Source organism: Hemiscyllium ocellatum, chromosome 12 (assembly GCF_020745735.1).
Source record: "Hemiscyllium ocellatum isolate sHemOce1 chromosome 12, sHemOce1.pat.X.cur, whole genome shotgun sequence".
NCBI classification, from domain to species: Eukaryota; Metazoa; Chordata; class Chondrichthyes; order Orectolobiformes; family Hemiscylliidae; genus Hemiscyllium; species Hemiscyllium ocellatum.
Genome location: NC_083412.1, coordinates 19,934,153 through 20,078,331, shown reverse-complemented (window position 1 = coordinate 20,078,331; position 144,179 = coordinate 19,934,153). Strand labels below are relative to the sequence as shown.

The window sequence follows — 144,179 nt, the reverse complement described above, 5'->3', positions numbered from 1 at the left end:
GGTAATGGGAGCCCAGCAGGCTGCCAGGGTTAATTGTTACTTCATTGTTGTTCTACTGCTCTGTTACCACCAGCAGGACCAGCTGGGAGCAGGCTGACAGCTGGCCCACTGCAATGTCTGACAAACATTGACAGCAAGAACACACTGATTAAGTGACGAGCAGAAGTCACATCAGAATTTCACAATTCAAGACCCATCACAAGCACTTAGAGTGACAGAGATGTACAGCACGGAAACAGATCCTTCAGTCCAACCCGTCCATGCCAACCAGATATCCCAACCCAATCTAGTCCCACCTGCCAGCACCCGGCCCATATCCCTCCAAACCCTTCCTATTCATATACCAGTCCAAATGCATCTTAAATGTTGCAATTGTACCAGCCTCCACCACTTCCTCTGGCAGCTCATTCCATACACGTACCACCCACTGTGTGAAAACGTTGCCCCGTAGGTCTCTTTTATATCTTTACCCTCTCACCCTAAACCTATGCCTTCGAGTTCTGGACTCCCAACCCCAGGGAAAAGACTTTATCCATTTATCCTATCCATGCCCCTCATAATTTTGTAAACCTCTATAAGGTCACCCCTCAGCCTCCGATGCTCCAGGGAAAACAGCCCCAGCCTGTTCAGCCTCTCCCTATAGCTCAAATCCTCCAACCCCGGCAACATCCTTGTAAATCTTTTCTGAACCCTTCCAAATTTCACAACATCTTTCCGATAGGAGGGAGACCAGAATTGCACGCAGTATTCCAACAGTGGCCTAACCAATATCCTGTACAGCCGCAATATGACCTCCCAACTCCTGTACCCAATACTCTGACCAATAAAGGAAAACATACCAAACGCCTTCATCACTATCCTATCTATCTGCGACTCCACTTACAAGGAGCTATGAACCTGCACTCCAAGGTCTCTTTGTTCAGCAACGCTCACTAGGACCTTACCGTTAAGTGTATAAGTCCTGCTAAGATTTGCTTTCCCAAAATGCAGCACCTCCCATTTATCTGAATTAAACTCCATCTGCAACTTCTCAGCCCATTGGCCCATCTGGTCCAGATCCTGTTGTAATCTGAGGTAACCCTCTTCGCTGTCCACTTCACCTCCAATTTTGGTGTCATCTGCAAACTTACTAACTGTACCTCTTATGCTTGCAACCAAATCATTTATGTAAATGACAAAAAGTAGAGGACCCAGCACCGATCCTTGTGGCACTCCACTGGTCACAGGCCTCCAGTCTGAAAAACAATCCTCCACCACCACCCTCTGTCTTCTATCTTTGAGCCAGTTCTGTATCCAAATGGCCAGTTCTCCTTTTATTCCATGAGATATAACCTTGCTAATCAGTCGAATGCCTTAATGAAGTCCATATAGATCATATCTACTGCTCTGCCCTCATCAATCTTCTTTGTTACTTCTTCAAAAAACTCAATCAAGTTTGTGAGACATGATTTCCCACACACAAAGCCATGTTGACTATCCCTAATCAGTCCTTCTTTGAAAAGAAAATTGGGAGTTAAGAATGGCCTTCTCTAAACATTCATGTTATTTTGCAAAGCCTATTTCAAAATAAACTCTGTCAAAACTCTGACTAGAACATGAACAGATTGGTTAGAAAGTCCATTCAGAACAATCATTTGTAAAATCAAGATGGGACTTGTTATAATCGGCTTTGTGACTAAATGAAAAAAACTACAGTCACAGCTACACTCTGACTTCTCTATCAGTAATCCCAGGTCCTTTTGATTATCCCTTTGAGGGAAAGGAGCAATTCCTCAAACATAGTTACTTTTTAAGATCAGCAGCTGCCTGAGTACAACAAGAGATTTTGTTTTTCCCACACAGATCAAACTAGAAGCTACTAACCTAGCAGTTTTCTTGACAATTTAAGATTCAGTCCACTCTGAGTTTTAACAAACAGTTGTAAGACAGGAAGCAGGCCCTGGGAACAATCCTGATTACAGCCGTGCTAAAAATATTAATGCTTGAGGAAACGACTGCAGGATTGTAGGGCACAGCCTCTCTACAGATCATTTTTAAAGAAGAACTATTAATACAAACACTAGCAATGACTCGTACAGAATAGAACATTTTTAATGAACAAAAATGGAATTGTGAATTCACAACCCTGATCTCCAGTTTACTATAGAACTAAACAAGTAAAAATAGATCTTTTCAGTCTAACAGTACAGCCCTTCATAGATGGAGAAGTTTGGTACTGAATGGATTACACTTGAGGAAAAGCACAGAAAATAGTGTAAGTGTTTCATTTTGGCCAAACCTGAAAAGTACTTGCCTTATCCAAGCAGAATACAGGAAGGAATTTTTCAATGATAGAGTGAAGTCCCAAATCAACTAAACCAAAAAGTGAACACAGACCCATTTCCAGCAAGCGTCCATGAGACAGACATCCAGCATGGATTTCTTAAAGTAAACCATGTTTGGCTAACCTGCTGGAGATTTTTGAAGAGATAATGGAAAGTTGTGATGAGGGTAATGTGTTAGTGTGTTGCATAAGTGTAACGCAAAAGATTTGTGAGAAAAAGTGTAACTCATGGAATAAAAGGCACAGTAGCAAATGGATGCAATTTTGACTGAGGGATATGAAATAAAGAGGAAAGGTTAATGGATATTTTTCAGGTTGGGTGAAGGTTTGTAGGGGAGTTTCCAGGGTTGATTTTGAGACACTTGTTTTTTCTGATATATTAAGAATTTAGATGTTGATATGCAGGAGACAATTTCAAAATTTGCAGAGGCCACAAGATTTGCAAACATTGTAAACTGTGAGGAGAACTCTGAAAGGTCATTGACAAGTTGGTGGATAGGTGGCAGATGCGGTCAAGTGTTGGGTGAGATACTTTGGTACAAAGAACATGGGGAGGATATACAAAACAAAGGGGCTGCTCTAAAAAGTGTGCAGTACATAGAGACCTAGGTATATAAGTGCTGGTACAGGAGGCAGAGCAAGCAATTAATAAAACACATGATACCCTTGACCTTATTAACAAGAACAAAGATTGCAGAAGCAAGGAGGTTACACTGAACTTGTATAAGACTCCAGTGAGACTTCAATTAGAATACTGCTACAGTTTTGGGCACCATTCTTTAAGGGTGTGAACATACTGGAGACAGTGCAAAATGGTTTACAAGAATGATTCTATAAATTTGAACAATGCAAGTTCGCCTCCAAGCTGCTCACCATCCCAACTTGGAAACACATAGCCATTCCTTCAGTGTCGCTGGGTAAAATCCTGGAATTCCGTCCCTCAGGACATTATGGGTCCACCTACAGCATGGATTGCAGTGGTTCAAGAAGGCAGCTCACCACCACCTTCTCAATGGGCAACTGGAGACAGGCAATAAGTGCTGGCCCATATTTCACAAGTGAATAAAAAAATGAAACTTCAGGTATGAGAATAGATTGGAGAGGTTTGCACCAATTCCCTTGGACAGGAAAAGACTAAGAGAAGATTTGATTTAAGTTTTCAAAATCATAAAGGGGGTTAGATGGAGTAAATAGAGAGGAGGTGTCCCCACTCAAAGGTTTTGAGAACAAGAGGTCACAGATATGACCTATTTGAGAAAGAAACAAATGTTATCAGAGAAAAATGTTCACACAGTGAGTAATTATAGTCTGGAACACACTGCCTGGAAGTGTGGAGGAGACAGATACAACTGAGGCATTAAAGAGAACATTAGATGATTATTTAAATAGAAATAATATTCAGGGTTGAGGGGGCACGGCAGCAGAATGACAATGAGCATTATGCTTGTTTTGGGGAGCTAGAGCAGACACAATGGGCCAAATGGCCTCTTTTTGTGCAATAGCAATCGTGTGATTCAAGCAGCATCAAGGAATTTTTTCAGCACACAAGGGAGAATACTCAGCTGTGGTTTACCCTTGAAAATGGATTGAGAGCTGTGCTTCTGTTTTTTTGCATGCCAACACCTTCATATAACGTTGGTGTTCTAAAAATGAGAGATGTTAGGACAGGGGAAAAGGAATGATTAGTTTTACTCTGGCTGTTATGATCAGTATCAGATTTATTTTCATCAATATGTTGTGCACTCAGACTAGGATCAGAGGGCGAGAGACTGAAATTCCAACCCAAAGTCACCAATTACTTCCCTCCATTACCAGTTTTTACTGAACTGTGGAGGTGCTGCTGTGGGACTCAGGTGGACAAAGTCAGAAGTCACATGACACCAGGTCCAACAGGTTTATTTGAAATCACTAACTTTCGGGATGCTGCTCCTTTGTCAGGTGAATGTACAGTAAATACTGTAAAATTCTATTTTATTGTACAGGTCGTAACCAGCATAAAGGTGCCTTTTTATGGAGGAGCAGGAATTTGTGAAACAAGAGAAACAGAAACCAAGTTTCACCCGTCACTGGGAGACTTGGAAAGTCCCTGGGTCTGCTTACTGCTTCTATTAGATCAGTATTGCAGTTCCAAAACCAGAAGCAAAGTTTCAGGTTCAAAATAAAAATCTGTCACTCCTCCTTATTTAAACACCATTTCAACAGCATGGTGCCTCTCAAACCCAAACAGATACATTTGCTAACTTTCTATTTTACTTACAGCATTGAATAACTTAGCAAACAGCTCCAAAACCTTTAACTCTGTTGCTTTCACCACAGATGGTGCCAGACCTGCTGAGTATTTCCAGCACCGGTCATTTTTATTTCAGACATCAGTGTTCGCAGTATCTTTTTTTAAACAGTCCTTTCGATAAGGACATAACATCATACTTCACGGGTAGACAGGTGGAAAGGAGACCGGTGAGGGGAGGTTCAGATAGCTGACCAAAGACTAAGGTGGGAATTTAGAGAAATATTTTCAAGACGGAGTTGGAGAATGGTTTAGGGAATTCCACAGCGTTGGACCTACACAGTAGGAGGTTCTGCTAAAACTGGTTGGGGGGATCCAGTCCAATTATTTGACATGAATACAACACCTTTCATAACCACAGGATACCCCAAATGTCTTACAGACTATTAAGTCATTAAATATTCCTGATTGAACAAACCCACAGAATGAATGGATATGCAAAGCTACAATAAAACGTCACAAGATTGCAAAAGCAAGAATTTTCCAAAACCTCATCAAATGTGATTACTTAATTGTATTTAAGAAATATTACCATAGCCCTTTCAACTGAACATCCCTTATTTGTCTAACCTATAGAATTTAAAACCAAACAGAGAGAGAGTCTGCTGAATGCTGCAGAGCCCTCTGACCAAACTCCATCTGGTGCCTCTGAAACCGCACACCAGAAATGCAGCTCCAAAAGAAAGCGCCATGTGCACCTGTTTGAATGCGTCCTTCAAAGCAGCAGCTCTCAGTGAGCGTGATGACGGGTTTGGATAGCCAGTGAATAGTATTCTCTGCAAGTGACAGGTGCACTTGTGAAGTGACACTCATCAAAGACTCCTGACTGTACAAAAGCAACCCATCGAGATGCTGAGAGCTGACAGTGGGTTTACGTGAGTTGCCCAAGGGGATAATTACATGCTCTATATCACACCAACGTTAAAGCTACCTCATAAGCAGTGTGAGTCTAATGACTGAACTAGCACCAGGGACTGGAAAGTGAACCCACAAGTCCAATGACCGTTGTTCCAAATTCTTTTAATTTAACCTTACAAATCCAGTTTATCAGAGGGCAGCTAAGTGCTTGAAAGCTAGCTGCAGAAAGGGATTGTAAGGAAGAGTTGAAACCTCTAGCACTCCAAGTTAATTATTCAAAACCACAATGTGCTGCAGTGTGAATGTTTCTCCAATGCTTTGCCAAGTAGAAGCAGTGCAAGTCACTTAAAACTTTCCGTTTCTCGTTTTAAATTTGCGTGAACCAATAAACACAACTACATTTCTAACCAGTTCAGTTATTATTAATGTATTGACCTTTGAGCCTGTATCTTACTCTTTCCAGCACACTGATGTTCTAACATCACTCCATTCAAAAGGGATAGGCACTCACTGGTCAGTATCTCGAGAACAAGTACTTGTATTGATATAACACCTCATCACATTTTGTCAACACACAGCACAGTGCTTTGGTGAATGCTTTTTGGAATGCTTTATGTAGCACAACTCACAGAAGAATTGACAAAGTTTCACCCTGTCTGGTTTATCATGGTACTGGACACAGTAAATGTGAGAAGTGCTGAAAATACTTTCCATTCAGTAAAACTTTGCATTCCTCGACTTGATGAGCCACTTCAAATAAAAATAATCCTTTATCTATACAATATATCTATATGTGCCCATGCATATCTCTCACTGCCTTGCTCATGATAGACCAAGAGTTAGTGTTGCTGCAGAAGTGGAGAACGATCAGTGCGGGTGAAACAATTGGTCAAAAGACACTGGTCAGAGTCAAGACAACAGGTTAATTTTTAATTGACTTCTGAAAGATACAGAGTTGATTTTTTAAGTAATTGGTCATTCAAACATAGATTACCCTCCAGAGGAAGTGGTGGACGCAGGTGCAGTTAACAACATTTAAAAGGTATTTGGAGAAGTACATGACTCAGAAATGTTTGGAAGTATTTGGGCCAAGAGCAGGCAGGTGGGACTCGTTTAGTTTGGGATTATGGCAGGCATGGAGTAATTGGGCCAGAGGGTCTCCTTCAGTACTGTGTGATCCAATGACTCTCTCAAAGGGAGGTCTGCATTTCTGAGGGGAGGTTCTGCTCAGGTCTCCCCCAGAAGTGCAGAGTTATACTTGTGGCAGTTTTTTTGTAGAACTGTGCAGGGAGGGCAAATCACCCATTTTCACAGCAGTCAGCTGCAGTATTCCGAAATGTAAAGGTCCACAGACAGCCACTTCAAGTCATAAATACACAAGGGTACAGTCAGGATGCTGGGACGGCAGAGTACCAGGTGAGTAGGGTGCGTTCAGGATTGGTCCAGGTGGGTGAGGGATGGGGAGAGTTAGGTTCAGTCTGACAAGGCAGGCGGGTATCAGGTTGGGTCCACTGGTGGGAGGTCAGGTCGAGTCATGGAGTCAGGTTGAGAGAAAGGAGCTGGGATGGGGTCAGGTTTGACATGGCCGGGGAGGTGGAAACCATGCCACGTCTGAGTGGAAGGTTGTAGTTTAGATCATCTAGAGAGGTGCAGTTGAAGTTCTGTAAGGTAATAGTTCATTCATTACTCTTCTTGAGTAACTATTTATCCAATTTCATTGGAGTTATCTGAAATCTCCAATTTAACAACTTTTGGAAGGTTCAAGATGGAGGGGAACTGCCCAGTGGAAAATTCAACTGCTCAGGCAATTTCTTTCGAGTCTGCAACAATGGGGATTCCACACAGTCACCTAACATAACTCTCCTTGGTGATGGATTAACAACTATCTGGCCAGGGAAAAATCCAAGACTTATCAAATAGGCCACTCCACAACAGACCATGTAGATGTCACTAAATTCTCATTATTAACATAAAGATACCTTGAGTGACTGCTCAGCTAATTAAAAAATGTCAATATTTCACGATAGGGTCACCGAGGTGCTTGCTTCAACTGAGTGTGGATGGTTAAGCTCTTGAGCATGAGGTGAGATGGGGAGAGGCACAAAGAAATTCAGAGTGAACTCAGAGAGGGATTACTCAAACTGCAGGGGCTTTCAAAAAAGCAACAACGTTCAACTTTCTTGTTGCTTTCTTCATGCGTCAACCATTTGTCTGTTCAGCCCACCAATGGGACAAATGTGAGGATTTAAAGGGAGGCTAAAGCTGCTAGCATGCCCTATGAGATCGATACAGGCAGTGCTGCCTCAGAGTGTGTGGCCCCAGGTATGAGGGCGAAGGTGGTCTTCACTATTTTGAAAGTCCTGCCCTGAGTACAGGCGCTCAGCCCACAGCGAGCTGAAACTGCAATCATCAATGAAACTGCTGATTCATTTTACTGTCAGAGTATTAGGTTTATGGAAAACTATCAACACAGTTCAAACTTTCCAGAGAGGCCGCACGCAGTGGCAGAGCCAAACCGTCTGTGAAGTTTTCCAAGGAGATAAAAGGATTTTCCAGTTTAATAGAGTTATTGCAAAAGTTGAATATTAACAACTCCTATTTTTAACATTTATCATCTACCTAAAATGACCATTGAACTAAAGATTATAAAACATATTTTTGATGATGAGTTGGGAGGCTTATGATCATGTTTGAGTTGCTCCTTTCAAATTGTTCATGAACTACGCTCTAATTTGTTACTCTAAAGGAAAACCACTTGAGAATTTCTTGTCATGCTTCACTGTCACAAAAATTTGGAAGAGGTGAAAATGCCAGGTAATAAGTCTCATTTAAGTCAGCTTCCAGGTAGTCATCGGTAGCTAATTTGCAGATCATCTTCCAGATATGTGACACAACATTTTACAATCTGAGAAATAATGGCCTAAGTATGAGAGCTGGGAATCTGAAACAATGAACTGCAAAAACAAACACATGAAGATCACTTAATACAATGTGTGATTATTCTGAGTGGATAGTCTCCATTTCAATTGAAAAAGGAAGAGAATAAGTAACTGTGATGAGTATATAAAGGGCAAGTGTTTGTGAGCATAGAATTAGCAGTATATTAACTGCTTACATGTAAAAAATGGGAAAGGGTGAAAATGATGGACAAGATAATCATAGTGTCTCAGTGCCTGTGAAAAAGCATTTGAAAAAAAAAGAGTAACAATTTTTCCTGACTCTACAATGTGTTGAAACCACAGCGACAATATTGTGGCTTTAAGAGGTGTATTTGTCCTGGTTCGTTTTAATTAAGGTTGAGACAGAGGAGACAAAGCAGTCTGCTCCAAGGCCAAGGAAGTAAATAGCTTGTGAGGCCTTGGAGTTTTTCTTGAAAAGGTTAGAACATTAGAAGCAGTCTGAATGGGTGGGGCCAAGCTCCCACAGAACCCGGATTTCTAGTTTTAGTTTTATAGCAGCAGTTGCTGCTGGGGTCTTAAAGCTGAATGAGGGATCTGCTTTTCCTCTCTCTGTTCGAGCTAAAAGCTAGGGGTTCTCTTCCTGTTGCCAGAACTGCAGGTGAGACCATCTATTTTACTGAATCTGCCTTTGCCAAGGGTGTGCTTATGGGATGTTACCATATTGGTAGTGTTAATTTAGTAGTTAAATAACGTGTTAAGTTATTCTGTTAAGTTTTCCAATCAAGTTAAGTTGTTCCAATTTCTTCTTACTTTTGTTGTCTTTTAACCATAGTGTATGAATAAAGTTTGTTTTACTTCAAGACCGGGAGTTTGACAAATCGAATCACATCCGGAATGCAACACCTGACACTTGTCTTTAAGATAAGAAAAAGTTAGGGTCTAGCCTGACTTATTAACATAGTTTGAAGGTGTTTGGTCAGCTGCATAACACCACCAGCTTCTGAGGGAGTTAAAAGAACAGCAGCTACCCTGCTCTAAAAGTTCACCAGCCAAAAATGAGTAATCTCTAGGAGGTTGTAATGGTTGAAGAAAAAGGTTTTGCACAGTGCACCACCAATGTCATGGGACCCTCAACTGTGATCAGACAAAAGGCAAGCAAGATCTCTGTTTAACATCTTCTCCCAAGTTCAGTCCCTCCAGCATGCAGCATAGCCTCATAAGAAATGCTAGATGAGAGAAAGAACCAAAGTTCATCAAATTCACCTCCGATCCTTACAGTAATAAGAAAATACTACAATAACACTAACTAATTGTAGCCTCTATCAATTAGTATGTAATAAACCCAGCAGTGACACTTAGAAAACTCCAGAGATAAAGAGCTTTGAGAGCTATCAGTTCTAAGCCAACTGTTTTCCCTGAGCAAGACATAATTGCCACATGGAACACCACATTGCTGCTTTAACAGATCACGTTGATTATCAGCTCAACGCTTGAAATAGGTTTTGAAACATTCACATTCTTACTGAAATTGGGAATGTTACCTCTGAACCAAGGGAAAAAAAAATCACTGCACAGAAACAATCACACCAGCAAACATGAGTGGAAGCCATAACACAGTGCTCAGACTGGGAAGGATTGCACATCCTGCAGAGAATGAAATGAATCTGGATAATCAGAGCCTTGGCCAAGGTCAACATGCCTCCAGAATGGCATCTGGAAGTGGATGTCAGCTTCCCATTGTTCCACGACTGAAAAAGCAAATCATTTACATTGCACAGACACTAAGACAGAAATCTCTTCAGGGAGATTCTTCCTCCTAAGTGCACTAACACAGCCAGCTGGCAGAACTAGGATTGTACTGATGCACAGCAGTTACTGGTTCTGTGGATACACTGTATACAGGTACAAAGCATCAGGATAAACCTACAAATTAAACACTATAATCCATCCACAGTTTGAAAGCTCCACAATGGGTCACAAAATTACAAGTTAAATTGGACACCACTATTAGAGGCGACATGAATACACAACATTGCTAATAACTGTGTAACTTCCAACTGTGATACACAGCTTTGGTAATGGCATTGTTGAGGTCATTTTAATCTGTGCTATTGCTTCTCTTACACCATCTAAAACCCCATGGGTGAAACTGTTTTCAATTCCATATTTATATTCAGTGTTGGAAATCACCTAACTTGCACAAGGGCGAATTCCTCACACAGCTGAACCAGCTCCAAAATACTTGGAACTAACCGTGGTGTTTTCCTGAAGCAAACAAAACAATGCCAAATACAAACCTTCACAAAAAGAAAAAAATACCAGGCCAGCCCCAGAGCTTTTTGAGAACGATGGAGATATATTAGACTGTTAGCCCAGACTGCATAGACTGGACAGAATCGATAGTGCGAACTGCAGATGCTGGAGATCAGACTGGTTGAAGATTGGAGCTAGAAAAAACACAGCAGGGTCAAGCAACATCAGAGGAGGAGGGGAATCGACAAGCTGCTCACATTTTCAACCAACTGAAATCCATGTCATCACTTAATCACTCTAAAAGCATCACTTTGACAGGGGGATACGCACTGTCTACTACCCTCAGAGAAACTGGGTAGGCTTTAGCAGCAGCCCAGAGAGCGTGGGCAGAAATACACAGCAATTCGGAGGGTCAGTGTGGACTGGTTGGGCCAAAGAGCCTGTTTCCACACTATAGGGAATCTAATCTAACAGACTACCCACAATCCTGAAATGTCATTCAGATGTGTCATCAAAGCATGAGAAATTCCAACCGAGTGCATCAACACAGAGGTCAACAGCTTGTTGATCGCAAACCTATTTATCATGGAGCTATGGTCCAGATATATATTTGCACGTTTGCTATGGATCCATAAATATACATGTTTACTATGGAGCTACTGGAATCCATATATATATACAGAGACGAACCTCAATGACCCAACATTCGATTATCCAAATATCGGATTAACCAGCAGATTGCAAGGTCCCGATGCTTGGCTAAACTATGTTACCCAGCATTCAATTAACCCAACAAAATATTCCCCACCTGTGTCATTCGGATAATCGAGGTTCCTCTGTATATTTACCATGGTTCCACCAATGGCCATATATGTATACGTGTTTACTATGGAGCTAAAGGATGCAAATATATGTATTAATTTACAATTATGTCATTGGGGTATACATGTATACATGTCTAATGTGGAGCTATAGGGGTCAGTAGATGTACTTTGGAGGCACTGGGATCTATATGTACGTATAGGTGTTTACAATGATGCTACTGGCATACACACACACACACACACACGCATATATATATATATACATATATGTGTGTGTGTGTCTGTGCTTACTATAGTTCCATTGGGGTCCAAATAAATCTATATCTGTTTATTATGGAGCTATTGGGTGAAAATATATGTACATGTTCACTATGATGCCATTGGGGTCCACATACATATACATGTTTTCTTTGGGCCTACTGGGGACCAGGTATATATAAATGTTTATTCTTGAGTTACTGGAAGATGTATGAAGTTTTATTTCCTGTTTACATCAATTTGCAGATACCTCAAATCGTGAGGTTTGATGTCAAAGAAGAGTGCTTTTGAAATTTACCAACTTCTGAAATTTAAAAGACAAAACAAACGATATGAAATATAAACACAATAAGAGTCTTCAGCGCTCCAGCAGGGACATCTCTAGGTCAAAACAAGAGTGAGAATATGGCACTTGATCTTTCGGGTATTCAACCCGAGTTCTCCTTCACTTTGGTGTGAAGGTTTAAAACATGCATGCACAAGTATTCCCACATATGCTTTTTAATTTAGCTATACACTTAGCATGACTAATAAGTGGATCAGAGCAGCTACATAAGACAATGTCTGAAACTCTGCTCATGCACTCCCAGTTCCATGTTATAGAACACCACAGTTTCCCATGTCTTTCATAAATTAGTGGGGACTGCAGTGAGTGGCTGCAGTTTTAACGAATCAGTAAAAACCTCAACAAGCTGTTCCCAAGGAGCAAATGCACTCCACATCTTAGAGCTAACCAATCAGCTGTAACTGAGGTCAGGCTGCTTAATTAGCATTCTAAAAGAGATGGGATCTTTATATTGCGCTGCCATTTTATGCCAACTCTGCTAAAAGGATGCATGTTTTCAGGTGTGGACAGAAATGTGGGATAATCCAATCAGCCATCTTGTTGGATAAATCTATATCTAACACTGTTGGAGCACTACCTACTCCGTGGCCTCCCATATGCTTCAAGGACCTGGATGCCTGGTATGTCTGAGAAACTTTCATTGCCTTATTCTCAAACATTGCTCCTTCATCAGGACACAAAACAGTCAAACTCCTCAGCAGCATCAGTAACTTGTTCAAGATGAATGCTGCAGTTATAAGGCAATTTTTTTTTACTGCTTTTGTCACCATGTTGTGTTTCCTCACGTTTGTGAATAAAACAGCTCTACAGCCCCTGGCAGCTGCCCATCAGTTATACCTAAATTTAATGAACTTTTTAAAAATCTCAGTGTATGCAACAATTAATGCAGTAGACCCTCAATCCTTACTGTGTGCTACAAGTAAATTCGCTGTGTTAGCAGCTGAAGTTCAAAAAAATTGTTGGCTTTTGCAGCGTTCAGTTAAACTTAGCAGTAAGCTGAACTGCAGAGAGAGCTAATTCACTGTTCCACAGGAACTTGGAAATTATTTTTTTAAGGATGTGGTGCACTTTCCCATTAGTTTGTGTAAAGTTTACATCTGCCCTGTAAGCAACTGCTTTAAAGCAAAAAGGAAAAGCAGAAACTAATGGAAACACAGGAGGGCCTGTAACTAGTGGAATGCCACAGGATCAGTGCTGAGACCACAATCAGTTACAACATAATATTACGGGCTTGGAACGAGCTATGTGAATATAGTGCTGCCAATTTTGCAGATGACATAAAAAAAATGTGGGAGGACAAGTGGTGAGAATCATACAAAGAGTCTACAGAGAGACATGGATAGGTTAAGTAAGTGGGCCAAATCTTGGCAGATGGAATATAATGTGGCACAATGTGAGTGTGCGCACTTCGGCAGTAAGTAAGAAAGGAGAAATTATTTTAAATGAGAACGACTGCAGAAAGCTGCAGCACAAAGTGATTTGGAATCAACGTGCATGAATTAGAAAGAGCTAGCACCCAAGTTCAGCAGGTAATAGGGAAGGAAAATGGAACGGTGGCCATTATTTCAAAGGGAACAGAGTATTAAAAACAGGAAGGTCTTGCTAAAAAAAATGCAAGGCACTGGTTATGATCACAGTAGAAACACAATGAACAGATTTAATGCCCTTATCTAAGGAAAGATATACTGGCATTGGTGCCACCCAGAGAATGTACATCCCAGATATGGAGGGACCATCTTGTCACAAGGAATTAAGGGCTATGGGGAGAATGTGGGTAAGTGGAGTTGAAATACCCATCAGCCATGATTGAATGGCGGAGTGGACTCGATGGGCCGAATGGCCTTACTTCCACTCCTATGTCTTATGGTCTTTTCTTGTGAGGACAGATCGAGTAGATTGGACCTGTACTCACTGGAGTTTAGAAGAGTGAGAGGAGACCTTATTGAAACAACCAAGATTCTTCGAGACTTGATAGGGTGGACACTGAGTGATTGGTTCCCCTTCTGAGAAAATCTAGGGCCAGAGGACTTAACCTCAGAGTAAGTGATCACACACATTTAAGACAGAAATGAGGAAGAATTCCTTCTCTTGGAGGATAATGGATCTGTGGGATTCTTTACCACAGACGGCTGTCAAAGCCATGTTACTAAGTACATTCAAGTCTGAGATAGACAATAAGGGAATCAAAGTAATTGGCAGGAAAGTGGAATGAGGATTATCAGATCAGCCATAACCTCATGGAATGGTGGAGCAGGCTGAATGGACCAAACAACCTCCTTCTGCGCCTGCACCTTAATTGATGTGTCAGGAGCAAACTCACAAACCCAGACATACCTTGCCTGACTAACTAACCCTTTAAAAGTGAGTGGAGGTTTAATTTTTATTTTCATCACCATGACAGTGCCCTGCTGATTGGCTGCTTGCTGGGAGTACGACACCAATGACAGCATAGCAATTTTAATGGTGAATGTTGCAAGGCCATTCAGCACAGGTGGCATCATAACTGAAGTTGGTCTCACTTTGACCTGATGTATTTTTCTAGTAAGAGGTAAATTCGTGGCAGTGGGAGGAAGACTGTGACCACACAGAGGTAAATAACGGGACCCAAATACCACACAGTGAGGCTGCTAATGCAGAACAGCTTGAGCCTTCAACCTGGCAATTCTGTGACCTGTGCAGCCATCTGCCACTCACCCATCTCTTCACAGCCTTGAATAATCATCCAAGAAAGACATCTTCACTTTGAACTCAAACCCCACCCCCAGAATCCACCCTTTCTCAACTATTCTGCCTGGACTATGTCATACTGACAGCTCAGTTCTCACATTACACCTTGTAATTTCAGCTGCTCTTGTTTAAACTGACTGTCCACACACACACACACACACACACCAGTAATCAGAGCAAACGTTTACTACCCAGAGTATAATGTCAGCAATGGAGGAAAACAGCATGTGAATACTATCAAACTGCATTTTTAATCAGAGGCATTTTCCTCCTTTCCGAATAGGATCTTCCCCACGATGTGTTCCAACACAGCTCGCTACCAGCTCTGGACATTCTTCTCCAGCAGTTTATGTGAAAAATGCAAACAGCAGATCAAATGGCAGTGAGAGGGAGACTGCGACCACTCAGAGGTAAATAACAGGACCCAAATACCACACAGTGACACCATACAAGAGGAAAACTGAAGGGGAGAGAGAAGTTAGACAAAGATCAGTTGTCCTGAACATGTCTAATACTTCAAATGCTCAATAACTTCTATTACATTGATAAAAAATGTTTAAATTTGCAAATACAGTTCTAGCAGCTTGATCATTTTATAAATTACTAACTTCATCCCCCCAGTTCATAGGGAAGATCAACCCAAAGATGAAAAGGAAACATTGCAACTAAATAAATACGCTAAATCATTTCAATGCAGCAATTAATTAGGCACGCATAACACAAATAATTCACTGCACTAAAAACTTGTATCTTTATCCTGTTTTGGTAGAGTCTGTGAGCATAAGGCAGCTCAGTCTAATTCTCTGGGGACCTATATCCTGACTTGCCTGTTGTCAGGAACAGCTTTAATCTGTCCAGTCAGATGGTTCCTCCCTGTAAAGAGCAAGTACGCAACTGAGCAATATGCAAGTACTGCCGAGAACATTAAACATCCCCCACATTTGGAAGCACATTCTATTTTTATTGAAAACTGGAAAGTTATATTAGACTCTATAGGGATCTTGACAGAGTAGATGTTGACAGGATGTTTCCTCTTGTGGGAGAATCCAAAACTTGGGAGAACTATTTAAAAAATCAGGGTCGCCCATTTAAAACAAAGATTAGGCTTCTTTTCCTCACACGAAGGGTTGAGGAGCTTACACACTCTTCCTGAAACAGTGGTGGAAGTGGAGTCCTCGAGTATTTTCCCAAGCAGAGCTGGGTGGATTATTGTTAAACAAGGGGGTAGGCAGGAACATGTGTTTGAAGTAATTCTTCAATCATGACCTTATTGAATAGAGGAGTATGCATAAGATTGGCCTAATCTAGCTCCTGGTTCGTATGCTCTCCTGTAACTGTAAGGTGAACACTTGCATGCATTGTCACTTTGACACACAGAGATTCCCCCTCCATCCCTACCTTTTTACATTTGAAAGAGAAAAGTATGTAATTAAACACATCTCAGACTGCAGATAATGTCCATCCCACCAAGTCACTGCCTCAGGTTCAATGGACCAAATGTCACCATTTTCTGTGACTCAGTTTTGAGTCAATCAGCAGAAAAGGGAAGGTGCAGCTGTGGTGATGAGGGTAACCGACTTCTCTATTAAATGAAACACAAATGGAAGAAGTATGTTGAACTTGGAATGTTGAGAGGGGGAAAAACGTGGACAACTAAAAGTGATCTATAAACGCAAACATGATACTTACAAACGTGTGGCAGATGAAGGCAGAGAGGACACATTTATTAAGGAGGTAATGATTACAGCAAATTTAAAAGAAACGTTTAATCAGAATAGGAGAACACAAATCTGCAGAGATTCTGCTCAAGTTGAGAGACTGCATCTGAAGCACAATTTTTGTTATTGATCTAATAAAAGGTCAGGGAGAAAGTGAGGACTGCAGATGCTGGAGATCAGAGCTGAAAATGTGCTGCTGGTAAAGTGCAGGTCAGGCAGCATCCAAGGAGCAGGAGAGTCGATTTTTCGGGCATTCCTGAAGGGCTCATGCCCGAAACGCCAATTCTCCTGCTCCTTGGATGCTGCCTGACCTAATAAAAGGTCATTTGTGCACAGAATATGGAGTGGGTAGTGCAACAAAGATATGTCTCAATGTGATGGGGGTGAGCTGCAATGGAAGGCAGGAAGGTAGCTAAGGTGAGACTTCTCCCTGTAGCTCAAATCCTCCAATCCTGGAAACATCCTTCAAAATCTTTTCTGAACCCTTTTAAGTTTCACAACATCTTTCCAATAGGAGGAGACCAGAACTGCATGCAATATTCCAACAGTGGCCTAACCAATGTCCTGTACAGCTGCAACATGACCTCCCAACTCCTGTACTCAATACTCTGACCAATAAAGGAAAGCATACCAAACACCTTCTTCACTATCCTATCTACCTGCGACTCCACTTTCAAGGAGCTATGAACCTGCACTCCAAGGTCTCTTTGTTCAGCAACACTCCCTAGGACCTTACCATTTTACTGATGCTTGCAAATAGAGATCATTTCTGAGAAGTCTGAACTTGAAACACCGAATTGCATGAAATAAAGAGTCCTCCTCCACAACATTCTTCAATCTAAAATAATTTGAGTAAAATCTGGTTGATGGTCTTTTGTCTTTTTACAGCTTGCTCAAGACTGGAAAATACCACATACCCAAGTTGGATATCAAGTCTGCATTTGGCCGTACTTTTGTCATCAATCATTTAATTAATGGATTGATTCAACGATATCAAAGCCTGTCATTATATAACAGTGAATGTTCACACAGATAGTCTTCAAACATACCGAAGTTGATAAGGGGAACATCAAGGACTCAACTGGCAACTCCAGGACACCAATGTGTACATTAGCTGTATTGCTGAAATTAGATAAGTGCTTAAATATTGAAGAAAAAACACCAGCTCCATTAAATGTTGAAAGCCTAAATGACTTGATAGAGAGAGAGAGAGAGAGACACGCAGACATTTAGCAAGCCAGCATGAGGAGGAAATGTAACAGAATTTTGAAATCATGGTTTTCACAAAGTTCCAAAGCATTTCACACCCGACCAGTGGAAAGGGTACAGCACATAGCTCTATGATGCTGGGTTTTATTACAACTACATAGCTCTTCTTTAAGACTTATCCTGCTTCGTCAATCTTCTTCACCTACAAGCTGAAAAGTTAAATCTGTTTATTAAGATCTTCATCTCAGAGGCCAATCTGTATTCAACAATCTGCTCTGAAAACTATGCTCACACTTTGACAGCTAGGACAAATTCCACCAAAGCTCAGCCAGTCTACTACATTCTGAACAAAACTCAAAAGTCAAAAAGCCATCATGCTGAACTTGAAAAATGCCTAACTGATTTCAAATTATTGTGGAAAAGTATCTCAAAAGATTAAGCAAGTTAAAGAAACCATTTCACACTGCTATTATGCAGCGTTAGCAAGTAAGCTTTCCACTAATAGGGTGCTGTAGGCAGTCCGAAACAAAGTTGCCATCTAATACTATAACGGTGCTCTCTCATACGAGGAAGACAGACAGACAGAGAGGGGGACAGAGAGGCAGTTAGAGAGATAGAGTGTTAGAGAGATAGACAGAGACAGAAACAGAGAGAGACAGAGACAGATAGAGAGATAGATAAAGAGGTAGAGAGATAGAGATAGAGAGAGAAAGATAGAGGGAGAGAGATAGGTACAAAGTTTCAGTAATAGTCATGTTCTGTCAAACATTATTCAGTAATTCACATCTCCCCCAGTGACTTCAACAATATAAAAATTAGGATGGTTGATTTTTAAAATTAATTTCGAAAGTTGGATCAAATTACAAAGCCTTGGTGAGAACCAGTTCAAATGGTGGAAATCAATTCCTTCACCAATCCCTGGCTGCAACTCCTCCATCTATAAAGGAACAACAACATAGAGAGCAAGATCTTCCTCGAATAGAAATCGCAACTCTGCACGTTCACAAACTACCCAACGGAGACATGACAGGCAATGGACTGCTAGAGATAAAAGATGTCCCAAAACTGCAGAATTCACATTAAAAATTTCCACTTGCAATGTGATTGAATATCAAACTATTAAGGAAGCCCAAAAGGCTGAGACACAGAAATGAAAATGAGGAGGCCGAGTGACTGAAGAGAACAACTTGATTCTGCACTTAGTCTTATATTGCAGCACTGTCACCACAGCAGATTTGTGTTAAGGTCGACCTTACAATTGTTTATATGCTTCGTGTAGAAATCATTTCCAGACTTTCTAAAGACTGTCTACCCTGACTCAGCTCACGGCCTGCCCCAGCCCAAGTTGGGTGTGTGCGAACGAGGCAGCGAGCTACATCTGTGAAAGTAAACCCCCCCCCCAAAAGTGAACGTCTTGAAAACAGATTGCAACAGAAATGGGAATGCTGGCAGTCAGAGCTGCAAGCATTGCCAGATGACAATACGCCCCTTGAAAATATTACTTCTTTTAAAATTGACCCCCCCCATCCCTTAAATAGTCTCAAAGTTCAACTTTTATATGACTACATAAAGTACACGTCAGGGGAAACTCAGATAAGTTTGTGACCCTACGCAATGCTGAGTATCACATTAAGACAAAATTTCTACAGCATCTTTTAATATTAGACATATACATTGTTCTGTTATAGCGTGCATTTAATCAACAGAAATTCGCTATAACGCGATTGATAAATTGGGGACGCTGTTTCCACAGCGTGAACTTTTAAAACGTGTTGGCCGTAATGGGATTATAGCGCCAACACGTTAACTGTTTCTTCTAAAGCGTAACTTTTCTTTCATGCAGAGTTGCAGAAGAACTCAACCATCGCGCTATAAAACTAACCATACTACAGCATTAAGTGATTTAAACACAATGTAGTAATGCCCTTTGACTCACAAACAGATTTAACATATTTCCCAAAAAAGCAGGACTGAGGTAGAGTAGGAGGGGATTGCTTGAGTAGAAGGGGACCCTTGAGACACATTGAGCAAGTCTTTCCCAAGGTTGGATCTGCAAACAGTGTGTACCCTTAATCTCACTTTGACCGCCTCCTGAACTGCAGCCTACTGACTGAGTCCAAAGCCAACTAGGAGAAGGGAAATTGCTCACATTTCTCAGTCGGAACAGGGTATGTTCAGAACACTGATTAAAGTCAAGCACAGCACATCAACTGATGCATCAAACTGTCGAAATACGTTCCTACATTACAAAGAGATAAGCCATATCACATCACACAGCAGTGTACTTCTTCCCAAACAGCAGCTTTCCCAATCAAACATTTCTCAACAGATAAATATGCGACATTCCGGTGGTGACATTTCTTTAGCGCAGAAAGCAGTGATGCCAACACCAGATCAATTTAAGGCTTTGTAAAAATGTCAATTTTGTGATGTTCCACAGCCCTGGAAACCAAATTGAAGCCTTTCATTTAAGGCATTTCATTTATCCTCACATCAATGACTCAAACCCGACAGCATTTCGGTGATAACCAAGCTGATTCTGCAGATTTCAAAGAATCTCTTATTTGACTGGGTCAACCTGATAGATCATTAGGACGTGCTGCCAAGATTGTAATCTACTCAAACACCAACACTGACATCCAGCTTTTAGTAACACTGTCAGCTGATCTTGTCATAGACCTCCTCACAACCCCATTACCCAAGAAACAAATACTAAAACCTTTGGGAGACGGTTACAGATATTACACATATTCACAACTCTTGTCAGGTTCTATCATTATATCACAGCCTGAGAATGTAATCACACTCTTTCCATGGTGATTCGCATTCACTTGTCACCGGCTGGTTTTAAATGAAATGGACAGTGGTGCAAAGTTAAACCACAGAGATAGAGAGGAGGAGAGTTAGAGACAGCACTCACTCTGGCTGTTGACCCTATTCAACATGAGGTGTTCTGCTCACCAACACTGACTCCTCACAGCTTAACATGCACAAATAAACCACTCCAGAAATAAAGGACAAACTCAACAATCTGCAGTCCCCTTCTTCTGCGATGTAAAGTCTCTGCTATTCTGTTAATGTACACTTAAATTTCCATTGCTGCTGTGTCTTTGCATGAATCGTACGCTCCTAATAAAGTTGTTCTCTGGAGCTCAGCGATTTACCTCTGGCTGAGCTGTTGCTGTGCTCTACTGGATCACTGGCAGTCCCAAAGGTTGGATCTACAAGCAGTGTAGATCCCTTAATCTCACTTTCCTTTGACCGCCTCCTGACCTGCAGCCAACTGTGTCCAAAGCCAACCAGGAGAAGGGAAATTTTGATTCATACTGCGATGACAGGGACATTTAGACTTTCAGTATTCCCCACAACTGACAGGACTGACTGACCAGAAACATTGGAAAATATCTCTGATTACTAGGGTCAACTTCTCTAAACACTGGCAATTTATCTGGTAGAGGTGGCATCCACAGTAACAATCAATAACTTGTTTTAATTTATTCATCTGAGAGATGTGGGTGCTGCTGGCCAGGTCAGCGTTTATGGCCCATCCCTAGTTGCCCCTTGAGAAAGTGCCTTCTTGAACCACTGCAGTCCACCTACTGTGAGTTGACCACAATGCCCAGAGGGAGGGAATTCCAGGATTTTGACCCAGCGACAATGGGACAACGGCGACATATCCCCAAATCAGGATGGAGTGTGGCTTGGAGGGAACCTTGCAGGTGACGTTGTCCCCATGTATCTGCTGCTGCTGTGTTTCTCGAGGGAAATAGTCGTGGTGTTGGGAGATATTGGTTAAGGAGCCTTGGTGAATTTCTACGGTGCATCTTGTAGATCGTACACACTGCTGCTACTGAGAGTCGGTGATGAAAGGACTGAATGTTTCTGGATTTGGTGCTAATCAAGCGGCTGCTTTGTCCTGGATGGTGTCAAGTTTCTTGAGTGTTGTTGGAGCTGTACCCAGCCAGGCAGGTGGGGAGTCTTTCATCGCACCCTGACTATCCCCTTGTAGATGGTGGATAGGCTTTGGGGAGTCAGCAACTGAGTTACTCGCTGCAGCATTCCTAGCCTCTGACCTGCACGTGTAGCCATTGTGTTTATGTGGGGAGTCCAGTTGAGTTGCTGGTCAATGATAACACCCAGGATGTTGATAGTTGGGGATTCAGTGACAGTAACATCATTGAATGTCAAGAAGCAGTGGTTAGATTGTCTCTTATTGGTGATGGTCACAGCCTGGCATTTGTATGGTGTGAATGTTACTTGCCACTTGTCAGCCCAAGCCTGGTTATTGTCCAGATCTTATTGCATTTGAACACGGACTGCTTCAGTATCTGAGGGGTCAGGAATGACGCTGAACACTCTGCAATCAACAGCGACTTGCCCTTCTGAGGGAGCATTATGATAGAGGGAAGGGCATTGATGAAGCATCTGAAGACAACTGGGCCAAGGACACTAACCTGAGCTATTCCTGCACAAGTCCTGGAGCTGAGGTGACAGTTCTCCAACAACCACAACCATCTTGGTACATGTCAGGTATAACTTCAATCAGCAGGCAGCTTACTCCCTGACATCCACCGATTCCAGTTTTCCTAGGGCTCCTTGATGTCACACTTGGCTGAATACATTCTTGAAGTCAAGGGCTGTCACTCTGCCCTCCCCTTTGGAATTCAGCTCTTTTGTCCACGTTTGAACCAAGGCAATAACGAGGTCAGGAGCGGAGTGGCTCTGGTCGAACCCAAACTGGGCATCACTGAGAAGGTGCTGCTTGATAGCACTGTTGGTGACACCTTCCACCACCTTACTGGTGATCGAGAGTAGATTGAAAGGGCGGTAATTAGCCGGGTTGGACTTATTCTGCTTTTTATCTACAGGACATACTTGGACAACCTTCTACATTGTCGGGTACATGCCAGTGTAACTGTACTGGAAGAGTTTGACTGGGGGAGCGATAAGTTCTGGCACACAAATCTAGGGTTGCAGAGAGAAAACTGAACTAATCTCTTACATGGGAGATATGAAAAGATACCTTTTTGCCTCATAATTAAACAGAAAAGTGCTTTAAATTCAAATCTCTCTCTCTCTCTAACGATTGGATTTACCCTGAGGGTTTAAGTTGTTGGTTTGAACTTTGTTTCTTTTGGGAGATCCCAAGGAAAGACATCATTCTGCAATGACACAGCAATTTCCCCTTACCTAACTTAGTGTTTCACCCAACTCTTAGCTGACAAAATTGAACTCCTGAATTGGTTTGATCAGTGATCAGTTTTGAGAAATATCTGAAAGGTGGAAATAGAGAGAGACAAATAAAGACAGAATTTGAGATCATGGGGAGTGGGCAGCTGAACCCACAGCAGACAGTGGTATAGTTGAAGAGGGAGGATAGACCAGAGATGAGAGTAAGAGAAACACCGTGCTCTGGGATTGGGGGGTGCCAGGAGTAATATGGAAGGCTAAAAGAACTTAGAGTTGAGACATTGGAACACTCGTTCCTTTAGAAAACAAAGGGTCGATTAAACAGCATCGGGCCAACAGTCAAACAGCTCTTACTCATCATTTGTGTAGCCCCTAAGTCAAGTCTGAACCCGATACAATTCTAATGGTCAGCTTGAATGTCCACACACCAGGTGAGTATATAAACTAGACATCGTACACTTACAGGTGTGTACACAAACTGGATACTGTACACCAACACCCGAGTATGAAATGGATATTATACACTCAGAACTGTGTATGAGTGCTGATATTATACAGTTACAGCTGTGTGCGTAAACTGGCCATTGCATACTTTGAACAACTGTCATTTGTTTGTGCAACAGTGGCTGAGTAAGAACCTGAACTTGGCACTGCTGTTTAATTGGTGACATTCCAAATGCACTAAGATGTGTGGAGCAGTCAACAAACACTGAAAAACATACATGCCGCTTTGATACTCCCATACAGCTGCTGTATGTTTAAAATGAACATTTCAAAGCAATTCTAAGTGTTAGTATATACAAAACTTTGAGGCTGCCACAATTCCAGTTCCGTTGATCCTTTCACGGTCTCAAAGCAGAAACCACTTTTGTAAACAGATGAACAAATTCATTTCTGAGTTGACGCGAGGGCCATTTAAACTGAAGTACGTATCTGAATGACATCATTGCATCTTCCTTCAATCTGTTTCCAATTTAGGTTTTTTTTTAAAAATCTGACTGGTCAAGATCAACACGCAATGTGCCAGAGTCTTGAATTCCACTGTCCATGATCCTGGGACAGAGATGACACGAGAGTAGTTGAATCTCTCTCAGATGTGGGCAGTCTTATTCCTCAAGGAGAAAGTGAGGACTGCAGATGCTGGAGATCAGAGCTGAAAATGTGTTGCTGGTTAAAGCGCAGCAGGTCAGGCAGCATCCAAGGAGCAGGAGAATCGACGCTTCGGGCATAAGCCCTTCTTCAGGAAGAAGGGCTCATTCCTGAAGAAGGGCTCATTCCTGAAACGTCGATTTTCCTGCTCCTTGGATGCTGCCTGACCTGCTGCGCTTTTCCAGCAATACATTTTCAGTCTTGTTCCTCAGTCTGACACAACCGATTGGTCAGATCCAGATAGGGAAGGAGCACAGATCTGAGCCATACCTGGGTCAGGATGCTGTTCAATTTCTCAAGTAGCAGAAACACAACAAATCCTTTTGGAATTAAATCAGTTTAATCTACATCCCAAGCACACAACTCTTTCAAGACTTGGCTAATGCAAGACACAATTCAACAGTCAGTCAACATTCTAACCAGGTGCCCCTGGACCTTTATTTGTTATTCGACCTGGGACCTTTGGTTAGACCAGCCTTTACTGTCTATCCCTCATAGCCCTGGAGAGGCTGAGTTGTCTTCCTGAACCACTGAAATTCTTGGACTATACGTACACCCACAATGCTGCTAGTGAGGAAGTTCCAGGATTCGGATCCAGCGACACTGAAAGCACAGCAAGGTATTTTCAAGCCAGGATGGTGTGGGGCTTGGACAGCGACTTGTAGATGGTGACGTTTTCATGTAACTGTTTCCTTTGTCAGGAATTATGGTTTGGAAGATGCTGTCTGAGGAGACTGGGTGGAGGTGTGCATTGTGTAAGTGCATTAGTCTGGAATAGAGTGAATGCTGAAAGACAGCTCTTCCTTCGATCCTACTGAGATTGAGTGTTGCTGGGGCTGCAGCTATCCAGCCAAGTGGAGTTTACCCCGAACAATTCCAATTTTGCTCGAGCGCACGATGCCACACTCTGTCAAATGCTGCCTTGGATGTCAAGGGCAGTGACACGGACATGAACTGACATGAGTTCAACTCTCTCATTTATGGTTAGACCAAGGTTTGTAATGAGGTCAGGAACCAGGTGGTCTTGGTGGAACCCAAACGGAAATGAGTTTGGTTATTAATGAGCAAGTGCTATTTGACAGCACTGACGATCAGCTCTTCTATCACTTTGCTAACGCCCAAGAGGGTAACTGACCAGGTTGGGTTTGTGCTGCCTTTTTTTGGGTGAGAACATACTGGAGTAATGTGTCACATTGCTTGGAGCTTCCAGCCTGATACATTGGGAAGCACAGTGCTGCTACTGCTGTACTCCTTCAACAAAGCAGCTTTGATCATGTTCAGAGGTGCTGGGCCTGGTAAAACAGACTGACATTTAATTCCATGTACCTCACGTCAATAATTGTGATGTATCTTCTGTGGATTCAAAATGCCCCATCACAGTACCATGTGAAATTGTTCTGACTAGACGGTCAGTGGTGCCAGACCATCTCTGGTGTACTATCTTCATTTCATCCTCATTAGCTGCAACGTGAAAGCTGTTCCTTTGTTCCCACACTCCCTTTATCCAGTGCCTGGGCTCGTAGACTATAATTTGTGGGATATCTTTGGAGCAGGATTGAGATTTTAAATGCTATGTAAAAGTGCAGAACACAACAAAATCTTTAATATAGATTTTAAGATTGAGCATCCAATGTGGGTCCCAGCTGACTAATTACTTCCCTTGAAGACAGCAGGATCTCAACTGTCCTCCTTACAGAACCAGCACTAAAACAGCAGCAGCTTGCAGTCAGGTTAAACCTGGCTTCTTACAGCAATACTCAGCACCAGCAACACAACACAATGTGACAAACCCATCTACTCCTCCAACACAGAACACAACATGGTGGAGACCCTCCTCCCCCTCCCTCTCCCCACCAATAATACAGAGCATGGTGAGGTTTACCTGGTCACTACATAAATAGTAAAATGACACAGACAAGCAACACATCAGTGAAAGGACTGGTGTGGGCTAAGTGGGCACCTCAGGGGCAAGGGAATGAGGGCTAACCCAAAGGCATGATGGTTAGAGGAGGCACTTCAGGATATGAGAGGGGGTCAGGTAGCACCCGGAAATGGTATCACAGTCAGGAAATCTGATGGAAAGTGCATCTGAGGAGCCCATGTGAATTTGTGCCGTGAATCTTGCAGATGGTATACACTGCTGCTCCTGAACGTCGGTGTTGATGTTCATGGGTGTGATGCCAATCAGGTGGGCTGCTTTGTCCTGGGTGGTGTGAAGCTTCGAGTGTTGTTGCAGCTGCACCCACCCAGGCAAGTGAGCAGTATACCATCACATTCCTGACCTGTACCTTGTAAACGGTGGGCAGGCTTTGGGGGGGTCAGGGAGGGGGGTTTCACACTGCAGATTCTGAGATTCTTTGGGGAGTCAGGGAGGGGGGTTTCACACTGCAGGTTCTGAGATTCTGAACTGTTCTGGTAACCACTGCCGATCTGGAAAAACCAACTTTAGTTTCTGGTCAACGGAAACCCCTCGGACATTGGTAGTGGGAGATTCAGCAACAGTAATGTCACTGAATGTGAAAGGCTGCTGGTCAGATTCTGTCTTGTCATTGCCTGTCATTTGTATGATGCACATGTTACTTGCCATTCATCAGCCCAAACCCGGATATTGTCCAGGCTTTTGCTGCATTTGGACACTTAGCGGCTTCAATGTCTGCGGAATTGCAAATGGTGCTGAAATCATTAGCTGGTCTTTTGATGGCGGGAAGGTCATTGAAGAGGTCGCTGAAGATGGTTGGGCCGAGGACAACAGGGCTTCTGCAGAGATGTCCTGGAGCTGAGATGACTGAGCTCCAATAAGAACAACCATGTTCTTATTCAACAGTGGGACACTTGCCCCCAATACCCACTGACACCAGTTTTACAAGTGCTCCTTGATACCACGTGCTGTGTGTAAGGGCGGAGGAGGCAGAAAACTCAGATCTTATCAAGTGAGATTGAGAAGTTAATGCCGATACACTCTCGAGTGGAGATTTATGTTAGATTTATATGATGATAAAGAATATTGAAAGGTTGACATAAAAAGGATGTTTCTTGGCATTCTAAAATGGGGGGTCATTGTTTTAAATCTGCCTCCCCTTATCCTAAAATGGAGATGAGGAGAAATGATTTCTCTCAGAGAATTGCGAATTCGCTACACCTGTATGTGGTGAATGCTCAGGCACTGTGTGAACTGGAGGAGAGAAACAGATTTTTATTGGTAATGTATTGAAGGGTTATTGAGAACTAGCAGGAAAGTGGAGTTGAGACCGAGATGAGATCAGCAATGATTGCATCAAATGGCAGAGGTGGCTAAAGGAATGAAACTGTCCAAATTCTTATGTTAAGAAACACTTGGATGAACATTTGTGATAACAAGATGTACAAGGCCACAGGTCAAGTGCTGGAAAATGGGATTTGAATAATTAGGTGCTTGTTTCTGACCGGTGCAGACTTGAAGGGCTTTTTTTTCCGTACAGTCGACGTCTATGACTCTGTAGCTTAGATACTGTCCCAATGGAGGAAAGCAATACCCAACACCAAGGTCCTGGGCATCTCATGAGGTGGAACTGGCTGTTCCGTTGGGTGGAAAATGGAAATAAGTTTTTGAATCAATCCCCTCAAACGCGTGTGGCCACATCCCCTGGGTAGGCCCGACCTTCTGGCCACTGGGCCACAAGGGCCCCCAACCACCTTCCTATAAAATCAGAGAGTTTATTCAAAACCAGATAGAGGCTGACAATCTGTTTGTCATTGGCTATTTCAAAGCCCACTTGGCAGGAGTTTTGCTTTTCAGGAAACAGTGAGCCTGGGCTCAATTTGGAGCCTCCTCAGAGACAGAAGCCAGTGAGGTCATGTCCCACAACAGGCAACATCTCACCTTGGTATCAGCCATTGCCACATCCCTCCCTAGGCCCAAAGCTTCTCGGTTCAAGGCCCAGTCTGGAATTTGGAGCAACGCTTCAGTGCAATAGTGAGGGAGCGCTGTATTTTCCTTTATGTGACATATTTAAACAATGGTCAGTCTGCTTTTAAGGGAAATAATTCTGTGATACTGTAACTACAGGGAGTTCCCTAGTATCCTGTCACTGACATTCCCTTCATAGAATCCCTATAGTGTGGATCAGGCCATTTTGCCCATCAAGACCAGTGTAAGCCACCCAGACCCACCCCACTACCCTATCCCTGTAACCCTGCATTTTCCATGACTAACCCCTCCCTACCCTGCACATCCCATGGGCACTATGGGCAATTTAGCCTGGCCAATCCACCCAAAATGCACATCTTTGGACTGTGGAAGAATACCCACGCAGATTCTGAGAGAATGTGCAAACTCCACACAGTCACCCACAGGTGGAATTGAACCTGGGTTTCTGGCACTGGGAGGCAGCGGTCTAACCACTGAGCCAGCCCTAATCAAAAGAAAATCACCAAAAAGGCAGTGTAACTGGTCAGATCTCTCCTTACTGCATTTGCCTCCAGAAGATAATTCACTGAAACACTCAGAGAGCTGAGTGGGAGCTAACTGAAAGGCGAATCCCTGTAAAACAGCAGCTAAGAGACCGGCCCAAAGTGCTACTGCTATTTTAAAACAGTTGGCCATTCTCTTTTCGCCAGGTGCAAAGAGGAAGGATCTGAACTTGCTGGGATTGGCCAACCAGAAAATTCTAATCAAAGGCTGCTGGTGTTTCGATCCTCAACCTTGGATGGGTATCATTTTTGATGGAAGTCCCCTCAAAGCAAAAGACAATTAACAACATCACTGACATGAAAAGCTTCACTTCCAGTTGATCCGTTGTGGAAATGCAACCAAATGACTCTGCCTCCCAAGATAAACCAGCTTCGGTCCCTGCAGCTGTCAGAGCAGCTCAGAGCACCTTCTGAGGAGAGCACCCGCAGCGTGGTCACACTGTCCAACCTCCTCCTGTTGTGTATCTGACTCACTGATGGGTCATATCCGTTTGTGTTCCTCTGCAGACCGGCCTGTTATTGACACACACAGGGGGATGGTGGATTGACCCAGTTATCCTGCAGGTGCACGAGGGAAGATGGTCAGCGTCATCCTCGACCTGATTAGGAACAGGAATCCCTGCCACAGACATACTGCATACGGTCAGAACTTGTGAACAAGATGGAAGAGCTTGCTTCAGCAACTTGGATTTACATTACACCCTTTAACTTTAAATAATGCCCCAAACAGGGTGCTATTCCTTTCACTGAGGGCTGCTCTTGTTAGCTTTCAAATGCTCCTTTTCCTACTCACTAACTCTGTTATTAGGCAATGCAGCCACATAGTAACATTACCTTCTACATTTGTGTTCATGTATTTGGACTCACACACAAGAGTTCACCAGTGTCTTCAATAATTATCAACAACTTTAAACATAAAGCAACAAAACGTTTACTTCCTAACTAGCACATTGTTTTTAAATTGGTACAGAAACAGGGATAAGATAGCAAAAGCTCTTTTTAAAACTAGTGACACATACTTCTACAGACAAAAAGCCCTCACCCGAAACCACCAGCTGCAGCCTGGTGGAGTCATGGATAATACAGTCAGCACATATTCCAAAGCCTGGAATATCTCGACCAGACAGCATCGATCCTTATTACTCCATCTCAGATCTCAATCTCAATCTCATATTTAAATCCAACAATTACCACAACACTGATTACAATATCATCCAGAACAATCTCCCTCAGAGTATCCCTTAAATTTAAACAGCTTTAACTCTCACTGCTCCATCCTGTGCCAGTTGTAGCTGTGCCTTACAGCTGCATCCTGGCAATCTCCAACCCAGTTTGTATTTCTGATAGTTGCAGTGGGGAAATTCTCTGCGCAATAGAGGAACCGCTGGGAGGTTCTCACTGCTGCATGTTCAATCAGGAGCCATATGCCCCCAAAAAACAGAGTACACCAGCAACATTTCACTGTCCGAAGTGCAGTCGTGGTCACTGAGTGAAACGTTGTGAATGTAAAAGTTTATTACCATCATTTCGAGATGCAAATGAATTGTGCCTCTTGCCCTGCAGCCCAAAACAAGGCTTACACTTCTATGGCACAGTGGTTAGCACTGCTGCCTCACAGCGCCAGGGTCCCAGGTTCGATTCCAGCCTCAGGCAACTGTCTGTGTGGGGTTTGCACATTCTCCCTGTGTCTGTGTGGGATTCCTCCGGTTTCTTCCCACAGTCCAAAGATGTGCACGTTAGGTGGATTAGCCAGGCTAAATTACCCAGTGTCCAGGGATCTGAAGGTTTGGGTGGGTTAGCCATCGAAAATGTAGGGTTACAGGGCCGGGGGGGGGATCTGGGTGGGATGCCCTTTGGAGGGTCGGTGTGGACTCGATGGACCAAATGGCCTGCTTCCACACTCTGGGATTCTCAGACTTACACGGCAACTAAATTGGGGTCTCATTTATAATGAAATAAATTAAATGTGATGCACTTCCAAACTCTGTTTCATAAACTGAACCTGGACCTAGCGTTATATCCGTCATCACTGTCGACACACCCACCCTCTGGTTGTGACTTGCAGACAAGATTCATCTGCTCTCTGATAACACAGCTCCTCCTTACTTTGATAACAAACACAGTGTGTATAACAACACTCTAGTGCAGCATTCCTGAGTATTATTGCTCTATTACTCTGCACGGCGTCTCTGTGGTAACTTCACACACAGCAAGCTCCTGTTACACTACAAGAAATCCTGAGTGAATTCGCACAATCCAACCCTGAGAACTGGTTTCATCACAAGCTGATGGGATGGGAACTCCCTTCACAAAGCCTCACCTCAGGAAACTATCCAACAAGCCAACCTTGTGGCACACAGGTGCACAAAGGAACGTCCCTCTCCTCACTCAGACGCTGTGTGGGGGAGAGGTGGGAAGAATGGAGCACCAGAGGTGAGTCAGGGAATCTATTTTCCAAAGGTCAGAGCAGGTTTTAATGCCTCTAACCTATCAGGTTAAACCAATTATAACCACATGACGTCACGGATGCAGCTCTCAGAGCTGGGGACTTTTTCCAAGGTTTCCACACAGTGGATGGCTACCCAATGGAAGGTTCATCTTACCAGATAATGCTTAGAGAATCAGGAGCTCTGCACTGTCCCGGTGTGCGTCTCCTGTCCGCACGGTCCCGGTGTGCGTCTCCTGTCTGCACTGTGGTACTACTGGCTCCCTGTCAGAAGACCTGACATTACAAACAAATAATCTGGCTTTTGTTTGGGATACTGGGGAGAAGCCATCTGCCCTACTTCAAAGAGAAACCTTGAGGTTATTTAATATTCCATAATGAAGGACCACAGTGCACCAAACTGTCAAGCCACATTTTGGAGTTACTGACTATGGAAAGGATTTGAATGCTGGTTATTTTCACTCGAACACAACGCCATTAGCAAGTGAGCAAGATCCCTAACCCGACCTTTACCAAATACTGGAGAGCAGGAGCTTCAGTCCCATTGTGCTATTGAGGACAATGCTGGAAAAGCACAGCAGGTCAGGCAGCATCCGAGGAGCAGGAAATCGACACTTCAGGCAAAAGCCCTTCATCAGGAATTCCTGCTGAAGGCTTAGTGAAGGGAGTTCCCATCCCATCAGCTTGTGATGAAACCAGTTCTCAGGGTTGGATTGTGCGAATTCACTCAGGATTTCTTGTAGTGTAACAGGAGCTTGCTGTGTGTGGAGTTACCACAGAGAAGCCGTGCAGAGTAACAGAGCAATAATACTCAGGAATGTTGCACTATAATGTTGTGCTGTGCTTTTCCAGCACCACTCTAACCTTGACTCTAATCTCCAGCATCTGCAGTCCTCACTTTTACCTTGTACATGCTGTTACCAACCCAGCTGATGTTAACACTGGACACAAATATAATAAGGACAAAAGGGTAACTAGGGAGAGAATAGGACCCCTCAAAGATCAGCAAGGCGGCCTCTGTGTGGAGCCGCAGAAGATGGGGGAGATACTAAATGAATATTTTGCATCAGTATTTACTGTGGAAAAGGATATGGAAGATATAGACTGTAGGGAAATAGATGGCGACATCTTGCAAAATGTCCAGATTACAGAGGAGTAAGTGCTGGATGTCTTGAAATGGCTAAAGGTGGATAAATCCCCCGGACCTGATCAGGAGTACCCGAAAACTCTGTGGGAAGCTAGAGAAGTGATTGCTGGGCCTCTAGCTGAGATATTTGTATCATTGATAGTCACAGGTGAGGTGCCGGAAGACTGGAGATTGGCAAACGTGGTGCCACTGTTTAAGAAGGGCGCTAAAGACAAGCCGGGGAACTATAGACCGGTGAGCCTGACCTCGGTGGTGGGCAAGTTGTTGGAGGGAATCCTGAGGGACAGGACGTACATGCATTTGGAAAGGCAAGGACTGATTAGGGATAGTCAACATGGCTTTGTGCGTGGGAAATCATGTCTCACAAACTTGATTGAATTTTTTGAAGAAGTAACAAAGAAGATTGTTGAGGGCAGAGCAGTAGATGTGATCTATATGGACTTCAGTAAGACGCTCGACAAGGTTCTCCATGGGAGACTGATTAACAAGGTTAGATCTCATGGAATAAAGGGAGAACTGGCCATTTGGATACAGAACTGGCTCAAAGGTAGAAGACAGAGGGTGGTCGTGGAGGGTTGTTTTTCAGACTGGAGGCCTGTGACCAGTGGAGTGCCACAAGGATCGGTGCTGGGTCCACTACTTTTTGTCATTTACATAAATGATTTGGATGCAAGCATAAGAGGTACATTTAGTAAGTTTGCAGATGACACCAAAATTGGAGGTGTAGTGGACAGCGAAGAGGGCTACCTCAGATTACAACAGGATCTGGACCAGATGGGCCAATGGGCTGAGAAGTGGCAGATGGAGTTTAATTCAGATAAATGCGAGGTGCTGCATTTTGGGAAAGCAAATCTTAACAGGACTTATACACTTAATGGTAAGGTCCTAGGGAGTGTTGCTGAACAAAGAGACCTTGGAGTACAGGTTCATAGCTCCTTGAAAGTGGAGTCGCAGGTAGATAGGATAGTGAAGGTGGTGTTTGGTATGTTTCCTTTATTGGCTAGAGTATTGAGTACAGGAGTTGGGAGGTCATGTTGTGGCTGTACAGGACATTGGTTAGGCCACTGTTAGAATATTGCGTGCAATTCTGGTCTCCTTCCTATTGGAAAGATGTTGTGAAACTTGAAAGGGTTCAGAAAAGATTTACATGGATGTTGCCAGGGTTGGAGGATCTGAGTTATAGGGAGAGGCTGAACGGGCTGGGACTGTTTTCCCTGGAGCGTCGGAGGCTGAGAGGTGACCTTATAGAGGTTAACAAAATTATGAGGGGCATGGATAGGATAAATGGACAAAGTCTTTTCACTGGGATCGGGGAGTCCAGAACTAGAGGGCATAGGTTTAGGGTGAGAGGGGAAAGATATAAAAGAGAGCTATGGGGCAACTTTTTCACACAGAGAGTGGTACGTGTAGGGAATGAGCTGCCAGAGGAAGTGGTGGAGGCTGGTACAATTGCAACATTTAAGAGGCATCTGGATGGGTATATGAATAGGAAGGGTTTGGAGGGATATGGGCCGGGTGCTGGCAGGTGGGACTAGATTGGGTTGGGATATCTGATCAGCGTGGACAGGTTGGACCGAAGGGTCTGTTTCCATGCTGTACGTCTCCATCACTCCAAGTCAGGTCCCTGAGAGAAACCTGGCCTGTTGGATTCTAATTTGATTTTTAATACGTGGAGGTCAGGTACTGAACACATTCACAATAAGGTATTAGTGTACTCCTAACATGATGGATATAATATTTATCAGGCAAGAAGAAAAATGATAAAACACATTACAAAATGTTGGCAAGACTTAGACTCAGGAAAAGATGGTGCTCCTCATTTGACCCTTTACTCAAACCTCAGTGAAGGGTTACCATCATCTCTACAGACAAGCTGCTTGCTCAGTCAGGATGGGACAGCTGTAACTGGTTTCCTTCCAGCAGACTCCGTGCAAACACTTTTATCCCTTCGGACATCTGCCCCAAGATAGCTGAAACAAACTGCAAACTAAACTCTATCACCTCACACTTTGAAACACACACCGATTCCCTGAATCTAACCACCTTGCCTCCATTTCCCGGCACGCAGACTGTTCAACCTCCTGGACTGATCTGCTGCCCTGTGTCACTGGACTCTCGCTGCTCGGCAACAAGACAATATTTTAAACGGACGGAACTGTTCACTTCTACAGCTTTTAACTTCAAATTGTAAAACCTCATTAAAATAGACGTACACAAAACAGACCTCCCGCTGTCTCAGCGCCAGGAGCCCAAACAGAGAAATGACAAGCCCCAATCTCCTTCTAAACATATGAAATACAGAACTGAGGCGTGGCACAGTGGGAGTTTGAACCAGATGGGTCCAGGTTCAAGTCCCACCTACTTCAGTTGCATGCAATAACAACTCTGAACAATTCACAGAGTCATAGAGCACGGAAACAGACCCTTTGGTCTGTGCTGACCAAGTTTCCCAAACTAAACTAGTCCCATTTGCCTGCACTTTAGTCCATGTTCCCATAAACCTTTCCTATTCATCTACCTGCCTAAACGTTGTAACTGTACTTGCATCTACCACTTCTTCTGGCAGTTCATTCCACATACTAACCACCCTCTGCGTGAAAACGTTGCCCCTTAGGTCCCTTTTAAATCATTCTCCACTCACCTTTAAATCATGCCCTCTAGTTATGAACTCCCTTACCCTGGGGAAACAACCTTGTCTGATCACCTTATCTATGCCCCTCATGATTTTACACTGCACACAGGGCAGCGGGTACCTCAGCTACTGTACACAGAGCACATTGGAAAGCATGACCCTCACTGTACACATAACAGGTGGAACCTCAATCACATTGCATGTGGGACATTACCAATCATGGTCCACAGGAATCTTGCGCTAATGTGATTCATCCTGTAAAATAAATCCTTTACATGATAAGCTTTGTGGATACGGTTTTTAGTTTATTCAGCAGCTGTACATTACCAGGCAGTGATGGTACACACAACCTGGTAACAAAACAGAGAGTCATTCATCCATATCGCAAGCTCAAACAGTTGACTCCACATTTATCCCAAATCCCAGTAACTAGTCGACAATGAGGGGGCATGGGACATCAACATCTCCCCCCCCCCCCCCCCACCAATTTTAGACGACGAGGAGACACTGTCGAAGAGGTCAGCTTCACTGACCTGGAAACACCTAACTAACTAACTAACTCCATCAGATCTTTCACATCCACCAGCACTTCCTCAGGAGTAAAGTTTTGCTGCAGCCAAGCAGTGGGTGCCCACCGTCCGCGGCTGGTGTTAAAGCTGGCAACGTGTCAGTCAACAAAAACCACCGACTTTTCATCCACTTAATGCAATCCAACAAACATTGTTACACTAGTTACTCACATTAGTTACACTAGTTACTTCCAGTAGTTACACTGATTGTTACATTAGTAATGTCCACTGTTATAGTTTAACAAAGCTGATAACCTCTGGTTCCCACTATAACTGTGGATGAGTGGGTACACCAGCAATGGTTAGACTGGTTGTACCACTGGTTAAACTAGTTGGAAACGGTCAAGACCACTTACATTGATAGTTAACAAGTCCAGCTTGTCACTAACTTACTCTCCTCGGTCAGCGACAGGTTATGACAGCGCCTGGCCTCGGCAGGTTGCGCTGGTTATGTAAGTTAAGCTAGTTAGCGGCTAGTTAAGCGGCTGCCTTTTGCCCACCTGCCTCCACCGTGTCGCTCAGGTCCAGGGCGGCCGCGCTCCTCGGGAACTCCTTGAGTTTGCGGCCGCTCAGGGCGAGGATACCGGAGCCCGCCGCCTCCTCCAGGGCCCGCTCCAGGGAGCGGGGAAGGAGCGGCCCCGCCGCCGCCACCGCAGCCACCGCCGCCGGGGGCCCAGAGCCCGGCCCGGGCCCGGACCCAGACCCAGACCCCGCCAGCCCGACCCCGGGGCCCGGGCACGGAGCCGCACCCGGAACCTCCGCCTCCGCCATGCTGACCCTCCGCGCTCAGTCCGCTCCCGCCGATCCGCCGCCGCCGCCGCTGCTCATTTCCCGCTGCGTACCGCCCGCCGGAGGGACAACCGCAAACTGAGGCGGAAACCCCCCCCAGCAGCCGGCCGGCGGAGCGGCGGCGCAGCCTGGAGGCGGCGGCAGGAACTGCAGGCGGGAGCGGGGGGAATGGGGAGAGACTGACACCCAGCGGGGGGAGGAGGAACTGCAGGAGGGAGGGGGAGGAGAGAGACTGACACCCACCGGGGGGAGGAGGAACTGCAGGAGGAGGAGAGAGACTGACACCCAGCGGGGGGAGGAGGAACTGCAGAAGAAGGAGAGAGACTGACACCCAGCGGGGGGAGGAGGAACTGCAGGAGGAGGAGGAGAGAGACTGACGCGCAGCGGGGGGAGGAGGAACTGCAGGAGGGAGGGGGAGGAGAGAGACTGACACCCAGCGGGGGGAGGAGGAACTGCAGGAGAAGGAGAGAGACTGACACCCAGCGGGGGGAGGAGGAACTGCAGGCGGGAGGGGGGAAATGGGGAGAGACTGACACCCACCGGGGGGAGGAGGAACTGCAGGCGGAGGGGGAGGAGGGAGACTGACACCTACCGGGGGGAAGAGGAACTGCAGGAGGAGAGAGACTGACACCCAGCGGGGGGAGGAGGAACTGCAGGAGGAGGAGGAGAGAGACTGACGCGCAGCGGGAGAGGAGGAACTGCAGGAGGGAGGGGGAGGAGAGAGACTGACACCCAGCGGGGGGAGGAGGAACTGCAGGAGAAGGAGAGAGACTGACACCCAGCGGGGGGAGGAGGAACTGCAGGAGGACAAAGACTGACACCCAGCGAGGGGAGGAGGAACTGCAGGAGGAGGAGGAGAGAGACTGACGCGCAGCGGGGGGAGGAGGAACTGCAGGAGGGAGGGGGAGGAGAGAGACTGACACCCGCCGGGGGGAGGATGAACTGCAGGGGAGAGACTGACACCCACCGGGGGAGAGGATGAACTGCAGGGAAGAGGCTGACACCCACCGGGGGAGAGGATGAACTGCAGGGGAGAGGCTGACACCCACCGGGGGGAGGAGGAACTGCAGGAGAAGGAGAGAGACTGACACCCAGCGGGGGGAGGAGGAACTGCAGGAGGAGGAGGAGAGAGACTGACGCGCAGCGGGGGGAGGAGGAACTGCAGGAGGGAGGGGGAGGAGAGAGACTGACACCCAGCGGGGGGAGGAGGAACTGCAGGAGAAGGAGAGAGACTGACACCCAGCGGGGGGAGGAGGAACTGCAGGCGGGAGGGGGGGAAATGGGGAGAGACTGACACCCACCGGGGGGAGGAGGAACTGCAGGCGGAGGGGGAGGAGGGAGACTGACACCTACCGGGGGGAAGAGGAACTGCAGGAGGAGAGAGACTGACACCCAGCGGGGGGAGGAGGAACTGCAGGAGGAGGAGGAGAGAGACTGACGCGCAGCGGGAGAGGAGGAACTGCAGGCGGAGGGGGAGAAATGGGGAGAGACTGACACCCACCGGGGGGAGGAGGAACTGCAGGAGGAGGAGAGAGACTGACGCGCAGCGGGGGGAGGAGGAACTGCAGGAGGGAGGGGGAGGAGAGAGACTGACACCCACTGGGAGGAGGAAGAACTGCAGACGGGTGGGGGAGGGAATGGGGGAGACACTGACACCCACGGGGGGGGAGGAGGAACTGCAGGCGGAGGGGGAGGAGAGAGACTGACACCCACTGGGGGGAGGAGGAACTGCAGGCGGAGAGGCTGACACCCACTGGGGGGAGGAGGAACTGCAGGGGAGAGGCTGACACCCACCGGGGGGAGGAGGAACTGCAGGGGGAGGAGAGAGACTGACACCCAGCGGGGGGAGGAGGAACTGCAGACGGGTGGGGGAGGGAATGGGGGAGACACTGACACCCACGGGGGGGGAGGAGGAACTGCAGGCGGACGGGGAGGAGAGAGACTGACACCCACTGGGGGGGGGAGGAACTGCAGGGGAGAGGCTGATACCCCTGACATACAAGTTTTTTAAGTAAAAGAAACATTTCCAACACCTTTTAGTTCTGGAGAAGAGTCTTGAAATATTAACTAGTGAAAAAAAAACGAAATCTCTAGCAAAACTCAGCAGGTCTGACAGCGTCAGGAAGAACGCAGAGTTAAAGTTTTGAATTGTGAGGATTGATTACTTTATTGTCACTTGAGCCAAAATACAGTGAAAAGCTGTGTTTACAAGCATTACAGGCAGTAAGCAAGGATGTACAGAACAAAAGATTTAGATAGAGGTACACAGGTTACGTTGCACGTGGTGTAAAAAAGAGATGAATATTTGCAAGATCAGTATTATTTGAGGCTAGAGAATCCACTCAATAGTCTAACAACGGCCAGGAAGAGGAGGAAGAGTTGCATCCATTTTAAATAATAATCTGCCTTTTGATTCTCCTCCCAAAGTACATGTCTTCCTACATTAAACTCCACCTGCCAAATTGTTCCCCATTCACCCAATTTATAGAATTATGCCTTCAGGCCATTGAGTCGGTATCACCAAAAATATTCCATCCATACTCGTCTCACTTTCCTGCATGAAGCTCATGGCTTTGAATGTTATGACAGCTCTAAGTACTTCTTGAACTTTCTGCCTCTACCAATTTCCCAGGCAGTGCATTCCAGATTCCCACCATCCTCTGGGTGAAAAATAATTTCCTTGTAATGCCTTTCACTTTAAAATTATACCCGCCTTGTTGTTGACCCTTCGACCAAGGGGAAGAGCAGCTTTCTATTCACTCTGTCCCTGCCCCTCATAATTGTATACATCACAATCAGGTTCCCTCTCAGCTTAAAGAAACAGCCTGAGCTTATCCAACCTCTCTTTATCACTGAAATGCTCCAATGCAGGCAGCATCCTGGTGAATCTCCTCTGCATCTCTTCCACTACAATTACCTCCTTGCTGTAGTGCGGTGACCAGATCTGCTGACGTTACTCCAGCTGTAACCTAACTGACATTCTGTAGAGCTCCAACAAGACCTCCAGGCTCTTCTCATCTATGCATCAACTAATAAAGGTAGGTATCCCAAATGCCTTCTTAACTACTCTATTAACCTGTCCTGCCACCTTCAGGGATCTGTGGATAAACACCCCAAGTTCCCTCTGTTCCTGTGATCCTCCTAGTGTCTTCCCATTCATTAATTACTTCCTTGTCTTGTTGCTATTTCCAAAGTGCATCACCTCCCATTTATCAGGGTTAAATTCCACCTGCCACTGATCTGCCCTTCTGACCAGTTTATTTATGCCTCCTGTAACCTAACACCTTTCTCCTCACTGTCAACCACCTGGCCAATCTTCGGGTAATCCACAAACCTACTTATATCCATCCACATTTATGAATATTACAAACAATTAGGGACCCAGCATGGATGCCTGTGTCACACCACTGCACACCAGGCTCCAGTCTCAAAAACAAAATTCCAGTACCACCCTCTGTCTCCTATCACTAAGACAAGTCTGGATCTATCTTGCCAAGTTACCCTGGGTCTAATGAGTTTTCACGTCTCATGTGGGACCTTGTCAAAAGCCTTGCTAAAATCTATATACTCTACATCCACCGCCTTACCCTTATGCAAACACTTGGTCACCTCCTTGAGAAATTCCACCAAATGTGTGAGACATTACCTCCCTCCGACAAAGCCATGCTGACTATTCCTGATCAAACCTTGCTTCTCCAAATGGAGATTAACTCTCTCCTTCAGAATTTTCTCCAATACTTTCCCTGCCATTGATGCGAGACTCGTTGATTCATCGCTTTTCTTGTGAAATGGAACCACGTAAGTTGTCCTCCAATCTTCTTTGGCCAAAGATGTTTTAAAACTTTGGTTTAGGACACCCTGTTATTTCCTCCCTCACCTCCGGCAGCAATCTGGGATACCACTCATCCAGATCAGGGGATTCTATCTAATTTGAAACCCACTGAAATTTCCAATACCTTCTTGCTTCTTATAATCAATCTGCTCAAAGATACAGTCCACCTTCCCACATTCTGTACTTACATCCTGCACCTTCGAAGTAAAAATCGATGCAATTTATCATTAACCGTGGGTGAGGTCCTGGAAGACTGGAGGGTAGCGAATATTGTGCCCTTATTCACGAAGGACTGCAAAGAAAAACCTGGGAACTCTAGACCTGTAAGCCAAACATCCACGGGAGGTAAGTTATTTGAGAAGATTCTGAGAGATAAGGTATGGACATGTATTTGGAAAGAGTCAGCATGGCTTTGTGCTTGGGAGATCACATCTTCCAAATTTGTTAGATTTCTTTGATGAAGCAACCAGGAAGGGAGATGAGGGCACGGCAGTAGACATAGTCTATATGGATTTCAGGAAGGCCTTTGCTAAGGTACCACATGGTAGGCTGCTCTGGAAGGTTAGGATGCTGGAGATCAGAGTCAAAATGTGTGGCACTGGAAAACTACTTCAGGTCAGGCAGCATTTGAGGAGCAGAAGAATCAATGTTTCAGGCATAAGCCCTTCATCAAGAATGCTCTGGAAGATTAGATCGCATAGAATCTAGGGGGAGCTGGCAAATTGGATACACAATTAGCTTGGTTGTAGGAAGCAGAGGGTAATAGTGGAAGGATGTTTGTCAGACTGGAGGCCTGTGACTAGTGGAGTGCCTCAGGGATCGGTGCTGGGCCCACTGCTGTTTGTTATCGATGTCAATGACTTGGATAAGAATGTACAAGGCCTGATTAGTAAGTTTGCTGATGACACTAAAATAGGCGGTATCGTGGAGAGTGAGGGAGGTTATCAGAAATTGTAGCAGGACCTTGATCAGCTGGGGAAGTGGGCTGAGAAATGGCAAATGGAGTTTAATATAGGTAAGTGTGAGGTCTTGCATTTTGGAAAGTCAAATCAAGGCAGGAGTTTCATGGTGAATGGTAGGGCCTTAAGGAGTGTAGTGGAACAGAGGGAATTTGGAGTTCAGGTGCAAGGTTCTTTGGCCTTCATCAGTCAGGGCACTGAGTATAGAAGCTGGGAAGTTATGTTGCAAATGTACAGGATGTTGGTGAGGCCGCAATTGGATATTGTGCTCAGTTCTGGTCCCCTTCCTATAGGAAGGATGTTATTAAACTGGAAAGAGTGAAGAAGAAATTTATAAGGATGTTGCCAGGACTCAAGAGTCTGTGTTATCGGGAGAAGTTGGACAAGCTAGGACATTTTTCTTTCCAGCATAGGAGACTGAGGGGAGATCTTATAGAGGTGTAGAAATGATGAGAGGCAGGAATACACTGAAGGCACTCAGTCTTTTTCCTAGTTTTGGGGAATCAAGAACTAAATGGTATCAGTTTAAGGGTTGGAGAGGAAAGAATAAAAGGGAGCCTGAGGGGCAACCTTTTTTTTTACGCAGAGGGTGGTACGCATATGGAATGAGCTGCCCATGGAAATGGTCGAGGTGGGTACATTAACAACTTTTAAAAAGCATTTGGACAAATACATGGATAGGAAAGGTTTAGAAGGATGGGGCCAGGTGCAGGGAAGTGGGGTTAGCGTGGACGGACATTTTGGTCAGCATGGACCAGTTTGGGCTGAAGGGCCTGTCTCTGTGCTGTAGGACTCTAAGACTCTCATTTAATACTCTCCCAAGACCTCTGGCTCATGTACAGATAACCCCTTCAGTCCTGACTGAGCCGTACTCTTTCTCTGGTTATTCTCTTCCCCTGATTTATTTGGAGAAGATCTTGGGATTCTTCCACATCTTGCTTGACAGATTTTCTCTTGTGCCCCTTCTTTGTTCTCCCAATTACTTTCTCAATTTGCCCCCTGAACTTTCTCTGTTCCTCTGGATCCTGCATTGTCTTACCCTTTTATTACGTCTCCCTTCTTCACTCCTGAACGTTCCTAGATAGATGGATGGTTCTCTGGGCTTGTTGCTTCTATATTTCACCCTAAAAGGGAATATATTGGGCCTGTACTCTCCAGAGTATACTTTTGAAACTTTCCCACAATTCTGTTGTAGATTTGCCCTAAAGTAGCTGTTCCCAGAATCCTCTGGCCAGATTTTAATTAAAATCTGGCTGGCCCCAATCCAAAACTCTTTGATACAGATCATGTTTCTTCTTTATTGTCATAAACCTCAAATGTATGGTGTTGTGGTCACAAACACTAAAATGCTCCCCACTGTCACCTCGAACACTTGTTCAGCTTCGTTCCCTAGAATTAGGTCTAGCATTGCAATGCCCCTTGTGAGACTGTCTACATGTCAATATGAAAAGCTCTCCTTTATAGATTTCAAGAAATTTTCCCCCTCTATATCGTATATACTATGATTATCCTAATTAATATTGGGGGGTGGGGGGGGGGGTATTGACATATGCAAATTTAATCACCTTTGTATTATTATTACATGCCTTAATGAATTGACTATGTATCTGCTTCTCTCTACATCACTTTCAGATTCTTTGTACGCCCGTCGTAAAAGGCCCTCCTATCCATTTTCTGTACAATCAGCAAATTTGGATACTCTACGTTCTGCCCCCCTCCTCCAAGTCATTGACATTGACAGGAAATAATTGAGGCCCTAGGATTGATCCTTCTAGCACTCCACCAGTTACATTGTTCCACCCCAACAATCTTGACTCTGCAGTGTGTGTGTTAATCAATCCTCCGTCTATGCTACATTCTCCTCAGCATCAGGAGCTCCTATCTTGCACAATAAGCTTTTATGTGCCACTTTAATTAAGTACCATCTGGAAATCCAAATACACTACATATGCTAGTTCCCCTTTAACAACTCTACATAGAGTCATAGAGATGTACAGCATGGAAACAGACCCTGCAGTCCAACTCATCCAATCCAACCAGATATCCCAATCCAATCTAGTCCCACCTGGCCCGTATCTCTCCAAACCCTTCCTGTTCATATATCCATTCAATAGCCTCAAAGGTCTTTCAAAAATTTGTGAAACATTACTTACCTTGTGAAAAACCACGACAACTGTTTAATTGCATTAAGCTTTTCTAGACATCCTGCAATTTCTTTAGCAGCATAAATCAATCTTTATTCAACCTTTGCTGAACCTGGAACTCAAGACTCGTCTTTAAAACCCTCTGCAATAAATTGGTTAGGCTACTGTCAGAATATTGCGTGCAATTCTGATCTTCCTCCTGTAGGAAGGATGTTGTGAAACTTGAAAGGGTTCAGAAAAGATTTACAAGGATGTTGCCAGGGTTTACAAAATAAAAAACATACAACACCAATCATAGTCCTTAACTGGAAGGACTAGCATTTGAAGCGCAGCTCCTTTAACAGGTGGACAACAAAGGGTGGTGCGTGTATGGAATGTGCGCCAGAGGAGGTGGTAGAGACTGATACAATTACATTTGAAATGCTTCTGGATGGATACGTGAATAGGAAGTGTTTAGAAGATATGCACCAAGTGCTGTGACAAATTTAGGATATCTGGACGGCATGGGCAAGTTATACTAAAGGGTCTGTTTCTGTGCTGAGCATCTCCATGACTGCAGCATTTTCCCAATGACAGATATTGGGCTAACTAGCCTATAGACTCCAGCTTTCTGTTTCCCTCTCTCCTTGAACAAGAATGTCACAGCAGAAGTTTTCCAATCGCAAGACCATAAAACATTGTAGCAGAGTAGGCCATTCAGCCCATTGTGAATGCTCTGCCATTCAATCAGACCAGGGCTGACGTAAAAATCCTCAACTCCACTTTCCTGCTTTTTCCCCAACCCTTGATTCCTTTCCAGATTAAAAATCTGTGTCCATCAGCTTTGAATATACTCAATGACCCAGCACCTTTCCGGTAAAGAATTCCACAGATTCAACACCCTCAGAAAAAACATTGCTCCTCATCTTTGTCTTAGTTGTGTCAGCCCTTATTCTGAGATCATGGCCTCTGATCCTAGACTTTCCTATAAGGGGAAACAATCTTTTCTCATCTACACATCAAGCCCCTCAGAATCTTTCATGCTTCAATAATTTGGAGATGCCGGTGTTGGACTGGGGTGTACAAAGTTAAAAATCACACAACATCGGGTTATAGTCCAACAGGTTTAATTGGAAGCACTAGCTTTCAGAGCAATGCTCCTTCATCAGGTGGTTGTGGAGTACACAATTGTAAGGTACAACCACTTGATGAAGGAGCGGCGCTCAGAAAGCTAGTGCTTCCAATTAAGCATGTTTCAATAACATAGAACATAGACATGCCCCCACCACTCTCTGGGTAAAGAACCCACCCCTGACATCTCCCCTATACCTTCCACCCTTCACCTTAAATTTATGTCCCCTTGTAACACTCTGTTGTACCCGGGGAAAAAGTTTCTGACTGTCTACTCTATCTATTCCTCTGATCATCTTATAAACCTCTATCAAGTCACCCCTCATCCTTCGCCGTTCCAACGAGAAAAGGCCGAGAACTGTCAACCTATCCTCGTACGACCTATTCTCCATTCCAGGCAACATCCTGGTAAATCTTCTCTGCACTCTCTCCAAAGCTTCCACATCTTTCCTAAAGTGAGGCGACCAGAACTGCACACAGTACTCCAAATGTGCCCTAACCAAGGTCCTGTACAGCTGCAACATCACCTCACAACTCTTGAATTCAATCCCTCTGCTAATGAACGCTAATACACCATAGGCCTTCTTACAAGCTCTATCCACCTGAGTGGCAACTTTCAAAGATCTATGTACATAGACCCCAAGATCCCTCTGTTCCTCCACCTGACTAAGAACCCTCCCGTTAACCCTGTATTCCACATTCTTATTAGGTTGTCCTTCTTTCTTCTCAACTCCAATGAGTACAGTCCCAAACTATGCAACATCCCTTCATTATGCAAGTCCCATCATACCCAGGGTCAACCAATGAAACTTCTCTGGACTGACTTGAATTGGATCAGTTTTGGGATATCTTAACTAATGTGCCTTCACTCTCAATTGTAAGGGTAGAATGGAGAGAATCTAACACCTACTGGAAGAGGCTGCAACTGTAAGGGAGAGGCTGACACCTACAGGTGGGAGGCAGCATCTGCAAGGAAAGCAGGGAAGAGGGTGACACCCACTGGCGAGAGTCTGTATCTGCGGGGAAAGCAAGGGGGAGGCTGACATCCACTGGTGGGAGGCTGCACCTGCAAGGAAAGCAGGGGAAAGGGTGACACCTCCATGGGTGAGTTTGTACCGGTAGGGGTGGAGACAGGAAGAGACTGACACCCTGTGGGATTGCTCATTCAGTGGTAGAATCGATGCAACAGGTGGTATGCACAAATCTCCAATAAACCAATCCCTCTGTACATGACAGAGTCTACAGATGCTGCACCAGCCATCTCCGAACCCATCAAACTAGGGTTTAAGCAAATAATTGTAGATCCCAAGAGACTGCTGAAGACGAGAAGTCTGAGAACATTATCGCTAACCAAAACAGACATTATTAAACCAACATTTTCCTAGCTTCCATCAGTCTGAGGAAGGGTCACCAGGGCCGAAACATTAACTCTCATTTCTCTTCACAGATGCTGCCAGACCTGCTCAGCTTTTCCAGCAACTTCATTTTTTGTTTCTGAATTACAGCATCTGCAGTTCTTTCAGTTTTTATTTAGTATTTAACTCACTGCCACATCTCTACCAGGCAAGCCCACCATGAAGATGTTCTTCTCTTGTCTCTGACAGGGTTCCCGCTCTGATCTTTTTCCTTGTCCACCGACATTAATTTCACGGTCAACTCCTATTGCTTGGCCAGGTATTTTCTAAAAACTCACTTCCACAGCCACATCGTGTTCCTCAGTGACTGCCTCCAACTCATCCCACGTAGATTCCAACTCAAGTTTCATCCCTCGTGCTTTGAATCCACCCAGGATCACCGGTATCTCCATGACGTTCAACATTCCACAGACAATTGCTCCCACCGTTTCCCCAGATCTACGTGGCGTCACATACAGCCTCTCGACCTCTCTCACCAATAGCATGGCATCTTGCCATCTCAGGACTGTGCCAACTCCACCTCATCCCCTGGCTCATTCGCCAAGCTGACAAGAATGTTTTTTTTTTCTTTTCCTTTCAGGCATCAGAGCCCACAAGATGCAACTCCTCATGAATACCCACGGCCCTCCGGAACCTTGCTGCCCTCCCCTTCCCTCTGACCCCATCCCCTCCCCCAACCCTACCTCCTGTCGGGTATTCGCCATCCCTCCAAACCGTCTGCTCTCCGATGCTGAACGTTCTGTAGTCATCAAAGGTCTCAGCTTTATCCCTCTGCGTCCCCAGCTGAACGAAATTCGGGTACGGCATGGCATCTAACCTTTCTTCCGTTCAATCTGTTTAATTGAGAACTGTCGACGTTGGTCGCCTCAATTTCTCTGCCGAGTCCCCCCCACCCAATCCAACCAATCTCTGAACTGACTGCACTCTGCGTACTTAGTTCTAACCCTGACTTTGTTATTAAGCTTGTCGATGAGGGTGGTGCTGTTGTAGTCTGGGTACTGACCTCGACATTGCAGAGGCTGAGCACCAGGTCTCAGATACCTCCTTCTATCTCCCCCTGGACCATGACCCCACCATGGCACATCGGGCCATTGTGGAAAAAGTGAGGACTGCGGATGCTGGAGATAAAAGGTAGGGAGGAGGGACTTGGGGGAGGAGCATTACCTCACCTAAACCTCCTTCCACCTATCGCATTCCCAACACCCCTCCCCCAAGTCCCTCCACCCTACCTTTTATCTTAGCCTGCTTGGCACACCTTCCTCATTCCTAAAGGGCTTATGTCCGAAACATCGATTCTCCTGCTCCTTGGATGCTGCCTGACCTGCTGCGCTTTTCAGCTCACATCAGGCCATTGTATCAACTACAGTCACTGACCTCATTTCCTCTGGTGATCTCCTCACCACTGCCTCCAAGCTGACAGTACTCCAGCCCCAAACAGCTTACTTCTACCTCCTGAAAGTCCACAGATAGGACTGACCGGGCAGACCCATTGTTTCAGCTTGCTCCTGCCCCACAGAACCTATCTTTTCTTACCTTGGCTCAGACTTTTCTCCCCCCGGTCCAGTCCCTGCCCACTTACATCCGCGATTCCTGGAAGAAAGGCCTGAACCGCTCCCGCCTCCCACCACACTCCCCCACCTGGCTGAGCTCATCCTCACCCTCAACGACGTCACTTAATTCCTCTCGTTTTCTTCAGGTCAGAGGGTGACTATGGGTGCCCACATGGACCCCAGTTATGACCTTCTCTTTGTGGGGTCCATGGCACATTCCTTGTTCCAGACCTATTCCGGTCCCCATCCACAACTCTTCCTCCGATATATTGATGATATCATCAGTGCTGCTTCCCTCTCTCATCCGGAATTAGAAAAAGGTTCTTCGATTTTGCTTCCATTTTCCACCCTGCCCTCACTTTCACCTGATCTCTGACTCCTCCCTTCCTCGACATCCCTGTTTCTATTTCTGAGGATAGACTGGCCACTAATATCCATTATAAACCCACCGCCTCCCACAGCTACATCCTCACACCCCGCTTCCTGTAAAGATTCCATCCCATTTTCCTAGTTCCTCAGTCTCCGATGAGGCCAACTTTGACAAGGGAGCCTCCAAAATATCTACCTTCTTCCCCAAGTGAGGATTCTCCAGCACTATTATTGACAGAGCCCTCAACCTGGTCCAAAGCATCTCCTGCACTTCCACACTCACCCCCTCTTCCCTTACGCAATAGTCCTTACCTCGCATCCCACCAGCATCCACATCCAGAAGATCATCAGTCACTACCTCGAGAGATGCCACCACCAGGCACATATTCCCCTCCCCTCCCGTATCTACCTTCCGCAAGGATCGTTCCCTCTGGGACACCCTGATCCATTCCTCCTTCAATCTCAACACCACCCCCACATCTCCACAGCACCTTCCCCTGCATTTTGCCAAAGGTGTGACACCTACCCATTTTCCACCTCCCTCCTCAGTATCCAAGGGCCCAGACACACCTTCCTGGTGAAGCAGTGCTTTACCTGCACTTCACTCAATCTGGTCTACTGCATTCACTGCTCACAGGGTGATCTCCTCTACATTGGGGAAATAGCCATAGACTGGGTGACCGTTTTGCAGAACATGTGCGTTCTGCCCACAAAAAAGACCTTGAACATCCTGTTGCCTGCCATATTAACACACCACCCTGTCCCCAGCCTGACATCAGTGCCTCAGGCCTGCTGCAGTGCTCCGGTCATGCTCAGTACAAGCTGGAATAACAGAACCTCATTTTCCCCCTGGGGACCTTGCAGCCCTCCAGATTCAATATCCAGTTCAATAATTTTAGAGCTCTCCCCTATGGCCTAGCCCCCTACTCCACACACCAGGCCTTGTTATCACACAGCCTGCCATTACGCATTCCCCCTTGTTAGCCACTGACAGCCTCCATTAACAGCTACTCACCCAGCCCAGATCGTTGTCCACTCCTTTGTCTGTCCAACTGTTCTTCTCTCTTTATCTCCACCTACCATTTACTCCTTATCCCCTCTCCCCAACACTATTGTGAGAAACTAAGCTCACACACTTCAATAATTTCAGTCCGAGACAAGATCTGAATCAGTAGTGTCATTTATTTCACACTTGCAAGTGGGTGTGATGTCCACAAGGCAGGGACAAAACACACTGAATTCAACAAATACTCGATATTTATATAATTTGGTTCCTACTTTTTTTTTTCTTATTTCATTGTTTCACCCCCTTTTTACATCCTCTACTTCCCTAAGACCGGTACCCATTACTCCTGTTTATCTCTTGTGTTATCCGGCCTTGTTTGTGACAAAAGTGCTTATTTCTGGCTTCACAAGGCCATTTGACCTCATCCCGCTGTGGGTCATTGTTAGGCATATCCTTTCCTTACCATTATCTACTCCCTCCATCTGTGCCGTCCCTCTCATACAGATCGTTAAGACCCTTTTAATTGGGATTTGTTCCTGTGTTTCTGTAAAAGTGGGAGACAGATGTTTATACCTACTGTTTATACAGGCATATTTAGTTTAACTGCCTCTCCTCACAGCATCTTATCTATTCGCCTGTAATATCTACCATTGTTTTGCAGTCCCGTTTCATTCTTGCATACAATTTTAGCTAATACAAACAAACAATTATGTATTTCCTCCACATAGTTCCCATTCGTGTTGACTCAGCTCCTGGCTGAAACAATTACACACTGGTGTGAGTTCACTTATTTTTTGTATAATCAATTATAATTGCAGAAGTAACATTAATTTATTATTTCCCACACTATCTTCTGCATATAAACCAACATTTTCCCAGCTACCATCAGTCCTGTGGAAGGGTCACCCGACCCGAAACGTTAACTTTGATTCCTCTCCACAGACGCTGCTGGACCTGTTGATCTTTTCCAACAAGTTCTATTTTTGTTTCTGATTTACGGCGCCCGCAGTTCTTTGCATTTCCAAATTAACATTGAAGGCAGTCAAAACGAGAGGATTTGCAGAACTGGTTTGATCACTGCAGAGCTCTGACTGACTAACAGAAAAGGGGAAGTTTGTAAGAGTCAGCAGTGCAGAAACGGGAGATTTAAACATTGTTAAAGTGGTGAGTATTATGTGCGACGCAAAGAGGAAGTAAGATACTTACAACCAGCAAATTGCAAGCAGACAGCACGTCTGCACCTCTTCTTACCCATCAATACACTCCATGTGTACACCCCCTGCTCTGATCCCCTTGTGTTCATACTTACTCTCACCCACACTGTGGCCTGGATATTTGCAAAGATGGAGGGACTGTCTGAGCAAGGTGGCACGGGAAGCTGAATCAGGTTTTCCCAAGCTAGAACCCAAGCACCCACCCTTTTCACAGGGTGGCTGGAGCCAGGACAATCTCATCGCTGTCATTCCTGGAGGAAATGAGACACGGTTCAATGCCGGTTGTCTTCTGTCAGTTCCGATTTTTTTTTATTAGATGCAAAGTACCTCTTGTGTACTTTACACTTGTTTGGAGAAAAATCTAAATTTATGCAGGTCCTTTGTACCCCACCAGAAATAAGGTAACATTTGGGATGTGGTCACAGGACACCTCGGAGACACATCAGGGTGCCTTTATCTGCAAGAAGGTGCTTTTGGGAGATGCAAGTTGGCCTTAGGGAGAGTTTTTGCACCCTCAGAGATTGACAAACGTAGACCTGAATGTGCATAACCTGTAATTAAACCCTTGGAACTGGGAAACTGGCAAAGGGAGTTTTCATTTAGAGCTGTCAAGGTATTTATCTTTCCTGCCTTCAAATTTTGAAATAAAAACTGTCTGCTGTATTTTTAAAAAATCTGTTAGCATAACCCTAAGGCTTGTTACTCCTGGATGATTGCGGTATGCCTGATTTCATAACCTATTATTATCACAATAGGGTGCCCATTAATTCACTTTCATTGACAGCTCCAAGTGCTTATAAAGGACTATGAACACAAATAGTTGTTTTTATGAGGGATGGAACAAAGATAAATGTAATGAATGGATTTTATATTAGAGAGTGTGTGAGAATTCTTAAATCAGCACAGAGAACTTCAATTAATGTTGACATGGACCCTGAGCTCTATCTGTCCATGGTGGATATTGGGTAAGTTGCCACAGAAGGCATAAGGGCAAAGGATGGTCAAGTGGGGAAATAGTTTGATTGGGTCTAGAAATGGCTGTGAGGTTCAGAGAAAGGGACAGTCATTGACATGGAGGATGTATGGGGCAGTGATGTGGAGTAGGTAGAACTAAAATCAATTCCACTCTTCAAACATCCTGTTTACCTTGCAGAAACCTTTGAGTTGTGAGACCCTCGCTCGGACAGACCTAGACAGATCCAGGGTAACAGAGACCAATGATTGGTAAGGCATTCTCAAGTGAAATCCAATGCAGCCATGCCCACACCTCCGCTAGAGCCATAACTGGGCAGACCATTGGCGTGTTGCAAATGTGCTTCTGCTGTTGGATAGGCCGAGATTATTCACCACACACATTTTGACAGAAAGTCATGGCATTTTGGAAACTCCACTATGTGACCATGCCAATGCAGTGATTCCTAGCATCAGACTGATGAAGGAGCAACATCACTCCTCAGATGAAGATAAATGGGATCGGCTGAGGAAGTGAGCCTGTGTCAGATATCAAGACCATGTGGAAATGTCCCAGGGAGTCCAGGAACACTCAGATGCACAAGTTTTACTCACGATTGAAGGCAGGACATGGCCATTGTCTCATTGTCAGGGCAGCTTTGCCTTCTTGGGATGTCTACCAATGCAAACAAGCCTTTCTGGGGTCTGTCAATCCAAATCCAAGCCTTTTGAAGAAATAGAACTCATGACACTTTTCTCTTGCGGGTAGAATCTGCAACTGAGCAGTCACCAGATATTTTCTAACCAGCCTGTTCCACATGTTATTATAGACATCTAGGACAGGTGGGACTTGAAACTGGCCTCCTAGCTCAGACATAGGGACACCACCATCATGCCATAACAGCTCCTGAATTTGCATGTCATTTCCTTGCTCAGAGACATCCAAAGATGTGCAGGTTAGGTGAATTGGCCAAGCTAAATTGCCCATTTAGCAATGTGTAGGTTAGGTGCATTAGTCAAGGGAAATATAAAGTAATAGGGTAAGGAAATGCGTCTGGTTGGGGTACTGTTCAGAGGGTCGGTGTGGACCTGTTAGGCTAAATGGCCTGTTTCCACACTGCAGTGATTCTATGACCACATTCATCTTCTCTGTATCATTCCAATCGTCATAGATTGTGCTGTCAAAGTGAGGCACAGTTCATTCTGTACCCAGTACCATCTGTACCTTATTGATTATTTACTCAGTCACGTAATTAATCACTAGTCTCCATCAACAGCTCAGCTCTTGCCAAACTCGGAGATTCCCCACTTATAATTAAAGGCAAACAAAAAATGTTGAATAGAAACGCCATAAAAATAATCTAGTTTCATGTTCTATGTCTTATCTTAAAATATACAACCTCCCACACCCTCCTTCCCCTCTTTAAATAAAAAGGCAGCAACAAGTTCAATAGAGAAAAAACAAGTGATTCCTTTTATGTTCTTCAGACCCCCAAATGTACCACTTTGAGGATCCCCAGAAATTTATTTGAACAAGCACCCACTATTTGCCAAAAAAAAACTTGTATCCACATAATATTAGAAGGGCAAATGTTTATAAAACAGTGAGGGGTATAGATAGGATTAATGGTTGGTGTCTTTTCCCTAGGATGGGGGATTTCAAGACTAGCAGGCACATTTTTAAGGTGAGAGGAGAGAGTTTTAAGAAGCAAGACATGAGGAGCAAATTTTTTTATACCGAGGGTGGTTTGCACGTGGAATGAGGAACTATGAATAAGGAGGGTTTAGAAGGGTGGGCAAATGGGACTAGATTAATTCGGGATATCTGGTCAGCATGGACAGACCAAAGGGTCTGTTTCCATGCTGTACATCTCTATGATAATGACTAAGTGGTGGAAGTGCGCACAATTACAACTTTTAAAAGGGATTTGGGGAAGGACATAAAAAGGAAAGGTTGAGGGATATGGACCAGGAGCAAGCAGATATGATGAGTTTAGTTTGGGTTTATGGTAGGCATGGACTACTCTATGACTCCCTATTGCTTCCACTAGCGCTGGTATTTCAGCAGCTAAGATACTTCAAACCACCCTTTTCAGGTATTCTTGGTTTCTCAGGCCCACAAACAACATTTATTATTCTTTCCCACTCACAATATAAAAGCCCTGCAATACTGGATATCCGTCTGGAAGATTGGCATGTGAAACATTGCCAAAAAAGCTTTTCTCATTGGAGCGAAGAAGGATGAGAGGTGATTTGATAGAGGTGTACAAGATGATGAGAGGCATAGATAAAGTGGACAGCCAGAGACCTCTTCCCCAGGGCAGAAATGGCTATCATGAGGGGGCATAGTTTTAAAGTGATTGGAGGGAGGTTTCAGGGAGATGTCAGAGGCAGGTTCTTTACACACAGAGTGGTGGGTGTGTGGAATGCACTGCCAGCAGTGGTAGAGTCAGAGACATTAGGGACATTTAAGCGACTCTTGGAACATGGAAGATAGCACAATGTATATGTAGGTTAGTTAGATCTTAGAGGAGGGTAAAAGGTCAGCACAAGATCAAGGACCATGCTGTGCTGTACTGTTCTATGTTCTAAACAGCTTTAGTATTGTACTCCCTGGGTCACCCAAGGCTGGAAACTGGAGTGTGATTTTTTTTCTCTCTGGTTTTAAATTTCTTTAGTGTTTTATTTGCCCTCAAGACATCCTAGACCGCAGGATGTTTCATCATGGTCTTCAGACTTAGAGTTTATTGTTACGTGTCCTCAAATACAGCAGTGGAGTGAAAAGTATATACTGGGCACCATCTCAGGTGCAAGTACCCAGGTACAAAATCTTAAAAACAAGATAGAAAAAAAGAACAAAGTTAAAAGGTTAAACATTCCTGTTATTCTTAGTATTAAGTGGAAAAAATGTGGAAAAATATAGAAATAAAGTAAGAAGTTTAAGTATTGCAAATGCTGTAAGTGCCTAACAACGGGGGGACTGCAAGGGCATAATCTCCTCCTCTCTGCCACACACAGTCCATTTTAGGAGTCCCCAAACCAGTCACCGAAGCAACCACCATCAAACAAGGAGGGAGGACAGGGGCAGGCACCTCCCTATTGTCCTGAGTAGAAACTGCTGAGTGGCCTGTGTGTTTGTGGTACCTACTCCAATAGGTATCCTCACGATTCACTGGCTGGGGCAATGGAGTGTGGGTGCTTGCCTCTCGAAGTGGACCCTCAGATTGCTGGGTCCATGCCACCATGTTAAGTGGAGGCAGGCAGAAGCTAGAGTTGAAAAAAATGTGCTGCTGGAAAAACACAGCAGGCCAGGCAGCATCCGAGGAGCGGGAGAATCGACGTTTCGGGCATAAGCCCTTCTTCAGGAATGAGGCTGGTGTGCCAGGAGGGCTGAGATAAAAGGTAGGGAGGAGGGGATTTGGGGGAGGGGCGCTAGGAATACGATAGGTCGAAGGAGGTGAGGGTGATGGGCCGGAGAGGGGGTGGGGGCGGAGAGGTCGGGAAGAAGATTGCGGTCAAGAGGGCGGTGCTGAATCTGGGGGTTGGGACTGAGATAAGGTGGGAGGAGGCAGGAAAATGAGGAAACTGGAGAAATCTGACTGGAGATCCTTTTTGCACTGATGGAGCTCCAGGGCGATGAGATCCATCATTTCCCATACAACCAGTCCCTGCTCCTGCTCCCAGCCCTTGTTAGATTTCCCCCGATTACTGACTGCCTGGGCCTGAGTGGGTGCCAGGTCTCTGCCAGTCCTGTAAGTGCCAGCAGCCTGGGGCATGGTTTGCCCTGTCTGTATCAATGGTGCTGAGGTGTTGGTGGTTGAGAGCTTCAAATTCCTAGGAGTAAATCCCACCGCAATCTGTCCTGATCCATGCATACTGCAGTCAAGAAAGCACAAAACTTCCTCGACTTCCTCAGGAGGCTAAGGAAATTTGGCATGTCTGTAAACACTCTTCCCAAGTTCTTTAGATATACCATAGAAAGCGTTCGATCCAGATGCATCACAGCTTGGCATGGTAACTAGTCTGCCCAAGACGGCAAGAAACTATAGAGAGCTGTGAATACAGCCCAGTCCATCACACAAGCCAACCTCCCATTCATCATCTCCATCTAAACTTCCTGCCACCTCAGGAAACAACCAACAAAGACCCCTCCCACCCCAGTATACTCTCTTCCACCTTCTTCCATCAGGCAGAAGATATAAAAACTTGAAAACACATGCTAACAGATTCAAGAGGCATTTTTTGCCCCCTGCTGTTATGAATGGAGATCTCACAGGCAACATCGTTGTAAATCTCTTCTGAACCCTTTGAAGTTTCGCAACAGAGGTGGGAATGGCTGGAGCTGTTTTCCCTGGAGCCGTCAGAGGCTGAGGGGTTTCTGTGTCAAGGTTTATAAATTCATGAGAGGGGCACGGTAAGGGTAAATAGTCAAGATCTTTTCCCGGAGTTTTGGGGGGGGGGGGGGGGGAAGAAGGGTGGGGGTGGGGGTGTCCAGAACTAGAAGGAGTAGATTTAAGGTAAGAGGGGAAAGATATAAAAAGGGATCTAAGGGGCAACTTTTTCCACACAGAGGGTGGTGCACGTATGGAATGAGCTGCCAGAGGAAGTGGTGGAGGTTGGTACAATTACAGCATTTAAAAGGCATCTGAATGGGTATGTGAATAGGAAGATTTTGGAGGGATATGGGCCAGGTGCTGGCAAATGAGACTAGATTAGATTAGAATATCTGGTCAGCGTGGACGAGTCAGACCAAAAGGGTCTGTTTCCATGCTGTACATCTCTATGACTCTATATTAGAGTTGATCTTTCTCTGGACTTTCCCTGTAATTATAACACTATATTCTGCATTCTGTTCTATTAACCTAAAGTAAGGTATAATTTGTCTGGATAGCACGCAAAACAATACTTTTCATTGTATCTCGGTACATGTGACATTAATAAATCAAATCAAAAAGAAAAGATGAAGTGAACGAGGCTGCAGAAAGAAGCACTTAACGTAGCAGATTAAGAAAAATCATTGATGCAGCCTCAATGGCCTTTCAAAGGGGAGGCAGGCTGGACAGAGGGAGAAGAGATGGAGATGTAGGAAAGGGAAACAAAAAGAAGAGAAAGAGAGAGGAGAATGTATTAAGCTGCAGACTAAGGGTGACAGCAAATAACCGTAACTACTTTTCACAAGGAGTTGGTAAAGAAGAGGAGAGAGAAAAGCACATGAGATTTTTTGAGGACATTTTAGTTTAATCCATGGGGATTTTCAAAGACCTAGAGTGCCGATTGAGAAGTGACAGAGTGAAAAAGACTCAGAATGTGGAATTTAATTAAGATTACTGCGATGTTGGAACTTCCTAAATACAATGTCAGCAAAAACAAATACCGCACCGCAGTCAGCTCACATGCCCATGTGAACCTCAATGGAAACCCTATCTTCTGTAATAGTTTTGGATTGACTGGCCAATGCACAAAGGTCATGCTTACTGCAACATTCATGGGATTAGACAAATATATTTGACTTAGAGTCATAGAATCATACAGCATAGAAACAGACCCTTCGGTCTAACCAGTCCATGCTGAACATAATCCCAGACTAAACTAGTCCCACTTGGTCAATCCTGGCCCATATCCCTCCAAACCTTTCCTCTTCATGTACTTATCCAAGTGTCTTTTAAACATTGTAATTGTGCCCAAATCCATCACTTCCTCAGGAAAATCATTGCCCACACAAACCACTCTGTAAACAATTTGCCCCTCATGTCTTTAAATCTCTCTCCCCTCACTTTAAAAATGTGCTCCCTAGTCTTGAAAACCCATATCCTAGGGAAAAGACACCTATCATCACACCTATCTATACCCCTCACAAATTTTATAAACCTCTATAAGGTCACTTCTCAACCTCCAACACTCCAGTGGAAAAGGTCCCAGCCTATTCAGCTTTTCTTTATAACCCAAACCTTTCATACCTGGCAACATCCTGGTAAGTCAATTCTGAACCCTCTCCAGTTTTACACTGTACAGTAAAATCTTTCCTATAACTACTTGTTCAGTAAATCACACTGAGATTTGTCAGACAATTGTTGAGCTTGCAGAACCCTGCTGAATTATATGTCCATATACTATAGTCCATAAGAATCCCTTAATTTCAGTAAACTAAGTGAACCCAATGCACTTGATTTACTTTAAGTGCTTCCTGCAGTTTCTCAATCTAACTGACTCAGAGAGGGGGGACAAAGTGACAGAGAGAGATGCAATGAAGCAACTAATGTTCTATTCAGAACCACCAAATGTTCCAATGCACGATACAACCAACCAGGTTCTTTTGCTACGCAGTAACTGTTGTAACGCAGGAAACCCAGAAACTAATCCGCGCAAGTTCCCACAAACAGTGACGTGATGATGACCAAATCATCTGCATTTGAGATGTGTAAGGACACTGGAAATAACTTCACGTGTTCTAATTCTACATCTCCTCTGCACTTCAAAGGTTTTGGGGGCAAAGGTAAACGATCATCATCGCAATGTCACCTCACGTAGTCATTCCACATGCCCAGAGGGTCCTGTAAAAGGGATGTGTAGTGATTGCGGCAAGGTCAGCCAGGTTGATCTCATGAAATAGGATTGGGGCTGTTCATCTGGTTCAAATCAGGGAGCCCTGGCTGTCAGATATAAACAGGAGTGTTGGTGGCACGGTGGCACAGTGGCTAGCACTGCTGCCTCACAGCACCAGAGACCCGGGTTCAATTCCCACCTCAGGCAACTGTCTGTGTGGAGTTTGCACGTTCTCTCAGTGTCTGTGCAGGTTTCCTCTGGGTGCTTCGGTTTCCTCCCATTGTCCAAAAATGTGCAGGTTAGGTGAATTGGCTATGCTAAATTGCCCATAGTGTTAGGTGAAGGGGTAAATGTAGGGGAATGGGTCTGGGTGGGTTGCTCTTCAAAGGGTCGGTGTGGACTTGTTGGGCTGAAGGGCCTGTTTCTACACTGTAAGTAATCTAATCACTATAGTCCAACAAGTTTAATTGGAAGCACACTAGCTTTAAAAGAAAACAGGAGAGTTACCCTATCAAACATTGACAATGTCCCTCAGGTCAGTTTTCTCTTTTATACCAAAATAAACAGGCGGACCGCTTGCACTCCCTTTTTGATTTTCTTAAGTACCTCCTCCTCTGTTTTTGGTTGCACTTCAGTCCCACACTCCTGATCTTCAGGCACCCGGTACGGAGGAGGGAGGGCAGGTCTGAAGACCTCCTCGTGGGTCTGCTCCTGGGCCTGGCCAAACTGGTCATAAACAGGTCCAGGCAGCGGGCCGTGGAGGGGGTTGTTAGGGCCGACTGCCTGCCCCTCTTTCACGGTTACGTTAGAGCCCGGGTGACCTTGGAGAAGGAGCACGCGGTGTCCATCAACACCCTGGAGTTGTTCAGGGAGAGGTGGTGCCGCAGGGTGTGGAGTGCATCATTTCCCCCTCCAACGCTATTTTGATTTAGTCCCTGCCCTGCCCTTCACTGTTTGATCACACAGCATTGCCCTTTGATGTGAAGGGCACTGCTTGAAATAAAAGAAACAGGAGGATAGATTTAGAGTCTCCTCAGTTTAGAGCACTGATTCTGTGCTGGCTGGTGCTACAGTCAGTGTGCTCCTGTTGGTACTGAGAAGGAGAAGAGTTTCTTTGTCTTTTTCCCCTTTTTTGTTGGGGAAGAAAAAAAAACATAAACAGGAGGGTCAGAGGTTCTGCTCACTGTTGAAGCCAGCTCTGAGCTAGCTGGGTCAGTTGGCATATGCGAATAAAGGGTGACTTAGTCATTGAGATGTACAGAACAGAAACAGACCCTTCAGTCCAACCTATCCATGCCAACCAGACATCCTAAATTAATCTGCAAGACCATAAGATATAGGAGCAGAAATTAGTCTGCTCTGCCATTCAATCATGGCTGATAAGTTTCTCAACCCCATTCTCCTGTTTTCACCCTGTAACCCTTGATCCCCTTGATACTCAAGAACCTAGTCCATCTCAGTCTTAAATAAACTTAATGACCTGACCTCTGCAGCCTTCTGTGGCAATGAATTCCATAGATTCATCACTCTGGCTAAAGAAGTTTCTCTTTATCTCTGTTCAAAAGGTCTTCCCTTTACTCTAAGGTTATACCCTTGGATGCTAGCCTTTCCTACCAATAGAAACGTCTTCCCAACATCTACTCCGTCCAGACCATTAGTGTTCTGTATGTTTCAATTAGATTCCCCCCCCACCCACCCTGCCAACCCCCATCCTTCTAAACTCTATCGAGTATAGACCCACAGTCCTCAAACATTCCTCATAGGTTAGGCTTTTCATTCCTGGGACTATTCTTGTGAACCTCCTCTGAACACAGTCCAGGGCCAGTACATTATCCCTGAGATATGGGGCCCAAAACTGCACACAATACTCCAAACCCGTAGTCTGACCAGAGTCTCAGAAGTACATCCCTGCTTTTATATTCAAGTCCTCTCAAAATAAATGCCACCATTGCGTTTGCCTTCCTAACTACTGACTCAACCTGCAAGTTTACCTTGAGAGAATCCTGGACTAGAACTCCCAAGTCTCTCTGTACTTCAGACAGCACTTGGCCCATATCCCTCTAAACCCTTCCTATTTATATATCCATCCAGGTGCTGTTTAAATATTGTAATTATCCGAGTGTCCACCACTTCCTCTGGCAGCTCACTCTGCACACACGGAACAGGATACCAGTCTTTGTGGAGTTACTTCAGTACGAGTGGAGAGTGGGTGGATGGGGCCTTGGTTTAATGTCTCACATCTGAACGCTGGCACCTCTTGCAGTTCCCTCAGTAGCGCTGAATTATCAGCAGACTCTCTATTTTCTTCATTCTGCCTGCAGTGGTGCTAAGAAAAGCACGTGGTCTATCTTTAAAAGAAATCAAGAAAACACTTGCTTCACTTTGGGCGAAACAAAAACAAAATCACTTCCACAAATTTAGTTATAAATTGTTTTAGTTTCACCACCCACCGAGCATCTTCTCAACCTTAACAAACTACACTGCGTGCCTGTGATGTTTTAAGTGGTATTATGTACAAGTTTACCTGAAGCTCTGATTTACATATGAAAGAACTGAAACCAACATGTTCATTCCAAAAGATGAGACTTAACAAACAATCCAGGTCTTTTTCAATATATAATTTCAGTTACATCACACTGTAAACTTTTGCTATAAGTTCTGTGTCTTACGATCTTATACTCCACCTGATGAAGGAGCAGCGCGCTTAAAGCTAGAGCTTCCAATTATATGTGTTGGAGTGTAACCTGGTGTTGTGTGATTTTTAACGATGTATACCTTGCTAGCTTAAAGGGTGTTTTATATGCACCTTGCTGACAGTATTCAGTACAAAAAAAAAGACTTTTTGGGGAAGTTGAATGAGGGTGACTTTCTTTAAAAACCTACTTGAAAAACAAGTGAACGTTTCAGGACCAGACAGTCAGAGGTCAGAGGTCAATCAGGGAAGTCACTGTCGAGAGATCATGAATATTTAAATTACCCACTTGCAGGCAATGAGAAATCTATATTCAGGAAGTACAGGTTTAACTGAAAACTCCAGTTGGCTGATAATCTCTCAGTGATGTAATGTTCTCAAGTTGCAGCAGCACACTGACGGCAATACAGAGGCTGGAGTGAAGTTCTACATCTAAACCTGGTCACTTAGTGCAACTGAAGCCAGTCCATATCCTGTTTATGGTGTGAAAAGGAGGTAGTTTGGACCAGCAACCCAAGAGGTAAGGCTTCAGTTCCTTCTCACACCCTGAATGAATTCAGCAAAGTCTATACTGTCACTGCTGTGCCTGTTTGCAAATAGTAAACAGTGCCAGTTGCTCTGGAGATGTTGTGGGCCAGCAATTTTACATACGAACAGGTCCTGGATGCACTGATGTCAGTGACTAGATGGTAAGAAAATCTGCATTTGTTTCAATGGTTAGCCTCTCGAGATCTTGAGACTGTGGCATATTGCACCAAAAATATGTTGTTTCTACATGTGAAAAGTTGGACTCCGCAGTGTCTGGGATTTTAAAAACCCTGCAAACTCAGTTTGGGTACTTTTTTAAAAAAAAAATGCTTGGGGAATGTAACTTTCTCCACATGTCAACACGTCAATACAAACGTTTCTCCATCCTGCCTTCTGAGTCAGAAGGATCTTGTAACAGGCCTTTACATGATAGTGGATGGGTAAAAATTAGTCTATTCCTGATGAAGGGCTTTTTGCCCGAAACGTCGATTTTCCTGCACCTCGGATGCTGCCTAAACTGCTGTGCTTTTCCAGCACCACTCTAATCCAGAATGACATTGGATGGGCTCTCTGAGCCAAATGGCCTCATATCTTCTGGTCGTCTGGCCACTAAAAGACTTTCAGTGAAGCCAAGAGCTCATGTTCCATCTCCTACTCAGTTTAGATTTCAGAAGCATTGCTCTTAAGTCTTTACTAATGCCAGTCCCCATTGCCTTGAACTGCCACAGTACAAGTGGTGCCAGGCAATAAATGTGGGCCTTGCCGATGGTGCCCACATCCTGGCAGGTGAATTCCTGCATCATGCTTTCAGTTCACCGTCATCCGGTCTTCACATTATCTGCCTTTATTTAACTCAATCCTGGGACGTGGGTGTAATTGGCAAGTGTTCAGATTAGGTTCAGCCCGGTTTGTAAACATCACTGCCTTTTGTCTGATGACATGTCAGGAACAGATATTTCAAATCAAGTAACTCACACACCCACTGGACTATGCACTTATCGAATCATAGTGTTGTACAGCACAGAAACAGACCCCTTGGTCCAACTCGTCCATACTGACCAGACATCTTAAATTAATCCAGTTATGAGAACTCTGAACACATTTTGCTGTGTTTAAGTTGGCATGACCTGAGCGGCCCGTTGTGCTGACTCATGCCAGTCCTCTCTTGCTTCCAGGCTTTGTCCCACTGATGAGGTTCTGTGATCTCACATTGTGAGGCAGCAGCAGCCCAGAATGGGGAAGAACAGGCAGGGTCCTGAAGGTATTCTCTCGGGCGTTCACTAACAGTGGCTGGACTCCCTCCACAAAGCAACCAGAAAGCCCAAAGTGCATCTGGAATGCCATCCCAAATTTAATTACTAGTCTGTCTGGTTGTGCTTTTGAAAATTAATGGCCAATTCAAAAACTGCATTCCTTTATTCAAGGAACACTTTTTTTGATTCTCTCTCTGACTCTATGATTTAGGAGGGGAAAGTATCAGGGAATCTTTGTATCTGTATCACATCACAGGTCTCCAAAATAGCTTGACAATTCAATAAATGCTGGGAAAACTCAGCAGGTCAGCCGGCAACTGTGGAGAGAGAAACCGAGTTAATGTTTCGACGCCAGTAAGATTCTTCTTCAGAACCGATCCTCTGTTCTCAAGGAGGGTCACCGGAATTAATTCTGCTTTCTCTCTCTCCACAGATGCTGCTGGGCCCCGCAGTTTCTGCAATGCTTTGTTTTCTGATCTGCAGTGCTTTGCTTTTGATTTGTTTGGAGAAACTCCCCTTGGATAAATGTAGCAGTGAGGTACCGGTGACAGTGTCTCAATGGCGATGTTGAGGTTTACACCTAATTCAGGTTGAAGGAATGGTCGACAGGAATTTCACCTTGGTAGCACCCCTTGACCTCCAAAGCAGTGTCTGCAGATCACACTTTTGGGGCAAATCACATCATAATGAAAAATTGGGAAGGTTGGGATGCTCAGGTGAACAGCTCTTAGTATCATGCAAGATTGTGAAGTCAGTGTTCAAGGCTAATTTGTCACCAGCAGTACCAGCCTGAAGCTAATGCCCTCTTAACCTCACAGGTGAGGATCTTCAACAGCAAGAAGGACCCCTCTTCGAGCTGTCTAAAGGGATCAAGTACTTTCAGATTAGTTACTGGTTGATTTTGTCTGGATATTGCCTTGGTTCTCCAGTGTTACTTGCTTTATACAAGTACAAGAACATTTTCTGATTCAGTACATGAACGTATCTACTAGAGAAGGTGGAAAAGTTGACCTACTCTTGGGAAATAAGGCAGGACAGGTGACTGAGGTGTCAGTGGGGGAGCACTTTGGGGTCTGCGACCATAATTTTATTAGTTTAAAATAGTGATGGAAAAGGATTGACCTGATCGAAAAGTTGAAGTTCTAAATTAGAGAAAGACCGATTTTGACGGTATTAGGCAAGAACTTTCAAAAGCTGATTGGGGGCAGATGTTCACAAGTAAAGGGACGGCTGGAAAATGGGAAGCCTTCAGAAATGAGACAATGAGAGTCCAGAGAAAGTATATTCCTGTCAGGGTGAAAGGGAAGGCTGGTAGGTACAGGGAATGCTGGATGACTAAAGAAATTGAGGGTTTGGTTAAGAAAAAGAAGGACGCCTATGTCTGGTATAAACAGGATAGATCAAATGAATCCTAAGAAGAGTATAAAGGCAGTAGAACTATATTTAAGAGAGAAATAATGAGGGCAAAAAGGGGACATGAGATAGCTTTGGCAAATAGAATTAAGGAGAATCCAAAGGGATTCTATAAATACATTTTGGACACAAGGGTAACTAGGGAGAGAAGAGGGCTCCTCAAAGATCAGCAAGGCGGCCTACATGTGGAACTGCAGGAGATGGGGGAGATACTAAATGAGTATTTTGCATCAGTCTTTACTGTGGAGAAGGACGTGGAAGATATAGAATGGAGGGATATAGATGGTGACATCTTGAAAAATGACCATATTACAGGAAGTGCTGGATGTTTTAAACACATAAAAGTGGATAAATCCCCAGGATCTGATCAGGTGTACCCTAGAACTCTGTAGGAAGTGATTGCTGGGCCCCTTTCTGAGATATTTGTATCATCAATAGTCACAAGTAAGGTGCCGGAAGACTGGAGGTTGGCTAATGTGGTGCCATTGTATAAATGATAGTAAAGAAAAGCCAGGGAACTACAGATTGGTGAATCTGACATTGATGGTGGAGCAATTGTTGGAAGGAAACCTGAGAGACAGGATTTACAAGTATTTGGAACAGCAAGGACTGATTAGGATAGTCAACGTGGCTTTGTGCGTGGGGAATCATGTCTCACAAATTTGAGATTTTTGAAGAAGTAGCAAAGAGGATTGATGAAGGCAGAGCAGTAGGTGTGATCTATATGAATTTCAGTAAGGCTTCAACAAGGTTACTCATAGTAGACTGGTTAGCAGGGTTAGATAAATGGAATACAGAGGGAATTAGCCATTTGGATACAGAACTGGCTCAAACATAGAAAACAGAAGGTGGTGCGGGAAGGTTGCATTTCAGTCTGGAGGCCTGTGGCCAGTGGTGTGCCACAAGGATCAGTGCTGGATCCAATACGTTTCATCATTTATATAAATGATTTGGATGTAAACATAGGAGGTATAGTTAGTAAGTTTGCAGATAATACCAAAATTGGAGGTGTAACGGACAGTGAAGAATGTTACCTCAGATTACAACAGGATCTTGATCAGATGTGCCAAGGGGCTGAGAAATGGCGTTTAACTTAAATAAATGCAAGGTGCTGCATTTTTGAAAAGCAAATCTTAGCAGGACTTATGCACTTAATGGTAAGGTCCTAGGGAGTGTTGCTGAACAAAGAGACCTTGGAGTGCAGGTTCATAGCTCCTTGAAAGTGGAGTCACAGGTAGATAGGATCGTGAAGGTGTTTGGTATGGTTTGTTTTATTGGTCACGGTATTGAGTACTGGAGGTGGGAGGTCATGTTGTAGCTGCACAGGACATTGGTTAGGCCACTGTTGGAATATTGCATGCAATTCTGGTCTCCTTCCTATCGGAAAGATGGTATGAAACTTGAAAGGGTTCAGAAAAGATTTACAAGGATGTTGCCAGGGTTGGAGGACTTGAGCTATAGGGGGAGGCTGAACAGATTGGGGCTGTTTTCCCTGGAGCATCGGAGGCTGAGGGGTGACCTCAGAGGTTTATAAAATCATGAGGGGCGTGGATAGGGTAAATAGACAAGGTCTTTTCCCCAGGATCGCAGAATCCACAACTAGAGGGCATAGGTTTAGGGTGAGGGGGAAAGTTTCAAAAGGGACCCAAGAGACAGCTTTTTAAACAGAGAGGGTGGTACGTGTATGGAATGGGCTGCCGGAGGAAGTGGTGGAGGCTAGTACAGCTACAACTGGCAATTTAAAAGACATCTGGAATGAATAGGAAGAGTTTAGAGCGATTGAGCCAAGTCCTGGCAAATGGGGCTAGATTAGGTGGGGATATCTGGTCAGCATGGATGGGTTGGACTGAAGGGTCTGTTTCCATTGTTGTACATCTCTATGACTGAGTATTTAAAGCTGTGAAAGTCTACCAGAGGTTGCACTGAATCAGTTTAGCCAAATTCAAAGCTTTTGCATAAACATAAATAAATCTGAAATAAAACCATGCTGAAGAAATTCCGCAGGTCTGGCAGCATCTGCTGAGAGAGTTAACATTTTGAGTCTGATATGACGTTTCTTCACAAAAAACCTTTTTTTTTGTGCTGTAGACAGAGCGAGGAGAAGGAGGAAGTAGATCAGCTTGTCAGAGTTCCTCATTCACCGCCAGTGACACAGATAATGTTGCTCCTGTTACTATCACAGCACAAAAATGCAAACCATCGCAAAATACACACTCCAGAGTGAACCTATTATTCATGTGTCAACTATTTCCCCTTGTGCATTCCCTTAGTGCCTGCCTCAGCACCTTTGCCTGTACTAGTACTGCTGTGTTTCAGTTAGTTAGTTCAGTTGGCTGGTTGGTGATACATAGTGACACCAACATAGAGTCAGAGATGTACAGCATGGAAACAGACCCTTCAGTCCAATTCGTCTATGCCGACCAGATGTCCCAACCCAATCTCATCCCATTTGCCAGCGTTTGGCCCATATCCCTCTAAATCTTTCCTATTCATATACCCATCCAGATGCCTTTTAATGTTGCAATTGTACCAGCATCGACCACTTCCTCTGGCAGCTCATTCCATACACGTACCACCTTCTGCCTGAAAAAGTTGCCCCTTAGGTCTCTTTTACATCTTTCCCCTCTCATCCTAAACCTATGCTCTCTAGTTCTGGACTCCCTCACCCCAGGGAAAAAGCCTTGTCTATTTATCCTATTCATGCCCTGCATGATTTTATAAACAGTCTACAAGGTCACCCCTCAGCCTCCGACACTCCAGGGAAAACAGCTCCAGCCTATTCAACCTCTCTCCACAGCTCAAACCCTCCAACACCAGCAACATCTTTGTCAATCTTTTCTGAACCCTTTCAGGTTTTACAACAGTGTGGGGTTCAATTCCCTTGCCAGCAGTCATCATGAAGGTCCCACCTCTCCCCTTGCTGGAGGCCTGTGGTGACCCTTAGATTAAACTACCACCAATCGTCCCTCTCTCTCTCTCTCACACACAGAGAGCAGTCCTATGCTCCTGTGGGACTATGGAGATTTTACCTTTAGGCAGCATCACTGCAGCATGGCTGGTGGAGGTCTACAGTGAAGGAGATCCCAGGTGTCCTTGTAGGATGACCATGTGTATCTCCGAGCCTAGAGGACAAAGTTGTGGACTGCACCATCTTGCCACGTACACCAGTAATCTGTAGTCAATCACAGCAGCCCTGGCTAGGATGTTAGTTCATCACATTTATAGCATTAACAGATAACTCCCTAAAAGTCCTTCATAATGGAATCAACAGAAACTATGATGGTCAGGATTTTGGTGGTTCATGTTTAGAAAGTGCACCACTGTAATAAAAAAAACTTACAAAAGGTAAATATCAGAGGCATGTTTCATACTTCAACTGGACTGGAGCCCTGTGACCAGTGGTGTTCCACAGGGTTTGGTTCTGGATTCTCTTTTGTTTGTCATTTATATCAATAATTTGGACGAGAATATAGAAGGCGTGATGAGGAAGTTTGTTGATGACACCAAAAATGGTTGCATTGTAGATAGTGAAGAATGTTTTCTAAGATTACAAAGAAATCTTGAACAAATGCTTTAAATTGAGGGGTGAAAGATATAGGACAGATGTCAGATGTAGTTTCTTAACTCAGAGTAGTAGGGGTATGGAATGCACTGTCTGCAACAGTAGTAGACTCGCCAAACTTTAAGGGCATTTAAATGGTCGTTGGACTGACATATGGATGAAAATGGAATAGTGTAGGATAGATGTAAATGGGTCAATGGGCTGAAAAACAGCAGGTGGAGTCCAATCTGGATAAATGGGAGGTATTACATTTTGGTACAACGTGCGGGCAGGATATACAATGAATGATAGGGCCTTGGGTAGTGTTATAGAACAGAGGGACCTAGTGATTCAGGTACCTAATTCTTTAACGTTTGTGTCACAGACAGGGTGATTAAGGGTTTTAGCACACTTTAATTTCTCAGACCTTTGAGCATGGGAGTTGGGACGTCATGTTGAGGTTGTACAGGATGTTGGTGAGGCCTCTTCTGGAATACTCTGTCCAGTTCTGGTTGCCTTCTTGTCAGAACAATATTAAGCTAGACAGGGTTCGGGAGAGATTTACCAGGATATTGCCTGATAATGGAAGATTTGAGTTATAAAGAAAGGCTGGAGAAGCTGGACTTCTAACACTGGAACATAGGAGATTAAGAGGTGATCTTAGAGGTTTATAAAATCACGAGGGGTATGGATAGGGTTAGTGGCAGATGTCTTTTCCCTAGGTTGGAGGATTTCAAGACTAGGGGGCATATTTTTGAAGGTGAGAAGAGAGAGGTTTAAAATAAAAAGACATGAGAAACAAACCTTTTACACAGAGCGGTTTGCATGTGGAATGTACTTCCTGAGGAAGCTGTGGATGCAGGCACAGTTGTGGGCAACGCTTAAAAAGACACTTAGATAATCACAGAATAGAATCCAGACAGTGTGGAAACAGGCCACTTAGCCCAACAAGTCCATACTGACCCACCAAAGAGTTATCCACCCAGACGCATTCCCCTACTCCTGACTAATGCATTTAACCTAGACATCCCCAAACACTAATCTGCACATTGCTAGATTATGGAGGAAACCAGAGCACCAGGAGGAAATTCATACAGAATGTGCAAACTCCACACACCCAGTAGCCCGAGGCTGGAATCAAACCAGAGTCCCTGGTGCTGTGAGGCAGTCGTGCTAACCACTGAGCTACCATGCCAGTGGATGAATAGGAAAGATTTGTGGGGGGGGGGATATAGGCCAGGAACAGACAAGTGGGACGAGTTTAGTTTGGCATTATGTTTGGCATGGACCAAAGGGTCTGTATCTGTGCTTTATGACTCGATAACACTTGGCTATTTGGGAAGGGAGGGTGGGCGGCACGGTGGCACAGTGGTTAGCACTGCTGCCTCACAGCGCCTGAAGACCCGGGTTCAATTCCCGACTCAGGCGACTGACTGTGTGGAGTTTGCACGTTCTCCCCGTGTCTGCGTGGGTTTCCTCCGGGTGCTCCGGTTTCCTCCCACAGTCCAAAGATGTGCGGGTCAGGTGAATTGGCCATGCTAAATTGCCCGTAGTGTTAGGTAAGGGGTAATGTAGGGGTACGGGTGGGTTTCGCTTCGGCGGGTCGGTGTGGACTTGTTGGGCCGAAGGGCCTGTTTCCACACTGTAAGTCTAATCTAATCTACTCTTTTCTTGAGGTTTAAGCCACTGTCACTCGCCTCAGCAAATGTGTGAAAGGGAAGATTCTTGGTCTGTTGGGAGATCCGTTGAGCCCATTTTCACACTAGAATTCACAGCTCTGAGGACAACAGACCAGGCTCGAATGATCATACAGCACACGTGGTTTTATTTGTAACTCGGAGTCAAGGAACGTGCCTGGGAGTAGCAACCCTGGGCAACATTCAGAAGACTGATGTTATTCCAAAGTCATGCATTTACATAGCACCTTTCACAGCCCCAGCACAGCTCAAAGTCCTCTATGGCGACCCAAGTCTTTTTGAAATATTGTCTCTGTTATAGTCAGAACACGATAACGGCTTGCTTCTGCATTGGCAATGGCCAGGGAATCCAGGAAAACTCTCTTGTCCTTCTTCACAAAAACTAGCACCATGGGATGGTTTACCTGAGGGCAGACAGGGCCTTGGTTTAACAGTTTAACCAAAGGACAGGACAGGAAGATTTAAGTCATAAGGAGTGGTTGGATAAACTGGACTTTCACCAGGATCGTAGAGTGAAGTCTGTAAAATCATGAGGCATAGATAAAATAGACATTACAACAGCTTTTTCCCCACGGTAGGGGAGTCTCAAACCAGAAGGTCTCGGTTTAAGGTGAGAGAGGAGAGATACAAAAGGGGCAATTCTTTCCTTGCGGAGGTGGACAAGTGGCAAAGATGTGTTGTTAGAGGTAGTGGCGGAAGCGAATACAATTTCATCATTAAGACAGGTACATGAATGGGATAGGTGTGGAGGGATGTGGACCCAATGCATGGAAAAGGGACTGGTTTTATTGTGAACACTGGGTGGCATAAGCAAGTTGGGCCAAAGAGCATGTTGTAGATTTCTAATACTCTATGCCAGCATCTCTGACAGTGCTACGGTCCTGCACTAGCATTACAACTTTAGTTATAGCTTTAAAAAAAATAAAAATCACAGCACCAGGTTACAGTCCAACAGGTTATTTGGAGCTGCAAATGTGTTGCTGGTCAAAGCACAGCAGGTTAGGCAGCATCTCAGGAATAGAGAATTCGACGTTTCGAGCATAAGCCCTTCATCAGGAATAAGAGAGAGAGCGCCAAGCCGGCTGAGATAAAAGGTAGGGAGGAGGGACTAGGGGGAGGGGCGATGGAGGTGGGATAGGTGGAAGGAGGTCAAGGTGAGGGTGATAGGCCGGAGTGGGGTGGGGGCGGAGAGGTCAGGAAGAGGATTGCAGGTTAGGAGGGCGGTGCTGAGTTGAGGGAACCGACTGAGACAAGGTGGGGGGAGGGGAAATGAGGAAGCTGGAGAAATCTGAATTCATACCTTGTGGTTGGAGGGTTCCCAGGCGGAAGATGAGGCGCTCCTCCTCCAGCCGTCGTGTAGTTGTGTTCTGCCGGTGGAGGAGTCCAAGGACCTGCATGTCCTCGGTGGAGTGGGAGGGGGAGTTAAAGTGTTGAGCCACGGGGTGATTGGGTTGGTTGGTTCGGGCGGCCCAGAGGTGTTCTCTGAAGCGTTCCGCAAGTAAGCGGCCTGTCTCACCAATATAGAGGAGGCCACATCGGGTGCAGCGGATGCAATAGATGATGTGTGTGGAGGTACAGGTGAACTTGTGGCGGATATGGAAGGATCCCTTGGGGCCTTGGAGGGAAGTGAGTGTGGAGGTGTGGGCGCAAGTTTTACATTTCCTGCGGTTGCAGGGGAAGGTGCCGGGGGTGGAGGTTGGGTTGGTGGGGGGTGTGGATCTGACAAGGGAGTCACGAAGGGAGTGGTCCTTGCGGAACGCTGATAGGGGAGGGGAGGGAAATATATCCTTGGTGGTGGGGTCCGTTTGGAGGTGGCGGAAATGGCGGCGGATAATACGTTGTATGCACAGGTTGGTGGGGTGGTAGGTGAGAACCAGTGGGGTTCTGTCTTGGTGGCGGTTGGAGGAGCGGGGCTCAAGGGCGGAGGAGCGGGAAGTGGAGGAGATGCGGTGGAGGGCATCGTCGATCACGTCTGGGGGGAATCTGCGGTCCTTGAAGAAGGAGGCCATCTGGGTTGTGCGGTGTTGGAATTGGTCCTCCTGGGAGCAGATGCGGCGGAGACGAAGGAATTGGGAATATGGGATGGCGTTTTTACAGGGGCAGGGTGGGAGGAGGTGTAGTCCAGGTAGCTGTGGGAGTCAGTCGGTTTATAATAGATGTCTGTGTTGAGTCGGTCGCCCGAGATAGAAATGGAAAGGTCTAGGAAGGGGAGGGAGGAGTCTGAGACAGTCCAGGTGAATTTCAGGTCGGAATGGAAGGTGTTAGTAAAGTTGATGAACTGTTCAACCTCCTCGTGGGAGCACGAGGCAGCGCCGATACAGTCATCGATGTAGCGGAGGAAAAGGTGGGGGGTGGTGCCAGTGTAGTTGCGGAAGATGGACTGTTCCACATATCCTACGAAGAGGCAGGCATAGCTGGGGCCCATGCGGGTGCCCATGGCAACTCCTTTAGTTTGGAGGAAGTGGGAGGATTGAAAAGAGAAGTTATTCAGGGTGAGGACCAGTTCAGTCAGTCGAAGGAGGGTGTCAGTGGAAGGGTACTGGTTAGTGCGGCGGGAAAGGAAGAAGCGGAGGGCTTTGACTCCTTCGTGATGGGGGATGGAGGTGTACAGGGACTGGATGTCCATAGTGAAAATAAGGCGTTGGGGACCGGGGAAGCGAAAATCCTGGAGGAGGTGGAGGGCGTGGGTGGTGTCCCGAACGTAGGTGGGGAGTTCTTGGACTAAAGGGGACAGGACCGTGTCGAGGTATTGGGAGATGAGTTCGGTGGGGCAGGAGCAGGCTGAGACAATGGGTCGGCCGGGGCAGGCAGGTTTGTGGATTTTGGGCAGGAGGTAGAAACGGGCGGTGCGGGGTTGTGGGACTATGAGGTTGGAGGCGGTGGATGGGAGATCCCCTGAGGTGATGAGGTCCTGGATGGTCTGGGAGATGATGGTTTGGTGGTGGGAGGTGGGGTCGTGGTCAAGGGGGCGATAAGAGGAGGCGTCCGCGAGCTGGCGTTTGGCTTCAGCGGTGTACAGGTCAGTGCGCCAAACTACCACCGCGCCTCCCTTGTCTGCGGGTTTGATGGTGAGGTTGGGATTGGAGCGGAGGGAGTGGAGGGCTGCACGTTCTGAGGGTTGGAGTGGGTGAGAGGGGTGGACAGGTTGAGTCGGTTGATGTCACGGCGGCAGTTGGCTATAAAGAGGTCGAGGGCGGGTAGGAGGCCTGCACGGGGTGTCCAGGTGGATGGGGTGTGTTGGAGGCGGGAGAAGGGGTCGTCAGAGGGTGGGCGGGAGTCTTGGTTGTGAAAGTAGGCACGGAGGCGAAGGCGGCGGAAGAATTGTTCAATATCTCGCCGCGTGTTGAACTCATTAATCCGAGGGCGTAGGGGAACGAAGGTGAGGCCCCTGCTGAGGACTGATCTTTCATCCTCAGAGAGGGGGAGATCTGGAGGGATGGTGAAACGAGCTTTCAAGGCACTGCCTCTTCATCAGGTGGTTGTGGAACAGGACCAGAAGACCAAGAAGTTATAGCAAAAGGGTTACAGTGTCACAGACCTGGAACGATATATTAAACAAACTTAGATTAAGTTGTGCATCTTTTAGGATGGGATATGCTGGTTTAAGCTCTTTAATATGTAAATTTGAGAACTCCTTTGAAGTTGCAGTCTCAAGGTGGCTTCAGTTTATTTAACAGTAGGGGTTATCTTAGCTCAGACAATGTATTAAAAAGGTGTGAACTTAAAGTCTGTCCCAATGTTGAGTCAGTTTTATTTCCTAATTGAGACTACAGAAAGTTACATAGATTTATGCAGTTTTTGAGCAAAGTAAAATGTAATTATGCAAATCTAGATCCATCCCATAAATTTACATGCCCATGCATGCAGGAGACACAGAGTTTGGGGGGGGGGGGGGGGGGGGGGGGGGGGGGGGCGGAAGGTGGTGGTGAGTGCGTGCATGTGAAAGTGTATGGGAGTGTGTACAAGAGTGTGATGGGGTATAAACCAGTGAGAGAGTCAGAGTGTGTGCGTGTGCGCTTGTGTATCAGAGAATATCTGCGTGAGTATGTAGGTGTGTGAGAGACAGTGTGTATAGTGCAGGGGGGGTCACCTGTAATGTGACATGAACCCAAATCCTCATGGGCCCCGAACCTGGCTATCAGCCTCTGCTTGGTCACTTTGCATTATTGCTTGTCTTGAAGTCTGCATTGGAGGATGGTCACCTGAAGGTCTGAGGCCGAATGTCTGCATGGCTGAAGTGTTCCCCAACTTAGAGAAAACACTCCTGTCTGGTGATCATTGCGCTGTGTCTATTCATCCATTGTTGGCGAGACTGAGCAGACACTGCACTGTACCATGCCTCAGGACATTCCTGCCTGCAGCGTATGAGCTAGGCAACATTGGCCGAGTCCCCCAAGTACCTGCCATGTACATAGTGGGAGGTGTCCCCACATGTAACGGTGGTGTCAGTGTCGACACTCTGACATGTCTTGTAATGGCTGCTGTGACATGGTTGTACGGTGTCGTGGTCGATGTTTTCCTGAAGGCTGGGAAGTTTGCAGTGAACAATGATCTGTTTGAGGTTTGGTGGTTGTTTAATGGCAACTGGAGGCGTGAGAAAGGTTTTGGCAAGGTGCTTATTCTCATCGATAATGTGTTGCAGGCCACGAAGAATATGGCACCGTCTTTCCACTCCCAGGAGGTACTGGACAACGAAGGATACCCTATTGGTTGCATCCCATGTCTGTCTCCTGAGGAGGTCATTGCGGTTGCTGGGAACTGGCAGTGGATGAGTTGAGCATCATACTCTATTCTTAGGAGGGCATCATTGAGCACTTTCAGGTGTCCATGACATTCCTCCTCGTCTGAACAGATCCTGTGTATGCAGAGGGCTTGTCTGTAGGGGATAGCTGTTTTAATGTTTCGGGTGAAGCTGGAGAAGTGAGGTTTTCCATGGGTTTGCGGTAGAGTGAGGTGCTGAGGTGTCCATCCTTGATGGAGATGCATGTGCCCAAGAATGAGACAGATACTAAAGTGTAGTCCATGGTAAGTCAGATGTTGGGATGAAACCCATTGATATCACTGTATCTGTTTCAATGACTCCTCGCCATAGGTCCAGTGGAAGAAAAGGTCATTAATATATCTGGTGTATAGTGTTGGTTGGAGGACCTGTGCCGAAAAGAAGTCTTCTTTGAACCTGTGCATAAAAATGTTGGCATATTGGGGTGCACGTTTTGTCCCAATGGCTGTTCCGTATATCTGGATGAAGAACTATTTGTCAAAGGTGAAAACGTTGTGTTCAAGAATCAAACTGATGAGGTGTAGGATGGTGCTTAGAGATTAGCAGTTGTGGTGTTGAGTACCGAGCCTGTTGACGGCATCACAGCATTTTGATGAATGCTGGTGTAGTGTGCTGAGATGTCCTCTCTGTCTCTCTCACGCACTTCTATATGCACTCACATTCAAACAGACCCTTTCTCATGCAGAAACTTTCTCCCATGTGCACACGCATGCACCCTCTCACAGGTCTATACCCAATCACACTCGCACACATACTTGACCAAGCTCTCTCACACACACACACACACACACACACACACACACACACACATTCACGGTGTCTCACCTGTGCACGTGTGCTTACAAATTTATGGGATGGATCTGTATTTGCAGAATTACATTTTAATGGTGCATTGAGAACAACCTAGCTCTCATTGCTGGCAAAACCAAGGAACTCATTATTGACTTTAGGCAGGATGTTACTATGCCCTCCCACACACTGACAGCACAGAGATGGAACGAGTGGAGCGCCAAGCTCCTGGGAGTGGTCATCCACAACCAGCTTTCTTGGACTCTTCATGTGGATGGGTTACAAAGGCCCAACAACATCTCTTCTTCCTCAGGCACCTGAGGAAATTTGGCATGATGGCGAATACTCTTGCCGACTTTTATAGGTGCACCATCAAGGGCATTCTATCTGGATGTATCACTACCTGGTATGGAAACTCTACCAATCATGATCAGAGACGGTTATAGAGAGTTGTGAACACGGCCCGGACGATCACAAAGGCCAACCTCCCATCGAGAGAATCCATCTACCAGGTCCGCTGTCAAGGAAAGGCCACCAGCATTCTCAAAGATCCATCCCACGCTGATAATTTTTTCTACAACCTCTACCATCAGGGAGAAGGTACAGAAGCCTGAACACACACGCACACCAGCCGGTTTCATAACAGTTTCTACCCTACTGTTGTTAGGATACTCAATGGATTCACAAACTCTTAACATTCACCTGTATCTGTGTTTTTGTTTTTGCCACTGTTTACCTATTATTTACTATCTATGTTACTTAACTCTGATCTGACTGTATTGTTCACAAGACAAAGCTTTTCACTGTGCCTCGGTACACGTGACAATAAATTCAATTCAATAATTTGCTCAAAACTGCATAAATCCATATACTCTAGTCGCACTTTAGAAATAAAACTGACTCTGCATTGGGAAAGACTTTAAGTTCACACCTTTGATAATTGTCTGAGCTCAGACAACACCTATTTTTAGGAGGTGCCGGTGTTGGACTGGGGTGTACAAAAGTTAGAAATCACACAACACCAGATTATAGTCCAACAGGTTTAATTGGAAGCACTAGCTTTCAGAGCGCTGCTCCTTCATCAGGTGGTTGTGGAGTTCACAATTGTAAGATACAGAATTGCTAAATGTTTGCTATAAATTCCATGTCTTACAATTGTGTCCTCCACAACCACCTGATGAAGAGGCAGCACCTCAAAAGCTAGTGCTTCCAATTAAACCCGTTGGACTATAACCTGGTGTTGTATGATTTTTTTTTAAAAACTTTGTCCACACCAATCCAACACCAGCACCACCAAAATCATAACTTTGGTTATATTCTCAATCTTTGCAGAGAGGTTTGTAATTCTGACTCACAGGAAAAGAATTATCACTGAATCATGGCTTCCAATAAGGAACTTCCAATTGTTTCTTTTCAGCATTAAGTCTTATCAGTAAGCATGATGCATCATACATTTCCACCTGAGAGGGACAGAGGGTTGTGTTTCGATTGGTGAATTGAAAGAACATGTTGTTCAGGTTTTACAACCTGCACACAAATGCCAGAATGTCACATTTCAAAGAGAGACACCATATATATTGCATAAGATAAGGCGAACTGTGACAAGCAAACTTTGTTTGACCAAGACTTGGTGTGGAAAATGTACTCTAGAATTGATAAAATGGAATATCCTGCTAAGGACAAATCCCTGCATATGAATACTGTACATGTAGGTTCTAGCAAATATAAGTAAGACACCTTGTAATTGGAAAGGAGTCTTCAATTGTTTGTCAATGTAATTATTAGTGCACTTGGGATTGTGCCATCTAATCTCAGCTAACATTAGACATTATGGCCAGACTCTTGGATCAGAATCTCTGACATGGATAACAATTACTTTTGGTGTGGTTTTTCAGGTGAAGGTGTGGACAAGAGGCCTTTCCGGTTGAAATGAGCGGAGAAATCCTCACACCCAAATCCGCACTGAAGTTAAAACCTCTTCTTCAACATTAAATGGCGTAACCTGTCTTTTAAGCTATCCTTAAGCTGCCTTGACAGTTACTGAGAGAAGGTAAGTGTGTAAAACAATCCCTCCAGCTTCATGGAAATCTCAACAATCATCCCATCCCTGTGCTGTGTCCATGTTTGTTTAAAGTTAAAAAATCGCTTGACACCAGGTGAAAGTCCAACAGGTTTGTTTGAAAATACAAACTTTCAGAGCGCTGCTCCTCCATCAGGTGGTTAGTGGGGCAGGATCATAGACACAATTTAGAGTAAAATGATTAAAGTGTCATACAACTGATGCAATGTATTGAATAAACCTAAATTGCTGTTAAGTCTTTAAATCACTTAGAATGGGGATACAGGTTTTGATTCATTAATATGTAAATCCCAGAACTTCTTTCAAGTCATGTTCCAGAGATAATTTCAGGTTTTATGTAAAAAAAAGGTGATATCTCAGCTCAGACAATGCATTAAAGGTGTGAGGTTAGAGTCTGTATCCCAACCTTGAGTCAGACTGGTTCTAATTCCAAATTAGGAATGTTATAAAATGTCATATGGACAGATCTGTTGGCAGCTGAAAATGTGTTGCTGGTTAAAGCACAGCAGGTCAGGCAGCATCCAAGGAACAGGAAATTCGACGTTTCGGGCATAAGCCCTTCATCAGGAATGAGGAGAGTGTGCCAAGCAGGCTAAGATAAAAGGTAGGGAGGAGGGACTGGGGGGAGGGGCGATGGAGGTGGGATAGGTGGAAGGAGGTCAAGGTGAGGGTGATAGGCCGGAGTGGGGTGGGGGCGGAGAGGTCAGGAAGAGGATTGCAGGTTAGGAGGGCGGTGCTGAGTTGAGGGAACCGACTGAGACAAGGTGGGGGGAGGGGAAATGAGGAAACTGGAGAAATCTGAGTTCATTCCTTGTGGTTGGAGGGTTCCCAGGCGGAAGATGAGGCGCTCCTCCTCCAGCCGTCGTGTTGTTATGTTCTGCCGGTGGAGGAGTCCAAGGACCTGCATGTCCTCGGTGCAGTGGGAGGGAGAGTTAAAGTGTTGAGCCACGGGGTGGTTGGGTTGGTTGGTCCGGGCGTCCCAGAGGTGTTCTCTGAAGTCAGGTTGGAACCTGACTCAAGGTTGGAAAACAGACAGACTCTAACCTCACATCTTTAATGCATTGTCTGAGCTGAGATGTCACCTTAAGTTATCGCAGGAATGACTTGAAAGAAGTTCTGGGATTTACATATCAATGAGTCAAAACCTGCATCCCCATTCTAATTGATTAAGGACTTAACAGCAATTTAAATTTGTTCAATACATCACGTCAGTTGTATGACACTGATTTTTTTTACTGTAAAGTCTGTGTCCTATGATCCTGCCGCACTAGGTACCTGACAAAGGAGCAGCGCTCCAAAAGTTTGTACTTTAAAATAAACCTGTTGGACTATAACCTGGTTTTGAGAGATTTTTAAACGTTGTCCACACCAGCATCTCCATATAATGTTTATTTAGGAGACTTATGTGAATAAAATTTCATCTTGCTGCTTCGAATTGTCCTGCTTAATGGTGACAATGTGAGTTTGATATGTATTTAGGACCATTTTAATTTCTTCAATCATTTGTGGAACAACCAAATATCTGAAAGTGGATTATTCATGTTTCAACAGGACATATGCATGAAGATGAGGTGACACCCTGAGCACTAATGAAGGTAATGATTTAAAGCCATCACCATATTACAGATAATTATTTAATATACATATAAAAAGGAGGAACAAGAGTAGTCCATATGGCCGGAGAAGCCTGCTGTTATTCAATAAGTTCATGGCCGATTAGATTTTAAACCTCAACTCTACATTCCTGCGCATCCTCAATTATCAATGCAACTCTGCATTAAAGATATTTAAATATTTTGCATTCACTGCTTTTTGAAAAAAGGGAATTCCAAAGACCCACTAACCTCAAAAATTACTAACTCATCTCGGTCCTAAAATGACACCCCTTTATTTTTAAATTATGACCCCTAGTTCAAGATTCTCCCACAAGACAAAACATCCACCTGATCAAGTTCCCTCACGATCTTTTACATTTCAACTGAGTCACCTCTGAATCTTCAAAACTCCAAAGGATACAGGCCTAGTCTAACTTTTCCCTCATAAGGCAAATCACTCAGTCCAAGTGTCAATCCAGTCAACTTTCTCCGAACTGCTACCATACACAACACTCCAGATGCATCTCACCAATGCCTTGTATAACTGAAGTATAACCTTCCGACTCCTGCACAGAAGAGGAGGCGCTGAACGTCTTTAATTGTATCAAGGTGGATAAAACCCCAGGACCTAGAACTTGGTAGGAAGTTAGGAAAGTGATTGCTGGGTCCTTTGAGATATTTGTATCATCAACAACCTTGGGTGAGGTTTTGGCAGATTGTATGGTGGATAATATTAAGTTGCTTACAAAAAGCGAGGGAACTATAGCTCAGTGAGCCTAACATCTGTGGTGGTGAAGTTGTCAGAGAGGATTATGAGGGATAGGATTTACGTGTATTTGAAAAGGCAAGGACTGTTTAGGAATAGTCAACTTGGCTTTGTGCATGGGAAATCATGTCTCACAAACTTGATTATCTTTCAAAAAGAATCAGAGGGGTACAGGCCATATTCTAGCAAATGGGACGAGATTAATTTAGGATATCTGTTCGGTGTAGACGAGTTGGGCCGATGCTGTACATCTCTATGACTCAATGCAAGAAAACAGCATATTCTATTAGCTTTTTTGAACACTTATTGTGTCTGCATACTGCATCATAACCATCCCCTCAATCCCTTCTTCCAAATCATTTGCATAAATTGGAAAGAGTTGAGGCCCCAGCACTGACCCCTGTGGCCCACACCACTTGTAACACACCACCAGCCTGAAAAAGACCCATTGATTCCTACACTCAGATTCCTGTTAAATCCGCTGTAAATCTTTGAAATCTGTTTGAACAGCGCAATAATGAGATGGCTGAAAAATGATCCCTTTAGAAAAACTCAGTTTTTCTACAATGTAGAGTTTAGTCAAATTTTAATCACACACTGAAAACTAAATCAATTGACATGCTTCTAAAAAATTAAACTGGATAAGGAAAGCTACTATTCCAAGGTCTTGAGCTTGGAGAAAGTGAGGACTACAGATGCTGGGGGTCAGAGCTTTAAAATGTGTTGCTGGAAAAGCGCAGGTCAGGCAGCATCAAAGAAGCAGGAGAATCGACGTTTCGGGCATAAGCCCTTCTTCAGGCTTATGCCCGAAACGTCGATTCTCCTGTTCTTTTGATGCTGCCTGACCTGCTGAGCTTTTCCAGCAACATATTTTTAAGCCATGGTATTGAGCTTGCCAGACTAGAACCTGCAGTAGTACTGTTCACATTCAATATTTCTGGTGACAATTCCCATCCTTCATATTACAAGGAGAGGCCACTCTTGTCATCCCCCGTGCTACTCAAAATTGTCTAATCTCCAGGTTTGGTTTGCCAAGTCTTCAGTTTGTCCAGTTAGATTCTAGAATGAGGGAATAGATGGAAATGACACCAGAAAAGGACAATCCATCTGTATGTGAGTTCCATGCCCCCAAATCACGTTGGATAGGGGTTATGCAGAGGAACCTCGATTATCCAAATTACTCAGGGAGTATTTTGTTTGGGTAACTCGAATTCCAGATAATCAGATGATGGATAACACAGTTAGCCAAGCATCAGAACTTTGCAATCTTGCCAGATAATCCAATGTTTGGATAATTTAATGCTAGATAATCGCAGATCCTCTGTATATGGCTGTACTGGAATCCACAATATTTCCCTGACTGATCCAGTTCAGCTTCTGAACTATTGTAATCCCCAGGACAGTAGTAGTAGGGGATTGCCATTGAAGGTAAAAGGGGTAATGATTAGACACTCTTGTTAGAGATGGCAATGCCCAGGACTTGTGTGGCACAAATGTTACTAGCCACTTGTTAGTCCAAGCCTGAATGTTGTCCAGGTCTTGCTGCAGTCAGACACAGACAATATTCATATTCACTATCAGGGTTAGCAAAAGGAATTGAACACTGCAATCGTTTGTGAGCTGTTTCATCTCTGAGCTTACGATGGAGAAAAGGTCATTGATGAAGCAGCTGAAAATGGTTACACGCGGGGGAATTTCTTATTGTATCCTGAATACGAGAAGGTTGACTTCCAACAACCATGAGCTTTGTACTGGGTATGTCTCTGCCAGGGAAGAGCTTTACCCAATCCCCACTCACCTCCTTGCCTTGATTCAAATGCAATCACTCTCCCCTCTCTGAATTCTAGTGTCCATGTTCAGATCCAGGCTTTAATGAGGCTTGGAGCAAAGTCATCCTGACAAAAACCAAGCCTGTAGATGAGTGAGCAAGTTATCAGCAAGTATGGATAACATGATCGACACAATAAGTTTGCATTTTCAGAAAGTCTTTGTTCTGATAACACATAGTAGGTTCATGATTAAGCTCTGACCTTATGGAGTTAAGGGATGTATAGCAGGTGAGCTGCTGGTCAGCTACAAAACAGGGAGGGTTAGTAGAATGAATAAAAATGGGAAATACTCAGCAGGTCAGGCAGCCGCCGTGGAGAGAGAAACAGAGTTAGTATTTCAGGTTAATAACTACAACCCAACAGAGTCAAAAGACATTTGCTCAGACTGGTAGAAGCTGAAAAGTGATGTTCCACAAGATTTAGTGCAGACACTACTGCTGCTCACCATTTATATGAACGATTTGTACTCAGATGGGAAGAACAATTTCAAACTCCAGAGTATGACAGAGATTGGAGGTTCTAAACAAAGATTATAGCAGAATTGAATTTTTTTTATTCACTTATGTGACATGGGCATTCCTGGCTGCCCACCATTTATTGCACGTCCCCAGTTGCCCCTTGAGAAGGTGGTGGTTAGCTGCCTTCTTGAGCCACCACAGTCCACGTGCTGTAGGTTGACCCACATTGCCTGGAGGGAGGGAATTCCAATATTTTGACCCAGCGACAGTCGAGGAACAGTGATACATTTCCAAGTCAGGATGGCGAGTGGCTTGGAGGCAACTTGCAGGGGGGGGTGGTGTTCCTTAGTATCTGCTGTCTTTGTCCTTCTAAATGGAAATTGGCCTTGTCCCTACAAGGACTGTGCAATGGTCACTCTCACTGATATGGTCATGGACAAATGCATCTGCACCCATTAGGTTGGTAAGGAAGAGGGTAAGTATGCTTTTCCCTCTTGTTGGCCCCCTCACCATCTGCTCAGACGCAGTCTAGCAGCAATGTCCTTTTAGGACCTGACCAGCTCAAACGGTAGTACTGATGTTGAGCCACTCTTGGTGGTGGACATAGAAATCCCCCACTCCAACTACAATTTGCACTCTTGCCACCCTCAACTCAACTTGTTGAATGCATGTTCACCTCGCAGCTTACTTTTTAGTATAGATGGAAGTGAGTTGGTACAATTTGGTAGGTGTAATGATGGAGCTGTAAAAAAGGCAAGAGTCCAAATTAGAACCGCCATGTGAGATAGGGATGCATATTCACAAATCAAAGATAGCGACACAAGTTAACCGATGCAGAAAGATGGAAACAAAGCCCCAAGTTTATTTCTAGAGGAATAGAATGGAAAGTGGGGAATTTATGTGAAACATGAAAAGAAACTTGGTTAGATCACCTGTGGAGAACTGATCTGGTCTCAGAATGCAAAATATAGACAGAGATATTCGAGAAAATGCAAACCAGGATGAAACCAGAACAGAGAAGGTAGGTTGGACAAGTTTGGACTATCTTCTCTGGAAAAAAAAAGGTTGAGAGCAGACCTAATGGAGCTTTTTCAAATTATGAAGAGATTTTGGATAGGGTGGAAGACAAGGGCATCAAAAATGGGAATCCCGCACCCTGCAAGTTCCCTTCCATGCCAGTCACCATCCCAACTTGGAAATAGCTCACCATTCCTTCAGTGTCACTGGGTCAAAATCCTGGAATCCCCTCCCCAACGGCATTGTGGGTCTACTTACAGCACACAGACTGCATTAATTCAAGATGGCAGCTCACCACCACCCACTACTGCTGTGCAAGAAGTCTGGCTCAAATTAGTACATAAAAATGTGAAGATGATGTTACCAAATTGGGAGGAAGGAGAAAATTATACATCAAAAAATGTAAGATAACCATGAAAACTCCAGTAAAAAAAAATTCAAGATAAACTTCTTTATCCATGAGGATATGGAACACTGTACCACACAGAGCATTTGAAGCATCTAACATTGAAATATTTATTCAGTTTCACCTTAGAGCCTTGAGGTAAAAAGCAATATTAAAAAGGAATATTGGGGTGGCATGGTGGCTCAGTGGTTAGCACTGCTGCCTCACAGCGCTAGGAACCCGGGTTCAATTCCAGACTTGGGCGACTGACTGTGTTGAGTTTGCACATTCTCCCCGTGTCTGCGTGGGTTTCCTCCGGGTGCTCTGGTTTCCTCCTAGTGTCCAAAGATGTGCAGATTAGGTTAATTGGCCATGTTAAATTGCCCATAGTGTTAGGTGCATTAGCCAGAGGGTAATGGGTCTGGGTGGGTTGCTCTTCAGAGGGTCGGTGTGGACTTGTTGGGCCGAAGGGTCTGTTTCCACACTAAGTAATCTAATCTAAATAGCCCATAGTGTTCAGGGATGTGTAAGTTAGGTAGATTAGTCAGGGGTAAATGTAGAGTTGTAAGGGAATGGGTCTGAGTGGGTTCCTCTTCGGAGGGTCAGTGTGGACTTGTTGGGCCAAAGGGCCTGTTTATATTCTGTAGGGATTTTAATTCCAATATAAAGATTTCTTGACTGAGATGCAGTATGGTGGGACAAGCCCTATTTTGAGTATAATCATTGGCTGAAACTGGTCAAACCTGTTTCTGTAAAGTCTGCGTCATTCTGTTAAATACATGACCAAGCTAATCTTACTGCTAGGATTTGAGATTCACCAACCAATCCTGCCATCCCTGGGATTAACCTCCATTGTACTCCCTCTCGGCTAAGTATATTTCACTTTAGAAAGGGGAACCAAAACTGTACACAATACTCCAGGTGTAGATTCACAGAGGTTCCTTGCAATTGCATCAAGACATCATCTGTTCTTGAATCACCTTTACAATGAAGACCAACATACCAGGGCTTATGCTCGAAACGTCGAATTCTCTATTCCTGAGATGCTGCCTGACCTGCTGTGCTTTGACCAGCAACACATTTGCAACATACCAGTTGCCTTCCTTACTGATTGCTGCACCTGCACGCTAGCTTTTTGTGGCTCATGAACAAGGACACCCTGTATTAATGCAGCTTCACACTGTTCCACTTTAAGGCCTTGTACCTTATTTATATTGTGGAACCACAAATGGAGAAGCAATACGAAAATACTCCAGATGGTTGGCAATATTGCAGGTTGCACTACAGCAGTTAAATGAGCGGTTCTCGTTTTTTTTAAGTCATATATGTGTCTGTTAAACTGACCCCTCATATTAAAGGGCATACAACCCAGTAATCAGGAAAAGCACGATCATTCGGAAAAGTCAATAGACTGTTGACTCTACTGACACCATTTCTGTATCCTGCTCCCTGACAAACTCAAAGACTATGGATGTGTTTATGCCTCATGCTAATCATGCACATTCATCAATTGGTAGGTGAGACACATATCATCCAAAAAAAAAAATCTTATTTCTAACAAGGACACTGCACTGGTGATAAAAATTCAACCGGTCAATCTATTTTGGACTAGGGGCACACACCCAGCTCAGGGATCAGGTCAAACTGGGTTGAAATGGTGTTTGCTGATTACGTCTCATGAGTCTGACCTTCTCTATCCAGCGGGGAGGGCTGAGGGAGAAAAGAAAAAAAATATTTAAAGGTGAAATGGAGGAAGGGAAGAGAATTTTACCCGTGGCCTTGTTTTAAAGGCAAAATTGAGCAACTGTCAGGAAGTATGGGTGAATTATAAAAGGCCTTGCTTTTTTGGCACCAGTTTAGAGTTCAGAGTTCACTTTGTTTCAATGAGATTTACAGCATAAAAAGCAGCAATACAAGTGTCAGTTTTACCTGTACTCTATTGCTGGTCTCAGTGTGATTGTGTTGTCAGAAATTTAACAACTAACAATACCATTCCAAACATATTCACAAGGAGTCTGAAATTCAATATTGCTCATGGCTTTTAAAAACAAGTGTAAACTATGTACCAACCTGGTCAAACATACATCTGGAATGGGATAGGATCTATAGTTGTATCTTCTGACAGTACACTTGTACCACAAAATCCACTGGATCAAACTCTATCACCCAACATATTACTCAAATCTAGGGTCTTGCTGCCTTAATTTATCAGACTGTTGTTCGTGGCTTAATAAGACTTTTACAATAAAAAATACAGGTGACATCGTGCTGCAAAAGTCAATTTATGAAATGGGGTGAAGTTAGCACATGCTTTTAATTTTCAGAGGATATTGCATCCCTGTTAGAATAATGATTTGGGAAGGAGTTGGAAATTTCATTTTCTTAATCCCATACCCTCTTAAAGGGGCACTGTTTTCATGAAAAGGTTTTATTGTAAAAATAGGAATGAGAAGAATTGACAGATCACTAAAGATGTTACATCCAAGTGATTGGAATAAATATATTCACTTCTTGTGTGCTGGCAAACAAATGAAGGATAATCAGCAAACACTTTATTTTCAGATAGACAGTGTCACTTTAAAAAACCCAAGTCTGTTCTTTTCAGGGGAATTAGTCAAGATCAGATGATGAACTAGTGGCTGTCTCCACCTGGTCTTTTTACCAATCAGGTTGCTTTAATTCCATATAGTGAGCATCTTCAACTCCGTTAAGCTGAGAATCTTTTTCCCTCCAGTTAATGTCTTGTTGTCAGTTTCAATCTCTTTTCTGTTTTACTGATACAGCAGGCAAGGAAGAGCAGCTTATTGCCTGTGTCTGAGGCAAAGGTGGTATCTGCCTCAGGATTCCATCTGAACACCTTGTGCTTACTGCCCCAGTCACCGTCTACCTCAGCACTGCCAGGTATTTGGTTTTATTTTATCCTCTGTTTGATTTGAACTTTGAAATAGCGTTAAATGTAAAGCTTGTGAGTCATGTTCTATTCTACCTCTCTAATCTTTGATTCAGTCAGGCTTGTAGTATGATGCTTCTATGTTGGTAAGCTGCGGGACTTTGTATGTCCAATACAATCTTTTCATGGTAAGAAAGGGGGTTCAAATCCCACTTGTCCTAGAGGTGTGTAATCACATCTCTGAACAAGTTCATTTAGAAAGTATCTACAAGTTTTGTTTTCTTCCTGAAAACTGGTAAATTGTTTCATTCCCATGGCAACTCCCTGATCAATCAGTGTCCACCTGCCTGGTTTGAGAACTAAAATTGGCAGTTACCTGCTCTTGTTAGATCTCCATGGCGAATGATGGCTTGACCAATCAGAACTCTCTTCTCATTGCTGTATTAACTGGTGACTCTCTGAGGGTTCTTGTGTGGTATAGTTGTAGTCTCTCTAATTCTAGATTGGTGAGGCCTCGGTACAAATCCCTCCTCTCCCTTCAGAGCTGTATAATAATATCTGAGTAGGTTGAATGGCAAAGTAGATGTGCAGAGAAAACAGTTGCTTCTGATGGGGGTTCTTCTGGTGCAGTAGTAGTATCCCTATATCTGAGCCAGGAGGCCAGGGTTCAAATCCCACTTGCTTCAGAGGTGTGTAATCACATCTCTGAACAAGTTCATTTAGAAAATATCTGCAAGTTTGTTTGTTTCTTCCTCCTTGGTCTTGAAATAATCAAAACCAGACTTTTGATTCCTTCTTGTTTCTTTAGTGCGTTTAAGCTCTCTTCAATTACTTCTGTGAGGACTTTTTTTTTGTTTTTTTTAAAAAAATGCCTTATGCAACACTAATTTGCCTCAGATTCAACAACAGAAAGATAAAACCAAGGCAGCTCTTTTTTTTGTCTGAGAGGTGGAATTTATTTTCTGCGTTTTACTTGTTTCTCAGTGTTACTTAAATTGGGGCTTGCTGTTTAATGGAAATGTACCCTTTTGTTTTGTAAACTGGGCTCTTGTGGCATAGTGGTAGTCTCCTTCTTTTCTCTAGACCTGGAGGCCTGTGGTTCCAAGACATGTTGTGATACACTTGATCAAATTGGTTTAAATTTAATCCAGCTCCCAATATTTACTGAAATGGGTCTTTTATATATTTTAAAATCCACAGGAAGAGGGCTTTGCTGGTTTGCCCAGCATTTATTGTCTGTCCCTAATTGCTCAGAGGGCAGTTAAGAATCAACCATATTTCATGGGTTGAGAGTCACATGTAGGGCAGGTAAGGATGGTAGTTCCCTTCTGTAAAGGGAATTAGTGAACCAGATTTGTGGTTTACCAATAGTGTTGGATCCAGACTTTTATTTATCTTACCTTATTGGCAGATGGTGTGTTGTTACCATGTATTTTTTGACTATCTTTTTGTGATTGATGCAAGAGCTGTTAGTAACTACATGACTCTGACTCCAAACATTATTCCCTATCTCAGTCGTCTTCTGTAATTACACCCCCTGTTTCTAGACTCAGCAGCCAGGGAAACCTGTAAGCTTCTTTTACATTTCATTGCAGTTGTCACTTATTCTTTGACACTCTAGAGCGTGTGTGTCCAGTTTCTCCAATCTCGTGTCAGAAGGTAGTCCAACATTTTCAGGGATTAAGTCTGGCCCACCTCCATTATGCTCCTTCCATGGCAACTACATCCTTCCTTGGGTAAGGAGATCAAAAGTGTACATGCTACTCTAGATGCAGGCACAGCAATGCCCCTTTTTATTCTAAACCTTTTGCAATAAAAGTCAACTTTCCCTTTGCCTTCCTTTTTATTGATTATTGCATCTACATGTTAATTTAGTGTGTTTCGGAAGCAACGACACCTTTGAATGCCAGCACTTCCTAAGAAATGTTATGTCTATCTTTTATTTCCTCACCAAAGGAGATGAATTCTTGGTTATTGACATTATTGTCTTTCCCCATTCATGGGTACTTATGTTAGTCTTTTTCCCATTTCTGGATGGTAATTTCAAAGATTTCCTGAGCACAATGCAGGCTGGAGATCAAGATCTCATTGCATTGACCCTTGTTTAATGGTGCACATTGCATCGGGGTTTATTGCATTGTACGGTCCATTCTGAATTCTTTCAACCAAATTGTCTATTCATTGATAACTGTCAGCAAGATTCAACTGATCTTGTTTGTGGTTCTTTATTTTTGACAGATGAATACTCCACACCAGCAGTGATGGGCCAGACTGCAGTGCACCCAGGCCAACCCTCGAACAATCCCGAAGCCATCAAAGAGATCCTGAGCTCGGTATTGGAAACCTTTGATGGCTTCAAACCTCTCGCAGAGAACTCTACAGCCATTACAAGGCTATCTGCATTGACTGTGTTTCAAGATGGAGCTTCGAAGGATCTTTGGGAGAGTCGTGGTAAAGATGAAGAACAGCGGCACTGTGTGGAGATTGCTATGATGACCTGTCAAGGTGATTCATGCAGCAGTAGTTCATCACTGACTCACTCTCCTGAAAAGTCCTCAAGCCGCATTATATTCAACCCTTTCAGCAAACTCTTGACCTCTGTACAGTCTACAGCTTCCAGGCACATGAGCTTCACAGGAGCTCCACCTTCAGTGTCTAAGGCCGAAGAACCCCATTATCAACGCTCTCAGTCAGACTCCAACATCCATCCAGGTAAAAGATGTTAATATGAACAATATTGCTTTCGTGACAGTACTGAATAATAAGAATTACAATTCAGATACAGCAAATATGGGAAACAGAATGGCAGGAGATACGTGAAGAATGGTATAAATCAGTTGGTTATCTGAAATTTCTGAAACAAAAGTTGTACTTGTTTTCATACATAAGTTTAGCATGTTTAAGGTGATTTAAGGCAAAGGATTTGCTCCATCTGTTTTAAATTTCTCCCTCTCTTTCTCCTTCCCCATTTTGAATCTAAAATCTGTCTTTCCACAGAGAGAGCACAACATGGGCCAAATAACAGACCGGGTGAGACTATTGTGTACACGAGTTATCTCTCCAACCCTAGTTTCAGTGCAAGTAGAGCTCAGGAAAGGGTAAGATGTTATCCACAAAGCTCTAGTTTAAGTTTTTTTTTAAAAACTGTTGTCTGTCTTTGTCTTTGTTTTACAATTCCTGTCAGTCATGTTCAGGATTGTCAATTAAATATAGGTGATACATCAATGTATAAAATATTTTTAATGTAAAGAGTTGACCATTTACTAGTTTTTCAAAACTGTGGATAATGTATTTCAGTATCCCTTGATCTGTGCTGGCACTTCCCTTTTTTTTTGGTTTTAAACTGCGGAAATGTATTGATGTGGAATTTTCAGAGCTGTACAGCACCGAAACGGACCCTTTGGTCTAACTTGTCCACGTCGACCAGATATCCTAAATTAATCCAGTCCCATTTGTCAGCACTTGGCCCATATCCCTCTAAATCCTTCCTATTCATGTGCCCATTCAGATGCCTTTTAAATGCTGTAATTGTGCCAGTCTACTCCACTTCCTCTGGCAGCTCATTCCATACACGTACCACCCTCTGAAAGAGTTGTCTCTTGCGTCACCTTGAGCAAAGGCAGTTCAATGAAAAGAAATAAAGTCCATGTTGGTGGGAACCAATAGTCCAATGTTCCTTCTCCAAGTTGACTAATTGGACCATCCGAAATACTGACATGTACCTCCTTGCAATGGGGAGGAAAGGTCAAGTGTGAAACTATGTTTATCAGGAATTCAATTGTGAATGTCAGCAACTGATTTTTAAATTTGTTGAATGCCCCAATGGACTTGTGTTTCTATTTTTGCATTGCAGTTCTGGAACCAGTGAAGTCAGTGAAGGGTCACCAGTTGGACAAGGCTAGCGATAAATGACAAAGAGCTTAGATGCAGGGTTATGAATGAGCAAATAAACTGCTTTTTCACTGTGACAAATTATACAATGCATTTGATAGAGGGTTTGAAATGTCGTCATTTTATTTTTTTGAGATAAAAAGTTCAATTTAAATCTGTCGAGTCTTCCAGCCCAGAAACAGACCCTTGGGTCCAACCAGTCCACGCTGACCATTATCCCAAACTAAACTAGTTTTGCCTGCTCCTGCCCATATTCCTTCAAACCTTTCCCAATTCATGTACTTATTCAAATGTCTTTTTTTTTAAATGCTGTAACTGTACCCACATTCACCACTTCCTCTGGAAATTCATTCCACATCCTGTTTATATATGAATAATCCACTTTCAGGCACCTGGTTTTGCAATAGTTAAGATGAAGTAGTTAAAATGTTACTAAATATGTAATAATGACAGCTTAATACCATTTAACCAGGATAACTGAAAGCAGCAAGGTGTAATTTTCTTAACATAGGTCTCCTAAACAAACATGGACACAGCACAGGGATGGGATGATAGTTGAGATTTACATTAAGCTGGAGGGATTGTTTTACACACTTACCTTCTCTCAGTAACTGTCAAGGGGCTTAAAGATAATTTCAAAAGCAGGTTACACCACTTAACGTTGAAGAGGAGGGTGCGACTTTAGCGAAGAGTTTTGCTATCTCCTTATCTGTGTCTCATGATTTCACTGACCTCTAAGGTCTCCTATACTCCAGGAGAAAGAGTCCCAGTGTATTCAGCATCTCGCCACCTTCCTGTCCTTTTTGTTTAAGATGTTAAACCGAGGCACCTTCCGCTGTGCTCGGGCTGTGAAAGGTGCTATGTAAATGCATGACTTTGGAATAACACAAGTCTGAATATTACCCCAGATTGCTACTCACAGCAATGTTCCTTGACTCCAAGTTACAAGTAGAACTACAAACACTAATCGTGCAAGGCCTGTCTTAATAGATGTAGATTCTAGTGTGAAAATGGATTCACTGGTTTTCTCAACAGACAAATAATCTTCCCTTTCACACATGACTCTGATTAGCTGAGGAGAGTGACAGAGGCTTGATGTTCAGGAGTGTTCACCCTCACTTCCCAAAGAAGCAAGTGTGATAGGGTGTGTTTCTGGGCTATGTGACTCTTCGGTTCAACCAGTCCAAGCTGACTATTTCCGAAACTAATCTATTCCCACTTGCCTATGCTTGGACCATATTCCTCAAACTTTGACTTGTACTTATCTAAATGTCTTTTTAAATGTTGTAACTATAACTCTGTTCACCACTTCCCCTGAAAGTTCATTTCGCACATCAAACTACCCTCCGTTAAAACACAAAACTTGCCCCTCAATCCATCCCCTCCTTTTTTAAGTGTGTCCAAGCCTTGAAATCCCCATTCTGAGGAAATGAAACCTACAATTAACCCTATCTTTCCCCTCCTGATTTTATAAACCTCTATATGGTCATCTCTCAATCCCCTACTGTCCAATGAAAGAAGTCCCAGCTTTTCTTTATAACCCCAACCTTCCATATCCGGCAACAGCTCTCTCCTTTCCCTATCTGATTTTGTAAGGATTGACTATCAGTATAGAGTCTCATATTTGAAAGGACCGAAAGAGGTCCCTGTTAGGCAGTCCAACCTTCTGGCGCAGCTGCTCAAAGGACATCATAACCTCCCTATCGAACAGGTTCCAGAGATCTCTCTGGACTCCCAAATTTTAAATGTAGCATCTGTCAGCCCTGGCTGGAATCCCAATGTTCCCACTATAGGGGTATAAGGGGAGGGCTTTTGCAGGTTACCCTCATCTTGTCACGTTATCTTCCAGGCTTTAATCGTATTTATTACAATAGGGTTTTTACAATAGTCCGTAATAACTCTCATCTTGTCTTTATGAATAATAGATTGAGGGGGCATTTTGCTTGAGGTCTCAATATCTAACCAGATTGGGTCTCTTGTGACCCACAATCAATCAGCTACATAAGGTAATAAAGAGCTCAATTGGTACCCCCTGAAAAATGCAAAGTCCAGTCCTCCCCTTGCTTGTTGGAGCTGCAGCTTTTCTAATTTGATAAGGGGCTGTCTATGATTCCAAATAAAGGAGCCGAGCCAGCTGTAAAGCTGTCTCGGCATCAAGGGGGAGCATTCTCGTAGGATATAGAAGATGAGCTAGAATATTCACCTTAGTAAGGCTACTCTGTTCAATCAGGATATTGGGAGATCTCCCCAGCGTTGAAGGTCCTGCCTTATTTTCTTGAAGTGAACATAATTGGCTTTATATAACTTACCAAATACTGGAGTGATAAAAGTACCTAAGTACAGAAAACATTTTAGTGACCATCCAGTATATCCAATGGCGTAGCCTCCGATTTTTCATAAAATCGATTTTATAACCTGAGAACATACCAAATAGATTGACCATTTGAATTAAGCAGGGCACGGATGTCGAAGGATCACTTAAGAGGAGGAGGACATCAACTGCATAGAATAATTTTATGCTTGCCCGATCCAACCCTCTGAGCCGTTATATTCGGGTCAGCTCGTATAGCTTCTGCTTGTGGTTCAATCATTAGTGTAAATAATAATGGTGAGAGAGGACATCCCTGGCGATAGCCTCTGCCAATGCTAAAACTGTCTGAACTTAAACTGTTGATGATCACTGTTGCTTTGGGATCATTTATATAATACTAAAACCCATTTAGTAAGGACCTCTCCAACACCAAACCATTCCAGCGTATAAACCTGGTATTGTTACCTGTTGTGACAGGCTTGTATTACATTAAGATTCTTTTAATGTTATTAGTTGACCTGCAACCTATTATAAACCCTGTCTGGTCCTATTTTTTTATAATGGATGGTAAAAATCTTTCTAGTCTTAATGCTAACATGTTTTTGACAGAATTGTAAAATCCACGTTTAATAGGGATATGGGTCTATATGAAGAGCAATCTTCCGGGGCCTTTCCCTTATTGAGAATGAGAAATATTTGCCCCACAACGAAGGCGTGAGGCAGCCCTGACACTGTGAGTAATTGTACATATTTGAGTGGTCCAGCCAGTTCCCCTATAAATTCTTTATAGAACTTGATCTGGAATCTGTCTGGCCCAGGCGCTTTGCCACCCTGAAGCTGCCTAACCATGTCCTGTACTTCCTGGGTTCTAGGTGCACCACCTAGGCGAATGGCTAGCCATGATCGTCCAGGCAGGCTCAAGACCAGCCCCCGCCCCGTCCCACTAAGCAAAGACCGTGGAAAATGCACATATTTTAAAAAGAGACTCTCTTTAAAACAATTAAATCAACACTTTTTTTAAAAAAGTAAAAATAACACACACATTTGAAGGAAGACTTTTCTCCCCCCCCCCCCCCCGCTCCCAAGGGGCACTACTACTTACCAATAACCCCACTGTAATCTCTCCTCGCTAAGACCCTCCTCTCAGCCCTGGCATACAAAATTAAGTAAATAAATTCAAGTGTCTTAAATCAGGTTTTAAAAGTGAGTGACCTACCACACTCCCACACCGTAACCTAGGTACGTTTTAATAAAATGACACAAAATAGAAATGTATAAAATTACAATCCCAGCAAGTATTCAGCAACTAAGAAAAGATAGCACCGCTCAAAAAACAAACCTCCCCCACAAATCAGATAAGCTGCATGCGATATAAAAAGGAGACCCGAGAAAGAATAAAGAACAAGCCCCCATCCCCAGGGAAAGATAGGTAAAAGACTGAGAAAGAAAGAAGGGTAAACAAAAGGGCAAAATAAAGTCACTATCTATAAAGTTAAGTCTCGCAGTTTATTTGAGAGCAACCAGGAATTCTTTTACTTTCTCCGAAGTTATATACGGATCCTCCATGGCTGAAGCGCAGTGTTGCTGGATATCGCTTGGAGTGTGGAATATTTAAGTCTCTCAATTGCTGCTTCACCTCATCACGTGCCCTCCTCTTGTGGACCACAGCTGGAGAGAAGTCCTGAAACAGCATTTTCTTGGAGCCCTTGTACATCATGGCTTGGGGATCTTTCCCCAGGACTCTGGAGATCTCTAGGAGCATTTGTTTTTCCTTATAACATTGAAGTTGGACTAGAACCAGATGGGGACACTGGTCCGACTCAGGTCTGTGTAAAGCAACCTGGTGGTCCCGCTCCGCCTTCAATAATTGTGGGAGCTATCGCTCCAAGAAATCCACAAGCTGGCCTTCCTCCTGTTCGGGAAGGCCCAGCAGCCGAATATTTTTCTGATGACCTTGACCTGACCCACGGATGACTCCGCAGCAGTCTGAGGCCATGGCCCCTTACTCCACCCATCTGACATGCTGCCCAAGTTTTTCAATCTCTCGGTCATGCTTCTGCAGCATGACCAAGATCGACTTCCACCTGGACCTGGCCTCCTCAATGGATGTGTCCATGTTCTCCCGGAGTTTGACGATCTGCAATTAGGCTCCCCTCTGCAGGCAAGTCCCCCGAGGTGGCCATGGATGTCTCTGCTGTTGTGGGTGGGGGAGGGGTTCCTGCCTGTTGTGAGCTACGGGAGTTTTTGCCTTTAGTCGCTTTTTAAAAAGCGCCAAACTGTTAAAAGTTTGATGCAAAATGACTGAGTGCTGAGCAAAAGCTATCTTGAATGGATTAAAAGGTGAGGGTGGGCACCCACTTTGCAGAGCACTGCAGACTCAGACCTACTGGGTCACCGCCATCTTGGATCTCCCCAACATGAGTTTTTAAATAACTAAGTATCTGAAAGATATCAGTTTCTTTTAAGATTCTTTGTTTTAAATTGAAGTGTTTCTCAGAACAGCAATCTAATAAGTTCAGCATTAGCAGGTAGTTTTAATTTTTGGTTTAAAAAATATTCTTTATTCACATCTTTGTGTATATATACATAGTCACAAACTTTGGTTCTGTACAGTAGCATATCAAGGAAATAAACATTGGAGTTTGACTTTATTCAAAGAAACTGAAGGCATTTCTTGCACATACAAGACTATACTTGTATGCATTTGAGACACTAGGAGGGCCTGTAAACTGAAAACTAACTTCAGAAGGAAGACCTCATTTAGTGATCTTTCCCCACTGCTCGTTGGCAACAGTTGATCCAAGCTTGAGTGCATCCCTCAGCACGTAGTCCTGGACCTTGGAATGTGCCAATCTGCAATACTCAGTCAGTGTCAACTCTTGTTCTGGAAGACCAAAAGTTTCAGGCAGACTAAAGATCATCTTTCACAGACAGTTGATGGTCCTCCAGGCACAGTTCTTGTCTGGGTGTGCGACCTGGGGAACAGACCGTATGGCACAGAATCCTGAGTCACAGAGCTGTGTGGGACAAACCTTGACAAACATGACTGCATCTCTCTCCAGGCTTCCTTTGCAAAGACACATTCCAGCAGGAGATGTACCCACCATCACCACCCCCTGTAGCTACTTCAAGGGCACCGTGCCATGATGCAGGCCGACCAAGTGTATGCGAAAGATTGCTCCAACAACCAAGCTGCTGTTTGTTGGAAAGTTCTGGCAATAAGTGATGCTGCCAAATGCCTTTGACAGTTTGCTCAGGGAACCACACAACAGGATCCACGCCCTCCTTTTCTTTTTCCTCTCAGGGTCTCGAGGATGCTATGTGCAAACCACTTCCTGATGGGTGTTGTCAAGTGTTTTAATCTTGTTCTTGAGCACTTCTTGTAATGTGCTGTGTTGTGGATGAAGTGCTTGGCTCCTATTCCACTCTTCTGGTCTGATTTGCCATGCCTATCCAAGATACCATTTGTCACCTATTTAAAATGTGACCATTGTTTCCCCCCCCCCCCCCCCCCCCCCCCCCCCCCTCCACTGTACAAGTTGGCCAGTCCCAGATGGCTGGGGCTGTTCTTCCTCATCTGCTTGGTCTTGTATCACATCGTGCATATTGCTATTGGAAGATAGTACCATTCCTGACCTTTACTTGACACCTTTAAAAATGGCAGATGCTGTATTGAGCAAAGGGGTATACCTGTCATTCATAGAGCCCCAGAAATAGAAAATTCCCCATTGCCAGTTCTTAACACTTAGTGTTGGTCAAATAGAAAGGTACAATAATATTTAGCATTCGGTTTCACATTTTAGTGGGTGCGTTAGGGGATAAAGTGGTGATTGGGTGGTAGGGTTAAAGTTGGTGGGTGCTCTTGATCATGCTTATCATTTTTGACTTGGTGTCTCATGAATTTAATGAAGTAAGAACATGTTTGTTAATAGGAGAACACTCACCTGGTGGTAGCTGACATGGTAATCGCTGCGCTGGAGAATGTGAAGAGTAATATGTATGAACAGGCAGAGCTTCTGGAAGACTGCAGCTTGGCGATTGTCCAAACCCCAGGAGATGAGATGAGCACCTGTATTAAGAAGGAAGCCCATTCCAACTCCGTGAACTCTGTGGATAGTGGTTATGAATGTAAGTATCAGCTTCCCTTGTGCTTGTATTTAAGCAAATGTCATCAGAATCAAAGCACGTGTACTTGTTCAACCTAATTTATTCTGATTTGTAAGAAAAGTATGGAAAACTTTTTAAATGTATAGGGTGAAGAAATTGAGTGCAATTTGGATTTAAAGCACCATTGTCTTGGAACACTTGCTGAGATACAACAAATCCATCACACCTCCTTTCCAGCATGGGATTGAGATCTTTGGAGATTCCTCGTAATGCAACAAATTTGGTTATTTCAAGATTTCTCCTTTTATAGAAATAGTTTTTCTTTTGTTTTCTGTAATATGTAGATTCTTTGTTTAGGCAATTTTATTTTTCTCCCCTCGTGTGTCCGCCCGCCCCCCCCCCCCCCACTGGTCAATTTTGTCAGCACTGAAATACAATAGGTCTAGTTAAGTTTATCTTGCCTTTCAAACGAAGACTTTAAATTCCATCCACCATACCATTTACAAAGTCTGTTTCTATCCCTTGGTGAGGAGTCCAAAGTTGGACGTGGTCTAACTTGATCCCCAAATGAAATCTCCTTCACTTTTTCAAGGGTTCTACCTGAGTTCCACTCAAGTGGTGTTGGACAAGTTCTTTTGAGCTGTCTTTTTTTTTCATTAATTATCATTTAATGATACACTTTTGTAATATATGCACACAACCCAGACTTTTGTGACAGTTTTTTGACTTTTTCAATAATGCTGCCTACTCAAACTGTTTTTCTACCTCTATTGAATCAGTTTTTGTACCTCCCTATAACTCTTGTCGAGACAAAACCTTCATTGCTTCTAGCACTTGTTTGATGGTTTGGCTCAGTTGTTTATTCTTAGTTTGTTTCGTTACGGTCAGTTTGTGTCATCAGAATTGCTAGAATTAGCTTTCATTTGTCACGTACCCAAATGAGTACAGTGAAAAGTGTACAAGTCGCTGTTTATGGCACTGTCTTGGGTGCATGTTCCCCAGATACAGCTGCTTCAGTTGCAGTTCTTAGAAAAACAGAAGTTAAGAAGTCCAACATTAAATTAAAGAATAAATTACAAAATGGAACAAAAATGTTCAGTGCAACGGTCTTCCAACCTATTCATGCTGCATCCTAGCATTCCATCTGTACTGGACCTTTCCTCTAAACTGCACTGGGCTTCACCTCAGTTCATGCTGTGACTGTCCTTGTTATAAATAACATTTCTACCTTCCAGAATGAAGGTAGCAAACTTCTAGAACAGTTGGTTTTAGTTCATGAAATCAATGGATGTTGGGGCAGGTGTCCAGGGGGTTAGATTACTTAGTGTGGAAACAGGCCCTTCGACCCAACAAGCCCCCACTGACCTGCCGAAGCGCAACCTACCCAGACCCATTCCCCTACACTTACCCCTGCCTCTAACGCTATGGTCAATTCACCTAACCTGCACATCTGTGGACTGTGGGAGGAAATCGGAGCACCCAGAAGAAACCCACGCAGACATGGGGAGTTTGTACAAACTCCACATAGATAGTCGCCTGAGACAGGAATGGAACCCGGGTTTCTTTGTCTGTATTTAACCTGGTGTCGTGAGAATTCATGCAGTTGTGATTTCAAGAGAGTCATAATGTCACAGACATGCCTTTTGGCCCAAACTGGTCCATGCCAACCAAAAATGCCCATCCATGCTAACCCCATTTTCCTGCACTTGGCCCATGTCCTTTGAAACCTTTTCTTTCCTATCCATGCCTTTTAAAATATTTAATGTACCCATCTCAAAACTTCTGCTAGCAGCTCATTCCATGTGTGCCCACCACTGTTTGTTTTTTTTTTTAAAAAATTGCCCCTTTAGGTTCCCTTTTTTTATTCTTTTCCCCCTAAGACTAAACTGTCCTCTATTTTCCCCAATCCTGGGAAAAAGATTGCATACTCACATTATCCAAGCGTCTCATGATCTTGGACACATCTAAGATTTCCCCCCCTCAGTCTCCTATACTCAAGAAAAAAAGTCTTAGTTTGTCCAACCTCTTGCTATAACTTAGATCCTTGAGTCCTTGTAAATTCCTGCTGCATCCTTTTTTTTTTTCCGGTTTAAAAACATCCTTCTTTTGACAAGGTGATCAAAACTGAACGCAATATTCCAAGTGCAGCCTCACCAACATTGTGTACAACTGCAACACAACTTCCCAGCTTCGATACTTGATGTCCTGACTGAAGGCCAGTGTGCCAAAGCCTCCTTAATTGCCCTGTCTTGTGACTTGTGACTTCACATTCAGCGAACCTTGCACCTGAACTCCAAGGTCCCTCTGCTCCACTACACCCCTTAAGGCCCTACCATTCACCATGAAATTCCTATCTTGATTTGACTTTGTAAAGTGCAAGATCTCTCACTTATCAATATTAAACTCCATTTGCCATTTCCTCAGCTGGTGAAGGTCCTGCTGCAACTTCTGATAATCTTATTCACTGTCCACAATACCACTTATTTTTCAATTCTTCTTCAAATTTACTAATCATGCCTTGTACGTTCTCGTCCAAATCAGACAACAAACAGGCCCAGCACCAATCCCTGAAATACACCACTAGTTGCAGGCCTCCAGTCCGACAAGCATCCTTTCACCATTACCCTCTGCTTCCTATCATCAAGCCAATTTTGTATCCAGTTTGCCCTGAATTGTGATCTAACCTTCCAGGGCAGCTGACCATGTGGAAACCTTTCAAAGCCCTTGCTGAAATCCATGCAGGCTACACGTACCGCCCTGCCCTCGCCAGCATTTATTGTCACTTCATCAAAGAAATCTAAACAAATTTGTGAGGCATCATCTCCCACTCTGAAAGCCATGTTGACTACTACTCATCAAACCCTGTCTTTCCAAATGAGTGTGTACATCATTCCTGATGGTGTGCCACTGCCCCACCTCTTGTCATCTGTCCTCCCTGTGGAACAGGACACACTCCGGGTTTGTGGTGTCACGGACATATAGAATCATCAATTATGGACACTTGCTTTTCTTGCCTGGGGGTTAACTCTCTCTCTTTTTTTAAAAGTAAGGAGACCTTTTTGAAGATTGACCATGCTGATTGAATGGACACCAGTTCAATGCCTTTAGAAATATCTAAAACCTGTGAAGGAAATGAATGGTGTTTACAAATAGATCTGTTGAGCCAATTGCTGTTGGTTGTCTATTTTCAAGCTTCCTGACAGCGTGCTCGCTCTCTCTGCAGGTGGTTCTGCTTCCCAGTTGGATGATTGCTCTGATGCTGGCTCCAAGTCTCTACTCGAAGACAAACAAAATGGTGATGCTGTTGGTGCTGATGACGATGATTATGATGATTTTGTGATAATAGGTATTGGTGTCAGAATAGACCTAGGTTCTATATCCTTTTATCTCTGTTAATTGAATGGGGCAATGGTAATTACAGACTTAAAAGGGGACATTGGGGGAAACGAAATCTTATCCTATGATCGCACTTCATAGCACAATTGGACAACTAAGATCCCAAAATGTAATCTGGCTTGATTGATCATAAGTTTTTGTCATTTCTGATTTTGGTTAATACTGTTCAAGTTATCGATTGCCCCAAAAAGGGCAATATTTTTCCTTAACACAGAATAAACTGTATTAAATTAAAAACCCTACACAATATAGACCACGGCAAAATCGTTTCAATCTGTTTCTTGACACTATTAGATTCAAATCTAGAGAAATTCTCCCTCTACATCAAATGTTCAAGACCAACTGAACTGTTTCTCTGGTTCTGTCCTGTGGACTCTTTCGTGAATACACTCCAGCTGAAAGCTCAGACACTCTCCGCTTCCAGTAGTCTGTAGATTTTTAAATATGCAATCCTCGCTTGTAAGTTGCATAAATGAGATGTTTCTTACTTGGAACTTTATCCTGGACCCCTTCATTGTTTTAAAAAAAATTAAGTTCCTTGTACTTTGTTTCTGACCCCAGTTAGGCCTCCTCCAAATGGCCCTAAATTCTTCAATCTCTGGATTCTTTAAAGTAAGTCTTGATTATTCTGAACTAAAAATAAACCTTTGACCCTCCATGTTCACACTTGTCATAAACACTACAAATTAAACAAAACTTCATATGGGGGGCTCAGAGGTTAGCATTGAGTTTCCGTACTAGGGACACAGGTTTAATTACAGCCTTGAGCAATGGTGTGGAGTTTGCATGTTCTCCGTGTCTGCATGGATTTTCTCTGGATGCTCCGGTTCCCTCCCACAGTCAAAGATGTACAGGTTATGTGGATTGGCTATGCTAAATTGCCCATGTTCAGGGATGTGTAGGTTGAGTGGGTTAGCTATGGGAAATGCAGGGTTACGCAGTTAGGGTAAGGGCCTAGGTCAGGGTAGATTGCTCTTCAGAGGGCCAGTATGGATTCGATTGGCCAAATGGCCTGCTTTCACACTGTAGGGCTTCTCTGATCTTTATTCCATTAACAGACCAGGTGTTTACAATCACCTGGTCTCTGACTCTAAACTGGACTGGATCACTATTTCAAAAGGGCTGTCTGATTTAGTTTTGAGGATGTTTCTTTATTTTAAAATAGTGACACTCCCATATGCCACTAGTTTGAAATTCCGTATCTTGCCACTCTTTGCTTCTGTTCAAAGAGCTAATTGTCTGAGCTATAGTTTTACGGTTTCTGCTTTGACTGTAGAGCTGGCTTCCATTAAAGTACAAAAACACACTACTTTGCCTAAATGCATATGAGTTTGTTACATTTACAGATTAAATGTTTTCAATGTATAAACTAGTGGGTGTACACTGTATAGTAACAAAAATTCTAAAACGAAGTATTGAATCTACAATGCTTATAGTTTTGGATTTTGAAGGAACAGCATAATCTGCAATTAGCTGCCACTTTTTTAAATGTAAAAGCAACCAATTTGCTAGTTACTTTTCATTTGGCGAACAGTTTAGTAGCGGTTAAAGTTGTCTGAAGGTCTCTTTTGCTTTTTGACAGATGCATCTGTTCAGAGTTTATTTTGTTTGCAAACTCGTGTTTGTGATGCAAGTAGTATTTTGTGATGTGATGCATACTTTATGGTAAAGCACTTGCACATTCTCAGTCCTGATAATAACAGCAAAGATTGATCATGTGAATCATTATATTTAATTTTGAAATGAACTGGGGAGTTCCCAGTAAAATACTTCCTTGGTTTCATTTACATCTTGTGTTGTAAGCCAACTTTTAGAAACCATTTAAATTTTAGTTTTAACATGTTTTGGTGTGTACTTGTTTTGAGTATTTTTAAAATTTATCTGCGTTTGTTTAAACACTTTTTTCTTCTTTGCTTGACAAGGGATATAATTTTAAACTGCCTACTTGATGTTTACTTCTGGATAATTTGTTTGTTTGCAGAATTTGATGACGTAATTTTTGGTTCTGATGGCCCATTAAAATCGATAGAAAGGTAAAGGTTTTCTCTCTTACACAGTTTACCTTCATCCATTTGTTTTTTTTTCTCACCAGTCCAATTTTTTAAACCATTTTCCATTAAATGAGAACAGCTGCCCTTTCGCATTTTTTTGAAAAGCCTGCAATGTGATGTATAGCATTGTAAACTTAGACTGTGTGCTGGAATTGGAGAATTGGGTTGAAAGACCAGTAGTGACTATGGGAAACTTCTCTTCCAATGTGGAGAGGACAAAATAGCCTAAGCCCCTGAGGCTGCTGTTCCTTTTTGAGCCTATTCCGGATAGAGTCTTAGAGATCTACAGCATGGAAACAGCCCCTTCGGTCCAACCTGGTCCATGCCGACCAGATATCCCGGCCCATATCCCTCCAAACCCTTCCTATTCATCTACCCATCCGAATGCCTCTTAAATCTGTGAGGAAGATTGGTTGAGTTGAATGTGCATCCTGTTATTGCAAGAGATTGTTAGGCTTCCATCAATTAATGCATTAACAATCCAACAACTCGACTCAGAAACATAGCACTGGAATACGTGTCCTGAATAAGGCTGTCTTGCAGTGTCTGGGAGTGGGATTCCATTCCAGCCTTTGGTGTTTGTGTGTGCTCTCACAGTCCATGATAGGTGACTTGGCCATGGTAAATGCAGGGTTACAGGGATGGGGTGGGGTCTGGGTGGGGATGCACTTCAGGGTTGGTATGGGCCCAATGGCCTCCTTCCAACAACAGGGATTCTGGTTCGGAGTGTGTTAATCTCTCAAGGACACGTATTAATTGGAGCCTTGTTTTTACAAATAGCAAGTGGTTCTTGAAGATTTTTAAACATTTTTTTTTTCTTTCTCCTTTTTGAATGCCAAGGGAGAGTGGAACTGCTCTTTCCCCCTCTCATTCTGCACCAATTTAGCTCCAATTCATTTCATTTCATATCCTTTTTCTTCCCTTCTAGTTCAGTGTCTGTCATCTTTCTTCGATCTTAACAATTTGAGTAAATTTGTTGCAGTGGCTAATGACCTGTGTCCGTGTGCTGTAAACGTCTTAGATGTCACGTTCCAGAACACACTCTGTCCTTTTTTTAATCAATGTGAGGGTACTATACTCTATTTGGTCACTTGGCTAGATCTCTTTCCTCTGATGTGGCGCCCAACATGAGAGGGCATAACCTGTCGGTGAGACTAATCAGCAATCCTTTCAGGTAGCAAGATAGTGAAATCTGGAACTCTCCTCAAAAAGCTGAGGACCTAGTGAAAATATCCACCTTCTAATCGATATCAGAATCATAGAGATGTACAGAATGGAAACAGACCCTTTGGTCTAACTCATTTTATCCTAAATAAATCTAGTCCCATTTGCCAGCACTTGGCGCATATCTAAGGCCCTTCCTGTTCATATACCACTCCAGAAGTCTTTAAAATGCTGTTATTGTACCAGCCTCCACCACTTCCTTTGACAGCTCATTCTATGTACACACCACACTCTCTCTCTGCCTGAAAAAGTTGCCCCTTAAGTCCCTCTTTATATCTTCCCCTCTCCAGCCCTGAACCTATGCCCTGTAGTTCTGGACTCCCCCCACCACAGGGGAAAGACCTTGGCTATTTATCTTATCCATGATCCTCTTTTGTAAACCTCTACAAGGTCACCCCTCAGCCTTCGACACTCCAGAGAAACTAGCCCCAGCCTATTCAACCTCTCCCTGTAACTCCAACCCTGGCAGCATACTTGTAAATCTTTTCTGAACCCTTTCAAGTTTCACAACATCCTTCCTATAGCAGGGAGACCAGGATTGTACACCATTATTCCAAAAGTGGCCTAACCAATGTCCTGTACAGCTGCAACATGAACTCCCAACTCCTGTACTCAATGCTCTGACCAATAAAGGAAAGCATACCAAACACCACCTTCACTATCCTATCTACCTGCGACTCCACTTTCAAGGAACTATGAACCTGCAATCCAAGGTCTCCTTGTTCAGCAACACTCCCTAGGACCTTACCATTTAAGTATATAAGTCCTGCTAAGATTTGCCCTTTCAAAATGCAGCACCTGACACTTATCTAAATTAAACTCCATCAGTCACTCCTCAGCCCATTGGCCCATCTGATCAAGATCTTGTTGCAATCTGAGGTGATCTTCACTGTCCACTATACCTCCACTTTTGATGCCATCTGCAAACTTATTAACTTTTAGGATATAGTTAATAAAATGACAAAATAGTGAACTCAGCACCAATCCTTGTGGTACACCACTGGTCACCAGCTTGCAGTCTGAAAAGCTAGCCTCCCTATCACTACCACCCTCTGTCCTCCATATTCAAGGCAGTTCTGTATCCAAATGGCTGGTCCTCCATGTTCCATGAGATCAAACATTGCTAAGGAGTAAACCATGAGGAACCTTGTCGGACGCCTTACTGAAGTTCATATAGATAGCATCCAATGCTCTACCCTCATCAATCCTCTTTACTTCAAAAAAAACTCAATCAAGTTTGAGAGGCATGATTTCTCCCGCACAAAACCATGTTGACTGTCCTGAATCAGTCCTTACCTTTTCCAAATACATGTAAATCCTGTTCATTCTAGGATTCCCTTCCACAGCTTGCCCACCACAGACGTCACTGGTCTATAGTTCCCTGCCTTGTCCTTACCACCTTTCTTAAGTTGGCACCATGTTAGCCAACCTCCAGTCTTCCGGCACCTCACCTGTGACTATCGATGATACAAATATCTCAGCAAGGGGCTCAGCAATCACTTCCCTTCCCACAGCGTTCTAGGATGCGGCCAATCAGGTCCTGGGGATTTATCCACTCTTATGCATTTCAAGACATCCAGCACTTCCTCCTCCTGTAAAATGGACATTTTTCAAGAGGTCTCTTTATTTCCCCAAGTTCACTCGCTTTTATGTCCTTCTCCACAATAAACACTGATGCAAAATGCCCATTTAGTATCTCTCCCATCTCCTGTAGTTTGACACACAGGGTGCCTTGCTGATCTTCTGAGGGGCCCTATCCCCTCTCTAGATAACCCTTTGTCCTTAATGTATTAACAGAATCCCTTTGGATTCTCCTTTAACCCTATTTGCCAAAGCTATGTTTTGTCCCTTTTTGCCCTCCTGATTTCCCTCTTAGGTATACTCCTCCTGCCTTTATACTGTCCTCTTGTAAGGATTCATGCATAATCAGAGTCATAGAGCACAAACAGATCCTTTTGGTCCACTCGTCCATGCTGACAAAATATCCCAATCTAATCTAGTTCCATTTGCCAGTACTTGGCCCATATCCCTCTAAACCTTCCTATTCATATACCCATCCAAATGCCTTTTTAAAAAATATTGTAATTGTACCAGCCTTCTCCTCCACTTCCTCTAGCAGCTCATTCCATACACACAACCATCTGAAAAAGTTGCTCCATCAGTCCCTTTCATATTACCACCCCCTGCCCACCCTAAACCTATGCCCTCTCGTTCTGGACTCCCCCACCCCAGGGAAAAGACTTTGTCTATTTACTCTATCCATGCCCCTCATGATTTTATAAACCTCTATTGATCAGTGCTGGCTATACCTGACATATGCTTCCTTCTTTTTCTTAACTAAAACCTCAATTTCTCTAATCGTCCACCATTCCCTATACCCACATGCTTCGCCTTTCACCCTAAACAGGAACATACTGTCTCTGGGCTCTGGTTATCTCATTTTGGAGTGGTGGTTGTTACTGTGGCAACACGTGCTTTCACATGTTATTACCTGGAGCTGTGCAGTCGTGATTGTGGCTCTAATATTCTTGCCATCACCATAGTTGACCAGAAATCTCTCCCACTTGTATGTCTGTCACCTATGTTGGAAGGCTGAATGAGGCTTGAGTTTTACTTCTTCTGATGGGAAGGAGCAAATTTCCATTTGGAAATCCCCACCTCACCTTTTTTTTTAAAAGCTACAACCAGCCCGTAGTGTATTTTCAAACATTTATCCAGCAGTCTTGCCTGTAATTCCCCCTAATCATCACCTACTTTAAAGCACAGATACTTTGTGTTTGGTTTCAGGCACTGCTTATCTGCTGAATATTTGGCTCGCCGGCTGTTTAAATCTTTCAGAGTGACTTGGTTACCCCCAGAGACTGAAGTGCATCACTTTGACACAGTGGAGAAGGTGTTGGATGAGGTAGGTTGCTAAGTGTATCACAGTCTGTCCTTGAGGCACTTCCATTGGGAGTTGCAATCCAAGTCCATAATTTGATTTTTTTTTGAAAAAGAGGTATAAGTATCTGTTGGGACACAGGTCAAGAACATAGAAAACACAATGTAGGAGGAGAAAGTGAGGTCTGCAGATGCTGGAAATCAGAGCTGAAAATGTGTTGCTGGAAAAGCACAGCAGGTCAGGCAGCATCCAAGGAACAGGAAATTCGACATTTCGGGCATAAGGCTGATGAAGGGCTTATGCCCGAAACGTCGAATTTCCTGTTCCTTGGATGCTGCCTGACCTGCTGTGCTTTTCCAGCAACACATTTTCAGCTCACAACAATGTAGTACTTTTTTTAAAAACAAAAAAACTTTCTCCTATAATTTTGGAATTGGAGCAATCCACTGCCCTGTAACATTCCACAAATAGCAATACGACATCAACCACATTCTCTTGTCCAAGTGTTGAATTTAGCTTGGAGATGGGACAGCTCAAAGTGATGTGGGTCTTTTAATGCCAACTTGCATTTTAGTGTCTTGCCTCTGACTCTGTAAGGCTCTCCCAAAATCTCACTGGAGGGTCTATCTCCAATATAACTTGTCTCTATTGGAATCTATTATTTGCAAATCTTTCTCTCTATCTGAAGCAGCCTTAGCCCATTCTATGCAATCTGCTGAACTCAGATTCTCTCTCTCTCTTTTTTTGACCTCCCAATTTTATTTTTCCTCTGGCCTTCTGTCTTGAAAAAATTGTCCACCTCTGGTCTAGGGGAGAAAGTGAGGACTGCAGATGCTGGAGGTCAGTGCAGTCGGTTAAAATCACCCTCCCCTTGACCACCTCCTACCTATCGCGTTTCCAATGCCCGTCCCCCAAGTCCCTCCTCCCTACCTTTTTATCTTAGCCTGCTGGACACACTTTCCTCATTCCTGAAGAAGGGCTCATGCCCGAAACGTCGATTCTCCTGCTCTTTGGATGCTGCACGACCTGCTGCGCTTTTCCAGCAACACATTTTCAGCCCACCTCTGGTTTACCCTGCACTTTTGGCAGTGTACACTTTACAAATGACTGGACACCAGCTAAGCTGCTGCCTGTTTTGCAAATGAATTAATGAGAACGAGCCTGTGTATTGTAATGGAAGGAATGAGGAAACGTGCCCTCACCGAAGGAAATATCTCCATCCTCCCACTGTTTAACATTCCAGGGAATCGAATCAAATAACATTTTGGAGTTCAGTCCATTCCTTCTACTCTCTACTGCTATGATCCCTGGATCCCCTAGAATGTCAACTTTTTATGATCTTCTAGATAGCAATAATCTGGTATCATCTCAGCAAGATGATACTTCCAACAATGCAGCATTCCCTCAACACTGAGTGTCGACTTTAAATCATTTGTGCATGTCTGTGGACTGGGACCTTGAGTCTATAATCAGCTGACAATCTCTAACATAGTTGATTTATTTTGAGATATGAAGGACAAATGAATTGCAAATGTTGGAAACTGATATGGTAGCTGGTTGGTGCAAAATAATAATCTCAAAGGTGCAATGTCTTTAAGATGACCTCCATTTTACTTTCCATTTTCTGTCTGTTGGCTAGTTAGCTGTGCATATAATGTGGTAGTATCAAAAGGGTTCTTGTGGCGCCATGGTAGTGTACCTGCCTCTAAGCCAAAAGACCCAGATACAAGTCCCATCTGCCTCAGTCATTGAATTTTACAGTGATTCAGATCTATTCAATGATCTCAGCATAGAGCCCAGACTAACTGCAAGTCTGGGATATCAATGTTCATAGAGTTACCAAAAAACTTAAAGGTATTTGCCTCAACAATACTCTGGATTTCTTAGTCTATGCTAACTCAAACTACAGTACAGGAGTGATGACCTCCCAAGGTCAATCAGCACTGTGGTAAGGATTAAGATGTGGGTCCTTTCCTTCGTTTCTGTCCAACTGACTCTGTTTCCAGTTCCATCTCCTTGTATTGTAGTAACCTGTCTCTCTTTTTAAGTTAGATTGCCACACCAAATAAAGCCTTTATTTACTTCAATACACAAAAACCCCAGTAGGATTGGAGTGTTACCTCACACCTACTAGGCTCATCTTTTTTCAAGGCCCAATGGGAATAGTTTTAAACAGATTTAATTTTTTAATCCATATTCTGAAGATTTTCAAGTTTCCAGTTGTTTAACTTTCTTCCTTCGAATTATTGTTTTCACAACCTGTACTAAGATTCTGCTATAAGTAGAATTAATTCTGTGAAGTTGACTGTTTCTGTGGATGGATGGCAAGACTGGCATGGCAACACACTCCAGAAACTACTGTTTTGGAGTTTTTCAAATCCAACTGGTCACCAGGGACACTAGTCACTCTCAACACTGGCAATAATGATTTTGATTTTTTAAGAAAATATTTAAACTGCTGGCTAAAGTTGCTCCCCAATTTGTTGCTTGCCATTCCTTGCCATTCATAAAACAAGACCCAACAAGTTTCAATATTATGGGTGGAATGAGTGTCAAAAATGTGGATGTGCTGAAACTAACTGTGGTATGTCAGAAATGTCCAGCATCACAAAATTAGAATTGAATCTTTTTTGTCACCTGTACTCAAGTACAGGTCGTTCTGCTATAATGCATGTTTCTCTAACATGAATTCGCTCTAATGAGGTTGAGGACACGGTTTCTATAGTGTGACCATTTTAAAACATGTGTTGGCTATAATGCAACTGCATCACCAACATTTTAGGCACTGTTTTGAAAGTGCAATTTTACTATAACATGGAGGTGCACAAAAATACAAATATTGCATGATGGAACTACCTGTACAATTAAACGTGTGCAATGTCTCCGAACACTACACTATTTTTAGATACAAATCTTAGGTACTGAAATAGATTGGGGTACAAAAAATAGCTTTTATTTTTCTTATTTTAGTTTCTTGAAGTTCTACATTATATAGTTCTTAGTATAAGTTAAGAAAATAGATAAAAGTTCAAAGATAATGATTACAGTCCTTAGCCTGCAGTCTCTCCACTCAATGGGATTTCCACACGTAGGATTGCTCTTCCTGCACTGCTGGGTTTGATCTGTGACACTGTGACTGCACCAGGCCGCAGTCTGCCAGCCAACCCCTCTGGATTCCCAGCCCCCCCTCCCTGTTTTCCACCCCCCAACCTCTACTGGTATCTGAGAGAAAACCAATTGCTGAATATTGGACTGTCCGGATGGACTGACCAGCTGCAAGTGACAAACACCACCTTCTTCAGAGTGAAATATCTATCTAGCTTGATTTTTGTTACTTTTTTTTTCCTCTCTTCTAGTTCCTCCCTCTGAAGGACACTTTGCCTGGTGCAGAGGAATCTGTAGATCTGACACCAGAGTTCAAGTTAAATTCCCGATTGAGGGGGACTGCAGACTGGGCCCCACCTCGCTTTCAAATCCTGTTCTTCATCCATGCACCACAGAGGTATGTATATATGTATACCTTTCAGCGTAAGTGATACAAGCACATGGTGTGGACAAAAACCTTCACAGGGAGGCAATTTTGTCAAACAGCTTAATTCAGCAATTAGAAATTTAGCAAACTGCACTTGATGCTATGTTAACAAGTTTTAGGTTGCGTAACCGCTGTTGGTTTATTTTGAGCTACTCCTTCATTCTGAAGGCTGGTAATTGTTCTCTCATAGCTGAAGAACAAAATAGAATAAATATCTTTCTTGGGCATTATTTTATTGGCAGACTTGTCTTTTGTGTTCAGTTTCACTTTTGCATTGTATGTTAATGAGCAAAATTATTTGAGATCACCTCTTTCACTTCAGAATTCCCCTCACTAGTCTACTTCAGCCTCATTCAAGCATTACATGACCACTTGTAGAATCCTGTAGGACTCCTAATGTGGGTAATGGCACGACTGCATTTGTTGCATGCTCCTAGTTCCCCTCTGAAGGGGATGGAAGTATTTTCTTCAGTGTATTGAATCAGTTGCATGTGTGGATCTGTAACTGGGTGTAGACAAAGAGGGTGAAGACTTCCTTCCCTGCGCTACAATAGTGAACCAGTTTTTAAAAAGATGTTGTGAATATTATTTTTGTGGTGACTAATATTTGCCCATGATTTGCCAAACTTCTGAAATCCAATTCACCACTTTCTAATGTCTACAAGACTTAACTATAAATGTCACAGTATTGAAGTGTAGATTAGCAGTGTTGCCTTGGTGTCTACAAGACCTGCAAGGCACATCAATAAACTGGCTAAAACTTAGGGGTTCCTTTTGGATTTGCAACAGATAAGTGACCATGCTGCAACTTCTCAAATCCTTTGGTTAGGACTCTGCTGGAGTGTGGCTGACACCATTCTTGAATGCAGCATTGAAACCCTGGGATTTTAAAGGATGTCACTCTGAGGTATTGGTCAGAGAAATTGGGGTTATTGGAGTTGCTTACCTTGGATGAGGCAAGGTTCCTAGAATCCCCTGCAGTATGGAGGCAGGCTAATCGGTCCATTGAGTTCAACCCTGAGCCCATCCAAGGTTGAGAGAATTCCAAGGATTTTGAATATGAAGGTGGGTGTGTGTGGAGGAGGAGCTCCAAAGAGATCATGGTAGGGGTAAGGGTGGTACATAAACTGAAAGTGACCTTGATGTATCCAGTATGTGACTAAAGCTTGGCTTGATGTTAAGCATGATGTGAGGTTATGCACTCTGGTTTAGGCAGAGAGAATTGATGTTTGTTAGGAGCACTGTACAATTTCAGATATTTTAATCTCCCACAATTCAATTCTATGATATTAGAGTCATGGGTATAAAGCATGGAGACAGACTCATTGATCCAACTCGTCCATGCTGACCAGATATCCTAAATTACTCTAGTCTCATTTGCCAGCATTTGGCCCATATCCCTCCAAACCCTTCCTATTCATGTATCTGTCCAGATGCCTTTTAAATGGTGTAATTGTACCAGCCTCCTTCACTTCCTTTGGCAGCTCATTCCACATATGCACCACGCTGTCAAAAAGTTGCCCTTTAGGTCCCTTTTTTTTAAAAAATGCTTCCCCTCGTTCCTGGTTATACCCTGTGTAACAGTTTGCTTGGAATGATGAGTATAACTATACAATGTTTCTTATATTTCATGCACTCTCGAACTGCCTAAGAAAATGGGGAGTTAAGCTCCTGTCCCCTTTTGTTCGTGTACATACTCTATTCTCTTAACTTTGTGTAACTGCAAACCTGTCTGCTTATCAATAAGCACTCCTTGGGGACATGTGACTAACTGTTGCCTTGGGCAGTCTGCTGCCAACTACCTTTGAGATTTTTGTTACTGGTTTTAAAAGAATAGGATCACTGGATTGAGAGAGCTGTAAACTGTGTTGAATTCAGTTAGTGCAGTTCAGCAATTTCTGGCCAAGGTGCAAATGAAAACTGTATTGAGGGGAAATTTAAATTTAAACAGCAGAAGAGTTGAGTCTTTGTGAAATCACGTTTCAAGAATTCTAACTTAATGCTGTGTAGTTATATGAACTTATTTTTAAAACACTGGTTCATGAAATGTGGACATTTCTGGCAAGGCCAGCTTTTTTTGTCCATCTCTAATTGCCCTTTAGGTGGTGGTGAACACTGTGCTGTTGGGAAGTTCCAGGATTCTGACCCCGTGACTAGGTGAACTCTGATAATCCCACATTGGTATGTGGATTACAGGAAATGTGCAGGTGGTGGTGTTCCCATGTGGCTGTTGTCCTTCTCTTTCTGGGAGGTAGAAGTTGCGGTATTGAAGGTGTTGATTAAAGGAATCTTTGAGTTGCTTCCGTGCATCTTGTAGATGGGACACACTGTCCTACCACTGTGTAAGGGTAAGCAAGCGAGCTGCTTCTGTTTGTTAGTGTGTTATTGAAGCTGCATTCATCTAGGCAAGTGGAGAATATTTATCACACTCTTAACCTTCCACCTTGTAGATGGTGGACAAACTGTAGGGAGTCAGGAGGTGAGTTACTTGCTGCAGTATTCCTCATCTTTGATCTGTTCTTGTAGCCACTGTTCACATAGCCATTCCAGTTGAATTTCTGGTTAGTAATAATCCCCAGGATGAAGATGATGGATTTAGTGATGGCAATACCATTGAATTCCCGTTGGAGTTCATTCTTCATTGCTTGACAAGTTACATACATACCTCATGAGGATTGAACATTGTCTAAACCATGTTGAATGTGGGCATGGACTAGCTCAGTGGTTAGCATTGGTGCTTCCCAGTGCCCTGGGTTTGATTCCAGTCACTCTGTGTGGAATTTGCTCATATTCTCCCCATGTCTGCGTGGATTTCCTCCCAGTGCTCTGGTTTCCTTGCATAGTCCAACGACATGCAGGTTAGGTGGATGGGCCGTTTAGTGTGGCTGGTTGTGTCCAGGGATGTGTTGGTTAGGTGGATTAGCCATGGAGAATTGCAGGGTTCCAGGGATAGGGTAGGGGTTTGGTCTGGGCGGGATGCTCTTCAGAGGGTTGGTATGGACTTGATAGGTTGAATGGTAGAGTTTCTGATTTGATGATGGGATGCTTTATATCTGAAGAGCTGCCAATGTGCAATTGAGTCTTCATTTTCAGACCTCTGTGCTGAGTGCAAGATTGTCGATCAATAGTTGAGTCAGGCATCACTTTGAACTACCACAGCAATGTTCTGGGACTTAGATAATTTGGTTTCTCACAGCTACGACCACCATGTCATGTTCAGTATGACTTTAACCAACAAAGATCATCATCTTCTCTCTTTCCCCTCCCCCCCCCCCCCCCCCCCCCCCCCACCTCAATTCCCATTGACATCAGTTTTAAGCCACCCTGATGTTGAGGGTAGTAATTCACCTCTCCTCTGGATTGCAGCTTTTTTATTGTTCTCTGTTTGGCTGAGGTAATGAGATCTAGAGGCCAAACCCAACTGAGCATTGGTAGACACTATATTGCTGTGGAAGTGCAGCACTGACAACAGCTTCCACTTCTTTCTTCTGGGATACACTGAAGGGGTGGGAATTGGCAGATTGGGTTTGTCCTGATCTTAATGGAAAGGATGTAGCTGAACAGAGTTTGAGCTTACATGAACAGTGTGAACATGCTCCTAGAGTTAAATGTAAACTCACTCCTATGCTTCAAAGTTCAATGATTGAGTTTTAAGTCTTTGCCCAAAGACTTGCGAAAATTTAGCCTCTACGATTGTGTGCAGTGAAGCTGCCTAATGTGGCTTTGTAATTAAAGACTAGTGGCATTCTGCACTTTTTTTTGTTTTAAATGAGCCTATTTTCCTCTTGAAATGGCTCTTGGCTCCTTTTTCCCCTAATCTGTATGAAACCATTGCCATATTTATTTTTATGTATCAATCCATTCTAGAGTAAAATTCTCTAGCGATATGGTTGTATAGATCAAAACAAGAATCCAAAGTGATGTGTTCATCTCCTGACTGTTTGATTCTCTCTTCTATTGATGATTACAGGAGAGAAACTGTTGTAGCTGCTCAGAACTCCATGTGTGCTGGCTGTGGAACTCCAATCGAACAGAGTAAGTGGTCGATAATGCATCTGAGATCCATGGATGCGCTCTAAGTTCAGGAATCTATTCAGCCTGTCTAACAAGTAGCCCCTTCAGTACGGAAATTAATTGCTTATCTATTCGTTTGGTCTTAGTGTTGTACAACACAAACAGTTCCTTCAGTCCATCTTGTCCATTCCAGCCAGATATCTTAAATTTTAAGCTAGTTCCACTTGCCTGCATTTGGCTCATGTCCCACTAAACCCTTCCTTGTGTTTGTGAGACTTTCCTGTGTGCAGTCTGGCTGCTGTTTCCTGCATCACTCTACTCATTGGCTGGGAAATGCTTCAAGATGTCTGGTGTTTGTGAAGGGCGCTATTTAAATGCAAGTCTTTTTCCACTGTTTGCCCCGACTCTACCTCATCTAAGTGAAATATATATTTTGCGCCTACCCATCTCTATTTTATCTTTGGGTTTTGATGTCCATTCTCCATTTTTCAACTTTGCCAAGAACCCCAACTCCCTGCCACTAATTTGGTGACATTTCAATTTGTGATGCTGTATATCTGATTTCAGCTTCCAAATTTTTTTTTTGTGTAAACAGTGAACAACACTGCTCCACTGCACCATGAGGAATGTCACTTCCCACCTTTCACCTCTTCCTCCTTCTGTTTTGTAGTCAGCCCTGAAAAAGGGTTACACTTGAAACATTGACGTCTCCACCTCTTGGTACTGCCTGGCTTGTGTCCTTCCAGCCTCCTGCTTGTCTACATCGTAGTCAATTGGCTATCGTTCTATTACATGGGGAGGTGATGGCCTAGTAATATTATCTCTAGGCTCTTGATTTAGAGACCCAGGTCATGTTCTGGGGACCTGGGTTCACATGCTGAATATGGCTTCAGTAAAATCTGGAATGAAGAGCCTGATCATGAACCAGGTGTCTGAAAAACCCATCTTTGTTCACTGATGTCCTTTTTTAGGGAAGGAAACTGCCATCCTTATCTGGTCTGGCCAATGTGCAAATGCCTTCTGGACAATGGAGAATGGGCATTAAACACTGGCTGAGCCAATGACACGATGAATAAAAAAACTTCCCACTCTCTCTTTCCTCCCCCACCCCGTAACATTGTTATCAACTTCATGAATCTACTCTGCTTATTTGAAATATAAAGAGGTACAAATCAAATCTGCTGATCTCCTCCATCTTGATTTCAATTGGCTGTATCGACTGCCTCTTGGGAGAAAGTTGCAAATTTCAATTCTGTCACCTTAAGTTGTGAGAGTGACTTTTAAATATTTAAATCTAACTTGTATTCTCCATTCTTACCAGAAGAAATATTTTCGCTGGATATTTGGTTTGAATCCTGAATGGCAAAACTGCAAATATCATTCAGTTTTTCTTTTGGAAGGACTGTGGATGGCCCAGTAATGACTCTAGTCTTCCAGTTGCTATGTAATGTCAGATAATAACCATGAAGTATGAAATATAATGAACTATTGTTAGTAAACTTTTACTTGCAGATTTCAATCAAACTTGGGTCTGCTTCTCATTGCATTGTCAATCTTTAGCAGAAGTTTTGGGTGAGCATGAAATGTGGGAGGTTACTTGTTTCTCACAGTCGTTCAGATTAGTTTATTAGTATGTAAATTCGCTCACTGAGCTGGAAGGTTTGTTTTCAGACGTTGTCACATGACTAACCTCAGTGAGGGTCTCCAGTGAAGCACTGGTGGTATGTCCCACCCCCCTCGGGTCTTGGTTTCTTAACGTGGGTGATGCCATTTCCAGCTTTTGTTTTCCCAGGGAAGGTAGATAGTATCTAAATCGATGTTTATTGACAGATTCTATGTTCTGGTTAGAATGCCATGCCTCTAAGAATTCAGTGTATGTCTTTGTTTCACCTGTCCTAGGATGTGTGTGTTGACCCAGTCAAAGATTAGATCTTTTTTTGAGCTTCTAAACTTGAAAGAACATAAAGCTAGTTGGTGTGTGTCCTCAGAATTAAACCTGTTCAACCCAGGTATTGTCCGAGAGAATATGAAAAGCCAGCCTTTCCCTAGCCACCAGATCCTGCAATGAGTTACCCAGAGTTATTCTCCTGCTGGGATCTGAACGTGACCGAGATGGAATGCATAATGCCTAAAAGCATCGTCTGTTTAAAACACTTAGTGATTGACCTATTGCCATTTGAACAGGATGAATAGGGTAATTAACTTTAACTTTATAGCAAGCTACAAGCTTTCAATGTATAGTTTTCATTAAGTACTGGCTTTGAAGTGACTGATTTATTTTTTAAAAGATCTGATTTTCCATGTTAGACTTAATGAATTTTGTGACAGGATTGCTGTTGGCTCTGTTAAGTGAATAGAGATTTCCCTGCAGATGGAGCATTCATTCAATCGAGTCTTGAACAGTTTCTGTAGAGCATGCACCTACTCTAGTTTGGATGTGATGTGTGAAATGAAAGGATAATGGAAGGTACTTGTTCAAATCCATCAAAGAGTAAAAAGTGAGGTCTGCAGATGCTGGAGATCAGGCAGCATCCAAGGAACAGGAAATTCGACGTTTCGGGCCAGATGAAACGTCGAATTTCCTGTTCCTTGGATGCTGCCTGATCTGCTGTGCTTTAACCAGCAACACATTTTCAAATCCATCAAAGAGCTTTTAGTAACTCAGCAAGCCCATGTTGTGGAACTGAAACATTCAAACAAGACTAAACTGTTGTTAATCCCTGGTGATACTGGTTCCTGCCTGGATCCCATGGTGATCAGTACAGTGGCTCAGTGGTTAGCACTGCTGTCTCACTGTGCCAGGGACCTGGGTTTGACTCCAATCTCGGGCGACTATATGTCTGTGTGGAGTTTGCATGTTGTCCCCATGTCTGCCTGGGTTTCCTGTGGGTGTTCTGGCATCTTCCCACTGTCCAAAGATGTGCATTTAGGTGGATTGGCCATGCTCAATTACCCCGTAGTATCTGGGTGGGGGGGTGTAGGTTAGGTGTGTTAGCCATGAGAAATGCGGGGTTATAGTGATGAGGGGGGAGAGTGTGTCGATGGACCTGGGTGGAATGCTCTTCAGTGACTGTGTGGACCTGTTGGGTCAAGTGGCCTGTTTCCACATGGTCGGGATTCTATGAAATGCCTCGTTGCCTTCCACACTGTCCAGCAGTTCTCCCATATGCAGTCAGTGGCTGTTACTCCACCATTGTGTATATCACCTTCTGGAGAAAATGCAAGGGTAAACTTCCAAGCCTGTAATTTTCAGGAGATCATCAATTATTAGTTGGGGTATTTCCAGTAAACTTGTATGTACAACCGTCTCTTGCCAATACTTGGACATGTGAATAAAATATGATCGTCTTCCCAATATAAGTGCCGTCAATGATGACGGTTTACGGCTACCAGACACTTATTGTTACCAGCTGTGAGCAACATCCTGTGTTCAAGCAAAAAATTAGCATGGAGCATGACTCCAACTGAGACCTGGCAGGTGTTGCAGCAATATTTAGGGAACTACATGGGACAGATGAGCTGTAAATAGCTGTTGTATTTTCCTCCCTACTTGTTGTCAGGTAGTCCATGCTTGTCAGGCAAATATTAAGTCATACAGCACGGAACAGACCCTTTGGTCCAACCTGTCCATGCTGATCATAATCCTAAACTAAAGTAGTCCCATCTGCCTGCTCTTAGTCCATGTCCTTCCAAACATTTCTTATTCATGTACTTATCCTAATGTCTTTTAAACGTTGTAATTGTACCCACTTCCTCAGGAAGTTCATTCCACACACGAGCCACTGTTTTTAAAAAGAAAAAAATTGCCCCTCATGTGTTTTTATGAAATCTTTTTCCTCTCCCCTTAATATGCCTCTTTGTCTTGAAATCTAGAGAAAAGACTCCTGCCATTTACATTACCTGAACCCTGCATGATTTTATTAGAAGTTTATAAAGTTACTGTCAACCTCCTACAGTCCAGTAAAGAAAGTCCCAGGCTCTCCTTAAACTCTCTGTCTCCATTCCTAGCAACATCCTGGTAAATCTACTGATCCCTATCCAGTTTAATAATATCCTTCTTATAAATAGGTGACCAGAACTGAACACAGGATTCCAGAAGAGGCCTCACGAACATCCTGTACAACCTCAACATGACATCCCAGATCCTATACTCAAAGGGCTGAGCAATGAAGGCAAGCGTGCTAAATGCTGCCTTAATCACCCAATCAAAGAATTATGTATGTGAACCTCTAGGGGGTCTCTGTTCTGCAACATTACCCAAGGCCTTACTTATAATTGCATAAGTTTTAGACATTACTGTACATCTTGGGGCAACATACCTGGACTGTTAGTTTAGAGGTACTGTTTTAGGACGGAACAGCTACCCCTCTCTGAATATTTCTGTCCTCCCTACAGAATACATCAAAAAGCTCCGTTACTGTGACTACTTGGGGAAGTATTTCTGTGAGTGCTGTCACCACAATGAGGAATCGCCAATCCCTGGTCGAATCCTAATGAAGTGGGATTTCAGCAAACATCCAGTCTGCCATTTCTCCAAACAGCTGCTGGAAAGTATATGGCATGACCCACTGTTCAACATTTTCTACATCAACAAGTGCCTCTACAGCAAAGTGAAGGAACTGAGAAAAGCCAAGGTACATTTGACTATTTGGGCTTGTATGATTTAGGAAACGGGATGTCTAGAATTGGTTTTGATTTTTGGTTTCCAATGCAAGTCTGAATGATTTGCGAATAAAAGATGGGATTTGTTTTTTTAAAAAATCTGTATCACCTATTTTATAGCTAGCCTGTAGATGAGTGGTCATCATGAGTTGCTGCAGTCTTTGTAATGGATAGAGGAGAAAGTCCATCTCAATTCCTTTTCTTCTCTCTGCTACTATCTTGCCCCCCACCCCATCCCGTTGGTCAATTTAAAGTGACAGACCGCAAATCTTTTTGAGTTAAACCAGGTGTCTTGTTTTTATTTATCCTTTCGAGCTTGGGGGCGAGGTGTTAGCAACATCACGCTAGCTAACAAAGGAACGAAAGGGATTTTGCAGCTAGGAATAAATCTACATCAAAACAGCAGGTATTAATTTGGATGAACATTCATGCTTTATTCCATGAGGGCTCCTTTACTCAGGAGTGAATGGTTTAGGTGTGTCCTGATAGCTGAGACAGAAGTTGAAGGTTTTGCTTTTAAAGTCTGGTGCGGCAAGATTATCTTGGCTTGCAACAATTGGTCTACCCTTCAGACAAATACAGGGGCCTTCTGAAATTAATTCTTGAGATCTCCTAGGCTAGACTTAAGGCAGGCTTCGCTGTTATCTTACAGCTTGGCTTTCTGTCAATTGTACTGTAGCCAGGATGGGCATTAGGGCTTATGCTCGAAACGTCGAATTCTCTATTCCTGAGATGCTGCCTAACCTGCTGTGCTTTGACCAGCAACACATTTGCAGCTGTGATCTCCAGCATCTGCAGACCTCATTTTTTACATTAAGCAGGTTGTCCAGGATACTCACCGTCCCTCCAAAAGAGTAAAAGTAACATTATAACTTTACCAAGGCAAGATGGATGAACTGAGAGATCCACTCCCAACTGAGGTTCCCAAGTTGGGAGACCCTCACCTATACAGGAAATCCAGATGGTCTCCTATTCGAAGAACTGCAATTTCCTTTCCCATGTGGTCAACAATTCCCTGCAGTGTCTCCTCCACTTCCCACACCTCTGCCCTTTTAAACCCCATCCCTCCAACTGCAACAAGGATAGAACCCTTCCGGGTTCTCCGCTTCCACCCCATTAATCTCAGTGCGTTATCCTCTGCCATTCCCACTGCCTACTAATCAGACCTCACCACTCCTATCTATGTTATGTAGAGACCACCCCTCCTTTTTCTCCCTGAATAGGACCAGACCACGTTTTTTCCCTCCACCCACCATACCTTGCTGTCGCAAGAGGCGTAAAACCTGTCCCCACACTTTACTCCTCACCTCTGTCTAAAGCCCTAAGCGATTGTTTCACATCCAATGGAAATTTTCCTGTGCATCCACCCACCTCATTTACTAAGTCCATTGTTCTTGATGTGGTCCCCTCTAAATTTGGGGGATGCCAACTCCAAGCATTTCACAGTACATCTCTAGGACCCACCAGACAACCCTATTGCCCTGTGGCTGATCTCTTCAAACACCCCTCCCTCTTGCCCAAGGACATGAGTTCTGGGCTGACTCCAGCACCAAATCCAAGACTTCCAATGACTGGAGGATGAATGCCTCCTGTTTCGCCTTCAACCACACGGCATCGCCATTGACCACTAGTTTCCAAATATCTTTTCCCGCACTGCCCCCCCCTGCCCCAACCACCCCCAAATAAAATCTCTTCCCAGATCCAACCCTTCAACTCGGCACCACCCTCTTGAACTGTCCTATCCGTCCAGCTCCCTTCTTACCTGTCTACCCCACCCTCCCCACTGACCTATCGCAATTACTGCCCCACTCCCCCACTCCCCCAAAAATTCCTAATGAAGGGCTTGTGCCCAAAACATCAGGTGCTCCTGCTCTTCTGATGCTACCTGACATGCTGTGCTTTTCCAGCATCATATTTTTTGACTTTGACATAACTGACTACAAAGCCAAGTTGGGATCGAATCGCTGACAAAAATGTATCCTTCTCCACCAAGCTCAATGCATTCTCTGCTCGTTTTTGAGCAGAAGGTTGGTGGAAATCATGTCACCTATCCCACCAGCCGCAAATGCACCTGTACCATAGTCATCGCCGTAGACGTCAGGTCGGCCTCCTTAAGTGTGAACTCCACTCAAGGTAAATGACCAGCCTGATGGACTCCCTAGCTGAGCTCTCCTATCCTGTGCAGACCAGTCAGCGGGAGTATTTGCACCATCGTTTAATCTCTCCTTACTATGATCTGGAGGCCCCGCCTACTTCAAGAAGATCTCCATCATCTGAAGTACCATGCAGTGTGCCTCAATTACCACCTGGTGGCTCTGACATCCATCGTTATGAAGTGCTTCAAGAGATTAGTCATGACACGCATCAACTCCCATGCTTCCAGATTGCCTTGATCTTTTTTGTAACTTGCCTACCATCACAACAGGTCCACAGCAGACACCATATTCCTGACCCTACACTCCTCATCCCTGGAACATCTGGACAACAAGAATGCCTACTTCAGGCTTCTACTTAGTGTTGATAGCACAGCTTTATAGTCAATATCATTCCAAACACATTCATCTCGAAACTCTGGGACCTAGATCTCTGCTTCCCCTCTAACTGGATTCTCCACTTCACAAATAGACCACTGTCAGTAAGGATAGATGACAACACATCCTCCCTCCATGATCATCCTCAACACCAGTGTCCCACTCTGCTCCTTTAAATAGATGTGACTATGTGGCCAAATTTCTCACTAGCTCCATTTACAAGTTTGACATCACTGTTGTGCAAGATCTGACCTACAATGACAACAGTATAGGAAGGGGATTGCATGCTTCATTGGTGTAAAGAAAATTGCCTCATCAATCTCAGCAAATTGAAGGAACTGGTCATTGACATCAGGAAGCAGGGTGGAGGGCACGCCCGTATCTGCATCACTGGTGTTGAGGTGGAGATGGAGTGTCAAGTTCCTGGGAATGATGGTCACCAGCAATCTTTCCTGGTTCACCCACATTGACACTATGGTCAAGAAAGCACAGCAATATCTCCCCCTCCCTCAGGGGACGAGTGAAGTTTGACATGTCCACAAAGACACTTACAAATTTTTGTATGCGCACCATAGAAAACATCCTATCTGAGTGCATCACCGCTTGGTATGGCAACTACAATTCCCGAGACCACAAGAGACTACGGAGAGTTGTGAACACAGCCCAGTCCATTACACAAAACCAGTCTACTATCCATTGAATCCATCTCTACTTCCTACTGCCTCAGGAAAGCAACCAACATAATCAAAGACCCCTCCCAACCTGGTTATACTTTCTGCCCATCAGGCAGACAATATAAAAGTTTGTATGGCCGTGCAAAAAGATCTAATGGCTGCTTTCTCCACTGTTATTGGAATGGACCTCTTGACATTTAAGGTTAATGTCTCTGCACTTTCCTGACAACTGTGATGCTGTATCCTGTGCTGTGTTCCATTACCCTGATGCACTTGTATGGTCTGCCTGTAAAGCATATAAGGCAACATTTTCACGTGTACAGTAATAAATCAAAGGTGGCTCTGGTTGATTTTTATTAAGCCCATTCCAATTTAACAGTTGGTTTTATTATGATCCTAGGTAATCCTGGACTGGTTCAATCCCAGTGTGAAACTTGATCCAATAGACTGTCATAGTTTGTGCTTTTTTTTATTGCTGACCGATTACTGTGGAGATCACTCTCTCTGAACGTAGTTCCAAGGTTACAAGTGCTCTTCTAGTGAAAGACCTCAGTTGAAGAAATTGAGTGGACCTTTTAAAAATGAGCCACACAGAAAAGAAATATTTTACACTATACTGAAGTCCTGTTAGAAGCTGACTTATTACAACAATCACGAATTGGTTCAGCCCTTTGACCCTCAACTATAAACTTAAGATACTTGAGCCTCAGTAAATGGTCACCCTACCTCACTTTAATGTTCCTTGTTCAGTTGACATTGCTGCAGTTATCTTTACCTTCACTTGATGTTGTCTTTAGTTAGTTTTCCAGAGACCACTGAAGAAATTGTTCACCACTTACATTTATTTTTGTAGGCATGACTTGGTCCAATTTCAGGAATTTAACAACTATGCCTTACTGACCACTTAGACATGTGAGACTTCTTTTCTTCTGTGAAGTCTGTTTTGGAGACCACTCCAACTGCATTGTGGCTGGTACAGGCTTAATTGGAAGAAATCTGCATTGCTGCCGTTGATTTTATCCGTCTCTGTATCAGGGCACCTTTTGTCAGGCAACAGCCCTATTCTGGCCTTGTATCTAATGCACTGAACCACTCCACCTCCCTTTTAAAAGTTTTAAAAACCGCAGTGAGATTCAAGAAACAAAATTTCAGACAACCTTGCACCAGTAACCAAACTCTAAAATGACTAAAACTCTTTCCCTTCTGAACACCAAGATACTACAAATAATGCATCCGCTTTAGAAACTAAATTTCCACACCAAAAAAAACATGAACCTTTTTATCAGTTTCTATATTTCAGATGCTGATGATCCCTTAGGAGATGAATGCTATTATTAGCACCATGACAAATATAACAAAGTTCAATGACCACCCCCTCATTTTTTTTTTAATGCTCTTTACTGGAGAGAATTGTTTGGTGTTCTTTTGTTTATTATCTAGTGTCCACAACTGAAGATGTGAGTCATACAGCACTGAAACAGACACTTCGGTCCAACCAGTCCATGCTATATGTAATCCCAAACTAAACTTGTCCTATTTGCCTGTTCCTGGCCCATATCCCTCCAAATCTTTCCTTTTCACATACTTATTCCGATGTCTTTTAAACATTCTAATTCTACCCACGTCCACCACTTCCTCAGGAAGTTCAATCCACGTGCAAACCACTCTCTTAAAAACTGTTTGCTCTTGTGTCTTTTTAAAACCTTCCTTCTCTCCCTTTTTAATATGCCTTGAAATCCCCCATCCTTGGGAAAACACACCCTACCATTAGCCCTATCTATATCTCTCATGATTTTATAAACCACCTATAAGGTCAGCTCTCAACCTCCTAACACTTCAGTGGCAGGGGAAAAAACTTCCCTGCCTTCCCTCAAACCTTCCATACCCAGCAAAATCCAGCTAAATTCCTTGAGCCCTTTCCAGAACTGGACACCGGATGGAATGGATAATTCTAATTACTGTCCAGAACTAGAACCAATTTGGATAATATAGTTGGTAGTGGCCAGCAAAGTTCATTTTTAAATTCACTAAACTGTAACGTTTGACTTTCGAGTTGTTTTGGATAGTTTTATGCCTTATTGACATGACCAAGGTACTCTGTGCTACTGGGAAGGGTGGTCAGGTCCTGACAGTTGCTGTGAAGAAATGTGCCTATGACTGATCTTCCCATGTATTTGCTGCCCACTAAGAGATGCAGGTTCTACTGAAATTTCAGTTCCCCTCTGTTCAAATCAACAGCCATAATAGAACCCTAAAGTGACCTGTCTCAATTGTTCACCTGCTCTAACAATGCAGCAAAGCTACTGCTTTTTATTGTTTGGAGAGAGTAAAACAAGTTTTTGACTTAAACATTTGATTTATTTTTCTGTGTAGGTGGTATCAATAAAGGGAAATGCAATAATACAAAACTTTTTTAAAAATTCTCCCCAACAGGAAATTCAAGAACAGTTGATACACATCAAAAAGCTGCTAAGAACCTGCAGACTGGCTGAAAGGTATCTTCCTTTTCTCTTGTAAATATGTGGTAAACTCAGTGGTTAGATACAATCTCTTTGACCACTCGCTTACCATTGTGTGTGTGTGTGTGTGTGTGTGTGTGTTATCAGAGGCTCAGTTGGTCTTGAGTTTGAGTCTCAAAATATCAGGTGAGACTTGAGCCCAAATTCTAGCTGATACTTCTGCACAGCAGTGTGGAAAGGATGCACTGCCAGAGATGCTGTCTTTTGGGGGCCATGATGTTAAATGGAGACCAAGTCTCTCTCCAGTTCTAACATAGGACAGGGACTGGTGGGAGGAAAGTGTGATTCCCTAGAATGCTGACCGATTTTATTGTCTTTAGTTTAAGGAGGCCATTTTAATATGGTCATTATCACATTACAATTTAGCTTTGGGAGCTTGCAATCTTCAAACTGATGGTGTGGTTCCCATGTTACAGGGGAGGGAACATCCCAAAAATAACTTCAGTGGCTGTAAGTATTTCTGGGACAGCTGATTTTCAGAAAGGTTTTAATTACATCAATACATCTGTCCCTGTTGTCATCTGCTCTTTTCTCCTCACCCCACCCCCGGCCCATCAAGTAGGAGTCAAAAAGTGTGGTGCTGGAAAAGCACAGCTGGTCATCAGCATCCAAGGAGCCGGAGAGTTGACGATGCGAGCATAAGCTCTTGTGTTCAAAACATCCACTGTCCTGCTCCTCGGATGCTGCCTGACCTGTTTTTCCAGCACCACTCTTTCTGTTTGCCTCTGATCACCAGCATCTGCAATCCTCGCGTTCTCCCCACATCAAGTTTCTCTGTAGTTATAGACATGCTCACCCACTGCACTCCCCATCTCATTTTGAAGTCTAATGTATTCACCCCTTTTTTTTTCCTCTTTCTTTTACAACTTTCTCATCTGTCCATCTCCCCTCTCCCTACCTTCTGAAAAGGCTTATTTCTAAAGCTGGTCAAGAGATTAATAGATTTCTTTTAAATCTCAGGTGAGGGTTATAGCCCTGATTATGGGGTAAATGGAATTAAGCTACAGATCTGTCGGGATCAGTAGTGGGCAGCTCAGTGGTTAGCACTGCTGCCTCCATGCCAGGGACCTGGGTTTAAAACTGCCCAGAGTGTTCAGGGATGTGTAGGGTTAGATGCATTTAGTCAGGGGTAAATGTAGGGGAATGGGTGTGCGTGGGCACTCTTCAGAGGGTCAGTGCAGACTTGTAGGGCCAAATGGCCTGTTCCCACACTGTAGGGAATCTATGATTACACTTGAATGCACAGGACAGGGTCGAGAGACTGAGCAGCCTGAACCATTTCCTATCTTAAGTTCCTTGTTTCTACAGAGTCTTTTTAAAAACCAGAATCAAAGCTGACCTGTTCTGAGATTTTCCAAATTTCTAGCAGTGAGAATTCAAGCAAATTATTTGCCAAGGGTGTCACTGGAAATAATTTGCTTTACTTTTTTTGTTAAAGTTTCCACCTGCATAATGTGGTCTGTCTTTGTAGATGCAGCACGTTATTCTAGGTGATTGTCTGAGTGGTTTGGTGCTGCTGCTAATTGAGATGCTACATTTGGTTACATCTGGTGTCTTCCTGTCCCCATCTGGCAGAGCCATGATCGAGTTCTATCGGATATGTTCCCACCTGACAGAGGAGCTCCACCTTTACTCGTTGAATGACCTGTTGATGGTGAAGCAAGGCCTGCTGGTTCCAGGCCTGAAAGGTGCCCTCAAGAATGTCCTCGCTCACGTGGAAAGCTGTGAGGTAAAAAGCCAAACAAAGGTCTCTTTCTGAGAGGCTAATGTGGAGGGGCCAGTGTTGGGCTGAGGTGGGCAAAGTCAAAAATCACATAGCACCATGTTATAGTCCAACAGGTTTCTGAAACAGCAAGCGTTAACTCTTCTTTTCTACCTCTGGCAACTAGTGAGAGGATACATCTGCCACAGCTTTAATAGCAGAAGATCAAAGGGCCATGCAATTTGAATGTATTGAACAAACCTGGATGGCTATTAAGTCCTTAGAGTGGAGGTGCAGGTTTTGATTGCTGTTTGTTTTTAATATGTAAATCCTAGAATTTCTTTCATGTCACTGCCCTAAAGATAACGTCAGCTTTTATCAGAATAGAGGTGACCCCTCCGGTCAGGCAATGTATCTTGGGTCTGAGGGCATGTTCCAAGTCTGGGGGAAAGTGAGGACGGTGGATGCTGGAGATCGGAGACAAAATGTGCAGTGCTGGAAAAGCACAGCAGGTCAGGCAGCATCTGAGGAGTAGGAGAATCAACATTTCAGGCATGAGCCCTTCATCAGGATATGTTTCAAGTCTGTTTGTATCTCATCCTGGAATCGGTCTGGTTTTATTTCCATAGTAGACATTTGTAAAATGCCACATGACTATCTACAGATTAAGTGCTTTTTGAGCAAAATTGAATGTACCTACAAATACATATCTATATGGTTCGATGCATTTACATAAGTTGTATAACCCTTTGATCTTTTACTATAAATTTGTCTGATGTATTCTCACTAGTTACCTAGCTCCGAAAACTTGGGGTTTCAAATAAACCTGTTGGACTATAACCAGTGTTGTGATCTGAGAATTTTAATATTGACTCTGAGGTAAACCTTAGAGACTGAGTGAGTGAGATGATTGTGTCAAACACCACTGCCAGAGATATAGAAACTATGTATGGTGCAGAATTTAAACCGTATGGCAGCAACTGGGGGTAATTTGAGGGCAGATTTGTCTGAGATTTCTTTTTTATTTTGAAGAGGCAATCGCTCTTTAGTTTTTAATGTGAGTGGTGGAATAATTGTTTCTTGGGCTGGAGGCCTGTGACCAGTGGTATTCCATAGGAATCAGTGCCAAGTCTCTTTGTAAGTTATATAAATGGTTTTAGATGAGAATATTGAAGGTGTGGTTAATTAGTGGTAAAATTGGTTGTATAGTAGTCAGTTTAAAAAGGTTATCTAAGATTACAAAAGGATCTTGATAATTTTGAGTCAATGTGCTGCAGAGTGGCAGATGGAGTTAAATTTGGATAAATGTGAGGTATTGTGACTTGGTAAAACTAAGGGAAGGACTTTTACAATTAAAAGTTGGGTAGTGTTTATAGAATGGAAGGGTTCAGGTACATAATTTGGGCAGCACGGTGGCACAGTGGTTAGCACTGCCGCCTCACAGCGCCAGAGACCTGGGTTCCATTCCCGACTCGGGCGACTGACTGACTGTGTGGAATTTGCACGTTCTCCCTGTGTCTGCGTGGCTTTCCTCCGGGTGCTCTGGTTAACTCCCACAGTCCAAAGATGTGCAGGTTAGGTGAATTGGCCATGCTAAATTGCCTGTAGTGTTGGGTAAATGTAGGGGAACGGGTGGGTTGCGCTTCAGCGGATCGGTGTGGACTTGTTGGGCCGAAGGGTCTGTTTCCACACTAAGAATCTAATCTAATAATTCTTTTAAAGTTTGCATCACCCAATAGATAGGGTGGTTAAGAAGGCATTTAGCATGTTTGCCTTCATTGCTCACTCCTTTTGAGTATAGGAGTTGATGTCCTGCTGAGTTTGTGCAGGATGTTGGTGAGGTCTCTTCGGGAATACTGTCCCGTTCTGATTGCTCTGTGGGAGGATATTAAGCTGGGGAGGGTTCAGAAGAGATCTGTCAGGATGTTGAGAGAATGGAGGGTTTGAGTTATAAAGAAATGTTTGATAGGCTGGGATTTGTTTCACTTGCGTATAGGAAGTTGAGGTGTGACATCCGGTTTATAAAATCTGAAGGGGTATAGATAAGGGGAATGGCACATGTCTTTTCCCTTAGATGGGGTATTTTTAAAAACCTGTGGTGCATATTAAGATGACAGAAAAAAGATCTTCAACTGCAAAAAAAAAATGCCCTTTGTTTTAGTGAAATGAATTTTAAATGGTGGATGTAGGTAGAGTTAAAACATTTAAAAGACATTTGGATAGATGCATGAATAGGAAAAGTTTGGTAGGAAATGGGCCAGGAGCAAGCAAGTGGGACTAGTTTAGTTTGGGATTATGTTCTGTATGGACTAGTTGGGCTGAAGGGTCTGTTTTCCGTGCTGTATGTCCTAGTCACTACATCTTGCCATTATGCTGTAGTGCACACTTTAGTTGCTCTGATTCACTTTAAAACAGTGACTGCATTTTTAAAGGTAATGCATTGACCGTGAGGAGACCATAGTGTGGTGTTTATTGGGGGTTTTTTTTTGTACAATGGGGTTCTCCATTTGCCATAGGAACATGTATTCCCACAATTTGGATAATATTATTTGTTAAAACTAAATTACATTAAGATTATTGCATGACTCCAACTTGGTATCTCGAATAGAAGCTTGAGGTTCCAATCGGCAACTTCAAAAGATTGTGCATGATTCACAAACTAAATATATCATTTGTGCAAGGGAATATGGTTAAATTTTAATTGCAAAATTAGTTTCATCCTGAAAATGTTTTTATGTAGTAGAATGTCGCTAATATGGATTTGCCCATACATAGAATTCCTGACATTTTAACAAATCCCAGAATCCGGTTTTATTGACTGCTTTAATGTGTCTTGCCTCCTTCAATTTGTTTACAAGCGTCCCAACGTTCTTGCTGCTACTCTTTCAAAATGGATTACTTCCATACATTCCACCAATCTCCCGTCTCCGAGGTTCCATATTCATTCACTTTACTTCCTGTTTTTCTCATCTGCAAATTTTAAAACTCTGTGCCCTGTTTAGACAAGTCATTAGTATTAATCATGAAAAGTAATATTCAGGCAATGACCATCTCCAAAAAGAGAGTATCTAACTATCATCCTTTTGACTTGCAATGACATGGCCATCATTAGGTCTCCCATTATGGACATCCTAGGAGTTACCATTGACCAGAAACTGAACCTGGCCAGCCATGTCTTTCCAGATGCAATGGGCAGCTCAGAGGCTTGGAATTCTGCAGCAAGTAACTGACTACTTGATTTCCCAAAGCCTGTCTACCATCAAAGCACAAACTTTCTTTTAGTAAGAGAATAAAAGGTTATTGGAAGAAGGCAGAAGAATACGATTGAAATATATTTGCAATGATCAAATGGTGGAACTGACCCAGTGGTCCGAATGGCCTAAATCTGCTCCTGTTTCATAGAATCTCCACAGTATGGAATCAGTCCCTTTGGCCCAACATGTCCATACCGACCCGCTGAAGAGTAACCCACCCAGACCATTCCCCTACCCAATTATCCAACACTTGCCTCTGACTAACGCACCTAACCTACACATCCCTGAACACTATAGACAATTTAGCATGGCCAATTCACCTAACACCCACATCATTGGATTGTGGGAGGGAACCCATGCAGACATTGTGAGAATGTGCAAACTCCACACACAGTTGCCCAGGGCTGGAATCTTGTCTTCAGTCAGTAATGTGGTGAAGTACTCTCTATTTGCCTGGAGAAATGCAGCACCATAACACTTAACGTTCAGCACACCAGCTTGACAAAGTAGCTTTGATTAGCACCCCATCCACATTCACTCCTTTCTCCATTGCACACGCTGCTACAGGGCATCAGAGCATCAATCTGAGATGCACTGCAGCAACTGCTAGGGGAGGTGACAGTCTAGTGGTATATTGCTGGCCTATTAATCCACAGACCCAAGTAAATTGAGATTTCCTGTCTGTCTATCTCCCTCTGGATACTGATCTCTTATCCTTTGCTTGTGGGGTGGGTGGTGGTCAATGTGGCTGAGCCTTAATTGTTCTGTTGGCAATTGGGAATGGGCATTAAATGCTGCCTTAGGCAGGACATGCTCACCTTCTGAATAACTTTTTTTTAAGAAGGTCTCACCAAGCTCCTTTTTAGATAGCACCTTCCAAAACCCATGACTGCTTCCAACTTGAAAGATGAGGGTAACAGATTGCAACACCACTCCATGCATGTTCCCCTCCAAGTCACTCATCATCCTGACTTGAAGATCTATTGCTGTTCCTTCACAGTTAGTCATAGGGATGTACAGCATGGAAACAGACCCTTCGGTCCAACCTGTCCATGCCGACCAGATATCCTAACCCAGTCTTGTCCCACCTGCCAGCACCTGGCCCATATCCCTCCAAACCCTTCCTATTCATATACCCATCCAAATGCCTCAAATGTTGCAATTGTACCAGCCCCCACCACATCCTCTGGCAGCTCATTCCATACACATACCACTCTCCGTGGAAAAGTTGCCCTATAGGTCTCTTTTATATCCTTCCCCCCTCGCGCGAAACCTATGCCTTCTGGTTCTGCACTCCCCAACCCCAGGGAAAAGATTTTGCCTATTTACCCTCTGCAATCCCCTCAATTTTGTAAACCTCTGAGGTTACCCCTCAGCCTCCAACGCTCCAAGGAAAACAGTCCCAGCCTGTTCAGCCTCTCCCAGTAGCTCAAATCCTCCAACCCTGGCAACATCCTTGTCAATCTTTTCTGACTCCTTTCAAGTTTCACAACATCTTTCCGATAGGAAGGAGACCAGAATTGTTTGCTGGATCAAAATCTGTAAACCTTTTCCTCATGTCCCTATGGGTATCCCTACATTTAAGGACTCAAAGTTCAAGAAGACAGCTCACCATCATGCTAATCATGGATGCTGGTTTAGCCAGTGATGCCTACATCCTGTGAAGGAATGGTTCAAAAACAAACCCTGGGGTGATGCATTGTATATCTACATCTTATCTGTAAAACGCACCTCTCCAATTACATATCCAGGCTGCTAGTATCTCGTAAGGTTCAAACTTTTGCTGATAAGCCTGTTCTGTGCCACTTCATCATCAAATGCCTTTTGGAAGTTCACATCAAATGCTTTGTTTCTTTATTCATTCACAGGATGTGGGTGTTGCTGGCTAAGTCGGCATTTATTACCCAATGTGGTGGGTCTGGAGTCACACATAGGCCCGACCAGGTAGCTTCCTTCCCTTTATGGGTGGCACAGTGGTTAGCACTGCTGCCTCACAGCGCCAGAGACCTGGGTTCAATTCCCGCCTCAGGTGACTAACTGTGGAGTTTGCACATTCTCCCCATGTCTGCGTGGGTTTCCTCCCACAATCCAAAAAATGTGCAGTTTAGGTGAATTGGCCATGCTAAATTGCCCATCGTGTTAGGTGAAGAGGTAAATGTAGGGGGGTGGGTCTGGGTGGATTGCGCTTCGGCGGGTCGGTATGGACTTGGGCCAAAGGGCCTGTTTCCATGCTGTAAGTAATCTAATCTAAAGGACATGAGTGAACCAGATGGGTTTTTCCAGCAATTGACAATGGATTCACAGTCACCATTAGACTCTCAATTCCAGGTTGTTCGTTTTTCATTGAATTCCAGTTCTACCATCTGCAATGGCCAGAACATTACCTGGATCTCTAGATTAATAGTCCAGCGATAATACCATTAGGCTATTGGCCCCCAATGAAACCCTCACTGAAAAGCTCTCACAAGTTGGGTGAGCACTGTTTGCTGATTTATTATTTTATGAATGACAGTGAGGAAACACTGACTCCACAAAGTCTAAAGGCTAGTACATAACAAGTAGCAATGGCACAGAAATTCAGCACAAGTTTAAGATTTAGAATTTCTTGTAATTTGCCTACCATCTAGTGGCTCAGTGAGGGACTGGATTGAATTGAACATTGTTAATGGGAGGGTGCTCTCTTTTTACATGTCTTTTTTTTAAAAATATATAGTTATGTCTGGCCAAGGGCTTCATCTGTGAGTTTTGCAAGAGCAGAGATATTCTCTTCCCCTTTCAGACAGATCAATGCAAACGATGTGATGGTGAGTATTAATTCAAGTAACTTTTTCTGGAAACTGACATCACTTTGTGAAACACTTCTGTATGTACTGTCCAAATCTTGAGTGAAGATTTTTTTTGGTCCACTGTTCCCAGTCATAAAGGTTAATTAAACTTTTCCAGCCTCCCTTTCTGCTCATCCTCAGTAGTTTCATACTCCATAGTTCTAATCTACACCAATTGATTAGATTTCTAACTTGTGCTGGATTGACTAATTACAATTAAAATGCTACAAACACATTGGTTTACATTTATGAAACTACAAGACCATATGGAGTATAGTGTTCATTTGATCGCATCTGAAATATTAATTTTTTTTTAAAAAATTCATTCACTGGCTAGGCCAGCATTAATTACGCAGAGGACAGTTAAGAATTAACCACATTGCTGTGGGTTACTGCAGTCACATGTAGGCCAGACCAGCTGAGGATGGCACCTTTCCCTCCCTAAAGGACACTAGTGATCCAGATGGGCTTTTCTGAGAATCGATGGATTTGTGGTCCTTATTTGACTCTTGAATTTCGTAAAAATCTGGAATCAAAATTCCACCATTTGCTAAAATGGGATTTGGACTCTAGTCTCCAGACCATTGAGGTCTCTGGATTAACAGATCATTAAGCACAGTGGCCCTGCAATGAAATAGGCAGTACGCTGCCCAAACCATAAAAATAAGATGTGTTATGGACCAGACCAGATCCTGCAAAATATATCCTGGAGGTAGGGTCCAGGTTAACTTTATTTTTATCTTATTCAAAGGCAAGTGTAAGGCATGGTGTTCCAGATATGACTTGATTGGTCCACTGCTAGGCTTTAAGTAAAACACACTTTACTCTTGCACCATAGTTACAATGCAAACAGCAAAATAATTGACACAACTTTAATTCTACTGAAATATTTAACAACAACATATATGTATCTCAACTAATCATGAACCATTCCAATATAGTAGCATCCCATACACCTTTGACAAAGGCAAATTCAGAAAATAGACTTTCCCGTCCCGGAGAAAGGAAACCAAAAAATCAATCCTTGATGTTGATTGCTCCTTCAGGCAGCCAACAATGATCATATCATGACTCCTTTTACTTGCTCTTGTCAAAAATAGTCCAGATTAATCTCTAAGATCACCTTAGTTTGTATAAGGTCATCTTTCCAGACTTGATGTCTTTTTTCTGAGCTTCATGGCTGTTTTGTACGGAGTCCGGTATTTCCAAGTCTTAATCAGAATGTGACTGAGCTATGGTCTGAGAACAGCATTGCACCATGCCATAACGTCCGATGTATGGTTAAGCCACATATTACATACATTCATATGGAAACACTAGGATATAAGGCTCAAGTGACACCGCAAACAGAAACTAGATGGCAATTGTTGATCGTTAACCTGAAAGTCCGTCCAACCTATTGTTGAGTATTTTCTCAGTGAAACTATAAATCTTTGGCCCTCTGACTCTTCAGATAGCTGAAACTTATTGCACTACTATCGTTTGTCTATTATTCTTGTTTAAATTAATCCTTTTAATATCGGCTTTGGGGTTTTTCAACACTCATGTCAAGCTATCTTTTTTTAATGTTTTTAAGCTTTTGGTCACTTATTGTCACCTTTTTTGGCTTTGTCTTTTTTTTCTTTTGAAATTCACCTAGTTGAGGAAAGTGTTGAGACTCCAGTCCCATTACTCCTGAGGCCCTCACAAGTTGAATCAACAACAGCACGGTGGCCAAAGGGTTAGCACTGCTGCCTCGAGCACCAGGGGCCTGGGTTCAATTCCACCTCTCTGGTGAACATGGAGTTGCACATAGTCCTCCTGTGGGTGCTCTGGTTTCCTCCTGCAGTCCAAAGATGACCAGGTTAGGTGGATTGGCCGTGGGAAATGTGAGGTTGCGAGGATAGCATAAGGGGGTGGCTCTGGGTGGGATCCTCTTCCGACGGTCAGTGTGGACTTGATGGGCCAAATGGCTCACTTCTGCTCTGTAAGAATTCTATGATAAATTCCTCAAAGACCCCAGTCTGGTGTAATCAAGTTAATATGAAACATCAGCAATAACTGTTTACTTACTTACTACAAATGTCAGTTGTAATGACAGGCGATCAAAATATACACAATCAATATAAAACTGTTAGCTGCATCTGTAATCCCCTTCTCGAATGTCTACGTAGACAAATGTGGATGTTACAAGTGGAGGAAGAGATACTGGGAAAATGCATTTAGATTCAGTGGGATGATTCCATTCAAACTGGATTCAGTGGGGTGTTCTCTTTTTATTTTTCCTCTTTTTTTTTGCTTCCCAAGACTATCTCTGATCTTCAGACTCACAGTTGTTTGTGGGAGAGACAGGGAGGTTGATACACTAATTGTAAAATCTTACAGCCATTACTTCTGTTATGGACCAGGCCAGGCCAGACCCCCTCAAAACACTTCAAGATAGTGGCCCAAACCTTGCTGGTTGGTTTAAGGAGGTGTAATGCGGACATTCCAGGAGTGATGCATTTGGTCAACCCACCTGTTTTTAAACAAAACCATTTATTTGAAAGATTACTGAATGAAACACAAACAAAAGAAAACTGAATACTGGATAACTTAGCCTATTCAAAAACCAGCAGATCATCCCAATTTAATGATGCTGTTCCAAATACTTGAAACAATCCTCATAAACACCCCTTGGCATAAGATAATATCAAACACCGGTCCTTACAAGGTAGAAATCCAGGAGAGAGTACCAGATAGGACCTGCTTCTTCAGGTTCAGTAGCCTTTCACACACTACTACTTAAAAAGACAGACAAGAGAAAAGCTGAGCTGGCAGAACTGGCCGCTCCCCTTTTTATTGTGCAAGTGGTTTTTAAACTTGAAAGCCTTCTGCCTGAGGCAGTATATGTTAGCTATTGTCAAATTGGCCCTAAAATACTCCAACACCAGACCTCTCTGTTTAAGTGATGGATATTTAATATTGTTAAAATTCTCCTTGTAGGTATTTGTACTTTTTAAAACTGACCTGTGAAGTAACTGTTGTTGTCTAAATTCCAAACACCAGAATGCAAAGCCTGCTTTCATAAAGAATGCTTCAAAACTGAACAATGTCCCAAGTGTATACGGATTCGCGCACGCAAAGAACTACTCCTGGCTTTCCAGCAGCCAGGAACATGAGCGATGTGCTGGGCATTACGGTGGAAATCGTCTGGGAATGGGTCAATTTCAATTTTAAAAAGCTTAAAAGTAAGCTCCCACTTACTTTTTAGAAAAAAAAAGTTGAACAGTGATGACGTCTGGAACGTCCACTCGTTTTGTTTTTTTGAAGTATCTAGCAAGAAGTATGAAACTACTCGGGTATTGTTGCCTCAGTGATACCATTAATAACCATTCCTTTTAGAAGTATTGGGTTTTTTTGCACTAGGGAAGGTTATTTTGTTATCAACTGAAAATAACAATTAGATTAAATGTTTATGAAGTCTGAGAATATTTCATGAAGTCTGAACTATTTGCCCTTCTAATGGTTTTGTAATGTTCAGACTTGAGGCAAAGTTTTATATTTTTACTTTGTGAGAAGCTTTAGAACCTTTTGTTTAAAAAGTTTTTTGCATGTTGTAATGTTAAGAAAACATTTTATGCAGTGGTGTGAAGCAGACGAGTATTTATTTAAATCTCAGTTTTGGTATTCTGCCCTGCTTTTGTGAACTTTTTTTTGGTGGGGGGATAACATGTAAAATTTTGATATAAAATAGGAAGGTTTAAAAAAAAATTGTCCTCCTTCCCACCAAAAAAATTTAAGTATCAGAGACAAATTATCGCTGCTCAGATGACCTTTAGAATTATTGAATGTTAAAAATGTTGCCATGGTGCTAACATATTGTCCCTGTTGTTTAATTTTCTTGTTCTCTTCAATATGGAGGTTCATGTCAGGATTCAGAGATGAAGTTTTTTTATTTGGCAATTGTTAACACCATTAGCAAATGTTACAGCACTTAAATTCTTCAGTGCTAGTTTAAAAAAAAATCATGTAGAATCTCTTAATTGATGAATTGCTGCACAAAATTAGTGAGAAGCAAAGTATGTTTTTCATATCTTTAATTTATTTTTGGGCTATTTATGGAAGTTGAAATGTAACCTTTACCCCTCCTCTGAAACTTGCCATATACTCCAAAAGGATCTATTTAACTCTTTTCTTAGAAAATAAATATTGGTTCAAAATGTATTATTCAAGTTTGTGTTCATCTTGGCAAAATTTCCAGTGGGTATGTTAATTCTTATCTCACCTTAAAATATTGTGTGAAAGGAACTGTAGTTTCAAACTTTTCACTTGTAAAAGTGCATAGGATCCTTTCACCCTCGTTCATGTGACTAAATATTGATCAGACGTTTTAAGACTTTAAAATATATTTTTAAGGAAATCTATGATGTAAATGCTACAAAATGCAACATAATTGTGTTTTGCAAATCTTCTAGGATCATATGATGTCCTCGTGCACTTTTTTAAAAAAAAAATTCTGTGGACACATTGTAAATTCAAGTGAATGGATTTAACAACTGCAAGGGCCTGCCTCAAAGCATCTAAGATTTTTGTTTTCTCGCAGTTAAACGCAACATCATTTAAACCAAATTTACCTACCACTTTTTTTAAGTGGAAATTCCTTTTAAAAATGTTACTCTGGGAAGGGTCAGTGTAAAAAAAACTTAGACCCTCAACTACCAAGTCTGCCCTTTTTTTTTGTGTTATTAAACAAAGTATCCTTGAAATTCTGCTTTGCAAATCTTGACTACAAATATTTATGAAATTGCTTTATCCACCGTTTTAATGGGGATGTTCAACTGTTTAAAATGGGCTCCCTATTTAAAAAGGCAGAATAAGGGAATTTTATTTCTACATATTAAATATTTGGAAACTAATATTTCCACGGCATGATTTCAAGGAAGTCTGCTCTATGGATGTTGCATGAGTGACTTAGGTGAAAAATATTTTGTCATTTGTGTTGCTCCCTCTATTTCCAATGGCTACTGATTCCATGACTTGAGACTTGACTTTTTGCTAGGATACAAATGATTAACCTCATTACGTGATGCACCCAGGAAGAAAGATGATCTAAATTTTGATGTTTATTTCTGTACTCCAAACTGACTTTTCTCCCCCTTCATTCTCTCAGTTGTTGAGCAGAATGCAATTTTTGTTTATCCAAATCAATGTGAAGATTGCACTGAGCTTCACTGCATTTCTCCAACTTCTTCTGTGTTCAGTATGCATTTCCCTTTAAAGATTTGGGTCACGTTTTGCTGTGCATGACATCTCCAAAACACGATCCAACAATTCACTCACTGTGCTGAAGTTAAAATAGCATTTTTAGGAACTGATCGTCCCCATAGTTCAGTCCAAAATAGACCGTTTAACGCCACTGCACTTTTATGCGTAGACCAAGTCTAGAACAAATAGAATAACTGAAGGAAGGGTCACAAGATAAATGTTATCATCAATAAAACTGAACAGCCTGCTGTTTTGTGCCTATAGTGTGAAATAAAATCACCAGCAGGCCTCCAAGTGGTGGCCACTGAATATAGCCATAATTTTCTCCACTATTGTCATAAAATGAAAACTTGTAAAACAATGATCTTGCTTTGATAATCCCTTTTTAAAAAATTTCTTTACCAATGTAGGGAGTATTTTCTCTTCACTTGGGAGACCAGGGACTGTGCGAGTACGTTCCACATCAGGTATCCTTGCCCCAAAACATTGCCATCTTTTGTAGTCTGATTTGTGGCTGGCTGCTATCATAGTGCTTAAGGATCGGAATCCTTTCCTGTCCTGGATACTGGTTACAGTACAAAATGGAAACCCATTATAAACCTTTTTCCCCCTCCAAATGGTATTCCTCTACTGGGAATTCAACTCACTATGGCAGCAATTATCCATAGATTGGTGAATAAATGCATAATCTTGATCAACCGGGATACGGGACCTAATTGGCTGGTGTGCAAAATACTATTGCACAATTAAGTTGCATTTCTTTCATTTTTACATGATATCTGGCTTTATTGATTGTGGCATGCAAGGAGTACAGTGCTGGCAATGCTTTATATAATGCTACAAAGCAAACAATGTCTTTGTACCTTCAGTCTTGTTTTTAAGTGCCAATGTTTTTGCAGGGAGAGGAATCAAAGTAGTATTTGGACTGGAAGAAATCAATCCCTACTTTCCCAGTTGCAAACTGCAGAACAAAATGAGAATAAGATTTTAAAGCCATGCCCTAGTGGGTTATGTAATAGTTCCCACAACAAAGGGTTAAATGTGCCAGATAATTGTTCAGACAGGCACTGACCAGATTGGAGCAATATATCCATCATACAATGTAACTGTTTTTGGAAGAAGTGAAGAAACACTTTTGTCTTTTGAGGGGAGTGGGGTGAATTAAGAGGAGAAATTCAACTTGCTGGAAATGTTTGAACGATGGCATTGAATTGTATTATCCTTGCGAGGGATAATATAATGCTCTGCCAAATATAACAGTTCAATTCCAAGTACAATCCTTTTTTTTTGTTCCATCTTCTGCTGAGATTGGAGAACGTGGAACAATCAATAGATCAGGAAAAGGAGACCTGAAAACTCCAATATTATAAGCAGTGACCCATTTTCAGCAAACTAATCAGAAGATCGAAGGTGAAAATATGCTAAGGAGGATGTAATTAACCAATTGAATCAAAGGTATTCATATGTAAACTGTGTACCAATTTGAATCCCTATTGTTAGGTACCAATGATCTTAACATTTTACTCTTGCTGGTTGCATCATGTACTAAGATGTAGTACAGTTTAAGTTTAGTTCTGGCTTGAATGAAAAGTGGAAGAGTATTTTACACTGACTATTTTCCAATATCTAATGTTCTCTTTTATGCCACTTTCTACAGGAGACTATGCATTTTAAAGAAAAATTGCAAGTATTAAATATTGTGAATAATTGTTTTGTTATAATTTGAGGCCCTGATATTTTTTCTCGAAGAAAATAACTTTGACACATTTGTGTATAGTCTATTTGCACTTGTATTTTCAAAAATCCATTTCACATGAACATTGTGTTCTCCCTGTGTATGTGTGGTATAATAAAATAAGATTATTTCAACATGTTTGATATCAAAGCTTTGTCTGTTCACAGATGACCCATTCTTACAAGTCACTACTTATGTGACACTTGCCTATGAGTCGAATTTCACAACTTGATTGAAAAGAGTGCAATAGTAAGAGGTTCAGGAACCCTCTTGTAGTGCAGTGGTAGTATCCTTCCCCGTGAACGGAGTCCCAGGTTCAAGTTCCACCTACTCCAGAGTCTGATTAGAAAAATAGGTTTTTAAAAAAAAATTAATGAGGCCCACTGCTCCACAAGCCATCACAAATTTCTAAATACCCACTTAGAGTCAGAGATGAACAGCATGTCCAACCTGTCCATGCTGACCAGATATCCCAACCCAATCTAGTCCCACCTGCCAGCACCTGGCCCATATCCTTCCAAACCCTTCCTATTCATATACCCATCCAAATGCCTCTTAAATGTTGCAATTATACCAGCCTCCACCACTTCCTCTGGCAGCTCATTCCATACACGTACCACCCTCTGTGAAAATATTGCCCCTTAGGTCTCTTTTATATCTTTCTCCTCTCACCCTAAACCTATGCTCTCTACTTCTGGCCTCTCCGACCCCAGGAAAAAGACTTTTTGCCTATTTACCTTATCCATGCCCCTCATAATTTTGTAAACCTCTAAGGTCACCCCTCAGCCTCTGGCGCTCCAGGGAAAACAGCCCCAACCTGTTCAGCCTCTCCCTATAGCTCCAACCCTGGCAACATCCTTGTAAATCTTTTCTGAACCCTTTCAAGTTTCACAACATCTTTCCAATAGGAAGGGAATGCAGAATTGCACACAATATTCCAGTAGTGGCCTAATCAATGTCCTGTACAGCCGCGACATGACCTCCAACTCCTGTACTCAATACTCTGATCAATAAAGGAAAGCATACCAAACGCCGCCTTCGCTATCCTATCTACCTGCAACTCCATTTTCAAGGTGTTATGAACCTGCACTGCAAGGTCTTTGTTCAGCAATAGTCCCTAGAACTTATACACTTAGTGGTAAAGTCCTGCTAAGATTTACTTTCCCAAAATGCAGCACCTCTCATTTATCTGAATTAAACTCCATCTGCCATGTCTCAGCCCATTGGCCCATCTGGTCCAGATCCTGTTGTAATCTGAGGTAACCCTCTTCGCTGTTCACTCCAACTCCAATTTTGGTGTCTTCTGCAACTTACCAACTGTACCTCTTAAGCTCACATCCAAATCATTTATGTAAATGACAAAGTCGTGGACTCAGCACTGATCCTTGTGGCACTCCACTGGCCACAGGCCTCCAGTCTGAAAAACAACCCTCCACGACCCCCTCTGTCTTCTATCTTTGAACCAGTTCTGTATCCAAATGGCTAGTTCTCGGAGATCTAACCTTGCTAATCAGTCTCCATGGGGAACCTTGTCAAATGCCTTACTGAAGTCTATAGATAGCAACTACTGCTCTGCCCTCATCAATCTTCTTTGTTGCTTCTTCAAAAAAACTCAATCAAGTTTGTGAGACATGATTTCCCACACAAAGCCATGTTGACTATCCCTAATCAGTCCTTGTCTTTCCAAATACATGTACATCCTGTCCCTCAGGATTCCCTCCAACAACTTGCCTGCCACCGAGGTCAGGCTCACCAGTCACCTGGCTGGTCCTTACTGCCCTTCTTAAACAGTGGCACCACCTTTGCCAACCTCCAGTCTTCTGGCACCTCACCTGTGACAATCGATGATGCAAATATCTCAGCAAGAGGCCCAGCAATTACTTCTCTAGCCTCCCACAGAGTTCTCGGTTACACCTGATCAGGTTCTGGGGCTTTATCCACCTTTACCCATTTCAAGACATCCAGCACTTCCTCCTCTGTAAATATTTAAGGCACAAAGATCAATTTACCTGACTCTTATTCAGGACAAAAGCAGTTCATGCCAGGTTTTGTCATTAGCGGAAAAATAAGTCCTAATGAGAAAACAAAATAAGGATAACCAACCCACGACTAAAGAATTTAATTTCCAAGCTGCAGATATTTTTAAAGCCATATAGCTGTAACCGTATCTTCCTTTTTGAGTTCACAGTCTTAAAACAGAATGCAACTCCTTGCAAGAATGAAATTGCATTCACTCACTCTGCAATGATGGATATTATCACCAAGAAAATATCAATTCTGAAAGCACTTGAACTCCATCTTACTGTAATTAGTCTTGAACGATTCTCCAAGCTTGTTACTCAGGACTGAGCTCTGACCAGGAGAGTAGCATCTATTGAAACCCATTTGAAATATGTTTCGCTGCAATCATAATTTAGAATGCTAATCTGGCTGAATTTAAAAGTCTCAATGTTATGAACAATGTCTCCCTGCACAGTTCTACAGTTGAATATTGTTGTGAACAATCATTTAAGGTTTTTTTTTAAAAAGCCACTTAAGAGTCATACAGCACAGAAACTGACCCATTAGTCCATGTTGAACATGAATCCAAACTCGTCCCACCTGCCTCTGCTTGGCACATATCCCTCCAAACATTTCCTATTCATGTAATTGACTAAATATCTTTTAAATGTTGTAACTGTACCCACATCCACCACTTCCTCTGGAAGTTCATTCCATACATGAACTGCATCATTTTTTAAAAAATTGCTGCTTTTTTAAAAAAATCTTCCTCCTCTCACCTTTTTTAAAAAAAAATATAACCCTAGTCTTGAAAATGTTACCCTAAGGAAAAAACATCTGTCATTCCCCTTATCTATGCCCCTCAAAAACTTAAATCTCTAAGGTCACCCCTCAATCTCCTGCACTCTAGTGGAAAAAGAACCAGCCTTTCCTTATGACTCAAACCTTCCATTCCTGGCAACATCCTGCTAAACCTCTTCTGAACTCTCTCCAACTTGAGTAAAACATTACTGCTATCGCTCTCAATTACTACTTTATCACTAGAACTGCTACTGTTTCAGGTTTGGGTCTAGTATGTGTTGGAAGATCATTTTTAACTAATTTCATGCAGTGTCCGGCACTAAAAGTTTGTTCGTATGTTGGTACGAAATCCCAACCAGACACTTAGAAAAGATCTAACACGTGTGTGATTGTAGAGTAAACAAAGGCAAAATCCTGCTGCAAATTTGAAATAAAGACAAAAATACTGAAAATATTCAGTACATCAGGCAGCATTTGTGGAGAAAATGATGTTTCAGTTCAACGACCTTTATCGCTCCCCAACTAAATGGAAGGGACAGTCCCCAAGACTAGTTGAGCAGCAGAACAAAATTGTCATATGACGATCTTACAAATAATGTTCCACACCTCCCTGTCCTAATTCCACCAACAGTGGGCAGTGATATTATAAAGTACAGGGGGGCTTAGCCTGGGAATTATCAATGTTGTAGACCCTGTGAAGTTTTGTGACACCAGGTTAAGCATGGGTAGAGAAACAAACTGGATAAATTTAGAACTGACCCCAAACTCTAAACCGGGCCCTTGTGAAGTGGGCCGTTCCACAACAAAGCTATATTAGCATCATAGAGATTTACAACATGGAAACAGACCCCTTTGGTTCAACTTATCCATGCCAACCTAATCTAGTCCCATTTGTCAGCACTTGGCCTATATCTCATTTAACCTACCCATTCAGATACCTTTTAAATGTTGTAAGCCTCTACCACTTCCTATGGCAGCTCATTCTACCCTCTGCATGAAAATATGGCCCCTTAGGTCCCTTTTAAAATTTTCCTCTCATGTCCTAAACCTATGCTCTCTAGTTCTGGACTGCACCCCCCACCTCATCCATGCCCCTCATGATCTTATAAACCTCTATAAGATTACCCCTCAACCTCTGACGCTACAGGAAAAACAGCCCCAGCCTAGTCAGCTTCTCCCTATAGCTCAAACCCTCCAACCCTGGCTATGTTCTCATAAACCTTTTCTTAAACCTTTCACGTATATCTTGCTATAACATTACCAGCAGGCCAGTGTTCCAACATGGGTTTGATGAGTCACATAGGGTGATATTCCAACTTATAACCAGGCATACCTAAGAATTAGAGCATAAAAGATGTAGGTGTTCAGCCCATTAAGTCTATTCAACAATTAAATGAGTATATGGCTGATCTGATTATCCTCAACTCCAGTTTCCTGCATTTTCAACATAACCCTTGATCCTCTGACTGATTAGAACAGGATGGGACCATTTGCCACAGCAGATTCGCCACCGACAAGTAGCCACTGTCCTTTGACAACCGCAGACGCTTAGCCACCGGCCACCGCAAATAGAAGCATGCACAATATTGGATGAACCCCATCAAGTCTTTTTGCTAAAATACAATATACCTGAGAGAATAAAATAGGGGCTATGTTGAACGTACCATCCACAAACCACGTCGATTCTGCTAAATGATATATCCAAGATTCCCTACCAAATATGATTATACAATTACTTCCTTGACTATCCATTAGTGTACACACTTCTACCAAATAAGCAGCATTCAACGTATGTATGTATGTTTGAAATGGTGAAGTCCTGGGTACCTATTCCCAGTACAATATATCCATTGTGACTTTGAGCAGGCAGCTATCAGTGCTATGAGAGAAGGTTTTCCTGAAGTTAGAATTAGGGGCTGTTTCTTTCATTTGGCGCAAAGTATGTATAGACGTTTTGCTGCAGTTGGAGCAACTCGTCAATACAACACCAATCTTGATTATGCTTTAAAAGCAAACACGATAATTGCTTTGGCTTTTATCTTTATAAATAAATAGCACATAACTATCAAATGAACTAAAGTTTCATTGTTTAATATTAATGTGAGATTTTACTGCCATTATAAAGATTTGTGGCAAGTGGATGATTTACCTTGGCGTAACCCTGCGGTCCCCAGCAGACTCTAGCCAATTTGAGTTGCCCTGTGCAATATCAAGAAACAGCTGGGTTCAGCAAAGGCTATAGATTTTGACATCATCACTGTTGTGCTGAAGATGAGGTCTAGAAGTAGCTGTGCTACTAGCCAAGTCAACTCAGCACTGGTATGACACTGACAATGCTGAAATTTGCCCAGTTATGCCCTATCCACAAAAGGTGGAACAATCTGATCTAGCCAATACTAACCCATTGCCCTATTTTTAATCAGGAGCAAAGTGATGTATGTGCCATTAATACTATTATCAAATGACATTTACTCGGCAACAACTTGTGCAATCATTCGATAGACCTTCCAAATCCACGACCTCTACCGCCTCAAAGGACAAAGAGAGCAGATGTATGGAAACATCACTCATAGAGCTGTTCAGCATGGAAACAGATCCTTTGGTCCAACTCATCTATGCTGTCCAGATTTCCAAAATTGATCTAGTCCCATTTGCCATATCCCTCTAAACCCTTTCTATTCATGTACCCATCCAGATGCCTTTTAGGTGTTGTAATTGTACCAGCCACCACCACTTCCTCTGGCAGCTCACTCCATACAAGCATCATCCTCTGTGAAAATGTTGTCCCTTAGGTCCCTTTTATATCTTTCCCCTCTCATCTTTAACCTATGCCCTTTAGTTTTGGATTCCCCTAATGTGGGGAAATACCTTGGGCATTCATCCTATCCATGCCCCTCATGATTTTATAAACCTCTATAAGGTCCATCCTCAGCCTCCAATGATCCAGGGTAAATAGCCCCAGTCCATTCAGCCTCTACCTGTAGCTCAAACCTTCCAACCCTGGCAATATCTTTGTCAACCTTTTATGCACCCTTTCAAGTTTAACAATATCTTTCCTATAGCAGGGAGACGAGAAATGAATGCAGTATTCCAAAAGTAGCCTAACCAATGTCCTGTACAGCTGCAACATGACTTCCCATCTCCTATACTCAATACACTGACTCCCTGCAAGTTTCTCTCCAAAACACACACTATCCTGAAGTGAAGCTATGTTTGGGTTAAAATCCTGGAATTCCCTTCCTTCCAGTGCTGTGGATGTTTCTATACCTCAAGGACTACAACAGTTCAAGAAGACAGATCAAAATCACCTTCCCCAGGGCAGCAGCAACACCCACTTCGTATAAACATATAAAACAAAAATCTGACTGAGGTGCACATTGCAAATGCTTCAAAAAGTATTAGAAATGACATGTTTCTCTGGATGGTATTGACAGAATGGTTTGGATGTGGCAGGAGGAGGCGAAAGACAGAGATAGTGGTGCATAACAACAAAGAATGTAACCTACCATTTTTAAACAGATGCAAAGCTGTTGAAGAGAGGTATACTGTAGATAACAACAGATTGTTTACAACAGAGCCATTCAAAAGCAATAGTTTCTGTGCCTAGTTGTTCAGGAGCTCCAGATCAAGTATTGGTCTTTTCCATCATTAACAATTATGCTAACTACCACAAGTTAAAGTCTTTCCATCACCTTCACTTGCAAAGAAGCTGCCATTGTGTTTTACCAGTAGAATTTCAATTTTCATTGTCTGGCTAACACGCAGAAAATAATTACAGATGGGATGATATAAAATTTCTAGAAACTTCAGTTTCTAATTTATTTCCGCATGTGTTCTGCCAAACATGCACACTGAACGATATCACAAATGACTTTTTTCCTAAGTCAGCACGGTTAAGTCATAGACATTAAAATAATGTATTGAAACATCTGCTGCATTTTCAAAAGATAATGGAATTAGTC

At 43.4% G+C, this 144,179-nt stretch overlaps 2 protein-coding genes across 8 annotated transcripts in view; one reads left to right on the top strand and one right to left on the bottom strand.

Annotated features, from left to right (window-relative positions):
• lrch1 (leucine-rich repeats and calponin homology (CH) domain containing 1) overlaps positions 1-36,155 on the bottom strand; it is a 173,188-nt gene extending 137,033 nt beyond the window's left edge. For 2 of the 4 annotated variants that reach the window (XM_060833363.1, XM_060833362.1), the window contains exon 1: positions 35,786-36,155. In XM_060833363.1, coding sequence (XP_060689346.1) covers positions 35,786-36,056 — 271 coding nt within the window. In that variant the 5' untranslated portion in view covers positions 36,057-36,155. The remainder of the gene's footprint in view (positions 1-35,785) is intronic. The other 2 variants (XM_060833361.1, XM_060833364.1) reach the window with 1 other exon arrangement.
• Positions 36,156-50,836: 14,681 nt separating this feature from the next.
• rubcnl (rubicon like autophagy enhancer) lies at positions 50,837-133,859 on the top strand. 4 transcript variants are annotated; one of them, XM_060832914.1, is made up of 17 exons: positions 50,837-50,897; positions 75,756-75,910; positions 77,492-77,535; positions 84,774-84,891; positions 87,119-87,592; positions 87,878-87,978; positions 95,015-95,210; positions 98,413-98,535; positions 100,567-100,618; positions 104,648-104,765; positions 108,098-108,243; positions 112,244-112,308; positions 116,683-116,921; positions 122,588-122,649; positions 124,249-124,402; positions 130,343-130,433; positions 133,482-133,859. In XM_060832914.1, exons 3-17 carry the CDS (start codon positions 77,530-77,532, stop codon positions 133,592-133,594), a joined length of 2,058 nt encoding a protein of 685 aa, XP_060688897.1. In that variant the 5' UTR covers positions 50,837-50,897; positions 75,756-75,910; positions 77,492-77,529; the 3' UTR covers positions 133,595-133,859. The 4 variants fall into 4 exon arrangements, with proteins under 4 accessions (XP_060688897.1, XP_060688898.1, XP_060688895.1 ...); XM_060832915.1 differs by lacking the exon at positions 50,837-50,897 and adding an exon at positions 60,232-60,379 and having other exon boundaries at positions 98,413-98,484; XM_060832912.1 differs by lacking the exon at positions 50,837-50,897 and adding an exon at positions 60,232-60,379.
• The last annotated feature ends 10,320 nt before the right edge of the window (positions 133,860-144,179 follow it).

Excerpts from the sequence above, each read along its gene's own strand:
- rubcnl (XM_060832914.1), top strand. Across the intron at positions 84,892-87,118 it reads GTCTACCTCAGCACTGCCAG|ATGAATACTCCACACCAGCA; the intron begins GTATTTGGTTTT and ends TATTTTTGACAG. Across the intron at positions 98,536-100,566 it reads TGATGATTTTGTGATAATAG|AATTTGATGACGTAATTTTT; the intron begins GTATTGGTGTCA and ends GTTTGTTTGCAG.